Below are 144179 nucleotides of genomic sequence, written 5' to 3'. Positions count from 1 at the left end.
GAGGATAATGGGTCACCTGTTATGGTGATATATATGCGTTGCACCCGCATCTACCTATCCATCTATCATTTATCTGTCGTGATAGAGGTAAAGATGCACATATACAGATACATGTGTTCTTTGTCGTTAATTTATTATGCCATAGAAGGTGAGAACATGTCTCAAGTCAGTATCTGTCTATAGATTAAACCTGTGGCAACTGACTGTTCCTGCGTTTTACGGGGGAGGAATCTGAAGCCCCAGAGAGGGAGTGGCCTTGCTTAGGGTCACAACAGCTGGTACCCAGCAGGTGAGTATTTGAACCCAGATCCAGGTCCTGTGCTCTTAACCGTAAACTGCCCTGACCTGCTCTGCAGCCACGCCTCTGACCCCAGCCCCAGAGCTCTACAAGAGCTGAGTAAAAGACTAACTTGGCCATCTGGTCAAACTTGATTTCCAGGCCCCCCTTCAATTTCTTCCCGGGAGGCCAGGGTGGTGTGCAGCCCCTGAGTGGCAGAGGATGGGCGGGTGGGGCCACAGACTTTGCTCCTTTCTGGAGATCAGTGGGCAGCTCCCTGGCGCCAGGCCTGCTGGGGCCTTTGTGTTGGCATCTGCCCCATCAGGAAGCCTAGCTATGCTGGCTGGGTATGGCCTGGGAGACTGCATTGCTTCAAACCAGTTCATGCCAGTGAGCACGTTCCAGGCACCTGCTCTGTGCTGGGAACTTTGTGGGTCATTATGCCGAGCTGAACTCTGGCAGCAACCATGAAGGGCCGGCAAGAGGGCCACTCATTCGTTTGTTTAGTCGTTCCCACCTCCCTTCCACCAGAATCTGCTGAACACCGTATCTTTGTACCGTATCTTTGTCTCAGTCTCTCAGATGTGCCAGGCATGAGGCCAGGCTCTTGTGTTCTTATTTAAAGAGGGATTAAATTAGCATGTGATGTAGGGAGAGATTCTTTGGGGTAGACAGAGGGATTTATTTAGATTGGAAGAGAACTGGAGAAGTTTTGAAAGGAAGTGAGATCTGGGCTGGGCACTGCAAAACCAGGAGCCTTGGAAAATGTAGGGTGGAGACAGGGCATTCAGGCAGGGGGAGCGGCCTGCACGGAGGCCGGGCAGTCAGATAAAGAAGGGTGTGTTTGGGAACCCAGAGTTCTGGAACAGGGTTTCCCTGCAGGACAGTGGAAAGAGAGGTGGTTAGTCAGAGAGGAGGCCGAGAAAGAAGTTCTCCAACAGGTGTCTGAGCATCTTTGGGCCAGTCATCTACCTCTCTGACTCTCAGTTTGTCATCTATATCAGCTTTAAGGATCCCCATCCTACCTGTCTTATAGAGAAGTTTGAAGGTCAAAGGGACTAGAGATTTGGCTACGTAGAGAGGGTTCACTTGCTTCCTTATGTTTAGGGGCACTCCTTTATACTCCCATGGCCTCCTGTTAAGCCTCTGTCCTTGTGGGAGCATGGGATCCTGGGATTCACCTTTAGGACTCACCTCAGCCACAGCCCACCAAGCACCTGAGGTGCTCCTGGAAGTCAGAGGTATGATCTACTCATTTGCATCCCAGGGGCCCTGCTTGCACACAGCCTCTGCATGAGGTAGGTGGTCTGGGCACAAGCTGTGGGGTCAGCTTCATCCCAGTCTGACTCCCCAGTCAGGAAGAGATTGCCCATGTGACCTCCAGCAAATCATTTCTGTCTCAGAGCCTTAGTTTCCTCTTTGGTAAAATGGGAGTGATAATGGAGTCATTGTGAGACTTTAGAAGCACAGTGGTCAGTGGGGACCTTCCAACCTGACCTGCCCCCATGAGTCCTCCATGATAAGCTGCTGTCACTGGTGCCAAATGGAGCCCTTAGCACCTGTCCCAGGAATCTGGGGACCGGATACTGGTCCAACTCACACAGTCACACCCATCAGCCATTGTTTGTTCACTCACTCATGTCTTCAACAAGTGTTTACTGAGCACCACTGAAACACCCATTTGGGGGATCCCTGGGTGGCGCAGCGGTTTGGCGCCTGGCTTTGGCCCAGGGCGCGATCCTGAAGACCCGGGATTGAATCCCACATCAGGCTCCCAGTGCATGGAGCCTGTTTCTCCCTCTGCCTGTGTCTCTGCCTCTCTCTCTCTCTCTCTCTCTGTGTGTGTGACTATCATAAATAAATAAAAATTTATTAAAAAAAAAAACAAACAAAAAAAGAAACACCCATTTTGTTAATGCAAAATGTTTAAGACAAAGTTTCGAAATCTCAAGAGAGAATATATAAGAGAATTAGAATTAGTAGGTAGTGTGTAACTTCGTGCCCTGTGGCTGGGATAGGGGCAGTGGTCTATTGACTTCAGAAAGAGGAAGAGACACAGACATTGGGAGGTAGGGGTGTGTGATAGCAGTATGCATTAGGGAAAACTTCCCAGAGGCAGAGGACTGCAGCAGGGTCTGTGGAATTCAGGTGGGCAGGGAGGAGGACATTCCAGATAAAGGGGGCTGCTCACTGAGCAAACGTACAGAGGAATACTTTTGGCAATCACACCTGCTTCGCTGGATGGAATGGGTGGAATCTGGTTGTATAGGTGGCTGGGCTTGGTTGGCTGAAGGCTAGGAAGCTAAGCACTTCCTGCAGCCTGGGATTCCAGGCTGTTGACAGGACAGAGCTGTGGCACCATTGAACTCACAAGTCTTTGAGGAAGAACCTGGCCCGTGGTGTGGTGGGAGGGGTCAGTGATGGGCCATGCTGCCTGTCCCACTGGATAGACCCACGGTGTGAAGAGAACTGTTTCCTGGAGTAGCCTCTGCCTCCAGTTCACTGTGTGACTTCAGGTGGGTCACTGTGTTTCTTAGAGCCTTGATTTCCAAACATGTAAAACTGTAGTGACTGGGCCACTCAATGGTCTTTTTAGCTCTGGACTCTAAATCCTCTCATTGTTGATTCCAAACACATGTGTCATTGCAAATCTACCCATCCAATCTCTTGGCAATCACCTTCCCCACCACCCAGCCACAAGGTTAGCCGAGGGGGCTACATCTATGTCATGTGACCCCTTCCCCTGGCTGAACTAATTGGACCAGATTCCAGATGATTCCTGGCCCAAGAGGGACAAACTCCATTGCAATAGATTAATCCTTCAGAGAATTTAGACCAAGATATCCAGGCCTTGGATCAATTTAATAGTGCTTAGCCCCTCGCTGCAGTGTTATAGGAAGAATAACTAATGTTTGTCCAATATTTATTCTCCTGTGCACTTTATTTCATTCTTACATCAACCCTACAGAGCAGACTCTATTAGTATCCTCATCTTACAGAGGGTGAAGCAGAGTTTCAGTGTCGTGCCATATTTGTCAGACTCTAGATTGCTGCTGATTGGGATACATCCCAATTTTCTAAGAAAAAAATGAGAATAAAATTTCCCATCATATGTATATTAAAAACAAGTGTAAGATATTTATAGAAGAAACCATATTATCTTGTTCATGAAAATACAATAGACTGTGTACTGGAATTCCAGTAGGAAATTCTAAATAAGTTCTACCAATTCTGAAACAGTATTTCTTAGAACTAGCACAAAAGATAGAGGATTTAAGAAAGGACTCGAAGATGAGTTTTGTATACTGGGAAGGCCCCTCCATTGAGATCATATGAGTGTATATCTGCCTTTAAGCCTATCCATTATTTTAAGTTTTCATTATGGCTTCTCATCAATGATACAGACACATTGGCTATATTTAGCGGATAGAGGGAGAAGGAGGGATGTGAATGGAGAATGTGTCTACAATGTTACTCCACTGGGAAATATAGTAACAAAGTTCCACAAATAGGATGTGACTTGGGCCTTTATCATTAATGCTCCTGCCTCCCCAGGGGATGTTTGGGGAGCTGGACTGGAGCTTGAAGCAGAAAGGGAAAACCTGCAGATGATGAGTCTGCAGAGAGAGAGCCGGGCATGGGATCAGAGAGAAGGAGGAGTCTGTAAGATGGCTCTGTATCTTGATGGCCAGTTCCCTCTTGTGTGAACTTTGCTGAGTAAAAGTCTGTTCTAGCAACCACACAATTCCTGATGAAGACATCGGTCTTCCGATTAATAGGACCTCATGTCCTATGAGTAAATGTCACAGGGCATGAAGCCCACTCCATAAATGAGACTGTGCAATCAATAAATATTACGTTCTTTTGTTTCCTCCAATTGTAACTCATCTGACCCTCAATTCACATTTTATTCAATCTCAGGTGTTAGTGAGGTGAGAGGACCCCTCTTCTTTAGAGCAGCCCACAATCTGGGAGGTTCCCACTTGAAATGGGTCTTCAACTGAGCCTTCCAGCCATGGTTTCTGTTGATGTCCTCCTCATCCCCCTGCTTGCTCCCTGGAAGGTAGGCATCACTGCCACTGTGATGCTGAGGTCCAGCCCCCCTAAGTTAAATGTACCACCGAGACACCTTTGCTGACACTGCCAGCCTCCTCCACCCCTGCCCCAGTGTTGAGGACTCCCCCATCTCACTGCACTCAGAGGACCTGGCTCTTTCTTTCTTGCCTGCAGCATAAAAACCTCAAGTTCCAGCCTTGAACATAGGAAACCAGGGAGGCAGCCCATCAGCGAGTGTCATCTGTTAATAGCCGGGGCTACCCGTTTGCACTGGAGGAAGGCAGAGTGAGTCGAGGAGCACGGAACAGCAAGGGACACCCCCATCGGTAATCCTGATATTCTGCTAATGTGTATTCCTAGTGGCCATGGCACCCACTGCTTCTAGTGACCCTCCTGCTCCAGGAGGACCTGGTGGCTACCATGCTTAGACCATTAACATCTGTGTGGGTTCCTGGAATTCCTGCCGGCAGCACAAAAGGCTGAGTGGTGAGAAATGGAGAAGCGGCCACTGGGTCCCGGCCCCCCTGCCCACATCCTAGGAGAGGAGGTGCTTTGGCAGTTGTGGTCTTCGGCGCGAGGACCCTGGCCGGCTTCCTCAGACACATACTTCCCAGAGACACTTTGCCCAGCCCAGGCCACTGCCATGTCTTCTGGATTCTTCCCTGGAGCAGCTCTGGGCTGATTTTTGTGGAATGTGCAAAAGCCACTCTGTTTAAGCACAGCGCTGGCCTTCTTGTTGCCTTGATTTGAAACCCCAGGCTTGAGAGAAATCCTGCCTCCTCAGTGTGGCTTTCGAGGCCTAGTGCCAGCTGGTCCAGTCTCAGCCTCGCCCTCTGCATCACATGCTCTGTGCCCCAGAACCACACACTACTCGCTCTGTCTTCCCGGACCTTTGGTGATACCGTGTCCTCTGCCTGCGACAGTGACCCCAGCAGCCTCAGGCACTGACTCTGGAGCTGCCCTTCAGTGTCAGGGAGGGCAGGGGACAATGGCCCCGAAGTGCTTAGGCCTGGGTCTGAATGCCAGCTCCTCTACTGGCTGGAGGTATGACCTTTCATTCTCTGAGCCTCAAGTGTCTTGTCTGTAAACTGGGCATCATTAAACCAACTTCACAGGTGAAGTGATGATTCAGTGAGGACATGGAAATAAGGCACAGGAGCGCTAGGAAACGCGCTGCTCTGCTACATGCTTGGGATGTAAGACTTTCTCTCATCCCTATGAATAATAGTCCCTCTTTGCACTCTACACCTTTCTGAATAAAAGCAGGTGTTGTTTATTGAGCTTAAGAGGTGGCTGACAATGAAAATCTTGGTCAGGGAGCACCTGTGTGGCTCAAGTGGTTGAGCATCTGCCTTTGATTCAGGGTATGGTCCTGGGGTCCCGGGATCGAGTCCCGCATCAGGTTCCCTGCAGGGAGCCTGCTTCTCCCTCTGCCTGTGTCTCTGCCTCTCTCTGTGTGTCTCTCATGAATAAATAAAATCTTAAAAAAAACAAAATCTTGGTCAGAAGTTTGAGTAATAAAGCAAAAAGAATGAGAGCCTCCATTTGTTAGTGCTTACCATGAGCTGGTACCGTGTGGAGTGCTAGAAGACGTTAGGTCTTCTTATTCACAAGTCCCCCCAGGAAGGGAGGGGGGGGTTTCTATTTCCTTATCTGTTTTGACTGGCAACAAAATAGTGGCTCAGAGGGTTTATCCAATGATAAATGAGTTATCCCGTGTCCTACAGCTTATATGTGGGACAGTCCAATTGGAATTGGATCCAGATCCGAGTGCCCATGTGTGCAGTTAAACACCCCCACACATGGGTACTGATGGGGTTCAGGACAGGCCTCCCCAAAATATGCTACTTTGGCATATTATTTTTACTTAAAGTTACTCAAGAAACAGCCTGTGCAAAAAGGACACAATGATTCTCCTTTGTCCCCTGGAAAGCAAGAAATAGATTTCCCATGTGAAGGGTACCCTCCCTGTGCCAGGAGAGAGGTCCTTATCACTAGAGATAGGGAATTGAGGGCAAGAAAGCTATATAAACAAACCTTGTTACTTCTTCACTCATTCACTATCCCAAACCCAAGCTTACTTGTCTTGTCAGTTCTTCACAAATGTATTGTTTCTTTGTCTAAAAGCTGCCCGCTTTGGTCATGTCTTTGAGTCTCATATTTTTGTGAGCTCCTATATATATGAAATTAAATTTGCTTTTCTCCTGTTAATTTTTCTTATGTCAATTTAATTGTTAATTATTTTACTAATTATTAGTTATTTGTTAGACCAGCCAAAGAGCCTACAAGGAAAGAAAGAAAAAACTTTCCTCCCCTGTAGTATATACATTCACACATATACACACTTCATATGCACAGTCTACGCATATGTGTATGCGTGCACACACATATTCTGTTGTGCCTTTCCTGATACTGGTAGGCAATTAACTCATGTCTCAGTGGACACTGGCTGGACATCTTACAATTTAACTCAGTTCTGGTGCTATCTACCTGGAGATGCACAGGTTCTGGCTTAGTCCCACAAGACTAGTCCCCCACTTCGGAGTTCTCTGCAAGTCCAGGTTGCCACTTCGCTTCTGGTAGACAGGCTATAAATCAGAGGTTCCCTCAACCCCCTCCTCAGGCTTAATTAATTTTCTTGAGCGGCTCACAGAACTCAGAAGAACTATTTACTTATTAGATGACTGGTTCATTATGAAAGGATATAACTCAGGAACAGCCAGCTGGAAGAGATGCCCAGGGCAAGGTACGGGGGAAGGGGTGAGGAGCTTCCATGCTCTCTGGAGCACACCACTCTTCCCAGATCTCTGCGTGTTCACCAGCCTGGAAGCCCTCTGGTGCTCTGTCCTTTGCGGCTTTATGGAGGCTTCCTTACAGAGGCATGATTGATTCAATCATTGACCATTAATGATTGATTCAACCTCTCTCCAATCCTTCTGTCTTCCCAGGAGGTCAGGGGTTGGTACTGAAAGTTCCAACCATATAATCATGATTAGTTCCCAGGTCACCAGGCAGCCAGCTCCCATCCTTAGGAGCTTTCCAGAAGTTACCTCACTAACAAATATAGGTGTAGTTGAAAGGGGCTTATCATGAGTAACACAAACTTGTATCACTCCTTACATTTAGGAAATTCGAAAAGTTTTAGGAGCTTCATAGGGATGAAGATGGGGATATATATTTGTTATTATAAATCTCAATATCATGGATGTATATACTCATAAACATATATACCCCCCACGTATGTTCATGCATGCATATACATACATTCTCTCTCTCTCTCTCTCTCTCTCTCTCTCTTACACACACACACACACGCACACACACAGAGGGAGCCCAGGGACAGGATGTATAAGAGATTGGACCTATGTCTGTCCTGGAAAGTGGAAGAAGACATGAATAGCAAAGGGAACAGGTGACATAGTTTGACTCCCAAGAAGGGAGGGGAGCAGGGTGAGTGTTAGTGTCCTGACGTCTCCCCCAACCTTGCTTTGCTCATGCGGTCATTGTTTTATTGGCACATAACGGGCTGCTCTCTCTCCTGAAATACTCCTCCTGCCCCTCACAATGGTGCCGGTGACAAGGCCTGAGAAGAGCACATACTCCAACCACAGTACTTAGGGCTCCCTGGAAGGATGGAGAGACTGGGTCCTTGTCCTGGGACACCCCAAACCTTCTCCTTATCAGACTTCGGGGGCACAGATACACTGTTAGATCAGTGGAACACATTCCTGATTTCTCTCTTTATTTAACCTCAGTCTCCTACTTCATGATGCTTTGTTGATTGTGCAGATACTTTCATTTCTAAGGATGGTAGTGTATCTGTTACTCTTATAAATTTTATATTAAATTTTGATTTAAAAAAGCAAGAAATTAGAAAAATAATGTCTGTGAATGCCTGTCAGCATTTTAGTGTTTCAAACATGTACTCATTTTAGAAGTGACTAATCTTGTGCCCAACAGGCTGGCCCATCTGCAGTGTTATTCATTCATTCATTCAGTTAAAAATGCTGATGGGGCACCTGCCCTAAGCTGGAATGTTACGTCACTGTGCTAACAATTAGGACCCAACAGGCAAGATTCCTGTGTCCAAGGAGACTACTGGAGAAGGGTGGCTGGCCAACAAGTTAGCAAACAAAGGAATAAGCAACAATAAAGAATGTACTGAATGCCACTGAAGCGTACACCTGCAATTTTTATGTTACTATTTTATGTTAAATTTTACCAAAGTAAAAAATACTGATTTTTTTTTAAGGTTCTGTGGTAGGGAGTAACAGGGAAGAGATGGGCTAATTTCCCTGAGATGGTTGGGGAAAGCCTTTCTGGAGGAGGGACCTTTGAGCAGAGAGTGGATGGCAGATGAGACCCAGCTGGCTTGGCCACCCCTTGATGGCAATCTTGGGTGAGGTGGGAAAGGCAGCAGGACGTGGGACCTCAGAGGCTAGGGTAGGGAGGGCAGCTTTTATTCTGGAAGCAGAGGGAAGCTACAGGAAGATTGTAGCTGGGGGAGTGACCTAATCTGGCTTACATGTCTAGAAGATCATTCAGGCTGCCCTGTGGCACAGGGGACATAGAGGCTGGGAGACGTAGAGGCAGCAGTGTGAGGCAATGTGGCAGTTAAGGCAAGAGGTGAGGCCTCTCCCCTTAAGCATCTTGGCTCCCTTACCCCCTTTCCCTGATTGTCCCCACATCACAGGGCCAGTGGGTCACACATTGGAAAGGAAAGATGAGGAAATCAGTGTTGAAATCCACTGGTGCCTGTGTCAGTGGCAAAGGCCTCACTTCTGGAAATGGGGTGTGGCCTGCACAGCCTGAAGCTTGGGAGCTTCACCTGCTCACCAGGGGAAGAGAGGGTCAGGGGCCAAGGGCAAGAAGGGAGTGGCTTACAAGAGCCTGGGCCTGAGAGTTTGGCAAGTGAGCTCACCTCCCTGGGCCTGGGTTTCCTCATCTGTAAAAGCAGGATAATAACAGCACTCACAATGCAAGCTTATGACAAAGGTTCAATAAGGTAACGTGTGTCAAGCTTGCAGCATAGTTTCTAGCACAGGGCAAGCACTCAGTAAAAGATAGCTGTCATCATCATCATTATTTTGCTTTGGAAATCTAAAACATTTATTCAGTTGACTCTGGGTACATTAAAACCATGAGACTTCACCATCTGAAGGTTATAGATTGAGTTTAAGTCCTTTTGATTAATAAGGTCAGCTACTTTTTTATACTCCGTGAGGATCTCAGGGTCAGGGTCTGGAATTTCATCTTTTTTTTCCTCCAGTAGGCTCTCCCATCTATTTCTGTCCCTTAACGCCCTTGTCTTTATACACTCATAGCACCCAGAGTTAGGTGTTCAGTGTCTGTTTCCTGCTAGACATGCTCCGTTAAGAAAGGACCAGCCTCTCCCAGGCATTGTGTTAATAGGGCATTGATTAAGAATCTAGATTTCATGTATATATTCAAAATCATTGAAAGCAGGATCTTGAAGGGATATTTGCACAGTCATGTTCATATCTACATTATTTGCAGTAGTCAAGAGGTGGAAGCAACCAAATGTCCATCAACAGATGAATGGATAAGCAAAATGTGGTACATGCAAACAACGCAATATTATTCTGCCTAGAAGGGAAGGGAATTCTGACAGATTGCTATGACATGGATGAACCCTGAGTACATTATGCTAATAAACCAGTCACAGGACACATACTGTAGGATTCCATTTGGGATATATGAGGTATCAAAGTAGTCAAATTCACAGAAACAGAAAGTAGAATGATGTTTGCCACAAGCTTCAGGAAAAGGGGAAATGGGGGATTGTTTAATGGGTACAGAGTTTCAGTTTTGCAGTTCTGAGTATCTGTTGTACAGTGATGTGAATATACACTTAACACCACTGAACCATATACTTAAAAATGGTCACGATGGGACAGCCAGGGTGGCTCAGTGGTTTAGCGCCTCCTTCAGCCCAGGGCGTGATCCCAGGGATCGAATCCTGCTGTTCGGGCTCCCTGCATTGAGCCTGCTTCTCCCTCTCCCTCTGCCTGTGTATGTGTCTCTCATGAATAAATAAATAAAATCTGTAAAAAAATGGTCACAATGGCAAATTTTATGTTTGTGTTTTTTACCACAATTAAAAAAACTTCAGGCTTCTGAAAAAAGAGGCCTAAGTTACCACTGGACTCCAACATAAACAGGAAAAATTGTACCAATCTCTTACTGTGGAAATGAGTATTGTATGAGATAGTCACGTAAAACTCGGTGTTTGGCACCTGGCAGGTACTTAATAAATGTTATCTTTGCTTTTATTATCATAAGTGCTTGATAAATATCTGCTGGAATGAATGAATGAAGCAAACATTTGAAGAGTAAGTAACTCTTACTCATCAAAGGGGACTCGTGTTTGGAGCTCTTGTTGGTCTTCCCCATTCCACTGAAGTCTCCTCCCTAATCCTGTAATGGCCTCCCCATTGCTAAAAAAAAAAAAAAAAAAAAAAAAAAGGTCCTATTTTGACTATCAGTGGTGATTGTCACTGTTGTTCATTCTTTCCTTCCTGAAATTTTTTCTTTACCTGGCTTCAGGTACTTCATTTAATGTCTTAGTCTTTTCTGTTTTCCTCTCATCTCCCTGACCTCCCAGTGCTAATGTACCCAGGCCCAGTGGTGGCTTCTCTCTTCTCTTCTCTTCTCTTCTCTTCTCTTCTCTTCTCTTCTCTTCTCTTCTCTTCTCTTCTCTTCTCTTCCTTCCCTTCCCTTCCCTTCCCTTCCCTTCCCTTCCCTTCCCTTCCCTGTGTCCAAGGAGACTGGAGAAGGGTGGCTGGCCAACAAGTTAGCAAACAAAGGAATAAGCAACAATAAGCTTCCCTTCCCTTCCCTTCCCTTCCCTTCCCTTCCCTTCCCTTCCCTTCCCTTCCCTTCCCTTCCCTTCCCTTCCCTTCCCTTCCCTTCCCTTCTCTTCTTTCTCTTCTCTTCTCTTCTCTTCTTCTCTTCTCTTCTCTTCTCTTCTCTTCTCTTCTCTTCTCTTCTCTTCTCTTCTTTCTCTTCTCCTCTCCTCTCCTCTCCTCTCCTCTCCTCTCCTCTCCTCTCCTCTCTCATTCACTCCCTAAGAACGTCAGCCAAACTTGTGGCTTCATATACCATTAATACACTGATAACTCCCAAATTTATGTTTCCACCCTGGACCTCTCCTCTAAAATCAAGACTCATATATCCCCTCCCTCCTCGATGCCTCCACATAGATGTCTAACTCAGCATTTTGGTAAACAAGTAGGAGAGGTTCAATTTAATATATCTAAAATAGACTTCCCATCTTAGTAAATAGCAAGTCCACTTCCAATTCTTCAGACCTAAAACCTTGAAGTCATCCTTAACTTTTCTCTTTCTCTCATGTTCCACATCCAATCTGTCAATAAATCTTATCTGTTCAGCCTTCAGAATATATCTAAAAAATTACCCACTTTCTCCCACTGCCACTATCTTGCTTCTAGCTTCAATATTCCTTGCATGGATTATTGCTATTGTCCATGAGTGGCCTCTCTGCTTCTATCTTGAGCCCCTCTCACTCAGTAACTTAATTCCCCAAACAGCAACCAGAGTGATTTATTTATTTTATTTTATTTTATTTTATTTTATTTCATTTTATTTTATTTTACAGATAAATACAGGTTTAATGATACATTGTTCTTCACACAGACAACTACAGAGACTTTATAATCCCAGGATATATAACCATGCAACACAAACCAATCAACCAATTCTAAAATAAACTTGGCTTCTTACAACTATCCTGTAAATACTGCAGCCCTTGTTCCATCCAAAATGAGCCTCTTCTCACATGAAAAGTTATCACAGAGGAATGAGAAACCTAGCTTTGTGGCAAAAAGGAAAAACCAAAGGAAAAACAGTAACTGGGTGGTAAACTGGTGAGAGCAGGATATGCAGTGCCCTTCACTGTGCTGCTTTGCTCTTCTTACTCTTGCTCTTTTTGTCCCTCTTCTTCAGTCCATCCATGTTAGCTCTCAGTAGGTTTGAGTAAGCCATCTGAAACTTGTTTACTTCTTTGGAGCTCACCACAGTGCTGATCTTTTTTCCATCAGTAGCTCTTAACAGACACTTGTTGTCTGAGGGCTCAAAGCCCTCTACAGAACCTTTCCTTGGAATGGGTTTAGTTCGACCATCATACTTCTTCAGGGTGATGAACATGCTGACCGACAACTGGCACTTCTGGAAGAGTCTGGTCAGCTCCATCAGGAACTGCTTCCTCTCCAGCAGCACCATCCCGGGGCTGCTAGCTCCCAGGCATCAGCATAAGGCTCTAACCAGAGAGATTTAAAAATATAAGTAAGAAAATATGAAAAGCCAGAAGTGAATATTATTCTCAATGGTTCGAAGACTGAAAGCTTTTCCTCTAAGATTAAGAACAAGGCAAAGATGCCTGCTTTTGCCATTTCTATAAATAGAGTAATGGAAGCTCTGGACTGAGTAATGAGGCAAGAAAAGGAAATAAGAGGTATCCAAATTAGAAAGGAAACAGTAAAATTATCTGCTTGCAGATAATAGAGCTTACATATAGAAAATTATAAAGATCCTCCCCCCCAAAAAACTGTTAAAACTAATAAATGAATTCAGCAGAGTAGCGGGGTACAAATCAACACACAAAATCCAGATGCATTTTTATATTCTAACAATGAACAATCTGAAAAAGAAATTACAAACACAACTTCGTTTACAATAGCATCAGAAAGAATAAACTACTTAAGAAAATTTAACCAAGGAGAAAAAGTCTTGTACAATGAAAACTACAAGACATTGTTGAAAGAAATTAAGGAAGACATAAAAAGTGGAAACACTTCCCATGTTCGCAGATTAGAAGGTTTAATATTGTAAAAATGTTAATATGACAAAAATGATTTACAGATTTGGTGCAATCCCTATTAAAATTCCAATGATTTTTTTTTTTTGCAGAAATGGAAAAATCCATCCTAAAATTCATATGGAATCTCCAGGGACTTCAAATAGCACAAACAATCTTGAAATAGAGGAAAGAAGCTGAAGGACTCATACTTACTGACCTCAAAGCTTACTACAAAGCTGCGGCAATCAAAACAGTGTGGCACTGGCACAAAGACAGGTGGCTAGACCGATGGACTAGAATAGAGAGCCCAGAAATAAACCCTTACCTATACAGCCAAATGATGTTTGACAAGAGTGCCAAAATTATTCAATGGGAAAAAGATAATCTTTTCAACAAACGTCCTAGAAAATTGAATATCCACATGCAAAAGAGTGAAGTCGGACCCTTATACACCTAACATCATACACAAAAAGTAACTCAAAATGGATCAAAGATATAAATATGAGGCTCAAAACAATAAAACTCTTAGAAGAAAATATGGGACAAAAGCTTTCCAACATTGGACTTGGCAATGATTTCTTGGCTATGACACCAAAAGTGTAGGTAACACGGAAAAATGGACAAAGTAGATTTCATAAAAAATTTAAAATTCTGTGCATTACAAGACACTATTAACAGAGTAAAAAGGTAACCCACAGGATAGGAGAACATATTTGCAACTTTGATTACCTGATAAGTGATTCATATCCAAAATATATACAGAACTCCTACACTCAGCAAAAACCAAAAACCAGCCTGTTTCAAAAATGAGCAAAGGACTCAAATAACCATTTCTCCAACCCAAAGAAGATGTAAAAATGGTCAATGGACCCATGATAAGATGCTCGACATTACTAACACCATGATGTGAATGGGAAGTCATGAGGGTGGAGCCCTGTGGATGGAATTATTGCCCTTATGAAAGAGGCTCTAGAGCGCTCCCTCACTTCTTGGGCCGTGTGATGGCACAGCGAGAAGACTGTGGCCTAGAGAAGAGCCCTCACCACACTGGGCTGGCACCCTAGCATCTGACTTCCAGCCTCCAGAATGTGAGAAATAAATTCCTGTTGTTTATAAACTGCCCAGTCTGAGGTGTTTTGTTATGGCAACCTGAATGAACCAAGACACTGAACATTAGGGAAATGTAAATCAAAATTAGATACCACCTCATGCTCACTAGAATGACAACTATTAAAAAAAAAAAAAACCCTCAAAACAACAACAACAAAAAAAACAAAATAAAACAAAACAAAAAAAACAAGACCCCAGAGAACAAGTGTTGGTGAGGAAGTAGAGCTATTGGAACCTTTGTGCACTGTTGGTAGAAATGTAAAGTGGTGCAGCTGCTGTGGAAAACAGTATGGCGGTTCCTCAAAAAATTAAAAATAGAAGTACCATATGATCTGACAATTCCTCTTCTGGGTACATACCCAAAGAAATTGAAAACAGGGTCTTAAAGAGATATTTGACTACCCATGTTCACAGCAGCATTTTTCACAATAGCTAAAATGTGGAAGCACCCCGAGTGTTCATTGATAGATGAATAGATAAGCAAAATGTGGTATATACATACAATGGAATATGATTCAATTCTAGAAAGGAAGGAAATTCAGTAATATGGGTGGTAACATGGGTGAAACTGGAGGACATTATGCTAAGTGAAGTAAGCCAGCCACAGAAACACAAATACTATATGATCTCGCTTATCATGAGGTACTTAAAGTCGTCAAAATCCTAGTGACAGAAAGGAGAATGCTGGTTGCCAGAGGGTGGGACGAATAGGGAGTTGTTGGACGTGTATAGAGCTTCAGTTTTTATAAATGAAAAGAATTGTGAAGATGGAGGATAGTGATAGTTGCACAACATTAGCAATGCATTTAATACACTTAAAAATGGCTAAGGTGGTAAATTTAAATTAAATTCTATTTTTTTAAGATTTTATTTATTTATTAAGGAAAGAGAGACAGAGGGAGAGACACAGGCAGAGGGAGAAGCAGGCTTCATGCAGGGAGCCCGATGTGGGACTCAATCCCGGGACTCCAGGATCACGCCCTGAGCCAAAGGCAGACGCTCAACTGCTGAGCCACCCAGGTGTCCCAAATTAAATTCTATTTTTAACTGAAATTTAATGTTATGTGTATTTTTACCACAAAAATTTTTTTTCAAAAGAAAAAATACAAGACCATGTTCCTTCTGTGACCAAAACCCCCAATGACCTCTCCTTTCACTCAGTATAAAAGGGAAGTCCTTACAGAGGCCTTCAGGGCCCCCATAATGTGGCACTGCCATCTCAGTGACCTTAACTCCTATGCCCCTCCCACTGGTTCACTGTGCTTCAGCCTCTCTGGCTTTTCTGTAGTTCTTTGAACATGGTTAGCGGGCCTCTGCTCCAGGGCCTTTGAACTTGCACTCCCTGCCCAGAACCCTCTTCCTGCTGATATCTCTGCCGTGTGCTCCCTCCATTTTGTCAACTCTCTACTCATGGGTCATCTTATCAATGAGGACTTTCTGCCTCCTTTATAAGGATAACACCTCTCCACCAATTGCCTACCTCCCCATACACCCTTTACCTTGCCGTTTTTTTTTCTCCGTAACAACTACTACCGCTTGACAAGCTGTATATCTCACTTATTAATCTTGTTCATTGTTAATATTTCCCCTGAACTGTCAGCTCTAGGAAGGCAGGGTTCCTGCCTGACTCCTGCACTGCTGTCTTCCCAGAGCCCATCTCAAGCAGACATAGGTCTATAGGTCTAGTAAATATGTGTCCAATGAATGAATAAATGGGTTCAGTATACTCATCTGTAAAGAGGCAGGGACCTACAAGGGTTCTTGGAAACTGTAAGAGTCTATGAATGGTTGAGATTCACTGCACTGTGTCTTTCCTAGAAGAAAAAGCATTGCTGTCTTAACTACCTCAAAAACAACTGCTTGGGGTGAGCTTTCTGGGTAATCCCATGGCCCCAACCCAAACTGGAGAATGAGACTTCCCGGGTCTTTCCCCCACTTCTGCATTGACGGACTCAAGTCCCTGCCTCCTAGCCAGCCCCTTCACCTGGTGCCTTAAACAGGAATGCTGTTTGTCCATGGTACCAGGGTGGACTCCTGGATCATCTGGGAAGAGGGCAGTAGGAATGCAAATGCTCATCTCCAGGAGGCTGGCTTTGCTGGTCACATGCAGCAGAATGAACGGCAAATTCTTTACAAGCAGAGCACAACCCCCCCTACCCCTTCCCCACTGAGGCTGGGATCCTTCCTTCCTGTGCACTGTGGCAAAGCTGCCCTAGCCATGGCATCTGGCAGCATTTCCCCGATTCCCTGGCTTTCTCTCTCCGTTGCCACAGAAATGGGCCCCTGGCACTCCAGAAAGACATATTTCAGGAGTGTTCACTCACACACCCGATTTCTCTCACAGAGGGCTGAAAATACACATGCATACACACGTATGCGTGCACACACACACACACACACACACACATACATACACTGGCCTCTGTGCAGTCACAAAACTACCCCGTGACACCACAGGCATGGGGATGACTGTCACATGGCAGGTACTTAAGGCTCACGTGGACTGCTTATGTGGCTCATGTGCCAAGATGAAGGGGATAGAACCTCGATTCACAAATGTGATAATCTTTGCAAAAATCTCTCCCCCTCACCCCCTTGACTTCAGCTAAGAGGCAAAACCAGGGGAGGGGCCTTTTGCTTTAAAGCAAATCAAATCATTGTTCTCAGTCTTTTCAGTGGGAAGAAGACCAATACCTCGCTCTACTTAAGCACGGCTGTGATCACTTTTCCCTCACAGCGCCTGCACTTCATCATGCAGCTGTAAGGAGGGTATGTCATGCTTTCCAGGCTGTGAGGGCCCGCTTTGGACTCAGGTTCTTTTTGCTTCTCTTGATGTACCAGAGGGGCCTTCAAAGTTCTGGAAGGAGTGTTGTGTACTGGAGCAAGTGGAGCCATGGGGAAAATGGACAGTTTGGCATTTACAGATGAGATCTGTACATGTACGGACATATCCAATGTACAAGCGTCTATAGGCACATACAATGCATATATCTACAGAGATCAGTTTCACACGTCACACACATATATACGTATATGTGTACCTATATGTATACATCCAGATACGTATACCCCAGCCCCACATATACTCCCCAGGCACAAATGGGCCCGTTTACAACTACCTTCTTCCGTGATACTTAACAAGCACCCATCTGCATATGTAGCACATCTACCTAACAGCATAGCCAAATGAGACCCTTCCTGTGATGATTTTACAGAGATCCCCCAAAATTGAAAATAAACAATAGGTGGCACTTCCCCACCCATTGCAAAGTGAAAAGGCACTCCACCTATGCAGAACTTACTAAGGTAGCAGGGTGGAGGGAACCTAGCTTTTCAACCCTGAGCCCCAAACCACTCAAGGGTGTAACGGCATTGATGTTGAAGAGATTGAGGGGAAAGGCATTCCTAGGAAAAATTGCTGGAATGCTCTGACATTTTCTCTTGGCCTCATGTATAGACAGGAGACGGGATTGCTTCCTTGTCATTTCAAGCCTATGGCTAGAGACCCAAGGAGAGCTTGGCCTATCTCTGGAGTTTGGGGGAATCCACTGGGCTGCTGTTTGCCCTTCATCTGAGTGGTCTACAGGCAAGAGGACTCTAGACTGAGAAGAAAGAGGAAAGAAAGGTTCTGAGCTGGGAATGGCCAGCACTCCAGTGTTTGCCAGGGCAGAGAATGCTTGAGTATTTTTCGTAGATATGTGGACCATGCAGGAGGGCGGCTGGAGACTTTACCTAAAAAGGCCACCTAGATGCAATGACCCCAATGATGAGTCTACAGTGGGTGAGGGAGCTGGTATTCCAGTCAACAGAAATAGTCCCTGCCTTACAGGAATTGCAGTTGGGAGACCTTCCCAATGACAAGGGTTTCTAAGAACCTACAGAGTACCCAGGAGAGAAAGAATCAGGTTTAAACCTCTGCCAAGGCCAGAGGAAACCAAAGCCAAGAACCGTGGGGGCCAAGGAGATCAGCTCTCCCCTGCCTTGCCCTCTATTTCACCTGAAGGAGCAAGAGGAAGCCTAGGCAGTGGCCTCCCCATCCCTAAGGAGGCCCCGATTGGGTGGGGAGACATGCCTTTACTTTAAATAAAATTTGGAGTTTCTTCAATTACCCAGCCTGGAAATTTTAATTATGGAAATGAGAGTATTCTTGGGACTATAAGTGTCTGGGGAGGATCTGTTATTATGTAAGATGAGTGACCAAAGAAATTATGGCCGAGTTTCCACCCCTCAAAGATTTCATCCAAAGTGGCAGAGAGAAAGGAGTCTAGCCAGCAGTTTATAAGGGCAGTCATAAGAAAAAATGAGATTCTCTGGCTGGTGTCTGAAACCTAAGGTATTATACTTTTCTACCAAGGGCTATACTTGCTACAGAGTCAACCTGATGAGGTTGACTGGCAATGAGCCTCTGTCCCAACCCACTCTCCCATTAACATGCATACCCTCTTTGTGACTCTGGGCAATACACTAACTTAATTTCTTTACCTAAACCATAACACACACACACACACACACACACACACACACACACACACACACAGACTCACAGGCCATTAACACCATGGATTTGCTGCAAATAAGCCATAGCCAAACTGGGAAAGAGGGCTTCAGCAACTACTACAAAAATACATACTCTTTTTCCTTTTAGACTCGTGGATAACATGTGAAAAAATAGCATGTTTGAGACCCCAGATGATGATGTCTTATTTTTCAACATTTTTAATCTTTGGCTAAAAAAGTTGCAGTGTGACCTTAGACCGTATGTTGGATTGAACCAGTAGAAATTGCAATGACCTACAAAACTATTTCATAAGCTTTGACCTAATATCATATCTTGTTGAGATTCTATATATAAAATGAGGATAATATCTCATACCCAGCAGGACTGTTGTGGAGATTAAATAAAGAACAAATACCAGGACCTAACCCCGTAGGTAAATCCACCAGTTTCCAGTTGTATCTTGGCCACAGATCAACAGGAATGAGGTACCCAGCTGCCTATAGCTTGTTGCTTGGTTTCCAGTGTGTCACCCTCCCTAGACTCTGGGGGGCCAAAGCCTTTTGAGCCCTTTGGTCCCATTCTCTCTTTCTACAAGGGCTCTTTCTCATTCTCTGAATTTTCATTTTTATAGCCTCAGTGTTTGAGATGTAACTCCTCTCTTTCTGAGAAAATCATTACTATTGTTTTTCTTGTTGTTCCTTGGCAGTTTTCCATGGCAGACGATGCTCCCATATTGTCTCTGTTACCCTTCGGTCCCCTCTTTTTTATTTGGTTTGTCCCAGGGGCTTTGTTTGGTTGTCTAGTAGCTTTGCTAGTGTTTGTATTTAATGGCTGGAAAGCTGTTTGGAAGCTCATCAGTAGAGGTTTGTTATTGGTGGGTTTCACTATTATGTGAAGAAGTAGTTAATTGGTTTTGTTCTTAGGGTCATCATCTTCCCTAGAATGGAGTCCTTCAATCTCCTGCCTGAGGGTTATTACTCTGGCACCTAGTACAGATCTCTGTATTCAGTGTGGAGACTTTCATTTAATATCCCTCTGTAAAATGAAGTCTTTGGCCCTATTCTTAGATGTGATCATGTCTCTCCAGCTCCACTTCAAAAAGGAATCCAGGCTTTGTTGTGTTAGAGGAGAGATATTTTTCTGGATTTAGTGGTTGAGGGAGAGAGTGGTAGTAATTCTGGTGGTATTGGTGATGACGGTGATGGTGGTGGTGACGATGGGTGATAATGGTGGTGGTGGTGGTGATGGTGATAATGATAATGATGTTAGTGGTGGTGATGATGATGTTGTTGGTGGTGGTGGTGATGATGGTGATGCTGGTGGGGGTAGAAGTGATAGTGGTGGTATTAATGGTTCTTGCTGTTTCCTGCTACTTCAATCATCCCTACTATTTTCAGCTCTACTCCTCATCCAACCTCCAAGCTACCCAGTGTCTCCAATTCCTGAGATGTTCTGGAGGCCTCTGGCTTTTCTCGTGTAGGCTTAGGTTAAAGCTTTCTCTAGTTGGCAAAGCCGGTTACTATTCATCCATCTGCTTTCATAAAATTAATTGACATATCTAAGCTTCTGTTCTTTTTGTTTTTGTAAACTTACATTTTTATATTCCTCTGTCATTTTAATGGCATTTGAGAAAGAAGCAGATATAAGTGGACAGATTTGATTTCCACTGCCCTTTTAAACACCTAAATTTTGCTTTTTTTTATCTTATTTTCTGCTTTTTTCCCCATTTTTAAAAATTGTCGACATGAAGAATTGAAAGCACATTGAACATTCCAAAATAGCTAAGAGCTATGAGCTTATCTCTACCCCATATAAGCTCAGACACCAGGGTCCTGGATTTCTCAGGGAATGAAAGAGACCTGAGCCACTTCAATTTTTCTTTTTTTTTGTATTTCTGAGTACATTTTTAAAAATGAAGACATGATGAAACAAAAGTTAGGAAAACAGATATTTTTTTAAATCATTGCATTTATCAAATTTATGGTTTCAATACTGAAAAAATTATAAAGCAACATAATTATGCTATTCACAAGATAATTACAGGATTTATTAAAATATTAATTCATAACACAGAGACAGAGTGGTACAGTAATGAGATTTGAGCTTAAAACAGTGTGATGAATATCTTCTTTGAATTCTACCTCAACTCAGAGAGAACATTACCCAACCAAATCTTACGGCCCCCACGGATATGGTGCCATGAGTATGCTGCCACTCTCCATGTGTCCCTGCCTCCCCCCAGCACACACACACCCCTGTGATGAGATGCATCCCAGAACATCAACTGTGCAGCCTTCCACTGGAGGCAGTAAGCAGAGTGGCAAAAGTTTTCCCTGCACAACGAGCCAGGTGGGTCAGGTGTGGGTAGCAGCACATCACATTGCAGTAGCCGCTTTGCTTTGACCATTAGGCACTGGCCCAGGACTTGCACATGACTGTCTCTCTGAAACTGAATGTCTCTTGGGCCTTGGTTGGTAACCAGGAAGAAATTAAGTGACCAACATGGCTTGTCTCCCTTTAAGATATTCAGGCTACTGAAACTCAGCTCTAGAGGGACTTGGAACCTCGGTGAATTCTTCTCTTTTCATCCAACCCTAACAGTTAAAGAAATTATATACAGAACAAGAAAAAAATTACCCACCATCTGACTACTCACCAGCCAAGCAGATCACCCATTTTCATTTTTCCTGTTTTCTTCCTGTTTATCTACCTAGTCATAGGTTGATACACATGTATACACGCACATATCTTGAAATAAACAGACCACTGGGCTGAAAGTCAGGCAGAGCTAGGTTCAAATCCTGTCTCGCCTCCCGCTTCTTTACCAAATGCATGGCCTTGGGTGTGTGACCACCTCCCTGAGCTCATCTGTCATCTGTACAAATGGAATAACAATAGTATCAACACCATAAGATCACTTAAGGATAAAATCATGTGAAATAATATATGAGAAATGCCAGTCACAATGCCTGCTACATAGTAGGTGCTCAATAAACAGAAGCTAAGGTTATTGTCATTGATTCTTTAAGAATGTTGTTCAACAAACATTTATTAAGCATTTACTACGTGTCAGGCAGCAGGGAGAGAGAAAACAGAGAGCCTGCCCTCCAAAACTACATCATCCAGATCTAGATACGAACATGCCGACAGATAGTGAGTGTCCTGTGCCAGCACGTGAGCTAGCGAGGAGGCCTGACTGGAGCTGGACTAGGGAGATGGGAAGGAGACACCAGGCTAGGCAGGGCTTGGTTCATGCAGACTGTGGGGCTGCAGGGAAAACCTGCAGAGAGACAGGCTGGGGTTCTGCCTTTTTATACTGAACAGCAAATCACAAGCACTTTGGATGTTGCGACGTAATCTTCCCATCATTTGTAATGACTGCATAATATTACACTGCTTTGGGGGTCCTGTACTTTCCCTTCACCTCTCCCGTCACCTGGGCTTAAGGTCACCAATTTGGAGCTATTAGTGATATCACCACAATGAACACACACGTGACAGTTTTTCCTTTTGAGAATGACTTTCGTAGGATAAATTCTAGGTCAAAGGGTATGAACATTTTTTTTTTTGAACATTTTTTAATAGCTCTCAGAACTCACTGCCAAGTTCTTGTCAAAGAGTTTGCACACTGGATATTAGCATAATTTTGTGCATTTTGTCAGAACAGACAAAATTGGTATACCACTGTTGTTTCCATTTTCATTTCTTTGCTGAGTTGTTTGGTGGAGGCAATTGAATTGAATGAATACCTAGGGCAGGCATAAGGGATGAGGAGTGCAGGAAATTGTGAGTGCAGGTTGGTTTTGGGACTCAGATTTGGGGGCTGGGATTTCTGCAAAGCCCAGCCTTGGTGAGGGGCAGGAGGAAAAGGAGGCTTCCAGCTGACACAATTGGATTTCTTAATTGCATTGTTTGTATTTCCCCTCTTTTCTGTGGCTGACTAAATGAATAATTAACATCATAATAATCACCACTGAATGTATGCAACAGGGAAAAAAGTGTCATTTCTAATCCTGACTGCCTTTTCAGGAGGGTGGTAACTATTAGATAGGGACTCCTTATTCTTCTGAGCACTTCGAAAGGTTTGGAAAAGCAATCAAAACTAGGATAATATTTGTGGATCTTCCATTACTGATGGGAAAGGGGTTGCTGTTGTTGTCTGCCTGTACCTGTCTACCCCAATCCCAGGGAAGGGCAGGGTGAAGGCCACCTCATGGTAGAGAGGAGTAGACTTTTCTGAAGTCCTGGGCTGAAAGAGGTGAGGAAGGGGAGGCCAGTTCCTCCTGCTCCCTTGTGCGTGTTCTGCCGGAAAGAGAGGTGGTGGTGGCAGCAAGAGGCCAGAAGGACTGTGTGTCTGGTTTCTCCAGATCAAGAGGGTATGGTGGACATGTCCAGGTAGGACAGAGGATCCTGAGAACATGGGATGGGCAGAGGAGAAGGTGTGCTTGTGGCATGCTTCCCTGGACATGGTGAGCGGGCTGCACAGCAGGAGGAGCACTGCACAAGGCTGCGTCCAGCTGTGCAGCCCATGCAGGAGCGCATGGCTGGATAAGCGAGCCTGAGGCAGCAGGAGATGTGCCAGGTTTCTGTAAGTTCCCAGGGACCCCAGCAAGGAATGCTGACACACTGAGAAGGACTAGTGTGGGTGGACTTTGGAATCAGAGGTGAATGGCCAGGACCATTCACCCAGCAATGAGTGGGCACACAGTGCCCCAAAGGCCAGTTGAAGGCAGTCACCCACAGCAGGCAGCAGCCCAGGGACCAGACTAAACATCAGACAGCTCAGGCTGGTATAAGACTACCACTGATTGGGTGGCCTAAACAGCAGACATTTGTTTCCCACAGTTCTGGAGGCTGACACATCCAAGATCAGGGTGCCATTATGGTTGTGGTCTGATACACCCTGGTTTGCTATCTCTTTACTGTGTCCTACAGTGGGGACCCGAGAGAAAGAAAGAGCAAGCTCCCTTCCTTTTCTTACAAGGACACTGACCATCAACCATGGGGCTCCATCCTCATGACCTAATCACCATCCCACTCCATCTGTTAATACCATTCCCTTCGGAATAAGGGTTTCAACCCATGAATTTTTTTTTTGGGGGGGGGGGGGAACAAACATGCAAGCCATAACAGAAGAGACAACTTGAGAGCCAGCAAGATGCCAGAGGGTTGTGTACTTTGAGGTGATCTTCCTTCCTTTGACATTCAAATGTCCTAAAATCTACTCAGCTAACTTAACAGCTTGTTGTAAGTTGAAGTTTTGTGAAAACCATAATGAAGCTCAATTTCCAATCCAGGTGGATGTGGAATAGCATAAGGCTGGAATGCAGAAGCAGGAGACCCTAAGGGTGGTGAGGGTGGGGCCACACAGAAATCTGGAAAATGAATGGGGAGAGGCTGTGGATTTTCAAGCCTGTGACACTGGGTTGCTCCAGCGGCAACTGCACAGGCTATGCACAGAACAAGGGCATCCAGCTTCGGCTTCAAGGGCAAATGGAGCTGAAATCCCAGACAAGCTGCCTTTTCCTAATATGCTTATAGTCCGACCCTTAGCAGGGTTGGGCTGGGTGGGGGAGACTGGAATATCTGGCCTGTTGCCTCTGGCCTCGATCAGGCTCAACCATTTATCACAGGATACCATACAAGTATGACCATTTCCTATGCACCCAATTCAGTAGAAATGTGTGTCTAGTACAAATCGAGATGTGCTATAAGTGTAAAGTGCATCCCAGATTTCAGAAACTTAAAACAAAAATAAGAAACTCCCTAATAGGTTGTTTTATATTGATTATATGCTGCAATGTTAATTTTTTGAATAGATTAAATATGCTGCCAAAATTACTTGCATTACTTTTTACTTTTTTCAAGGCCACTACTAGAAAATTCAAAATTACATATGTGGCTCCCATTGTATGTACGGACTGTGCTGCCCTAGGAAGAAAGTTAACATTTTGCAGAAAGAATAAATGGTTTTGTCTGTCTGCAAGGGTATTATATACATGTATGTGTGTGTCTGTGTTTAAGAGTGCAAGTATGTGTGTGTGCGTGTGTGTCTGTGTACATGTGCATGTGTGTGAGCATATCCATGTGTGTGTGAGTGTGAGTGAGTGTGTGTGTGGCCGAGCCATTGAAGGGAGGCAGAGCAGGCCCAGTGGTAGGCCAGGATTCAGCAATCCAGCAGCTGTTGGAGGCCTACTGATGAGGAGACTGAAATAGCAACTAGAAGCAGAGTGAGGGAGACACTGGGGCTCTCAAGATTCCCCGAAGGAAGGCCCGAGAAGCAGCACAGTGGCATATGAAAGAGGAGCCCGCCAGCTGTTGAATGGCCCTTGCTCACACCCCGTGTTTCCAGGCACAGACTAGCCTAAAGGTGAGGAGGACAGGCTTTGAAGCCAGATTGCTCAGTTCAATTCCTGGCTTCTCCACTAACTACCCATGTGACCTTGAGGAAGTCACTTAACTTTGCTGGGTCTCGGTTTATTCAGCTGTAAAGAGGGCATCTATTTATCATTTGGAACTTACCATCGGGTCATTATGATGCATTAATGTGTTCGTGGGTGTAAAGTGCTTCAAACAGGTCAACTGGGTCCGGCTTAGCCACAGCCTCCTCTCTCATTTTGCCAGGAGAGTGTGGTCTTATGATTAGATGAGCCTGGATCTTGTGCCCAGCTCAGGTGGACAGGCAGTTGGGTCCATCACCCCAAGACAGGAGAGAGGCAGGGAAGTGGGCCAGCAGATACACATGGCAGCTGTCTGGTCTCCTTCATCGCTGGGCTCTGTGACCTTGGGCAAGTGGCTCAATGAATCAGTAGCCCAACTTCCACATTTGTAAAAACTTCCTAGGGAAGTTAGAAGGATTACAGAGTCTCTGCCCCACCAAAGGTGGCCAGCAAATACTTTAAGGCAATATTGCTGTCATTGGCAACAAGGAGCTGACTTTCGGTCTGGGCTAGACAATGACCCAAATTGGGGAGCCGTCCTTTCTGACGATCAGATCACACACACCTCAAACTCTCAACTCAGTGCCAACAGGAAGGTCAGCTGGGACTTTTGGGCTGAGACCTGCTGGGTGGGCCCTGGCCTGTGTCTGTTTAATAAACATCCCCTAGCCTCCTGGAAGGTTCCCTTCACTTGCTACACAGTTTTGGTCCAACCTGTTCTCCTTTTGTAGCTGGGATTTTGTAAGAGGCCAAATTCCAGGCTGGGGCAGGATAAACAAGATTGCATGGCTAATGATTGGTGAGTTGGTCTGGAATGCAATTTACCACAGGTTGCAATGGAGGGCAGTTGGTCACCCCCTGGACAGTGTACAGGGAGGTTGTTAAAACAGGAAGGAGAGTCCACGCTCTGTAGGATGGCTGCTTGGCATTTTTCTCTACCCCTTTTTTAAGAAATGGAGACACCTGCTACCAACTGGCAATTCCCTGCCTCAACCTGATTTACAAAGCAATAAAAGCCTTACATTTGTCTAACATTTTGTATCTTACTCAATTCTGCTACTACTCCGGTTTTACAGGTGGTGAAACGAGCTCAGAGAGGAGAAGTAACTCGCACAAGGACACACAGCCAGCAAATGGCACAGCCAAGACTCGAAAATTTTCCACAAACCAAATGAGGCAAAAATAGTATTTGTGCTTGGTCTTCTGGAGCCAAGGCTAGCCCTTCCCTCCCTCTGGGTAGGGACACTTGAATTGAATGAAATCGGAGTGAGGGGAATGGGATGGTCTCCTGTTCTAATGTAGCTATCATTATGATGGAGAAAGATTTTTCTTTTTTCCTAGCTCAGAATTTTAGAGATCTGCTTTCTTGACCTCACACTGTTCCTCTCTGCTCAAATGGAACTCCAGTCTCTCCAACACCACTCTGATGCGCACCCCACTTCTAAAGGGATTGCATGGTCGCACAGCCGAAGGAAGAGATCCGAGTTCAGTTCCTGTTGTCTGACCTCAAGCAAGTCACTCGGTCTCTCTGGACCTCAGTTTTCTTCTCTGAAAAAGGGGCATGTAAAGTTGAGATGAGCTCTGGAAGCTCACCCATGCTTCTAAAGCTTCGTGGTTCTCTGCCTGCAGCTCTGGCACAGAAGAGCCAGGCCCAGGGCAATTTCTGACCCTTCTCTGCACCTTGGTGCCCTGTCCTGCTGGGGACATGTGCAAGTCTCCCCAGGCCTCCGTGGATGGCCCCAGCTGCCCTCTCCAGTTAGCTCAGCACAGCATTCGTGAGAACTGATGGTGGAGATAAAGATAGACATGCTGAAATGAGGCATGCGCTCTCTCTCTCTCTCTCTCTCTCTCTCTCTCTCCTTTTCTCTCTCTCTGCCCCACGCAGCCTTCCTCCCTCAAGGCAGCTGTGGACTGGCCTGGGGGAGGACTGGTTACCATTCCAGAAGGAGCAACATTCGGGGCGGGCAGGTTCCATGAGCTCATTCTTCTAATTGTTCTGGCTGGTTATTGTTTCTTCTGATTTATTTCCAATTAGCACCAGGGAGCCCAGCTTGGGTTTGACTCTGCCAGTTTCCCAGAGCCAGTTCTCAGCTATTTCTGGCTTGGACAGGCCCAAAGCCTTCCTGCTTCCATGCTAGCTGCCACTCGGGGAGGGCCTCCTGGGCACTTACGCCACGTTGCCACCCTGGCAACAGCACTTGTGAAACTGGTCTCATTGTCACCATTTTACAGAAGTGGAAACTGAGGCTCAGTGAAGCAAAGGTACTTGCCCAGGTTTCCACTGGCAGGAAGTGCTGAAGGTGAATGCTGTCTTAGAGACTGCCAAATGCACGTGCATTTCAGTACTACCATGCTCGCCACACTCTTCTACTGTGCCTAACGCGCTGCCCTGCCATTGCATTGCTTGAACTGCTTAGAAACAATTAATCCACAAATAAACCCTAGGCCTTGTCTTCCAATCAGAAACCCAGATTCTGTGACATTCCGGCTGTTTCTGAGCTAGCCGGGAGATCTCCTGGTCATATTAGGAATAAGCAAAGCCATTTGGGTTTTAATAACATGGTGAGAAAATGGTGTGACTTTAAAGTCTTTATTAGCCCTGGAATGCATTTTCCAAAGCAGGAATTAGCTGACACAGGCAGAGTGTCAGCTGGAAAAACAAGGTCTGGGTTAGGTGGCCCAGAAAAAAAACCTGCTTTGGTGCCCAGAGCCTCCCATTGATTTCAATTGCTGGTTAGCACAGGCCAGCAGAATAATTGTCCCATCGGTGAATGTGCCATTAGAAATGACCCCACACAGCTAATGGGGGTTTAATACTGGCTTGCTTGGTCCTTGGTATGGTTCCTGCTCTCATTTTTAGTAAGAAAATTACCTGTCTGTCATTCCCTTTAAACTTGCACAGTAATAATTAGCCAGGCCCCAAAGAGAAGCTGGTTACCCTTAACCTTGGCTGGATGAAGGCTCAGTGACCCATTAAAGTCTGTGAAGTCATTTGACTCTGGCTGGCTAGGGAGGTAATGTAGCAGATATTTGATAGAAAATGGTTATAATAACAACTCACATTTGTTCATCATTTCACAATCTTCAGAGCTCAGGGCCACTTTGGGGTCATGAGCAAGGATTCTCACCAAGGGGTCAGCAAACCATGGCCTACTGGCCAATTCGGCCCACCTCAGATTTTTGCAAATAAAGTGTTATTGGCATACTCTGTGCCCATTGATTTACACTGTACATGGCTGCTTTTGCATCAGAGACTGTATGGTCTGCGAAGCCTAAAATATTTACTATCTGACCCTTGACAGAAAGAGTTTGTTGACCTCTGCTCTAATTCACAAAAGCCAAGTTTGAATCCCGAATCAAACACTCACCAGCTGTGTGATCTTGGGCATATTGCTTTATCTCCATCCTCTGCTTCAGTTTCTTTGTTAATTAAAGGTAATAATAGTATCTGTGTTGTAGATGCTACCAGCCCTCACTGACTCCTTCAGTAACACCCACTCCCTTAAGCTTGGGCATGACCAGGGCACTTGCCTTGAGCGATGAAATGTAAGTGGAAGTGGGTGTGCATCTCTTCTAGACAGAAGCATTTAGAGCTGGTATGGGCTTCCTATGCTCTTTCTCAGCCACATTGACTGAAGCAACCATGTGGCCTGGGTTTACAACTACAAGATGGTCAGCTGGTTTCTTTTTTTTTTTTTTTTTTCAGCTGGTTTCTTAAATGATTAAAATGGTTAGAGATCCCCTCCACTCGCAAAGGATGTTTGAGTGAGAAACACATTTTTGATGTTTAAACCAAGATCTTTGCATCACTTGTCACTTCAACAAATTCTAGCTTATGATAACTGACCCACTTTACAGTGTTTTTCTTAAAATTAGATGAACTAGGTGTGTAAGATCTTTAGAATAGTGGTTGACATATAGTAAGTACTCAGTGGATGTTAGCCAAAATTACTAGTATCATGGTGTCAGTTGTTATTAATAAAAATGTATACTATTTTCATAAATTATCTCATTTTCAAGCTCACAATGACTATGAGGTAGTGACTATTATCTTCACTTTTCTCTAGTAAGCATCTAATGGATACCTGTTTTATGGTAAGTAATATGCTAGACTCTAGGGTAGAGAAATAAATCAGAGAAGCTTTTGGCTCATAGAGGGAAGATCTGTCTAACTCAGACTTTGGAGTGGAAGTGGTATTATAGGAAGGCGTCACAGAGCTGAATCTTGGAAGGTAAGTGGAGGTTTACCAGATGGAGAAGGGAAGGAAAGGCATTCCAGACAGAGAGAACCAGCATATGCAATGACACAGAAGCTGAAATTATATGCTCTTTTGGGGCAAACATTGAGTGGATTGGTGTGTTAGACAGACAAAACTTTGATTAGGAATATAGCAGACAATGTAGCTTGGCCATGCAATAGACATTTGCAATCCATTTCTCCCTCATCAACTATACCACATGGAGAGAAGCAAGATAGAGGCTTTATCAGAATTCACCTTGCTAGAGATTACCGTGTGACACTGTGTCAACCAAAAAGATGTCAAGAGAAGGACTCCAGGGCAGGGGTAGGGGGCTGCAGATTAAAGCAAAGAAACCAACGAAGAGATCTCACTGTTATGTGTGAGTGTAATGTTCTGGAGTTATGGCAGCCATCTTGTGACAATAAGAAGAAGGACAGGAGAACTGGAGAGATGGAACCAATGAAGTACTGCTAAAGCAATCCTGGAAGGCACGTACTCCCAGATTTCTTGACAAGTAAACAATATGTCTTTGTCATTTAAGTGACTACTCATCTGTTAAAGTCCAAGGGGAATTTTGAGAAATGAGGCTGGAGACGTTAGCAGGGCCTAGATTAGGCAAGATTCCTAAAAGCAAAAGGGGCACATGAAGAATTCTGCGTAGGGAAGGGAAATTCAGGCTTATAGAGGGAAGGAAGTCACTTCTCAGGATCCCACTGCTGATAGGTGTCAGAGCTAGAATTTGCACAAAGATCTTCCAAGCCATAGACCAAGCCTCTTCCTGCGGCTGTGTAGGGCATTTTCCTTTTCAACTTGCTTGTGGCTTGTTTTGGCTCATCGATTATTTCTAACTGCACACTGGATGAATTGAGACTTTTCCAAAGCTTATTCCTAATTTGAGACTAGATCTGTGAATTTCATAAATAAGGAGACTTGAGAAGGTAAGAGAAGAAATCGCAGAAGGTGAGAAGTTAAAATAACTTAGGGCCCAATTGGCTTGGAAAAAGACTTACAAAGACCAGGACATGGGGGAAACTAGAAACAGGAAGGATGGCAGCAATCCTTCCACCATCTTGGTCTCATTGGCCGAGAAGTAAGTTACAGCCACAGCATGCTCTCTCGACTCTCCTTGGTTTACATCTCTCTGGCATACGTTGTTCTGACAGGCACCTATGAGACCCTGAGCTACTCAGAGCCAGCACAGTGCCTGAATCATCTGTGTCTCTCAGAGCCTGGCTTCATGTATGTCCCAGAGTGGGCACTTACCAGTACCTGCCTCACGTAAACTGAAACTTAAGTCAAAAATTAGGGGTGTCCTCATCTCTAAGGTGGCAGTATCAAAAGACAGTGTCACAGGTCATCCCCATTTTTTTCTCCCTCAGCCTCCTTGAGCCAGATGGGCTCAACTCACACATCAGATCCCTCTCCCTGCACCCCCAAAATCCGGCACCAAAGACCAGCTGAAATTCATTCTAGTTTAAGATGTAAGAAGGCCAGTTCTGAGACCCAAATGACCTGGCACTGCCACTTATTAGCATGACTTTGGGCGAATAATTTACCTTCTCTTTGTCTCAGTTCTCTCATCTGTATTAAGAAATGATTGATTTTATATACTTGTGAGGATGGAGTGAATTAATACCAGGAAATGCTGACAATAAGCACCTGATACATGTTCTTATTGTTATATTATGATTTTATTAGTTGTCACTGGTATTATCATGCTTTGAGGCAGCCCTCAGGACCCTGATCCTACGTAGACTCCATTCCAGCTTATGGTACACAAATCAAATCTTGGCTAGGGTATTTCTAGCTGCTGGCATCCATCCTGCCATTACCCACTCTAGATTTGGAATTAATCAGAACTAAGAGACCAGCGTTCCTCTCTGGATCCTGGCTTAGTCAGGCCCTCAGGCCCAGTGTCCCCTGTTGCCCCAGGTAGGATCAGCCCTGACCCCAGTTCCTGTCCCCTCCACCTCCGCCTCAGCCCTGCCCCAGTCTTGCCCCCTCCCACCAGCTCTGCACTCTCGAGGGTGAGGAAGGGGAAATGTGCCCTGGCGGCCCTGCCCCCCTGAGCCTTGTCTGTGTTTTCCCACCTTCACGCTTCAGTCACTGTCGTCCCTGACTCATCAGTTAGTTAACAAGCTCCAGAACGATTCCTCTTCCCTGTGGCACCTAATCAAATAGAGTGAGAGTGCGGGCTCCGTGGGGATAGTTCTGTGGGATAACTTTGCTTGTCTGTTTTTCTATGTGCCTGTCCTCCCTTTCTCATTGCTCCCAGAGCATCTCAAGGGCAAAGGCTCTGTCTCTTCCTTCTTTTGCAGTTGGTACAATATGGAGAGTTTTTCTTTTCACAGTGGGGAATCATGGGCCATCTGGCTGGCTTATTAGTTTTAACAGTAATAATAGTGCCTCACATTTACTGAGCACTTACTATAAGCCAGGCAGTCTAAAAAGCACTTTATGCGAATTAACTTGTAGAATGTTTGCAATAACCTTGGGAGGACAGTTGGGTTTTTGTTTTGTTTTGTTTTAATCACTGTTTTACAGATAAGCACATTGCAGCTCAGAGAATGACTCGCCTACATCAGGCAGCTAGTAAGTGCAAGGTAAGATCTGATACCAGCCTGTCTGACTCCAAGACTGTGTCCTCAATCTGCGCTTCTCAAACTTTTTGGGACATGCAAATCACTTGGAGACCTTATTAAAATGCAGGTCTGGGTCAGGACCTATAAGGTTCAGCATTTCTAAGAAGCTCTCACATGACGATATGACTGATTGGAGCACACATTTTAAGTAAGGAAGATCTAGATTAAATTATATTTCTTCCTACTTTGCTGGGTTGACTATAGGATGCTCACTTAAGTTTTTTCCTGGAAAGAATTTCCTAAAATAAGTCATGGGAAAAGTTCACAGTAGGAGTCCTGGGTGTGAATTCTAGCAGTTACTTTTTACCATGACCTTGGGCAACATCTACTCTTAGAAACTCCAGTTTCCTCATCTGCAGAATGAGGCTAAGTACCACTTGTTGGATGATTATGAAGGCTCAGATGTGATAATGCCCCTGAAAAAAGGGCTCTGTGGATGCTGTAGAAAGTATGGGTGTTAAAGTAATTTGCTATTAAAGTACTAGGAACCAAAATAATATTATTACTGTTAACAACTCCCAACTGAATGGGCCGTGGGTAGAGTCCTATGTCACTGTCATTCAAGTTATCACTCATTCCCCAAAATCTTTTTTTTTTTTTTTTGCCATCTGACGATCAAGAGTAAAGGGATTCATCAGTGTTTTATTGCAGTAACTCACTGCCTCAGCATGTGAGTTTTATAGAACTTTCTGTGAAGGGTTTTATACCCATAAATCAATTCTTGCAAGCCCCTTCCATCTTTGGAATCATGGGTGAAAGAGGAAGAAAGCTTTGGTCCAAAAAACAAAATGAGATCACAAGGAGGGCTTGACTAAGCAGGAAAGCAGAGCAAAGCTGATGCCCAACAATGAATTTCCAGCCATGAGGTCCAGTGTGGAGAGCAATAGATGGGTGCCACAGGCATCGCTAATGTGACCAACTGACAGATGAGCAGAATTTTGGATCTTTCTCATTAGGTCCCTTAATTTATCCACTATAATACACTGGAGATGGTGGGTTAATGATGGCTACAAATTCTCTGCTGCTTCTTCTATTAAGAGTTGAAATCTAGCTCCTGTCCCCTTGAGTCTGAGCTGGATTAGAGACTTGGTTTATATCAATAGAATACAGTAAAATGATATTCTGAGGCTTCCAAGACCATACCTTAAAAGGAAAACTGACAGCTTCTGTGTTCTCTCTCTTGGAAGCCAGCTGCTTTCAAGAAGCTTAGGCCAGACTACTGAGAGGTGAGAAGCCATGGTATGGGAAGAAGCCTTAAGGATGAAAGGCCGTCTTGGGTGTAGTAGCACCAGCTTTCTGGAGCAAAAGAACCATCCAGCTGAGCCCAGTTAACATCCCAAATTGTGAGAAATAATACATTATTGTTGTTTTAAGATTGATTGATTGATTGATTGATTGATAGTAGAGAGAGAGACAGAAAGAAGGAGAGTGTGTGCGCCTGCATGAGCAGGGGGAGAGGCAGCAGGAGAGGGATAGGAGAGAAGCTGACTCTCTGCTAAGCCTGGAGCCCTACCTGGGGCCCTCATGACCCTGAAGTTATAACCTGAGCCGAAATCAAGAGTTGGCCATAGCTGCCTGAGCAACACAGGCACCCCACATTATTGTTGTTTTAAATCCTTACCTACATTTGGGGATGGCAAGTTACACAATTGATAACTAAAACACCAGACATTTCTTGAATCTCTTTTTTTCTAATTTTCCTTCAATTTATTCCTTCAAGTATTTCCCATATGTGAAGCCAGTAGCCCTTAGTGTAGCCCTGACATGAGCAGTGTTGTCATGGCTCAGAAATTTGTTAGAAATGCAGATTCCCAGCCCCACCTCAGATCTACTGCATCAGGAATTCTGAGGTGGGACCCAGCCACCTGGATTAACAAACCTGTGAGTTATTCTGACACAACACTCAAGTTACAGAACCGCTGGGCTAAGGCAAATGGTTCTCTACCCTAACTGTGTATCTTAATCACCTGGGGACTGAATATACACTGGCTTCAGAGAGTGCCCTGGACCTCTTGAATGAGGTAAGGCTCAGAGGTGTGTGACATGTAAAGAGTTTCATGCTGACTCTGCCACACAGCCATGTACCACAGAGGAATTAAAAATGTCTCTCATGAAGTTGGCCCCCTTAGACCAGGGCCTAATGCATAAATGCACAAATGACTTACCTGAAGCTTCGGTAAGAGGCAGATTCTGATTCAGTAGATCTGGGGTTAGGTCTGAGATATGCGTTTTCCTCATAAATTCCCAGCTGACATTGATGCTGCAAACCTCACCTAGAGTAGCAAAGCTCAGGGGAGTCACCATCACTGTTTCCCTCAAAGGGTAAATGGCTTAAAAAGCAGTTTTATATTACACAGCCACACACAGAAACCCACTCACAGCCTTCTATAAAAGCTTCAATCTGAGGTAGCTATCCCCACCACTGTGGGGGCAGTCTACTGCACAGACTATGAGCCCCTACAGAAGATGCTGTTTGAGCTTCACCCCAAAAGATGACAGATGACATTCTTTTTTTTCCCCAATTCCTTTTTATTGTGATAAATATATATAAGAAAAAATTGCCCATCTGAACCATTTTTAAATATACAGCTCACTGGTATTAGCTACATTCATAGTGTTGTACAGTCATCACTACCATCCATCTCCGTAATTCTTTCATTTTTGAAAGCTGAAACTCTATACCCATTAAATAATAATTCTCCATTCCTCTCCTCCCTGCCTCCTCACCAACCCGGGTCCTGGCAACCACTATTTTACTTTCTGTCTCTGATTTTGACTACTCAAAGTACCTCCTAGAAGTACAGTATATGTTCTTTGGTGACAGGCTGATCTCACCATCATATCCTCAAGTTTCATCCCCGTTGTAGCATATGCCAGAATGTCCTCCTGGTTGAATAATAGTCCATTGTATGTATATACCTCATTCTGTCTATCCATTCATCCATTGACTGGACACTTGGGGTACTTCCATGTTTTTGCTATCATAAATAATGCTGCTGTGAACACGGTGTACAAATATCGCCTTGATACCCTGCTTTGAATTCTTTTGGGTATGTACCCAGAAGTGGAATTGCTAGATCATATGGTAATTCTATTTTTAATTTTTGGAGGAACTGCCATACCATGTTCCACAGCAGCTGTCCCATTTTACATTCCCACCAACAGCACACAAGGATTCCAATTTCTTCACAACCTCACCAACACTTGTTATTTTTCTGGTTTTTTGATAGTAGCCATCCTAATGGGTGTAAGGCTGGAGAAGAGCATTCTAAGGCCATGGGAAGAGCCTTGTTAAGGAACCTCAGAAGAGCCACTCAGTATAGCCAGGCAGCACAAGGAAAGGGAAATAAAGCCAGAAGTGGTTTGTGGCTGGATTATGAATGACTTTGAAAATTAGGCTAAAAAATCTGAATCTTATCTCATGGGCCATGGGGAGACATGGAAGTTTCTTTAGCGGGCAGGTGACATCTCTGTAATCACAACCAGGTTCCCACAGAAGGTGGAAGGGCTGCCCTGATTGCCACCACACCCACAAGACTCATATGATGAGACAGAGCGACACCAGAAAGACTTGAGGGCTTGGTGTCAAATGCAACAGACCAATATTTTGAAACTGTGGTGGCCTGCCTCTCTTCAAAGAGAACGCTTCTCCATCAATTTGAGGACTTGTCTTAAGGGCGAGAAACAGCAAGGTTTCCACTCCCAGAGAGCATAGCTCTGCTCACATGTTCCAGTAAGTAATGTTCTCCTTGCCACGATGAACAGAAAAATGTGCCTGAAGGAATGAAAATCCCCACTGCCCTGCTACCCGTGGGCAGCCTCGGTTACTATGGAAAATCCCTGATTAAAGTCAGCAGACAAGTTTCCTAGCGAGCGACTATTATTAATAGGAGCTTCAGCCTTGTGCTGACATTCCAGATTGGGTTCTTTAATATGCCATTCCACAAGTCAGGTGATTAAACCCCTATGTTTTTTAAAAGCGAAGAGAATGCACCCACCTTCGCCAGACTGACTACCCTCTTTAATAACCCACGCGCTCCTGCTCAGTTAGCATGAGAACAAAACTGCGACCATGAAATTATTTTAACAAGACCATAAAAAAAACAATTTGTTTGAGTGATGTTTGGGGAGCGGGGGGGGGGGGGAGCAGATCCCACCCTCTCTCTAAACTAATTAAACTCTACTATATGTCCTTGTATAGTTCCTGACATTTTTCTGGTTCACTCAGTTTGAATGGTTGCACAAGGATCGGCGCCAAGCTCCCAAATGGCTAACTCAAAACAAAAGCAGGGTCTCCAGAGTATTCTTGAGCATCCAGCAAATTGAGGGAAAGTTATTTTGGGTTAATCAATGTACTTCAGTTGCAATCACATCTTGCCTCATAGAAAAGACCGGAACAAAGAATCACTGTTTGAAATCCAATTCAAGATGAACTGGAAAGTGACATTGACCTTACTGCATTCATTTTATTTTTTATATTTTATGTTATATTTGATTTTCTATTCTGTTCTATTCTTAAAATTATACTCTGCTCTGGATGAAACTATTGACAATGGTCCCTCATTTCCTGTTCACTCAACACCACCCCCTGATAATTTATGTCTTTTCTACTCACACCAGCTATTACCGGAAGCTACTGGCAGTTTCCTTGAACATCTTTACAGGCAAGTGGTCTATTCTCAGCCTGTCTTAGGGACTAGACATTGATTAATGGCTGGGAACTTTGGTTTCTGGCAAGACAAGTCTTAGTTTAAGCTAGAGAGGCCTTTGGGTATTGGTCAGGCTCTCATCAAAGTTAAATTGAAAAGCATAATAAGTGTCTTAGATGCAACACAATTGGGGATGTGTTAGATATGAAACCCCCTTCTGAGGAATGAGCCTGAATATCATGCCCTTATACTCTTTCAAACTAATGTTTATCAACCCCTTTGCAGTTTAAAGAAAATATTCCCCTTTGAATAGCTCTTTAACACTGACAAGGCAATAAAATTTGTGGAGTATCAGCTCCCTTTAAATTCCAAAGAACTGTGAAGCACAGATAAAACATAATTTAATTCATTTCCAGTTAAGCAACATACAGCAAACACCTGCCATGTGTGAGATACTGATGGGGACTATCCTTTGGGTGAACAGGATGAAACTGATAGAGATGTTTCCTCATTTCAAGGAAACTAGACTGTCCGAATTTAAGAGGAGAATTGGTATGGTAAATGGTAGAGCTGCTCATGATAAGCTATAACATTTTCATAAACCTCTACAATATGCAAAATACATGCACATATGTGTATGTGTACACACAGCTACAAGACTGTTTATCTCCTGGCAATAGATGCTGATGGTCTCTAACTGCTCTCCTACTGGTTCATCCAAACCAGTGGGGGGAAAAATCAGCTGGAGTCACGGAGTTGCTCTAGAGGTGAAAACAACCAGGTAATCAGTAAGAAACTAAGGGCCTTTGGAGTCCAACAGAGATGTGAGTCCTGGCTGTGCCACTTATAACTCTAAGCTTGTCAAATGAGAGACACAATGCTCACCTCTTAGGGTTGTTGAGAGCATCTCCAAGATAAAATATCTTAAGCCAATGCATGGTACATAGCTGGCTCTCAATGGCTGTCATGTCCCTTCTCCTCTTGTGCAAGACTTGCTTTATCTGTCCCAAGTGTGCCTTCCTTGTGCGAGGTGATGGGCCATCCAAAGCTCTGCCATGCTGACCTTCCCAGGGTCCTCTAATCAGTGCTCTGTCTCCTGCCCCAGAGCTCCAGAAAGGGTGTTGTCTCACTCAGTGGAATAGCTGCCTGGCCTGTTTTTCTGAAGGAGGGGCTGCATGGAAGGGAAACTGCCAGGGAGAACAGCAACCCACATCAGGCTACTTCCTGTTTTGAAACCTAAGGACCTGCCTGTAATCAAGGATGAGGAGTAGAGGCTGGGGGCAGACAGTACCAGTACCCCAGGCATGAAGGGCTGTCTGTCACCTGGGGCTGGTATAACTGGTGGTGTGCTCTTGAGCCTGGTTCTGGTTTCCCCATACACCCTTCCTCTGTGGCATGCATTTCTTAGAAATCCAAGACCCAAGAAGGGCATTATTTGGTGCCCTGACCTGGTATGGGAAAGATAGCCCATTATTTGGTTTCTTTCTTTTTTTTAAAAAAAGACTTTATTTATTTATTCATGAAAGACACAGAGAGAGGGGCAGAGGCGTATATACAGAGAGAAGCAAACTCCGCGTTGAGGAGCCCGATGTGGGATTCGATCCCAGGATGCCGGGATCATGACCTGAGCCAAAGGCTGATGCTCAACCACTGAGCCACCCAGGTGCCCCCATTATTTGGTTTATACATGAATCCATGTCATATGTTACTCCATCTTTGCTTGTCTGGTGTTCTCCTTCCCTATCCACAGGGACAAGGAGCAGAAGAGCTATTAGTACAGTTGAGCGTCCTCAGTTCTCATGGCCCACAGCTTGTCAGAAGCACAATGCCTAAACTTCAGCTCTCCTACGGCAGTCACCACCGTCTGGTCAACCGCCATCATCTCTTGCTCAGATACCTGCAGTGGTCCTCTAATCACTACTTCCCATGCCTTCACCTCGCCTTCCCACAAGCTCCAGTCCTTGCAGTGGTATCAACCCTCAGAACAGAACTCTGACCCAAGTCCCACCAAGTGGAGTATGACATCCCCCTGGCCAGTGTGACTTGTTCAGGGATGGGCTGTGATCCAAGCCAGTGAGTAATTAAAACTCTCATCTATTAAGCACTTGCTGTGTGCCAGACATGGGACAAAACCCCTAACCAGCAACATCTCCCTTCTTGACCCTCAAAATAATCTTGTGGGATCAGAGCTATTATTATCAGAGTGGGTGAGAAGCTTGCTAAAGGAACACAATGAGGACACATCCAAAGAATTGAACTCAATTCTTCCAGACTCCAGAACCCACCCTTGTGCTTGAGTGTAAGCATGGACACAGAACACTCTGTAGATGTTTTCTCCAAACAATAGAATTTGTCATTTTAAGACTTTGTCTTCTAGTGAGACCAGCATTATGGTGCAATGCAATCAAAATGAAGAATAGGGTCCTGCAGCTCAGCCTGCCTGCCCAGGGTATGCCCCCCTCTCCTAGGCTCCTACCAGCAATATGAGGACAACATATTTTCTGCCTTGATGATATGGGCATTTTATTTTTTTCTGAATAAAATATCACCATGTTATAGCAATCTGGTGGATCTTGGTACATTTTGGTGGATTGATCAGTTTCTCTCTCTGAAACTGATGTGGATATTTTAGTGCATTCATCCTGGGATGAAGCAAGATTCTTCCTTTTTGGTTTAATGTGAAACAACATTGGCTTTGTGACCATTACTCACCCTCAGCGCAGACTCTCCCGAGAGAAGAGTCTCGTGCTTCAGAGCAGGAATCTGAGGTCAGAAGGACCAGGGTTTAAGAGTTCTCTGATCTCCAGCAAGGTACAGGAACTAGCTAAACCCATCAGCCCATGGAATGATAATCCTACCACTCAGGTCTGGTGGGGAACTGAGCTCATTTAGGTCACCTGCTTAGCATAGTGTGCAGGCATAAAATACAGGCATATAATAAAGACTCAGTTGACTGTAGCTGTTTTTATTCATTTCTCTACTGAGAAGAAGAGTGGATTTTTTAAACTTATGATTATTTGATTAATTAATTTATAACCTGAAGTCCAAACACATGTTGCTGATGAATTAGCAGCCCCATCCTTCTTCCTTCTTATGTCTCCCTTGCTTAATCAAAAACCATTTCTCAGGCGCCTAGGTAGCTCAGTCAGTTAAGCATCCGACTCTTGATTTCGACTCTTGATCTCAGGGTCGTGAGACTGAGCCCCAAGTCAGGCTCTGTGCTGGGTGTGAAGCCTGCTTAAGATTCTCTCTCTCTCTCCTTCTCCCTCTAACCCTCCACCTCCTCTCTAAAATTTTTTTTAAAAAAATATTTCATAAAATGATTGCTGAAACAACTGATTCCTATATTTTTCAATGGAAACATGCCCACGACATCCCTTAGTTGCTCTCTCTAAAAAACCTACATGAGGTTCTTCTCTTCCAGTTAGATGCCAGGGAAAATGTTTCTCCTGACATATTAGTATGCTTATTCCTTATATAATGTAAATAATGTAGCTGGTCATGTTTCCTTTTTGTTCTGGCCACTAGGAAGCTCAAAGGCAAATTTGTGACTCAACTTTGATAAAATCCCAGAATCCTCTGCTCGTTTATGTTATAACTGCCTTCCTGGTCTTGATCTATTAAATCTACTTTTCCCTAATCTTTATTTGATCTCTATTTATAGTTTTCTACTGTTTACTATTATATTATATTATTATACATACATAATATTTAGAAAGGGGTCAGTTATATATAGTCATTAGGATGATGATTTTTCAAAATATTAAACATTTTTAATCTGCCATAATCACATAATCTGGCAAACCTAGATGGTAATGAAGCAGATTGTGGGGGGAGAAGAAGGCGTGTGTGTGTGTGTCTAAGAAACAGAGAGGGAGAGACAGAAGCTTCTACCACAGCATATAAAACTCTAGAGTGGGCTTGAGTCCCTGGTGAGTTTGTCACCTAAGATAGTTGGTGAGCTTTATCTGCTATCTTCTGAGAAACCTGGGTGAATCATTTCTTTCTGGTCAGTACATTTGTCCCAGCCCTCTGGCCACTCCATGGACTCCAGAATGGGCACCTTTAATCTACTTTCTACTGGATTCCTGAGAGTTTTCTTTTTGTTTTAATTTAATATGAGCATGTGACTCACCTACTTATGCCTCTCATTGTTACCCACAAAGTAAACCTTAAAACTTCTTCATCTCCTGCAATCCCCTCATTTTCTTATTGAGAAGAATGAAAGCCAGAGAAGCAAAGGGATTTTCCTGAGGTCACACAGCCAATGAATAGCAGAGTGGGAACAAGAACTGAGGTTTCATTCCCCTGTCCATTCATTGCTACATGCATACATCTATTTATTCAAAAAATATTTCTGAAGACAAAGAGGCATCAGACATATTGCAGGCTCCAGAGACACAGCAGTGGGTGAGATCGACACAGTGCCTGATGTCTCTGGGTTCACACTCTAGAGGGGTAGATTTACACAGAAATGGACAGGTTGGGATGCCTGGGTGGCTCAGTGGTTGAGCATCTGCCTTCGGCTCAGGTTGTGATCCTGGAATCCTGGGATCGAGTCCCACATCGGGCTCCCTGCATGGAGCCTGCTTCTCCCTCTGTCCATGTCTCTGCATCTCTCCTTGTGTGTCTCTCATGAATAAATAAATAAAATCTTCAAAAAAAAAAAAAAAACCCAACTGGAGAGGTTGTGCTAAGTGGTGTACAGGCCACAGAGGGGCACCTTGCTAGATAGCCAGTGGGCCACTGAGGGGAGGTGGTGTGGTCAGTGAGGGCTGCTCCAATAGGGACATTTGAACCAGCAGCCGGCCCAGGGAAACTCTGGCTCTGGGCATGTACATGAGTTCCTGAAGAGGACACTGGGAGAGGGTCCGAAGAAGGCAGCTGGCGAAGAGGTTGAAGAGGATGCAGGGCCATGGCAAGGCCTCCTGCTCAGCCATCACGGTGCTGGTCACAGAAGTTCATCACAGGCTCAGGTGCATGTTCCACCCAGAGGCCTTTGAAAAATCATGGAGGAGCAGGAGCAGGCCTTTCCTTCTATACCAACCCAACCACAGCTCACTCCTTCTCACTGGATCAGATTTACACTCAGCGGTATTTTTAGCCTTCTCTCTCGAGCTCAGTGAATGCACCCCACATGAAAGAGGAGACAAATTTATCTCTGTGGTTGAGAAATACTCACATGTGAGAGGCACGTGATAGCAGGAAAGAGCACAGGCTTTGGAATGAAGGGAAGTTAGGTTTGAACCTTAGCTCGGTTAGTGACCTGTCCTTCAGCAAAAGGACCTCACTTCTCTGCACACTTCTCAACCACTTCTCTTGGTTTCCCACCTGTAAACAGCATTAATAGGAACTAGTGTTTGTAGGACACTGAGGCTGAGCCAGGCATCAGGCATCCTTTATAAAGAGTAACTTGCTTCATCTTCTTATGAACCCTCTTCTTGCACTATTATCATCAAGCCCATTATAGTGATGGGGAAACTGAGACCCAAAAAGGATGACCTAGTATTCAAATCCAAGCATTCCTGTGTCTCACGTGTGATGCTGTTGCTGGATAGCCAGTGCACAAAAACCAGAGCACAGCCTGGGCCCTCACCGTATTTAATCAGTCTTCTGTTTACTCTGAGGAAGCAGATGGATAGTGTCACAACCAGATGCTCAATGGTTGCAAATGGGAGGCAAACCTCGTTGGCCGTGTTGCTCACCAGCATGCCTGACCCAACAGCTAGATTCCCAGGATATTCCTCCTGCTTTTCTGCCATGGAAAAATAAATGGGTTTAACTTCTTCCCACTCAACTACTGTCCCTCAGCAATAACACTCTCCTCTGGATTGGAATATTGTTCAAAGAGCACTGTGTCCCAGGCTGGACGTGCGTCTCCTCTAGGCTCCCATGGCACCACGTGCATCCCATATTTCAGCCCTTATAAAACCATCCAGTAAAAAAAAAAAAAAAAAAAAAAAAAAACATCCGGTAATTACCTCACTTGCCCAGGGCAAGAGCACAAATAGAGGCCCACATATCATATGTCTAAATATTAGAAGTTATAAATCAACCTAACAAACTGCTAAATAAAATATGTTCTATCCACATACCTTGACAAATATATATGCCTAGCAATCTGGAAGGCCAAGATAGAATTAGGACTCTCAGATGCCTCAGGATTTTGTGACTAAATCTGGTGACATAGAAAGGCTGGTTCCAGCCTTGGTCTCTGTCCTATACTAAGATGCGCCTCGGGCAGGGTGTTCCAGCCTCACATTTATATCGCATCATCCAATGCCTCTCCCCACTGACAGCTGCCCTTTGGCCTCCACTGGGCTTTGGAGTTTGCATAAGGGAGGCTAGTGCTCAGGCTTTAGGAGGACAAACCTGGGAAAGAAGTCTATGCAGATTCCAGAAATGGGCTTTTAGCCATCTGAGTACAACATCCGCGGACCCCAGTATGTATGCATGGAGCATGATCCAGAACAGTGTTATGTAATAGCAATACAGTCTGAGCCACAAATGCTAGTAGCCACAGTGGAATTTAAATTTTACTCACACTAGAGAACAAAAAAGTAAAAAGAGGTAATATTACCTTTAGCAATGTATTCACCTAATATTTTCAAAATACCATCATTTTAACATGTAATCAGTTACAAACAATTATTATATGAGAAATCTGACATTGTAGTACTATTCTGCTTTGACAGCACATCTCCACTGGGTCTAGCCGGCATCTATCCCACCTGCAGCACAGTAAGCGCTCCCTCCTGACAGAGAGAACCAGCATTTAGCAAGATCCCCAAGTGGTGGAAATGGACATGAAAGTTAACAGGCTGGCTTCTATAGAAGGCTCCCTGGCCTGCTGACTCTAACCAGAGAGGGCCAGAGCTGGACTGGGAGCAGGGCAGGGGTGCTTCCTAAGGGCGGTTTTGCCTCTCAATAGGAACACTCTTCCTATTGAGCCACGCTGCCTTCCCTGAGGCCCTCTCAATTGAGCAGAAAGGCAGAATAGTGTGAACAAGGAAAATGTGGAGGGCTTGGAGAATAAGAAATGGACAGATAGGAAGTCGGAGTGGAGACGACATCTGTTTAAAGGGAAAAAGATGAGAAAGAGCATTGTCACGGGGGGACAGTAGGCAGGTCTGGGGAAGGATGCTCTGAGGAGATTGTCTCTGCTGGGAGATAGTGGTAAATGAATAGTTTGTACTGGTTTCAAAGCATGACTACACGGGTGTTTAGGAAATGAGAGAGGTCCGAGGTCACCACATGGGAGGCTTCTGGAAAGATTTGTACAGGGAAATTCTTCTTCTTTCTTCTTCTTCTTCTTCTTCTTCTTCTTCTTCTTCTTCTTCTTCTTCTTCTTCTTCTTCTTCTTCTTCTTCTCTTTTTTTGAAAGAGAGAGTAAGCAAGGAGAAGAAAGAGGTGGGGGAGAGAGAGAATCTCAAGCAGACTCCCCACTGAGCACAGAACCTGACATGGGGCTAGATCCCATGACCCCAAGAGCATGACCTGAGCTGAAATCAAGAGTCAGACGCTTAATCAACTGAGCCACCCAAGTGCCGTTGTGCAGGGAAATATTTGATCCCAAGCCCTTATACTGCAAAATCAGAGCTATGTCTCAACAGCTTAAATTTGCCAATGGTTTGAATTGACATTTTGTCCCAAAGGTAGAAACCAGTCCCATCATGCACTTTTCATGAAGGTTTCTGAAACATGCTGGAGGTGAGCAGTTCCATTAGAAGTTGCATAGTGGAAATGTCATTGTCTTTGCTCTTAGTATAATGGATATTTCTTGGAGAAATGCCTCCTGGGTGCATTTCAGACTTAGTTCAAGCTGGGCTTGTATCAGGTTGGAGTGGGAGGATAATACCTGGAGATGAAAATGAAAGACAATGAAAGAAACAAAGGTTTACCAAGCACTATGGTTTTGCTGGATATATAGAGTATCTCCATGAATGGCCAATTGCTTCTCTCGAGTAAGTGTCATTATATCTGTTGAGGGTTTTCATCAACAAGTAATAGGATGTGGCCCTAACAGTGGCTTAAAGAGTAATTCTCAAGATGTAGTTCACCAGCATCATCAGCATCATGGGTACTTGTCAGAAATACACATTCTTGGGCCTACTCCAAACCTACTGAATCAGAAACACGGGTAGAGGGCCAGCAATTTGTGTTTTAACATGCCCTCCAGGTGATTCCGATGCATGTTCACATTTGAGAAAGAATGGCTTACACCATAAGGACATTTACTATTTCTTAACGAAATGTCTGGGAGCAGACTCCACACTGCTAGGACTGTGGAGCAACATTTCTAGGATTCTCTTTACCTTTCTCCCATGGTCATAAAAAGGCTGCCATAGCTTTGAGCATCATGTACTGTACTTACCTTGTAGTGTCCCAAACAGGGAGGACTAGGTGATGGCAGAAAGTGGGCTCCTCTTCCTCAATACCTTCTCTTTTATCGGGGAAGAAAACACATCTCAGGAACCTCCTCAGCAGACTTCCCTTCTCAATCCACTGCCCAAACCTGGGTCTCATGCCTGACCCTAGGCAAATTATTGGCCAAGTGGGATAGTCTGACAAAGACTTAAGCTAGCACAGCTCATCCCCTTGAGCTTGCTACTGCTCCTTCAGTGCCTGAACCAAATCATTCTCTATTAGCCAGAACAAATCAGGGGTGGGGGTAGGGGATGCCTGCTTTCGAGTAACCACTGGTGTTTGTTACAATTCTTGTGCCCATTTCACAGACATGGAAAGTAAAATCTCAGGGAGCCACATACCTAGGAAATAGCGGAGCTGAGATTCAAACTCACTTTTTTTCTGACTCCCCCAAATTTCCGTAGCCTCATTCCACCTAGGGCTTTTTTTGTTTTGTTTTTAAGATTTATTTATTTATTTATTCATGATAGACACACAGAGAGAGAGGCAGAGACACAGGCAGAGGGAGAAGCAGGCTCCATGCTGGGAGCCCAACGCGGGACTCGATCCCGGGTCTCCAGGATCGCGCCCCGGGCCAAAGGCAGACGCCAAACCGCTGAGCAACCCAGGGATCCCCTACCTAGGGCTTTATAATTACCCAGAGCCGGTAAGGCAAAAAAGATAGATTCTGGGACTTTCTGTAATGGCAACATTCAGATATGGATTATAATTCGGAACATATGATATCAGTAGAAGAGAGGTCACCAGCTGGATATCTGTGGGCCTGTGCTTTATTTGGCAAGCTATTTTTTAAATTTTTATATTCATGTTCAGTATTTAATACTGGGACACTTCACATTAAAATTCCAACTTCTAAAAAAAAAAATTCCAACTTCTAGGTGCATCTGAAGAAACGTGAAAAGCTCTTGCTACAGACCCAACATCTCCTCATGGCAAGAATCACTAGGAGCTGTGTGGCCTAATTTTTCTCATCTCCCACCACTCTCTGCCATCTTGCCACCGACCCAGTTCACCTATTTGTATCACTTAACTTGCCCCACTTCGAATTTTGCACACTCTCCCACCCAGACCTGCCTCCATGGGGCCAATGTCTGCAATGCTGATGGTGAGGTCCAGCAGCATCTCTTCTTCACCCCAACCTCCCAATCTGCAGCCAAGAGTCCTTGGGGAAGGGCAGGAATGGGGCAGTGGGAGCTTTTGGAGGGAAATCTGAGTTTTCCCATGGAACCACCAGCACTGGAACACCATAAGACTATTCTGTGGGCTCTTTGGGCTGAGACATGGCTCTTTGGGCTGAGACATGGTCCCAAGAGGGAGGCATGGAGGACTCCCTGTCCCCAAGTGTATAGTATGGGAGTGGACCCCAAGATAGCAAGCAGCTGGGACAAGGGGTCTGAAATCAGGGTGGTAGGGACTAGCAGGGCTGCCTTACCTCCCAGAAGCTGGTTCCTGTTGAAACTCCCCAGTGTTCCTATGCAATGTCCTACTCCTTAGGGTCACCGTATGTCCTCTAGGATTTGTTTTAGTTATAAACATTACCTGGGGACTAATTGTCCTCTCACTTAAACCACTACCAGAGGAAATCATATATAAAACTTGGAGTCTATTTCTTTATTTTGGTTTTCAACTCTGAAATACAGTTAGTTTGCTTTTCCTTCAGTACACTTAGGAATATTTTTGGATAGTGTTGACCCAGGAGCACTCTGTTACAAAAGGAGAAGCCACAGCAATAATAAAAATGTTGATGATAATAGTGTAGCTAAGAAATGAGGTAATGCATGGGAAAAGCCCTAGCTCAGCTCTGTGTCAGCTCCGAGGACACAAATACTCAGGGAATTCTCCATCTGTCCAGTGGGACAGACAGATGGATAAACAGGCCATTACAATGGAATCTGATCAGGGTGGCTTCAGAAGTACACAGAGAGTATTCTCAGATCTGGGACGATCAGCACCTACCCTGAGATGGGAAAGCTTCTGGAGGAGGTGACAATTGAATCTTAGCATAAGAATCAGCCAAGCAAAGAAGAGGAGAGGATGATTAGGCAAAAGGAGGCGTGGGAGTGAAGGTCTAGAAATAGGTAAGAACACGGTGCTTGGTGGCACCTGCCTGTTCCTGGAACTCACAGGGAAGGGAGACAGGGGAGGAGCCTGGAGGAGTAAGGAGCAAGTCATGAGGTCTGTGGATTTCTCCTGGAAGAATGGAGATGCATTAAGGGTCTTAAGTATAAATGTGACCAATCATGCTTGTTGGAACAGTCACCCAGGCTTCAGATGTCCTGAGAGTGGAAAACAGAGGGCAGCAGACTTGAATCCAGCAACTGCTCAGTACTATTTTCCACGAAGGAAAGAATGTTGATATTTGCTGTCTCCAAGGTTCTCCATCTCTGTATTCCAAAGGCATGAAAGTGGAAGTTGCAGATGTAACTTGGGGCAAGGGATCTGAAATCAGGGTGGTAAGGACTTGGGGGTGGTCCAGCCTTGGGGGTTACACAGCTCACTTCTACGAATTCTATTCAACAAAGCAAACCACAGGCCAATCCAGGTTCTAAATAGATTCCACCTCTTCATGAGGGGAGAGGCAAAAATTAGGAGCCGAGCCATCTTTGTATGCACCATCCCTTGCTTATATATCCTCTTAAATCATCTATTATAGAATAGGATACATGATAGGCACTTAATAAATATTTTTTAAGAATTGACTGATTGGGCAGCCTGGGTGGCTCAGCGGTTTAGCGCCGCCTTCAGCCCAGTATGTGATCCTGGAGTCCCGGGATCGAGTCTCATGTGGGGATCCCTGCATGGAGCCTGCTTCTCCCTCTGCCTGTGTCTCTGCCTCTCTCTCTTTCTCTCTCTCTGTCTCATGAATAAATAAATAAAATCTTTAAAAAAATTGATCAATTGACTAAATCATTTACTTTTATGTGGGAATCACTGACCATAAAATAGATCAGTGTTCTTCTTGGAATAAGGGAGAAGGCAGCTCCATGGATTGAAGAGAGCCAGCCAAACTGCAGTCAGTCCTCGTCTGTCCTATGACCTTCGGAAAAGTTACTCAGTCTTTCTGGAACTCAGTATGCTCATCAGGAAAATGAGGATAATTATACCTACATATGACAGTCCCAATACCCACCTTACAAGATATGTCCAGGTCTCACTGGTCATGGGTTCTAGCCTCCAGAATAGCCTTGAGGTGATAGGACCCAGTGAAAGAAAAGATGGGTTTATCACAGAGAAACAGGCTTTATTTTGAGGAGGAAGAAAATTCTTGAGTTATTTTAGAGCACTTTCATCTGGAATAAATAGAACACCACCAGCAAAGAAGACATTGACCTTTTGATTTACAAAGATAGTTAACTGAAGAAAACCCATAACAAAAGGTTGCCTCTGGGGACCAGGAATTAGAAATGGAAGGGAAAGAAATGTTTTGCTGTTTACTTTTTTGGCATCATCTGAATATTTTTCTCCCATGCATGTATTCTTTATCTAGTAAAATAATTCAAATATGAGAAATTAAAACATTGTTGAAACAATGTCTTCCCTGTCACTATTACTTTGAGCACATAGTTGGTCATTAATATAATTCACAGCTTTAGAAAGTGCTAATTCCATTTTTCCTATATTGGGAAGTCTTAAAAAGAACAGAGTAGAACTCCCAGGGTCTTTCTTCTCTCTCTACCCTGACTCAGTTTCTCCCTAGACCCTCTTACTCTTGGAATATTTTTGCATTTGTTCATTAAATGCCTGCTCAGCCTGGAGACAGTTCAGGTGACGTCCCATCTTTGCCGCCCATGATGCACACTACACTCTCACGGCCTCCTCCTCTCCACACAACCTCATCAGCTGCTCCTGCTGCTGCTTGGTTGGCTTAATCGTTTGATTTGTGATATCCAGGCAGCCTAATGTCTGTGCTTCTTTTTTAAGCAAGATCATGATATGGAGCCAGTCAAGGAGGAAGAAGAAGCCTGAAAGAGGATGAGACAGAAGAAAGGGAGGAAGGAAGGAAGGAAGGAAGGAAGGAAGGAAGGAAGGAAGGAAGGAAGGAAGGAAGGAAGGAAGGAAATGCTGATTCTTGCCGTTGTGTAGAATGCCTCTCCACAGCCTCTCTTCCTCCAGACCTTTCTCCACTTGCCCCAAGCTTCTCTTGTCCCTCCACCCTGGCAAGCTTGTGCTCTTGCATAGTGCACAGACTGGCACAGATCAATAAATAACGCTCTGAAAGACAAAAAGAAGGATTTGTTTTTTAAGTCTACCACATTTCCCAGTCACTGCACATATATGTACACATCGAAGGCACCTGCAGGTGCTGTTAGGTCTATGAGATTGGCGATTAGTCCCACCATCCACTTCTCGGAGTTTCCACCACTGCCATGCCTGTCAGTACAAATGGGACCATGAACTGATGTGAGCTGATGTGTGAAAATATCACCTATGGTCATATAAATAAATAAAGAAAGTGTGGTCGCTTCAGCAGCACACATATCAAAATTGGAACAATAAAGAGAAGATTAGCATGGACCTTGCGCAAGGATGACATGCAAATTCATGAGGCATTCCATTTTTTGAAATAGGGCAGAGGATCATAGGGTAAAGGAGGGAAAACTGAATGGGAAGTAATCAGAAAGGGAAAAAAACCACGAGAGACTCTTAACTATAGGAAACAAACTAAGGGTTGAAGGAGGGGAGGTGGGTGGGGGGGATAGGGTAACTGGGTGACAGGCATTAAGGAGGGCACATGATGTGATGAATGCTGGGCATTATACGCAATTGATAAACCACTGAGCACTACATCTGAAACTAAGTATATATTTTATGTTGGCTAATTGAATTTAAATTAAAAAAATAAAAAAGAAAGAGGGAAAGGAAGAACAGAAGGAAGGAAGAAGGGAGGAACAGAGGAAGGAAGGGCTGCCCTCCCATGTTTACTGTAGCTCTTGATCTTTTTCTTTCCTTAAATCATTTTTGCCAGTCTCCAAGTGTGATTCCCAGCAAGTCATCCCCAGACTTAAGTGATAGCTCTTGCTGTTGGTTAAATTGTGTCCCTCAAAAAGATATGTTGAAGTCTTGACCCCCAGTACCTTGGAAAGTGACCCTATTTGGAAATAGGGCTGTTGACAGTGCAAATAGTTGAGGTCAAGCTCGAGTGGGCTGGCCCTTAATCTAATAAGACTTGATGCCTTACAAGAAGAGGAGACACACAGACACACAGGGTGAATGCCTGGTGAGTAGAGGCAGAGGCTGGAGTGATGCGGCAACAAGCCAAGGAAGGCCAGAGATTACTGCCAGCACCTGAATCTGGGAAGAGGCAAAGAAGGATCCTACCCAGAGTCTCAGAAGGAACACAGCCCTGCTGACACTGTAACTTCAGACATCTGACCTCCAGAACTGGGGGAGAGCACCTATCTGTTGTTTTAAGCACCCCGGGTACATATTATGTTATGGCAGTCCTAAGGAACTTAATCAACAGGGCTCCCCACAGCTGTCTTTGGATCCTCAGTAGGATAGGAGTCTCAGAAGGAACCCCATGATCGATTTCAATTGGGTCAACCAGAATGGAATTTTCGAAGTAAAACACACACACTCTCACTGGATTCTAAAAGAGGCCCACTCCCTTTTATCAAAAATGCAGAGACATTTGAAGATACAATGTGGCTTTCTTTTTCTTGTCCTCAACAAACAAACAAACAAATGAAGGAACAAGTTCTCAGGATAACAGGGCCAGGAGGGTGGAATGATGGAGAGTGGACAGAGGGGGAATGTGGAATCTCAGAACTGCTTCTTTGTTGTCAGCTGCATGCTCCTGACAGGCGGATCAGTTAGGGCCCTGGAAGGATGGCCATGCCCTGAATGTGGTTCTGATGGAGATCCATGGGAAAGGGCCATGTTGGAGAGGTAGGGGACAAACCAGGGATGGTAAGGCAACAAAGTGAAGCTGGAACCAGCCATCAGGCCCCAGAGGAAATGTGTTATTGGGAATGAAAGTCATGGAGACCTATAGCTCCTGGTAGACACACATCTAAGTGGGTAGGGATGAGGACGAAAGACATCAACCTTCTCTTCATTCTTTTTTTTCCCGACCCCCTCTTCATTCTGAACTTAGTTTTTCTTTTGTTTTATTTTTGTTTTTTTTTTTTTTCTCTGCTAAATGGCAATAAGACCACTGACCTGATAGGCCTATGAGAAGTTAACCTGAATTATAAGAGACCCAGTGTAATACTGGGCACAGAAGTGTGTCCTCAATAAACATCCTGTGAATAAACAATGAGGGATGGAATGAATGCTTTTATAAAGCACACACAATAATTTTCTTTTAGCAAAAAAAAAAAAAAAAAAAGCCTCAAATGATAGACTTGGATAAATTATGCCTCCGCTCCATGTCATAAAAGTTACAGAGGGAATTGTATAGCATATCAGAGATAATTAACTCCAAGTTGAAACAGGGCTGCCAGAATTCAGGAAGGATTCCTCTCGTCAATCTTGCCCTAAAAAGGCACCGAGGCACATGCACAGGAAGGAAAATAGAAGCCAATTAATTCAAAACATTTGGTACCTTGTAGCCTCAAGAGATTTAGACAGGAGCACTTAGTGACCGTGACTGAAATAGCAAGTGCTCAGGCCACACGGCAGGTAGGACGGAGCTGACTTGGCCACCATCCGGAAGAGTCCACTTCTAGGGACTGTTGAATCAAAGGCAAAACGCAAGGTGGGGTTTCCTTAGGGCCAGTGGGTTTGGAAGGGGATTTGAAACCAAAGGCCCTTTCTCTGGGGAAAGAGATTGGAGTCTTTTTCCGGTTGCAAGGGAGAAAGAAGGGCACTGTTGGGCCTCTCCTGACGTGCTGAGTGGTGGGCTAGAGGCTCCTGCACGTGGCCTCTGTGGGTCCTCACAGCACCCAGGGGAGGCAAAAGAGGAGGCAGGCACAGGGAGGGCAGGGATCTTGGCCCAGGCCCCGTCACCGCTGAGTGGCCCTGTGTGAATCTAGGCGGTTTTCATTCTACGTCGTATAAGTCAAATGTGTCGGCTCTGCTTTTAAGGACTGGCAGAGCAGTGACTTATGAAAGGACCCTGGGCCCTAATGACACAGTTGAGCACTGCTGTATCCTCCGCGACTTGAGAGTCCCTTCTCAAGGGAAGTCGGAAGTGTTCTTATCACATTAGCCACCTTGCATTTGGTTTTTCTGAGAGTCATGTTGGTAATAACATCACATAAATCCCAAGAATTCCTTGGAAGGTAGAAGTTGCAGCTCCCATGGCAAAAATGATCTGGTCATAGGCAGTGGATGGAAGACATGGCAAGAGAACTGACATTTCCTTTCTTTCTCCGTGTCCCAAGACCTTTTCAATAAGTGGTCACTTCTCTTAGATGGAGACAGAGAGAACCAGGATCAGATCCCAGAGTTGCCGTTACCTCCAGGGTAACTTAGAGCATGTCATTTAAATTCTGTAAGCTGCAGTTTACCCATCTGCAGATTGGGGTGCTCAACCAGCCTTCTCTGGGATGTGTGTGTGTGTGTGTGTGTGTGTCTAAGGTCATTCAAGGCCTGATATAAGGGTTATAAAAATGTTAAAGCAGCTTGTCCTCCAAGTCCAAATTTGAGGGACTACCTAAATTGGGAATTTAAAAATTTGACTACTTGGGACCCCTGGGTAGCTCAGCGGTTGAGCATCTACCTTCAGCTCAGGGCACGATTCTGGGGTCCTGGGACCGAATTCGACATCGGGTTCCCCACAGGGAGCCTGTTTCTCCCTCTGCCTGTGTCTCTGCCTCTTTCTGTGTGTCTCTCATGAATAAATAAATAAAATCTTAAAAAAATTTTTTTTGACCTCTTACAAGCATGTAGCCCTGTCCTTAGCAAGATGCTTAACCTGAAGCACCGTTGTCTGCTTGCCTTGTTTGATGGGCTATCTATCCCAGCCCCTAGACATCTGCTGCCTGTGGCTGATCTATTAGCTGCCTCACCTGCCCCCAGAGCAGAGTGATCTGTCCTCTGCCTCCATCCAGGCCACCATAAAATATTCAAGCAGCCTGACAGCAGATAACTTACTTTGACTAGATTCTCCTAAGGTCGTGGGTTGGGTTACAGATGAGAAGTCTGACCAAGTAAGAGAAGTCAGAGGTCTAGAGGTGGGCTGCTTTCAAAATGAGGAATGATCACAAAGAAAGTAAATCACAACTCAGGATGCTGCTTTTTAAACAAATGCAAACTTAGAGAGCTAAAACTCGCTACAGGCTCCCTAAAGGAGTAGTGAAGCCTGAGAACCGATTCCAGACAGTGGAGGATTACAGTTTTCAAAGTCATAAAGATCTAGGTTCAACTGCAGTGTGGCCACTTTCTAGCTATATTCCTTTGGTAAATTACTGAATTTCACTTCGACTCAACTTTTTTATACATAAGTGGGGGAAAATAAGTCCTACCTTCCTTGAATATGATCAAGTATTTGGAGGGACCTGGTATATGCTTACATTATGCAAGTTCCCTCCTCTTTTCCAATCAGGAGTTTCTTTTTATCTAGGTCAGCTTTAGGAAGGAGTGACAGCCAGGCATCATCTGATGGATAGAGGGTGACCCCATGAAGGGTCATCTGACACTGGAACAAAATTCACTCTATCCAGGCATTTAGAATATACCCTGATTCCTAGGATTTCTTTGCCATTCACCTCATTCTCCCCAGAAAGGATCTGAGGTTGTTTACTATAAAGTGCATTTATATATACTACCATTAATAAAACAAGAGTAGGAATGATAACAGCTAATGTTTACAGAGTGTGTGCTATATACCAGGTGCTGAGTTAAGTGACTTGCCCACATTAATATTTTTTCAAAGATAAGGAAAAAAAAGCAACATCCTGACAAAAAGGTGGAGGCATATGTACTAAGCCTTGATGGGCCTTTCTGGCTTTAACATCAGCCCAACCACGCATTCTGGGTCACAGTTATAAAAGAAATGGTTTCAGTGGGAGCAAAACAAAAAAGGGGCTTTGGACTAGAGATCTTTAGAGTCACAATAATAAAAATAATTTTTCCTACAAGAGTCCAAGCAGTAAAGTTGTTTCTGTAGCTGAGAGTTCATAGCTCTAAGATCTAAATATCAGTAGCTTCAGAACGGTCAGATTAAGTGCCACCCCCCCCCCCCCTTATGGCCACCAGCTCTGACTTCAGTGCAAAGCATCTTACATATTTTTTTAAATCTTGTTTATCCTCTTTTCCAACCAATGTTATGATAAAGTCTCAAAGCCAATGTTAAGACTTCAAAGCCTTTTACCTATGGCTCCTTTGGTGCCCCAGGGGACCCTGTGAAGCCAGGTGCATACTATAAATAATCCACTGGGTTATATCCAGTTTGCCTAATGGACACTCACACTGCAGGAGCAAAGTCTGCAGTTGAGGGTCTGAGGTGTCTCTGAGCTCCCTAGCAGTCCCTTCCAAAAGGGAAACTCAGTGAAGTCCAGAGGGAGTGCTCTCTCCCTAAAGGGAGAAAGCACACATTTGGGAGGATTGTTGCTTTGGCTTGGTTCCTTAGAAGTAGAATATCACTTAATAGGCTTTGGGCTATAAGGTTGCTTCTTGCTTCTCTGGCTGTAGCTTCTGTAGGATAAATAAATGCAGGATCTGTCTTTCCTGGTCAGTGCAAAATGCTCTTAGGATCTGGCAGGCCCTAGGTCGCCCCTTGTCTCTGCTGCACTCCCAGAACATGCCAGACTCTGTCTACATGGAGCGTGTACACTCCATCTCCACAATCTCCATTCACACATTCCACTGACAACTCTCCTGTGAGGTAGACACAGTACAATCTCCATTGGACCGCAGAGGAAAAGGAGGCTTAGAGAGATAAGGTAAGCTGCCTGAGCTCACAGTCCACAAGCGGCAGAGCTCCAGCTAGACCCCAGGTCTCCATACCTCTAGAGGTATGATGATGTGCTGAATCACACATGGTGAGCAGGTCACAGAGCAGGACTCAAACTCGGGACTCCAGACTCCACGTCTAGTGCTCACTCCACAACACTGCACAACTTCTCAGCTTCCAGTCATCCTTTTAAGAAATATTTACTGCCCACTTCCCAGGCACCAGGAGCTATTGGAAGGCCTAAGGATACAGCTGTAAGACAGAGAAGATCTGTGTCCATGTGGGCTCACCGTCTAGTGGAGGAGACAGACTATAAATAAGGAAACCAATAGGTTGACAACATCATTCTGGTTGATATGAGCCTCACGGTAGAAATATTCAGGGGCTGAAGAGGGAAGAAGGGTTGGGGGTGTGGGGTCATTGATTTAAACAATGAGGGTCAGGAGAGGCTTCTCAGAGGAGGTGATGTTATCTGAGAGCTGCATGATAAGTAGGAGGCAGACACGGAAGACAGAACAAGATGAGTGAGAGCCTGGAGCTGTGAAGTTTCAGTGACAGGGACTGATACAAGGGTGGGGTGGCAGAGAAGGTCATGGATGAAGACACGAAGAGCATCGGGTGACGTGGAACAGAGGCTAGCCACAAGCCTTAAGGACATATGGAGGGTTGATATTTTCCTAAGAGCATTACAGAAGCACTGAAGGGTTTAGGCACAGGGGTGACAGGACCTGAGTTTGCTTTTAGAAATCCAAGAAAGATTACTCTTAGCTGCTGTGTGTGTGTGTGCGTGCGCGCGTGCGCCTGCACTTGTGCATTTGCACACATGCCCTGGGGGTGATGGTGGGGTTGCAACTGGGGGTCAGGGAAGTCAGCAAGATGCTGTTGTGGGGGCCCCAGCAGGCCTGAACTAGGGTAGTGGTGATGAGAGTAGAAGAAGAAAGCAGATTTGGGTCATGTTTGAAAACAAAGGCATCAAGGCCTGTGAATGGCTTGAAAGTGAGCAGTGGTAGGGGTCGGTGTTCAGAATGACTTTCAGGATCCAGGCTCCCTTGAGCATATCAGGTGAAGAATATGGCCATCTCTCCTTGGGGCTGCTGGCATAGGACTGTGAGGGCAAGACTTGAGGGGCAGATGGAGGGCCCTGCAACTGAGGCCTAAGTGTCAAGTCCCACCCTGTAGCAGCAGGAGCCTTTCCAGCAACAAGCAGATCCCTCTGCCCACAAAACAGGCAGATAACAAACTTCACTGTGCCTGGAGCCTTCCCGGGGGCGGGGGGGGTGGTGGTGGTAGCAGACAGCCAGGCCCTGCTGCAGCAAGGGCACTGCACTCTCTAGATTGGGTTCCTGGAAAAACTGCTCAATTATTGATAAGGAGCCCTCCTGACATCACTGAAAGACGACAAGGCTCTCTCCTTGCTTAAGTAATGCCTCTCTGCCCAGATCTGAGTCCTCCAGCTCAGCAATGGGGAGACGGGGGAGGTGAAGAAGAGGATGCAACAGTTGAAACACAGCCGTGAGGAAAATACTCAGCATGTGATAATGAAGATGCTAATACTGTAATAATGAACATTTTCTGAACACTTGCTATGTGCTAGGCAGAGTTCCCAGAGACGAGACTCTTCTTGAGAACTCTAGGAGGGAAGTCCTATAATTATGCCCCTTTTACAGGTGAGAACACCGAGGCAAAAGGAGGTTAATCCAACTCATCCAGGTCATCCAGCTTAGCAATGGCAAAGCCAGGTTTAAATGCCAACAGCCTGGCTCCAGACTCCATGGAAACTCCTACTACCCTGAAATGTCTCCATGTGCTCTCCCAGGTAGGATGTTGGAGCTGGTAGCAGAGAAGGCTACTTTCCTTTCTTCATTTAAAATGAATTAGTTAGGGATGCCTGGGTGGCTCAGTGGTTGAGCAGCTGTCTTCAGCTCAGGTCATGATCCTGGAGTCCTGGAATTGAGTCCCACATCGGGCTCCCCGTGGGGAGCCTGCTTCTCCCTCTGCCTATGTCTCTGCCTCTCTCTCTATGTCTCTCATGAATGAATGAATGAATGAATGAATGAATAAATAAATAAATAAATAAATAAATCTTTTTAAAAAAGGAACTAGAACAATGTGGGGAATATTTAATTAAATCCCTGTTAGGGGCTTATATTTACTACTTTACTTAGATTTACTAACCCTCCGTGAAATGAGGACTCTTGTCAAGCCTATTTTACAAATGAGAAAATGGAGGTTAAGAGAGAGAAGAGGTTTTACTAAGGCTGGGCAGCTAAGGAAGGACAGGCCTAAAATTCGAACCTTGGTTGTTTAATTCCAAAGGCAGTGACTTCTCTAACTGCACTATGCACACTCATATATGTAAACTGTATGTATAAGTTGCTCAAGTTCATTTAAAAGAATAGTACTGTTTCAGCATAGAGCACACATGCTGTGTACAGTGCATCCTGGTGTGACCGAGCATTGCTATGTCCTTAGAAAGCCTGGTGAAAGATCCATCTGAAGCTAAAATTCCAGCTGCTCCCATGTTTCTTCCTCTGAACTCAGATGTGTGCCTTTCTTTTCATGACCTTAGAAGAAAGGAAGTTAGACCTTAGGCCCATTTCTTTAATCTTCCACCAATTTACTGCTTTGAAATAGTCTGTTGTTTCCCTTTTATTTTGCCATCTTTGAATTTTTTTCAATATTCCTCCTTCTTTTTCTCCCTCCCTCCCTTCCTTTGTCATTTAACCAACATCTATTGAGCACTTACTCAGTGGCTGCGATGTTGCAGAAAGATCACTGGCAGTGGGGCAAAACAGGCCAGTATTCACTGCCCTTGATTGATTAGCTCTGTGGCTTTGGGCTGGTTCTTTCACCCCTCCAGCCTCAGCATCCTCATCTCTAAAATGGGCTAATCCTACAATGTACTCCACTCCATTTTACAATGTAAAATGAGCACTCCTCAGCATCCTCATCTCTAAAATGGGCTAATCCACAATGTACAAAGTACTCCAATGTACTTTTGTACTCTAGTGGTCACAAAATGAAGCATAGTCACAGCTGTGAAAGTGTCCCACAGGGAACTTGGCATGGGATGGGTGCTCAGTACATGTTGATGGACACTGAGACTTCGGGTATGAGAAGATGCTGAGGAGGAGCCACAGACTCCACCCTTGAAGATCCTCTGCCTAGAGAAGGAGATAGGGCAGAAACAAGGCAGGGTGTGACAGGGCCATGGAAGAGGGAAATAAAGTATCCTGAGGATTAGCAGGAAGGAGACAGGCTTGTCATGAAAATGCCTTAGGTTCTACAGAACAGCCTGGAAACACATTCCTCTCTCTCTTTCTCTATTTCTCTCCTTCTCTGAGGGGTCAGAATGATGTTTTTCTAGGCCAGATCCGAAACTGCCCTGAATCCTCAGTAAAATAGGGCAGAAGGTATCGAGGTGATCCTACCTGTGATTGAGGCCAGCGGGCTTAGAAGCTTGAGAAAGCTCCCTTGGGCTGCTTGCATCTATAGGCAAGAGCCAGAAGTCCAGGTCTGCCCTGAGCCTGGCTCTGCCACTTCCTAAACATGTGACTTTGGACAACTGCCTTTCCACCCTAAAGCTTCAGGCCCATCACCTGTAAAATATTATTAACAACAGTTCCTGTCTTTAGGGCTGTTAGGAAGACAGAGAGAACTATACCCAAATCCAGGGCATATGGAGTATGTATAAGGACCAGCTTTTAACTTTCTTTCTCTTCCGGATAAGTGGGGACATGTTGGGGGCTCTTCTGAGACAGGTGGATTTTATTGGCCAATTAGAATTTTGGCAGCTCTAGAATACCTAAAAGTAAGCACTTGACAATTTTATGTTTTCTATGTTCAACAAAGGCAACACTTAGAAATAGGTGTGTTTTGAATTAATGGAAGCAAGCTACTTAGGAGACAAGTCTCTTGCATCCATAAGCCAAGTTTAGGGGCAGCACCCATCAGACTTGCTCTTGTACTCATATTGCAGGGTAGGTTTAAGGTAGACTTGATGGGAAGGATATCCAGGAGCACTTTTTCGGCTGCAGCCATCAAATTGCGGTGAGCCCTGCATAAGGGCCAGTACCCTCAATGATGTTCAGAACTTCACAATGTATACACACACACACACACAGATGCTCCACTAGACTCATTCATGCAGTCATCTCATGCACATGCATGACCAATCAAGGGACATCTTCTGAGGAGGAAAGGAAAGAGCATTCGACCAGGGAAGCAGACCTCTATTTAAATCCAGGCTCTCTCGGTGTCCATCGAAAGATGAATGGATAAAGACGATGTGGTCTATGTATACAATGGAATTTTACTCAGCCATTAGAAACGACAAATACCCACCATTTGCCTCGACGTGGATGGAACTGGAGGGTATTATGCTGAGTGAAATACATCAATCGGAGAAGGACAAACATTATATGTTCTCATTCATTTGGGGAATATAAATAATAGTGAAAGGGAATAGAGGGGAAGGGAGAAGAAATGGGTAGGAAATATCAGAAAGGGAGACAGAACATGGAAGACTCCTAACTCTGGGAAACGAACTAGGGGTGGTGGAAGGGGAGGAGGGCGGGGGGTGGGGGTGACTGGGTGGCAGGCACTGAGGGGGGCACTTGACGGGATGAGCACTGGGTGTTATTCTGTATGTTGGCAAATTGAACACCAATAAAAAATAAATTTATTATTTAAAAAAAATAAAATAAATCCAGGCTCTGCCTCTTTCATCTCTCTGAGCCTCAGTTTCCTCATTTGTAAAGATGGGGGTAATAGCTGGGGCTCTTGGGAATATTAGATTAGAGAACTGATATGAAAATGAGCCAACACAGTGCTTGGAAAGTAGAAGGGGCTTAATAAATGCTGGTCAAATTGGAATCTGTTGAGGACTACAGGGACACAAAGATTGGGCAAATTTTGAGGGGATCCTAAGGGATGTCAGCCTTGTGTCAGGTTCTGGGCATACAGAGATGAATAAAACATACCATCGTGGGGTTTTTGTTTTAGACAATGGGATGGATATACGATATACACAAACATTAGAAAAGAAATCACAAAAGAAGTCAAATTTATGCCAGTTGTAAAGGACATAAATGGGTTTACAGTCAGAGACACTCCTGAGCTTGCAGGGTTCTCTTTGGCTATTTCTGACTTTGAAGAGCATAGCCATAAAGAAAAATGAAATTCAATACTCCATTCAATTCAAACTGGTGAAGAGACCTCATCCAAGGTATAAGGCACAGAGGGTGATGTCAGGCTCCTGGCTCAGCCAGCACAAGTCTAGCCAAGCATGTGTGCCAACCATCCCATCCCACAATCCCAGAAGCAGGCCACCACTGAGATCCCAAACTTCTCTTTGCCTGCAAATCTCCAGCTCCAGGGAGGCAATGGCCTCTCAGTGGTTCCATTTGAGAAGCAGTGTTCCGGAAATCTCCCCTTTGTACATCCAGTCCCACACTCTACCTTCTTCCACCTTGCTCTGTGTCCTGGGAAGGCTGATCTAGGTGGATTGAATCAATGGAGTCCCCTTGCCCTCTGGTTCCTGCTTGGGCCCAAACAATGGGGAGCCTGAGTAGGCAACAGGAAGGAGGGAGGAGAGAAAGGTTCTTATTTATTTATTCCCCTGCCTCCACCTTGCTGTGGGTTGGTTGTGTCCCTCTACCAAAAGCCACAGCTCCTGCCAGGTGGGCCTCTCCACATAGGTCACCACTCTGTCCCCTTTCCTTTCAGGCCTAAGGGAGGTGACAGCACTCAGCTATTACCAGCCCCAGGGAACTGCACTATCCCTGTGGTTTCCCCACATCTTTGTAAATGGCTCCTTTATTAAACTCTTCTTGAATCACTAATTTAAGTGTGCCATCTGTTTCCTGCCAGCCCCTGACTGACACCTCTAGGTTCTCAGCTTTACTCTGTGCATATATTTTTCTGGACCAGTGGAAAATAAGGCTGGAAATTTGGCCATGACAAGGTTGTCCTTCCAAACCTTTGCCCATCCTGTTTGCTGTTCACTTTGGGCCAGTCACAAGAGTCATTTTCCTCCCAGTTCTAAGAAAAGGTGGTTTTCAGGCCTAATCTGAGCTCGGGAATCTCAGGTATATATGGAGACAGAATTCACATGAACCATGGGGGCATATTCACCTACCATAAATGGTGCTTCTCAGGATTAATTTGCAATTACACCCACTACGCCCTCAGGAGGACCCTGATACACACATTACATACTTATTTGGTTATGATGTTGGCTTGACTTTATTCCCTAATGATTCACACAGATAGTGTCCCAAACATCCTCTGCTCTGTAGTCATGTCATATATATCTGCAATGTGAAAAAATGTAGTTCACATTTCTTTGAATTCCTATTGGGTGCCAGGCACTTTAGGCCAGGTAGTAGAGAGTGGGATTGACACAGTGAATGGACATGCTTTCTCTACCCACTTGCTACTTATCCATTGACTAGCTTCTAACCTTGAGCCAGTTACTTACCACCCCTGTTAATGCCTCAGCCTCCCCATTGGTAAAATCCATATAATTGTCTCTATCTCTTAGAGTTGCTATGAGGATTAAAGTAGTAAGATGTATAAAGCACTTATACATGTTTATTATGATTATGTGCATGATCTCATCTAATCTTCATAATGGTCCTAGAGTATGTGATTGTCATGACTTTGCAGGTCTGTCTGACCCCAGAGCCTGGTTCTAGCACACTGTGTCTATGGAGACGATGTGGGGTGGCCCACCAGTGTGTTGTGTCGTGACTTTGTGCCAGGAACCATGCTAAGCTCTTACATACATTAGCCCAATTCAAACTTAAAATTATGCAACGAGGAAACTCTTATCAACCTTATTTTACAAGAGGAAACCAGGGTATCAAGGGTTAAGTTACAGGCGTAGGGTCATGCGAAGGATTTAGCTCTGGCAGGATAGAATCCTGGTATCTTCAACCCAGACATTCATGCCCTTAACCATGAGGAGAAGACAAAATGCCACGCTTTTCAATTTGTAAAACTTGGGGATCCTACAGAAGCCCCTCCGGGGTGTGGGATGGGGGGTGGTTTCTGCACTGTGAGCTCCATCCCAGTATAAACCAGGTCGGTGTCCTTAGCTGCAGCAGTGAGAAGCTAGCTTAGCGCTGAGGCTGGCAAATGCAGGATCTGATGTAATCTATTCCATTACTGAGTGTGCAGTAGCTCATGTTTAAAAAAAAAAAAAAAAAGGAAAAAGGAAAGAAAGAAGGAAAATGGGGCCCAGAAGCAGTCCAATTGAAACGCAGCAGCTGGCAATACCGAAGCTGATCACAGTGGCCATCCAACAGGAAGCAGAGGAGGACCCTAACTGTCCAGATCATCATAATTCCCTCCTGCATGACAATGAAAGACGAGGACACTCTGACAAGGCCCCCATTTGGACAGGCTCCCACAGGCAGGCTCAATGGTACAAAGCAGTGTCACTGCCTCAGAGGAGACCATGTGAGGGGACGAGAGCCCCAGTATACAGTTCCTCCTCTGGATGTGCTATCATCTCCAGCTCTGCCTCCACTTACTGCCTGCACAAGGGCAGGGGGAGACTGCCCAGTTTCCCCCCCCGAAAGGCATTCACTCAGGGAGGAGAGAAGAACAAAAAAGCAACGGGGAACTAAGATCTAGCTTCATCCAACACAAAAGGGAGTGGGATAAAGGATAACATGCGTCCAATCTGGCATAAAAGAGATAGGGGATGAGGCTGATCAAGTGGGGACCCTCCTGAGAAAGACGATCAGTAGGACCTAACAGTAGGCAGCTGCCTTTATGTAGGGCTGAAATCTTGCTAGAACCAGCTCATCTGTAGGTTGAAATCTGGCTCAGATGGCTTCAGGGACAGACAGCCGGGGATTCCACACCTAGCCCAGTCTCCTGGCGGGGCTTCCAGCCACTAGCCTGTACTCTGTGACCCCGCCCCGGGCAATTTGACGGGGCTGAGAGGAGGTCAGCTGACCCCAGATAGACCAATCAGAATCTCATTGGGGGACCCTCCCCTTCTTCCCCAGGACAGGGCTTGTTTTGATGTGTCTTGTTCCCTTTTTTTCTCCCTATTTTGTGCACTGCCATATCCCAAATGTCTAAGTTAATGCCTGGCATGTAGTAGGTAATACTGTGTGTATCTTTAACTGAAACTGTCTCCTCGCTTCGAATCAGGATTCAGCTGACTCGTCTCTGCAGAGCTGGCACTAGGTGCCGGCCCTAACTTGGGATCTGAGGCAGCTACATTCTGCAAAATGGAGTGAGGAAAGTGCAGAGGGAAAAGGAGGAGTAAGAAAAAGAAACGAGAGGGATGGAGGCAGAGAGAGTCAGGAGAAGCGATGGGAACAAATGCCTCTATCTTCTTGGTGATGATTCCTTTTTGTTTTAAGCTAGCGTGAGTGGGTCTTGATATTTAAAACTAAATCATTCTAACCAAAACAGCATGTCTCCTTGGAGTCCCTCCCTAAAGGGATTGCTGAGAATTCCTGTGCACTCTTGAAGTATTTTTAGCTGAGTGCACTTGGAGGCATGAAGGACAACTTTAATCCTTCACCAAATACCTTGTCTGATCTGCCTACGGAGACATGGAGATGGGAAGGTGGTAGGGTAACTCTAGAGCCTGACTACCTGGTTCCCAATACTGACTCCTTCCCACCCATCCTGCAACCTATGGCAGGTTATCTAACTTTTCTGAACCTCAGTTTAGTCCTTTGTAAATGGGCGTGTTCATAGTATCTACCTGCATGGGTTATTTGAAAATATAAAGTGTTTTGCACAGTGCTTAGCACATGGTTAGTGCTGGGTAAGTAATAATGCATCCAATATATTGAACAAGCAGGATTCCTATAAAAGCAATTTTATTTTTGTTTATCATTTCCCATTATACCTATTCATGATGTGCAATCTATCCTTGCTCCAGAATGAGAATATGGTCAATTTCATGAGTTTCCAAATTACTGTTAGGTAATAAAAAGTCCTGTATCACTTTAACTCAGGGACACTGCCTCAATTCTTTACTTACATCTTCTCCCCTCTCCCCCATAGGGCCTGCTGCCAGCATTTCTGCTCCTCCATTAGCTTGCTAACCTATTTTCTGGATCCTCCAAGGATCATGTGGGGCTAAAGAAGGAAAGTAATGGAGATAGGAAAGTTCTCAATTGTTTGTATACCATCAAAGCCTATTTGCACTTTCTGCAAATGTTTTAGGTTGACAGTTTCACACTCAGATTTTCTGGACATGTCCCTGTCTGACAACTGCTCACCTGCCATCATAGGACCATGTCCCCACCTTCCCTCCTCTGCTGCCATCAGCCACTGTAGCTTCCTCGAACATGTGTCAGACCCAGACCCGCCACATCCCCCACTGCAGGGCACACGAAGCAAGCTCTCTGAGACTCCCTGATAGACCAAGTCTAAGGATGAAGCACAAACTCCTTTTCCAAAGAACATCTCGCAAACTCTTCCCTAAACTTCATCAACCCGATCCCATTCTATCCTCCAAAGTGGTGAAGAGCCTTGAGAAGTGTGTGACCGGTGTTGGGGTTTTTCTTTTGTAAGTTCTTTACTTGGTTGTCCCTGCCCTGTTGCAACAATGCAGCAGCTGTTGTACCTTGGTGCCTCTGTCAAAACTCCCATTTTGATCTCCTGTTAATAATAAACTGACATGTGCATTTAACCTTTCCGTTCACAAGATGCGATAGGGTGCGTTGTCTCACTTTCTCACCACAACTCTATCAAGGTGGCAATTCTGCTCTCTCCATCTTACTGATGAGGAAATGTGAAGCATAGAGAGGTAGAAAAGCCTATCTGAGGTCACACAGTCAAGTTGGGAGGCAGAATTGCACTGTCTGCCTGACTCCTTTCCATAGCGGCCCATAGCTCCCCAAATGAGGAAGGTATAGAAGGGCTCTGTGCCCTTGCTCTGTGCTGCCTGGAACTTGGGCTGTAAGCCCCCCATGGCCCAGGGCATTCCTGATTCAAGGGATGTCCTAGAGGCCATCTCTGCAAGGCAGCAGCCTCCTCAGTGCAGAACTCAAACACAGACCGAGACTTCCTTGATGCGGATTGAGGCGGCCAGCCCTGTGACTGGCAGCTGGGTTCAGAGAACCAGCCAAAGAAAAGCGTCGCTTCCTTTGCACATAAAGCGCCCATTCTCAGCCACACACACTGGCACAGACACTCACAGACCAGAGCCTCAAAGGGCTGGACAATAAAACAGACACAGGCAAGAGCAAGAGATTTTTTTTCTTTCCAAATGCAAAACCCAGATAATACTCAACACATATACAATTTGCATAGGAGCTAAAATTTTTATAGGAAAGGCAGAGATTTTTTGTGCCAGAGTTTTGGGGGCAGATGGCTGGGGGAGGTGTTTATAAAGACAGCTTTATAGCCTGTGGCCACTTCCTCATGGTGATCAGCCCATGGGCTCAAAATACAGCAGCTCCCTTTTCCCCCAAGTTGCTCATCCTCTACACGGCTTCCTTTCTCCTCGGTCCTCTTTCCCATATTGATACTTTCAAGTGGCCCACCCTGGGCTAGCTACAGAGATGAGGGATAATCAAACCTGGCCTAGGGGCTCCAGGCAGGTAGGGAGACAGGAAAGGAAAAACCAACAATGAAAATCCAGGGTAATAAAGATGCAGATGAATGCAGAGCACTGTGGGGACCACAGAGTGGGGAGGAGGGAGGAAGGATCCAGGGGGTGTTCGAGGTATTTTATGATCGGTGCAGACAAGGCTGAGGGGTTGCCTAATGCATCAGAATAGATCCTGGCCTTTACACAGAATTGAGTGAATGTCAGCCTGTCGTGGACTGAGAGAGAGCTTCGTGGAGGCGGAGATGCTTGAGCTGAGTTGTAAGAGCATGTTCATTAGGCAGACAGACTGCAAAAGAGGGAACTGCAAGCCCAAGGAATAGTCAAGGCAGAGAAGCAGAAGGGAGAGTCTGGTGCGTGATTTGAACACAACAAAGCTCCTCAATGCAAGCCTATACTTCATTGGAGGCTCAATCAAAGGAATAGCGATCTGGTCCAGGAATGGAAACTAAACAGTCTAATTGTATGGCTCACATCTGATGAGCAAGTCAAGGAATTTTCAAGGGTGGTTTTTACAATATGCAATGCAGTATAAGCTTTTGGGATTTAATGCCCCAGTAAGATGCAAGTGTGCTATGTGCAGCCTCGCAGGCTAGAAATGGTCAGCTGGTCTTCAGGTTAAAGGCCCATTGCTTGTTGGTCATCCTTATGCCCCTTTGTCCTTGGACTGTCTGGAACCTTCTGATTCTCAGTGGCCCGAATACCTAGATTTTTGTCCAAAACTCAGCACAGGTTTTCCCAGATGTAGGAACACAATGAAAGTCTAATCAAGCCCACTCTGGTCTTGGGGATGCTAACCTCTGATTCTCAACTGCCCCAGTCTTTGTATAATGAACCTCTGGACCCCAGAAATGAAGGCTCCATGACAGAATTGGAAGGTCCTCTCCAGGACAAGAAGGAGTGTCAGTGCTGAGACCTTTTCTTTTCACAGTCTGAATGTCAAAACTCAATTGGGTACAACAGACATTGCTTGGATCCGTAATTCTAAAGTGGCCCAGCCTGACAGGCACCAAATAACATCCAAATTTTACCCCACACAGCGAGAAAGAAGGAAAAGCAAAATCAGGCTACTTCATCAGTTTTCTCTCATGAACGCATCTTATGAATATTTTGCTTTAAAAGACTAATGTGCTGAGGACTTGGGAAAATGTATTTGTATGCATTCATTAAGTCTCCAACTCAGAAACACATTCTGGGACTAATTATTTTTTAACTAACTAATCAGCATGTTTCATTCATAAATTGGGATTTATCAGTATAGCACAAGAAAGGAGAGAACATATTATTATTTTAATTTGGTTAATATGCAAAAACGCGCTGTGTTTGTAATGACCTGCTTTCACTGAATAGAGGCAGCCTGGAAACAGTAGCGGCTTCCTGTAATGAGGGTGCTGGCTCCCGGCCCCAGCTGTTCGCCACTAGACACTCTGTTTGCTCCCTGACCTATCAGGGCCTGTGTGTCTCCTGCAGGGAGGCAGGAGCGATTTCCTCACAAGGGGAAAAACAACACCAGTGTGTTTGTTCTGCTGATAGAACCAGTTACACCCGCTTTGTTAGTGGGAAGAAAAAGCCTGGAGCACGAGGGTGGAGGGTAGTGGGAAGGAGTGTTCACTTCTGTTGGCTATAAAACACACACACACACACACACACACACAGGCACGCATGCACACATGCATGCATGCACACACACACACCCTGAACCTGTCAAGAATAGGGCCCAAATCCATTAATAAGAGAGAGATACCCCTGTAATCTAGCGATTCTTGTCTCCTCTCACCCTATTGTGCCTGCCATCCCCTGTGCTGTTTGTCTGTCATGCAAATAAATCCTGTTCTGAAGTCCCCTGATAAAGGGATTTATTTATCAGCCCGACCTGAGTATCCCATTTGTTCCTGCAAATGAGCGGCTCCTCATTGCTCCCACGCACCCTGATTTAGAGCCACAGGAACCGGGGCTGCAGGTTCACCCAGTTTATCAGGAGTCTGGACTATCTCCCCACCCCCTCCAACTGTCAGGTCCTGCTCTGAACCAGAATCATCTGGCCCCTCTGGCTTGCAGAATTGCTCCAGCCTAACACAGAAGTACAGTGTGGGGACGGGTGTGGGCAGAAGTCATCGCCGGCCTTTCGGTGACATACTGGAGCAGGGTCCAACTGCATTCTTTCTGTCCAGCCCTGGTGCCAGTCTGCCTCCGTCTCCGCCCGGGGACATCCTGATGTGGCACATTCTAGGCCAGGCGCTGCTTTTGTGTTTTAAAGAAGGACATTTCCTTTTCCATTTTTTTTTTTTTAATTTTCACTCTAGGAGCTATTTTTAAATTATGAAAGAGATACACACACTCATTGTAGAAAGTTTAGGAAAAGCAAAAAACTGTCCATTAAAAAGCCTGTAATCCCACTACCAAGAGACAATCAGCACATACACTCCTAGCTGGGATGTTTCCTTGTGCCCCTTTGTACCTATGGCAGAACAGGCCCTCTCCATAAGAGAGAGCAGTCTGAGCTTCCTCTATTTGTGGAGCAACACTTTAAAGCAAGATGGGAAAAAATCGTGCTGTATTTTAAATGTTTACATGCAACAATCAGAGTCACATGATTGCTAAATGGCAAGAGTGTAACTGTGACTGTGTAACTATTCAGGATATCCCTGTGATTATTTATAAAGCTGCATTTAGAGATCATGTCAAAAGGCTAAATTTGAGACCAAAAGTGAACATGAGACCCAGTCAAATTGCTCTCCTGGGTGGCCCAGCCCACTCCCATGAGTCTTGTAGATGTGTGTTTGTGCTGGTATTATGTTAGAGATCACACTATCTTCACATTTCTGTATTCTGACTTAATAGTTACTTTGTTAACATTTTTACAAGTCAATAAAGACTCTTCTGCAACCAAGTTTTGATGGCTTCCCAACATCCCATATGCAAACTTACCACTTGAGCTTTTACCCATTATTGAACATTTCAGATGAATCCTTTTTTTCCCCCACTGCAATAAATAATACCACATTGAACATCTTTATATGAAAAGCTTTTGTGACTTCCCAGGTGACTTCCTTTGGATGGATTTCTAAAAAGAAAATGACTGAGTGACAGGGTAGGAACATTTTAGTGTCTTATTTCATCTTGCTCAATTTGTTCCCAAATTGGTGGTACTGATTTACCATGAAAGTTAGAACATTTTTATTGTTGTAATTAATCTTTGATTGCAGAAGTAATTCACAGAACATAGGGCCCTTGTTAAGGAAATAGAATTTCTGGGTCTTGGGCAATGCTCATTTTTGATAGACATTGCCAAATTATAGAGGGCTATTTATTTATTTATTATTTATTTATAAGATTTTACTTATTTGACAGAGAGAGAGAGAGCATACAAGCAGGGGGAGTGGGAGGCAGAGAAGCAGGCTCCCCACTGCGCAGGGACCCTTATGCTGTGATGCAGGGTCAGGGCTCGTTCCCATCATGACCTGAACCCCAAGGCAGACAGACCCTTAACCAAATGAGCCACTCACGCACCCCTTGAGGGCATTTTAAATTACTTCTATTAGGGATAATTCTAGAATGCCTCGAATTTAGGCTTCATTATTGGGATGTAGATCTGAAATGTTCCATGAGGTGGGATGTCAGCCAAAGGTCTATTTACGTATTCATTCATTAGCCCCTCCATCTCTAGCCTCTGAGGACCCAGCATGGCCCTTCAATAGCTAGTACACAGTCATCGATGAATATGGGTTAGGTGCTCTCCTCCTCACCAGCCACACCCTCAAGGGGCCTCAACCTGACACCTGATTCCTTTCCACACCTGCCAACCCCTAGCTCAGCTTTCCAGACAGCGCTCAAATTTCCCCTCTTCTCCGAAGCCCTCCCTGGAGCTCAGGCTGAGTAAGGTAGCCTCTCTCCTGTGTCCCCACAGCACCCTTATTTACTGGCTTGTCATGCAATATGGAATTTAGTTATCTCTCCCCTATTGCCCTGGATAGTCTCGGGATCTTGAGGTAGCGCGCCTTGGGGCATCACCTGATGGACGTGTGTGGATGGGTGATTGAATCACAAGCACATATCCATGGCAGTGTGTCAGCTTTGAAAGGGAATGGGCCAAGTGTATGCAGCATTTTTCATACAGACCTTCACAGAAAAAGGTTGTAAACAATTAGATGGCTAATAGTTGACCTTTGATAGTGATCATGATGTTGATAAAAATGATGAACGATTGGGAAATAGAGCATATCATGAACTATCTCACACCCACAAATTTATAACCATGTCATTCACCTCTCTGGAAAGTGTTCATAATGCTCCTTGCTTCAATATTTCTTCATGAAATCAAGAAGTTTCTTAGGCAATTTATCTTTTAAAATGCATAGCAAGGATGACAAATGGCAGCAGGAAACCTGCTCAAATAGTTGGAATGTGGCAGCTCACCATCATCAATCTCTGGGTAGGGTCTCAACCATGAAAAGAAATTGATGAAAAAAGATTGGAAGTAAAGATATTGAAATGTGAATAATGGTGGCATCAGTGGAGTTAGGGCAACGTGTGAGGTTCTTTTTGCTTTTTTAAACCTTTTGGACTATTTCTCCATGTATATAAATTCATTTTAAATCTGAAAAATAGAAATCACCCCAAAAAAGATCTAGCAATAAATGGCATTGTAAAGAGAAAATTTAAAATAATTGTGACGTGTATACATAAATGACAGAAGAAAATAATTCCAACAGGATTAACCTGAGATATCAGCTCTCAGATTACCTAGTCACTCATTCAATATTCACTGGATACCCAGGAGGACTGTACTAGGGGCAGATTGGTGGGTGCCCCCCTCATGATGCTCACATCTAGTGAGAGCCACAAACTCAAGTATGAATGGGGGTCAGGTAGCAAAGAGAGAGAAGTGAAATCCACCCACTGGCCCAGTCCTAATATTTGCTAACATTTGCAGGCCTAGAGAAAGAAAGAGTATAAATGCAAGTCTGTCTACCATATGCCTAACTACTTTTAAGTTATAAATAGAACTAACAAATTGAAGTATGGTCTAGTCTCCTATTTTGACAAACACACCTTTATAATGGAACCTGGAAGGCCAAGTTCAAGGTTAGAATTCTCAGACTCCTCAGACTTCCTTACCTGAAAATGATGATATGGTCCTTAGCCCAAAGTTCCCCCCAATTACCCAAGCTTTCTCTTGGCCACCCCTAAGGCCGAGGGTATGTACTCTTGCAGTGGTATTCACCTTTAGAAGCACTATCTGAGAAAGAGGTTTCTGCAGGTTCTGGAAGCAGGCACAGGTCACATGGGAAGGCAATTCCAGGCACCAGCAGTGTGGTGTAAAAGAGGCAGTACAGGGGTTCCTTGGCTCCATAAACTCCTGGAAAAGGGTGCCTTTGGAGCGGAGCCAGAGTGGTGCCTCTAAGGCATGGGGCTAGAGGTGGGATGCCACTTGCCTGGTTCCTAAAGCAACATGATCAGCTGGATGGGCAGGGACTATAGTGAACTGAATAGTGAACACCCCATCTTACGAGAACAGCAACCGCTTAACTCCAGCCCCAAATTGCCATATGTAGGAATCCAGATGGCCACATCTTCCATTTAAAAAAAAAAAAGATACAAATCTGGGATTTCTTATGAAATTGCATAATCTCTACATGTTAACAAGTAATGACTTTTAAAAAAGCAAATTACTCAGCAGGCCCAATCTAAAATATCTGGGAACCACCTGTCTGTGACATCTATGGAAGGAAAGAAAATTAAAATTCCATTTATATGTCGCTTGACCACTATTTGGCTTTGAAAATGATATGCACCAATTCATTAGTGTCACTTAAGCCTATAAGTAGATAATGATGTCTCCATTGCTGTATATATGTTTGAATTTCATGCATCTTCTGTTCTCCAGCAGAAATCCAATTTACTTGGTACCTTCTAGTACTGATGAATATCCTTGTAACCCAGCAGGAAAGCCCTGATGTGTGGATTTGCACCTTTTGTTTTTGTGATGCCGACTTTCCTCATGTTTTCCTCTAGCTTGCCATAATAACCTGAGCACATACCCCTCATACTTCGCTTCGCATACACTGCTGTCTTTAGGTCTTTATGTCTGTCACTTTGAGAATTATCTCCATGTCTGTGGGGCCTACTGCAGAGCCTGTCACATGGTAGACACCTGATTTTGTTTGTTCTGAACTGAATTTGTTAGTGGTTGGTGCTCTATAATCACATATCTCCCCAGTCACAAATTAATCATAATCATAGCTGACAGTTCTTGGGCATTTGCTATAGGTTAGGTGCTATGGCGAGAGCTTTACATGTATTGCTTCATATTGTCCTCTCAAAGAACTGCTTGACAATTTTTATCCCCATTTTCCAGGTGCAGAAACTGAGGCTCGACAAACGCATCTGCTCATGGGTCATTCAGCAAATGGCAAATGGCACTCTGGTAAATGGTAGAGATGGGATTTGATCCATTCCTGCCTCATTCAAAAGGTGTGTGTTCTTAATCAGTAAGGCAGTGCTTCCTTGAAAGTGCCACTGACAGTCTTTAAGATGCTTTCAGGTGGTACACAGAGGAACTTTGAATTGCTAGGCATTTGTTTGACTCTATCTGTATTTATTTCAGTGTATGTCAGGAAAAAAATAAATGGTAGCATCTGTTTATGACACGACATTGATTTCTCTATTTACATTAGTGATATAAAATTTTCCTTTTAAACTTATTTAGTTAAGTTTTAAAAGTTGAGTCCATTTACAAATAATGCTGGGTGAATAGTAAGATAGGTCATATAATAATACAGCAAAAAATCCTGTGTCTGAGTATATTAAAAAGACTAAAATTTGAAAAACTCTGCCTCATAAACCACCATACAGGGATTAAAAAGAAATACACATATTCAATGAAGTGAATGTTTAGACCCCCACCACGCACTTACAGATTTGTAAAACGTTGCTTAGAAAATGCATCCCAGATCTTGCCTAACGAGGGCTCCAACCAGCCTCTGAACTTCTAAATTTGAAGCATGTTTATTTCTTTTTCCTTTTTCTATTTTTGGAACTTAAATGGCCGAATGGATTAAAAAAATTGCCTCTAAATAAAAAATGAGCTAGGGGCCTGGAGCTCTCCTCTGCCTCATTTCAACTCTGAGCAAATGGTGAATTACAACACCCCTGGACATAGTGGTTTCTAACTGCCAAGCTGCCAGGCTTTTAAATAACAGCCACACAGAAGTGTGGCCATAATGCTACCTATTTCCCTTGCTAAATTATTTATGCATTTATTTTATTTTACTTGGGCTGTTGAACCTGAAGGTACTTTTGTGGGGGCCAGGTCATATCAAGAAACCCATTACTGAGGATCAACTCAGCTACATTAGAGACTGGCACATCCAACTGTATATGATATTGTTCATTAATATTATATAATTACTGCCTCTGCAGTTGTTTTTGGGTGGTGATAACCTTATATGTATGCCTGTGTGTGTGTGTGTGTGTGTGTGTGTGTGTGTGAATGCACTATCCAATGGCTTCAAGGCAATCCACTTCATTAAGAAGCTGTTTAACATTGAGGGTATATCAATACAGACTAGCTTAATGTAATCGTGGAATGGTACCTAAACTGACTCGGCCAAATGAAGCTATTACCATGTATAATGTGTTTTAGACAAGATTGAAGTGGTTTACTAAGTTTATAAACCACTTGCCAGGATTTACAGTGACTGATTTGCCAGAAGATCAGCAGTGTGGTAGAAGTGCTATGCCAATAGTAACTTGATGCATGCTAATAGGAGATTGCTGTTATTTTTCATAACACAATACAAAATGCAACAATAAAATCTAGAGTGCTCTTTGTAAGATTTTCCAAAGTACACTTCTTGTTATATTCAACCTAAAATTTATTACTTTGGAAAGTTGATTAATTCAACCTTAATTCAACAAACACCCAGTAAAGAAAGCCTACTATGTGCCAGCATTATGCCGAGACCCAGAGGATACAAAGGAGATAAGTTGCTGACCCAAAGGAGCAACTCTAGTGAGTGAGATCTAAACTACCATTTACATGATAGTCAATTATACGGCAAAGTGTCTCTGCCAACTTAGGAGAAGACACTCACCTTTGTTGGGAGGTCAAAGATGGCCAATGAGAATGCTTGAGTAGGAGCTCCCCTGGCAAACAAAGTAGTGTTCTTGGCAGACACATGTGGAAAGGCCTAAGGAAGTTGTGTGGGAAGCCTAAGAGACACTTTTTGACTTCTCCAAAAACTCTCCCTTTACCTTTGCTAGCAGAATCCTGGTTTTATGCTATGTTTCACATTTTGGAGGTTCTTTAGTCTTGGGGAAGGTGGGCCCAGGTCTGGTCTAGATTGTGGCATGTGACCCAACCAGGTTCTGACCAGGTTCTTCCTGACCGTAACAGGAAGTATGCCGAAGGGCCCTTGGGAAAGACTTACTCTCTTTGATCAGAGGAAAGCTCATGACTAGAAACTCAATTCTTTGAAGCCCTTGGTTTCTTGCCTCTGAGAGCCACAGTGTCATGACTGAGTCTGTGACAGACATCTTAAGGCTCTGAAGTAAAGGACAAGAACATCCAGAGATTCCAATCCAGAGCCCTGACATCATTGACCAGTGAGCACGAGCAACTACCCACCTCTAGACTCCTTGATGTGTGAGAAAAATAACCTTTTATTGGTTAGGTCATCCTTACTCATGCATTCTGTTACTTGTAGTAAATAGTATTCATGACTGATGGGAAGTTCAAGGAACCTCAAGTTTTTCAGGATGCTTGGAACAATGCTCTGGGAGAGTTGCCAGATGCTGAAATGTCATCCAGTCTGTCAGGTGCATAGGATGACATGTTAAGGAGCCTGACAGTGCTTTTCAGACAGTAGGTCCTTTTCCAGTGGGGTACACAAGATGATTGCAGGTGGCACCCTGACAAGGTAGTGCATACTTTTAAATCATGCTGTGAGAAATTTAGTTTCCTTTCCATTTTCTTTCAATCCCTCTAATTATGTAAAGAAGATCTTTAAAGATTGGGCTAGTAAGTCTTTAGCACCATTCTAACCTTATTAATCTTCCTTTTTTAAGAAAAAGGAAGAAGCCCTGAAAATCAGAGCCTTTGAAATGCATATAGGATCTAGAAGAAATTCATAGCATTATTTTGTTTTCCATATTTAAACATGACAATTACTTTTTGGTGATAGTAAATATAGTTGTTTTTCATTTTGAGTGGTAAATCACACTAACTTAAACAAGTTTTTAAGTTTTTTTTTAGAGGGTAAGCCAACTGACAGAAACATTAAATGTGTGACAGTGAAGGAGCTATACCAATATGGCAAAAATTGTGATACTGGAATGAAAATCACTGAAGTTTGAAGAATACAGTTGAGGGGCACCTGGGTCAGTTAAGTGTCTGACTCTTGTTTTTGGCTCAGGTAGTGATCCCAGGGTTGAGACTGAGCCCCATGTTGGGCCCAGCACGGTGTCTATTTGGGTTTCTCTCCCTTTCCGTCTGCTTCCCCTCTCAAAAACAAACAAACAAATCTTTTAAAAAAGGAAAAATATAGCTGAATACATCAGGAAGCTACTTAAAGTGTTTAAACAATGGAGTGATGTAAGTAGACTCCCCATTTAGAAAGATTCAGTGAGCAAGGCCAGGTATTAAGCCTGAAGACAGCATCTGCAAAAAAATTCAGGTGAGAAATGATTAGATATGAACCAAAGAGGGAGACAGAGAGAAGGAGGAGATGCTGAAGAGAGAAATGTCGAAAACCTGGGACCAACTATAAAAGGATGGAGGAGGAGGAGAAGAAGGAAGAGTTTAGGATGACTCCTACATTTGGCTTAGCCAATTGAGAGAATGAATCATAGCACAATTGAGTAAACCAGAGAAAAGGGGAGGAGGACTAAGGCTGGCCACAGTAAATCCGAAGTCCTTCTTAATCCCAGGTGGGGATGTTCTGTGGATCACTGGTTCTCAAAGCATGTTTATCAAACCAGTGGCATTGGCACCTAAAACTTGTTAGAAACATAGATTCTCGGTGCTACCCTATCCCTATTCAATCAAATTCTGGTTTGTTTTAACTTGTCCTTCAGGTAATTCTGGAGCATGCTAAAATTTGAGGACCACTAGGTAGAGGAGGAGCTCTGAGTCAAGATACCTGGGCAAAATAACTGAGTTATTTTAAATAAGGCCCTCCCCTGGACCTGTTTCCTCAACTGCAAAACAAGGGCACGGACTTGGCTATAAGACTCAGGCCAGTCACTAAACTTATCTAGGCCAAAGTGCCTCGCCCATCAGTATCCACCTCCCCTTTTCTTCATTGGTAATAGAATGTCACTTTTTAACTAGGTACATGAGTGTGAAATAAACACCACATGTGTTGTCCAAGTTGGGACCATATAGCCAAGTTCCCACCAGAGGGAGGAGAATGAAAGTGATGTTTATGTCTTCTGAAAAGTTTCCTCAAAGAGGAAGAGTCATGTCCTTCTTCATCTTCCTCCTTTCTTCATTTGAAAACACAGACGTGATGGCAGGAACTTGATCAACTGTCTTGGATCATAGGCAGAACTTATATTTTGAGGAGAGAAGCAATGGGAGAGAAGGAACCTGGCTCTGGTGGTTCTTGAAACCACCCCACCAGCCCTACATTGACTCTCCCAAACCTCTTTTATGTGAGAAAGGAACTTTTGTTTTGTTTTGTTTTAGCCATTCTTATTTTGGGTTTTCTTGCTCTTGCATTATTTTGAGAAAAATCTCTTGAACTTTAAAATTTCATGGGAAAATAGGATGAGAAAACATAATCAGAATATCTTTGGGAGGACAGGGCCTGGAAATCTGCATTTGATGGGCTCCTATAAGGACCGAAACACACTAAAGTGTGAGGTTGGATGCTTATGAATCCACTCTTCTAACTGTTCTTTAGAAATAAATATACTCTAAGAATAAGGAACCAGGAAATTTGGACATAAAAGGAACATAGTAATTTTATAGATGCCTTTCTTTGAACCTTTATTGCTTAAAGGTTCTAAAGTGAAACTATTTAGATAGTAAAACTTCTGGCTGAAAGGAAATCATCAGACAAATTGAACCAGTGTTTGTGAGTTTACAGCTATGTTGGAGCTAGAATTTTGGTCTCTGACTCCTAGCTCTCTGACCTCTGGACCCTGAAGCATCTCTGCAAGCTCGAAAAGGCTATTCTTTTTCTAGTATCACACGTGAAAATCTTCCAAGCCTATCCACAAGGGTGTAAGATGGCAGCTGTTCAACAGCATGGCCAGGGTTTGGTGCAGGGAAGTGAAGTGTACCCAATCAAAACAGCAAGGAGTAATCTACGTCAGCAGCCTATCCACACAGGTGGCTGAGGCACTAAAGAACCCAAGTCATCCCATGTGATGCATGTCACAGTTTAGAAGGTCAGCCCCCTATACCTGGTCACCAAAATCTTTGCCAGAATAAGACAATTTCAAGTGAAGCATGTCTGTGTCTTGGACTTTTCCAAGCCATTTATTCAGTAACAATGCATCGGAGGAACTGGCTTCACCAGTCACCAAAATGGCTTGTTAACTATGGACTCTATGTTAATGATAATACCTTAAATGGGAAAGCAGGAGGAAAACAGTGTTTAAAATGCAAAGGGTTTGTGCAGATTATAAAAGAACAAATAAGAAGGGAAATATAACCCAGCAAATTAACTGTAAAAAACCCACAAACACAGTAGTGTTTTCTAGGTAAATGTGCACACCTTTCAATATTAAAACAGGGTGAAGATCAGAGGTGGGGTTTAATACAACCTGCTTTCAAGACTTGGTTTTGTTTCTGTTCAGCTTGCCTTCTGGGAGTGAGCGTCCAGACACTTTTGGAAAAGAAGATACTCCAAAGGTAATTCCACTCATCTCTCTTCCTCTACCTTCATAGGACCTCCATTGGAATATTATTGTTACATTTTTAAAAATTTTGGTAAAAGATATATTCCACCCTACATTAGAAGGCTTATTAATGAAGCTAAGCAAAGTAACTGCTGAGTATTAATCTCTTAGGGACCGGGACCATGGACCTGCCCAGACTTGTCTTCTCGCTACAGCTCACTACTCAGCAACACCAAGGACACTGTGTCCTTCAATTCCATCACAGAAAACTCCTGGGCCACCGACTCTAAACTATAAATGGACCAATTGCTTTAAATACTTCTGCAGGCAATGAGCATGTGCTCATGTATTTTATGGTAGTATCTAGTCGCTTTTTTGTATGGGTGTCATATTTCCATAAGGTGCCTCTGTTTTACTCAAATGAACTGAAGCAGGGTTGCCACACTGTCCAACTCCAGGGTGTGATATTCACATAATAGTCTGTGGTGCCCTATGTAGTTGTTTAGTGCACAGCATGAGTGGCCTTGGGTGGCAGCCCTGGTTACTAAAGTCACCAGGCAGGCCCCTGGGGAGTTGGGTGTGTGCTGTTGGGAGAATGCTGACAAATGCATCAAGGGCAGTGGTGGAGGACATCAGAATTGGAATGGGGCAGAGTTCATTCTGTGTGATTATGAGATGAGATTTATATCACCTGCCAAGCTTTAAAAGAGGCTGGTGAAGGAGATATTAGAGCCATGCTTCCTGGGAGGCTTGGATTTGGGGTCTGACCCCAGAGGGGCCGGGCAATAGCCAGCAGGGTACTTGCATTCACTAGTCTACAAGTTCTCTGAAGGTGTGTCAACCTCTTGCTGGACAGGGAGGGAGGGTTTTTGTTTGTTTGTTTGTTTTGTTTTGTTGTTGTTTTTATCTGGTAGTACCTTAATGTTTGGACAGAGCTTGCCTTCTCCGCAACCTGAAAGGCTCCCAGTGAGAATGCTTCACGGAGTAGCTCTCTTCTGCCAGCAAAGCGTTCAAGCCAGCACTCATCTGCAACTGTAGATCCCTTTGGAGATCCTAAATGGAGCTGCTGAATTGTTGTCATGGTTACCCAGACTGGTTTCTGTGGCCAGAATGTTTTTAAGGAGGGCAGTCCCAAGCTGGGTATCCTGGGTTTCTGAGCTGACAACTAACCCAAAAGAATTGTTTTCTCCTTCCCTCTCCCATGCTCCTACTCCCTAACCAGCAGCCCGATGTCTATAGTGATCATCTTAGCTTCATTTCAGCCCAAACCTACTGCCCACATTTGACTTAGTCTTAAAAGATCAAGCTGACCTAGTAGCACCCTGACTGGGACTCGGGTGTGCCTCCTCCATCTACAAACCAACACAGGTTCCTGATTCAGTCATGTACACAGCTGCTTCTAGGCAAAGACACTTGTGAAGTACAAGTTCTCTATGCTTCATATGGTAATAAGGAACTAATTTTTTTTTTCAAAACCTCAGCCCAACACTTCACATGTAGTTTATATAATTTACCAACCCAGTGAGACAGGAAATATCATTCACATTTTATCTATGAGGAACTAGGGGCTCATAGAGGTAAAGCCCAGGGCAGTGCAACTAGGAAGTAGCAGGGGTAGGATTCAAATTACAATATTGGGTTTCAAAGATAGTCCCTTTTCTTCCGAGTCATGGCTGCCATTTTAGCCACTGAGAATTGGTAGCTGCAAAAGACTCAACCATACGCTGGGTACTGAACGTTCATTCATTCATTCATTCATTCACTCAACAAGCATGTTCCCAGTCTGCTTTGTACCAGACCCTATGCTGGCCATTATGGCTGGCCATTATGGCTACAAAGACAAATCAGATAAAACCTCTGCCCTTAAGAAACTAACTTACTGACATCTAGCAGCAATTTGAAGAGAGGAATCTACAATATGTTAGAGAGAGGGGCAGTCAGGGAAACCATTCTGTTGGCAATGACACCTAACTGAACCAGCAAGTCTCAAGGTATGTCCAGTTGCAGGTATGTCCAACAGCAGAGTAAGACCCAGTCCCTACGCTCAAAGAACTCAGAGTACAGTTGCAGAGGTAAGATTCATGGTCGTGATGTGAGAAAAGAGAATAAAAACCACTTCTTAAGGCTCTAAATAGGTATTGTACATGGAACCGTTAGCAGATTGAGAGACTGAGGCAGAATAAGTTAGGGCCATTCAGGGAGGGCTGTAGAAATGAAACGGAAACCACCTTTGTTCCTAAGATTCTTCTTAAAAGTCTTTGGTCTCTCTTTGTTTTCCTACTCTGGCTCTACTGTGATTTCTTCTCTCTCTTCTTTTTTTTAAGATTTTATTTATTTATTCATGAGAGACAGGGTCACAGGCAGAGGCAGAAGCAGGCTCCATGCAGGGAGCCCCATGCGGGAGTCGATCCTGGGTCTCGATCCTGGGTCTCCAGGATCACGCCCTGGGCTGAAGGCGGCGCTAAACCGCTGAGCCACTGGGGCTGCCCTTCTCTTCATTTTTCATTTCTTGTTTCCTACTAAAGGAAAACGTTCACGTCTGTAGAGCATGTGCTGAGAGCAAGGCATTACCCTAGTCCCTGATGGAGGTCGTAAGTGGGAATGTGCAAAGGTGAACAAGACGCCCACCCGCGCGGCTAAGGAAGACCTGCCCATCCAAGTTTGAGAGATGAGAACTCCAAACAGCAGAAGAAATGAAATAATTCGGACTTGGAAAAGCGACTGTCATTCAAGGTTAACTTCACCATCGTTGGTTGGTTCATTTTTTCCAGCAGCCATCCCGCAATGCCTCCTCCAGGTCCTCTCCTCAGTGAGCCCAGGGCGGAGCACAGGTCTGGCCGACAGAAGCAGCCATTACCACAGCGTGATGAACGAGCATGAGAGACAGACACAGGACTCAGGAGCCATGGATGCACTTGAGAGAGAGTGGGTAGCTTTCGAACGGATTCCTAAAACGAAACAAATGAAGAAAGGAAAGGGCATGTCAAAACGTTTGGAGCAGCTTAGCGTGGGGCATTTGTTCGGAGATGAGGCGTTGAAGATGCACTGGCCAGAGAGCGGAAAGGCCTTGATTAGCAGACTAGGGGGTTTGGACTCGTCCACAGAAAGAGATCTGAACAGGTGAGGACCACGATGAGATTTTCGTGTTGGCAATGTCCCTCTGGTACAGCCCGTGCGGTGGACCAGAACAGGACGGGGAAGAGGGCTCCACCACGTACGCTTACGGCAGCTCTATCTTTGTGCTTGAGAGGCTGCACCAGGCGGGCAACCAAGCCAGGCTGGGGGGTGGGGGCGGGGGCCTGGAAGGTGAAGGGAGAGTCCGCGCGGGGGATACAGCCAGCACAAGGACGTACGCAGTTCTAGGCACGGCACAGCGGCTGGGGAGACCCGCCTCCCCTTCCAGATCCCTCTGGGGCGGAGCTCGGGCCAAAGCACGTGACGCCTGGGGACCCACCTTTACTGTGGGCAGGCTTCCCGTTCATCCGTGGTTTCACCGGCCGCCACTTGGATCCCCAAGACTCTGACAGTTTTTCCCAGTGCTAGAGGGATCCCTTCTCTTCCGTGCATCCCTATCTGCAACTCCTGCAAAGCGTGGGGAACGGAGAGAAACTGCGAAGGAGTCCCTCTGCCCACACTAAAGATGGCCACCTGCCGCGCTCACTCTGGGTAGGGGAGCGGGTTCCAGGCACCAGGCCTCGCTGGGCGAGGCGCAGACGGAAGGGGCGTCTCTGGAGGTAAGTTTTCGACCTTCCTAGGAGGGAACCTGAGCCGGGGGCGTGGCCTAGTCTAAATCCTAACAGCTGATTGGTAGTTCGGCAGGTGGGCGGGGCGCCCTCGGTACCCTACCCCGCCCTCATCGAACCGGAAGTGTCTCTCGGTCTTTCCAGCTGGTTGTCATTTCACTCGGCTAGGTCCTGAGGAGAAGGACTCAGCCGCGGCTGCGGGACCCGGGCACCGGGAGGCGGTGGCGGCGGCGGCGGCGGCGGCGACAGCGGAGGAGGAAGAGGAGGAAGAAGGAGAGAAGAAGAGCCAGGCGGAGTCCGCAACGACAGCGGGGACTGCGGGACCAGGGTAAAGCGACGGCGGCGGCGGCGGCGACGGCCCAGCAACCGTGAGGAGAAACAAAAGCCTTCTAAATTATAGATTTCTCTAAAATCCGGGGGAAAAAAGAGAGAGCACAAAGGGGGGAGGCCCTTCTCTTTTAGAATAACTACACTAGTGGGTTTTCCCTTTTTTTCCTCTTTTTTTCCCCCTGCGGAGAATCGAACTGAGAGAACTGAACAAACCGCCCCTGGGTCCCATGAGGGAAAAAAACCCCGGAGCCGCAGAGAGGGGAAGAGGCCGAAACCGCAGGACCTTCCAGGTCGCCCCGTTGGCCCCCGCACCCCCGGGCCGCCAGCTCGCCCTCGCCCTCGCCCTCGCCCTCGCCGAGTCTCGCTAATCCTTCCTGATCGCGATCTCCGCCCCCCCGCCCCCCCGCCAGAGGGAGAAACGGGTGTTTCCAGCACATTTCATGGGGGAGAGGAGGCCGGGGGGAGCCCAGGAACAGCGACCGCAGCAAGATCTGCACCCGAAGCCTCAGGAACAGCCCCAGAGGCCAAAACTGCACCCCGTGAAAGAGCAGAAACAGGACCAGGAACAGCAGAAACCTCCCTGCAATCATCTTTCCATTAGTCAATGCTGATTTCCTCTCCCGCAACCAGGAATTCACCTCCCACCCCAGATAACCTAATATAATCTATATATATAAATATATAATATATAATGTTCTTAAATTATTCCTGATTTTTTTTTTAACCAAGCTGCCAAGAAAAGAACGTATTCTCCTCTTAGCCCTATTCTAATTTTTATGTGAGTGAATCTAAACTGCTGAGGAAGACCATATGTGATTGTTAAATTATATATATATATATATATATATTTTTACTCCGCGCAATGCTTATTCTTCTACATCCATAGATGCTTGAGAAGCTGTGTTTTTGTCATTCATGTACATTTTCCTTTGGAAAAAGAAAGCGCCTATTTTACTAACCAAAGACTTGATTTTTACCCTCTTCGTTTTTATTCCCTCCTAGAAATAAGCCCAGTTGGATTCATGTCAATGTTTTAAGAGTTTTTTGTTTGTTTGTTTGTTTGTTTGTTTTTTTAGTTTTTATTTTCTTTCAGAGACCAGAATTCCAAATCAGAACTATTTCAAGTGATAAGCTGCGATCTTTGAGCTAGCTATAAATAAGACATTTCAAACAAACGACTTAAATTTTGGGTAGAGGATACAAAGACGTGAGACATCAGGTTGTCATTTTTTATTGTAAGAATCTGATCCTAAAAATAATAAATGGGGGATTACGGGTTTGGAGTGCTAGTGCAAAGCAATACTGGGAATAAATCTGCTTTTCCAGTCAGATTCCATCCACATCTGCAGCCTCCACACCATCACCAAAATGCCACCCCCAGCCCTGCTGCTTTTATAAATAATAACACAGCTGCCAATGGCAGCAGTGCCGGGTCAGCTTGGCTCTTTCCTGCTCCAGCTACCCATAACATTCAGGATGAGATCTTGGGGTCGGAAAAAGCAAAAAGTCAGCAACAGGAACAGCAAGACCCTTTAGAAAAGCAGCAGCTCTCCCCCAGTCCAGGTCAGGAAGCTGGAATACTGCCTGAATCCGAGAAGGCAAAATCAGAAGAAAATCAAGGGGACAATTCTTCAGAAAATGGCAATGGGAAGGAGAAAATAAGAATTGAGTCACCAGTGTTGACAGGGTTTGATTATCAAGAAGCCACGGGGCTAGGTACTTCAACCCAACCCTTGACGTCTAGTGCATCGTCTCTTACTGGTTTCAGTAACTGGTCAGCAGCGATAGCACCTTCTTCCTCTACAATCATCAATGAAGATGCAAGTTTCTTTCACCAGGGAGGGGTCCCGGCTGCTTCAGCTAATAACGGTGCTCTGTTGTTTCAAAATTTTCCCCATCATGTCAGCCCTGGCTTTGGAGGCAGCTTCTCCCCTCAGATCGGGCCTCTCTCACAGCACCACCCTCATCACCCTCATTTCCAGCATCATCACAGCCAGCATCAGCAGCAGAGGAGGTCTCCTGCCAGTCCCCATCCCCCACCTTTCACACATAGAAATGCTGCTTTTAACCAGCTGCCTCATTTGGCGAATAATCTTAACAAACCCCCCTCTCCATGGAGCAGCTACCAGAGTCCCTCTCCTACACCGTCTTCTTCGTGGAGCCCGGGAGGTGGTGGATATGGTGGCTGGGGAGGTTCCCAAGGCCGAGATCACCGCAGAGGGCTGAATGGAGGAATAACGCCCCTGAACTCCATCTCGCCTTTGAAGAAAAATTTTGCAAGCAATCATATTCAGCTGCAGAAGTACGCTCGCCCCAGCTCTGCCTTTGCTCCTAAATCCTGGATGGAAGACAGCTTGAACAGGGCTGACAACATTTTTCCTTTTCCGGTAAGATTATGTTCCATGAATAGATTAAGATGAATAAGGAAATTGCGTGGTGTAATATCTGTTTAAGAGAGTTTGAATGGTCTATGTACATATCAGAACTCTTCTTAGCAAATGAGTTAATTACCAAATGTTATGGCAGGACAGGAGTATAATTTGGAACAAAATACTTAGCTGTTTTTTGATAAATTTCTAATTGTAATCGTCTCCATGATAATAGTATGAATTGGCATGATTCTGAAAACAGGTCGCTGGTGATGTCATAATTATTAACTATAACATCTTTTAAGCCTGACAAGATCATCAGGGCTGGTTTTTCCCTACTTTTTTAGGTGAGAAAAAATAATATATAGATATAAGTATATACTTCGTTGTGGAAACTGATGATCATTTTCTGCCCAGATGAAGTAACCGTATAACAAAAAAAAAATCATTTTTTTTTTCTTCACTGTAGGGTAGTGATTCGCTGAAAACCAACTATTGAATTATAGTTTTCTCACTGGTTACATTTTAAACCTGGAACCTCTTTGAACCTTGCAGTCTGAACAGTCTGAATTCATCAATTCAGCAATTCCTCTTAAACCTCTTTGCAAATTCCAGCCTGCCCTATGTCAGTAAGGACTGGTACAGAAATGATCTAAATGTTTTCTTCATCCCCATTTATTTTCAAATACCATGAAACTGTTGATCTCAGAGTGACTCTTTTATGATGCCTTTCATCCATTTGTTTATTTTCCAGTGTTAACACTAGGGGTGGAGATAAACCATTCCTAAAAATAGATCCAGGCAAAGATCACTTGTCTTTCTTGCCACCAGTGTATCCTTATTCTGCATGAGTCACATGGCTTGATGTTTTTGAATTAATAAACAGCTGGTCTAGTTGATAGATATAAAATAAAGGGAATTTCATAGTTAATTGAACATTAGACGCCCCACTGAGTTCATATACTTTGGGGGTATGATTGTTTATATGTGTTTAGGAAATTTATATGGGATAATAACCTAACATTGAATCAGTCCTCTCAATGACCCCCACAGGGTAAATTCTATTATCCCCATTTTGCAGATGAGAAAATTGAGTATCAGAAAGATGTAACTTGCCCAAAAGTACACAGCTGCTAAGAGTACAAACTCTAGGTTAAAAAAAAAAAAACAAGGATTAAAATATGTATCTGTATACATGTATACATGTATATATAATATATACACATGCACCACAGATAGAGGGTTATTTTAGAGCTCTTTCTGCAAGGGCTAAAATAGATTACAAACCAGTTTCAGTGTTCCCAAATACGATATCAGTACAAGCAGAATTATCTGTTTTGATTAATAATTTGTTTACTGTTAAGGCAAGTTTGCCAAGAGAAGCTTATTAAATGTCCAAGGAATTAAATGTCCCTTTCTTGAAGGATTCGGGCAGAATAGTTAGAATGTATCTTAAAGTATTTGATCAAGTTTAGTTTTAGATTTTTAAAAATAATTTTTGCCTAAATATCAAAAAAGCTGTTGGCTTTTGCTTTAAAAAGGGTTTTTACTCAAACTGAAAAGCAATTATCTTGCATTAGTGGGAAGGCTTTTAGACACTGGCAATTTCATGAAGTCTATTTTTTAAAAATCGCTTTTAATATTCTTTGGAACATAAATTTAAAGAAAAGTTAGTGCAAAGGTGACTTTTTTGAATTACTCATATGTTGCTAATTTTAAAATCTAAGATGACTTACCTGGATTAAGATTGGCTCAGAATTGAACACTTTTTTTTATTTTGCTACAGTACACTGACAGAATGAATTTCTATGACCTCATGGCTTATTTTCTGTTCTCAGTTTACTGGTTTTTGATAAAGGTTTGCTTTGGGAAAAACAAAAATTTCAGAAAATGAGTAAATTATACACATGCATATTATCAACATTTTGGGGGGCTGATGGAATGTGTTTACATGTGAAATCTTTTGGATCGGTTGGAGATTAAGCTGGTTTATGAAATAATAATAAAATCGACCAAGATTGATACTAAAAAATACTGCTAGAAACTATTCCTGTAGAACTGTTGTCTGTTATGCTGAGGATGGAAAAAGGATGAGTCAATATACCTGGCTCAAATATGGTAGGATTAGAAAGTAAATTGTTGATTTCTGCTCATCATCCCCCACCATTTTTAGGAAAGGGAAGAGGGTTCAGGAACCAAGACCAAGTGTGGGGGTAATTTGAAAGTCACAATAGGGTTTGGGTTTTGAAAAAAGATCATGAGAAGTTAGTAAACTGAGTACTGTATACTTACTTGAATGTAGTCCTGTGTGTGTGTTTTAACAATTACTCTTTTGAATTGTTTTTTGGCAAAAAAGAAACAATACAGTTTTGGGTTGGTATGAATTACTTGGTTAAAGTTGATATGAAAAACTTGGAACATTTATTTGACTGGGAGCCTCGAGCCCTAGGTTGTGCTCTTGGCCCTATCAGTATCAAAGCCTTTGGCGGCCTCAGTTTCTTCATAAAATTCGAGGGGTGACAGAGGTGATGCCTAATCTCCTTACGGTTCTGAGGTGAGCTACTGTGAAATCGAGATTGGTGCAATGACAACCATACTCTTTCCGAACTGCTGCCATCTTATTTAAATTTATTACCCTAAGCACTATTAATTTTAGGGAAGAAATTTTACAGATATTAGTAATTTAGTTTTTAATGGCTATTGTAAAGAATTCCTTAGGTGTTATAGAGAGATCTGGAAATATACCACGAAAATTACAGAATCCACCTTACATGGCTACATTATAATATTAATATTCAATTAAAGGCCAGCGTGGTTCTATTATGTTGAAAGGAATGAATTTACCTGATACGTAACTAACACTGGGCAATGTTTATTTTGAAATAAATCAGAATGTTTTTTTACATTTGTTTAATGCAAGTTTGGTTATATACAGTGAATTAAAATTAATGATAACATTTTTAGTTAGTGTTTTTGTCCAATCTTAACATTCTCTTTTACCTATGTTTGTGGAGCAAGAACAGAGATTTCAAACATGAAAAATCCTCTAAATAACTGATACGGCAAGGCATTACATTTTGGGACTTTTTTTATATCACAAAAAAATTAAGTCTTTTTCTAGTTTTTCTTTCTTTTTTTTTTTTTTTTGCTTAGTTTTCATTATATGAACTCAAATGACATGCCTCAAATCCTGTTTTCACATACAACTAAATTAATATATATTGAATAATAGCTAACATGCGTATGATTTTTAAATGTTTTATATTTATTAACTCATTTAATTCATTCAATAATCCTATGAGGTGGAAATTATTATTACTATTTGTACACAAGATTTAGCTTTTTTTTTCTTCAGGATTTGGCTTTTTAACCAATATATTACATAGCCTCTTCACATAAACATAATACAAGTGTGTGGAAAGAGGGAGGGGGAATGCCTTCCAGAAGCAAGATGAGAGGAAACATTTTACAGTTTGAATGATTGATGTATGATCATCAAGAACTGATTGTAGATAAAGTTTTGAAAGTGGAAAATAACCGAAAATAATAGACAAAATAGAAAAAATAGACAATTTTTTTTTTGTCTATTTTTAGTGCATACTATATACCAGGCACTGAGCTAGGTACTTTCACATGTTATCTTACTTCCTATGAGGTTTGGTTCTATTGTCCCAATTTCAAAATGAAGAAACAAGGTCCATATTCATGTGACTAAAGGAATGATTTGACCCTTACATTAGGGAGAAAAAAAATCCTCTGTGTCCTGCCAAACATCCTGGAATTCCCATGTCCAAACCAAATAATATATTGGGGCACTTGCCAATAATTTTATTTGAATACAGCACTTCTTTGGAGGGTTGCCTAGATCTTCTGTCCTTACAGGAAAGTAAAGGAGAATTTGTATAGCATATATTCTGATAGTCTTTTATCTTCAGCTCGATTATGCTCATACCTCCACTAGTCACAAAGACCATCTTAAAACTTGATAGGGAGACATTTTGGGATTTAGAGCCCGTTTGCTCTTTAGACACAGTCACCATGGATTTGTTACATTGTCTTAAGCAGGCAAGTAATTCATGTCACTTTAATAACTCTACTTGTGTTGTCAGTTTATCGATCCTTAAAATTATATATGGCATCTTATATTTGAAAACAGAAAGTTACTGTATTGCTTCAGTTCTGAAAGTCATGGTGAATCATTACAATTGTCTATAAGTACAACCTTGTTACACTTTTTTGTTTTTTAATATAGTCCTGAGAGGGATCTTTGTAGGGGAAACATTTTCTTTGACTTTGTATTTATTTATTTTAGAAGAAGGGAAATGAATTTTTCTAACTATAAAGCATGAGTTGGATGGTTTTGGATCCAGCAGAATTGAGATACCGGAAAAACTTTGGGAAAAGCATACCAGACACAATTTTACACCTTTTTGTAGAAAGCCTTTTAACTAGGTTTAATTGCTTTTCTAATGGAATCAAAACTTGGGTGGAGTAGAGTTTTTTTATTATTTTTTGTTGTCTTCACAGAAGCCATGGAATATGATCAACACATTGTTCCACATCTTTCAGGAAAAACCTGTTTATAGCAAGCTGAGTGAATATGTTTGTTGCTAGTTACAACTAGAAAGATGCTCTTAGATCATGGTTCATGCTTTTGAGAATAATCCTTGTTGGCGTTTGTGAGAAAGAAATGGAATAGTAGTCTTAAAGTTAATATATGCCTAGTTTAAATTTTATGGCCTATATTTATTATGTTATGACTTTATCTTGCTATAAGGAAAATAAGCTTGAAGATCCATGATCACATTTTTGAGCACTACATTGTACATCAGTTTCTGGTCCCATCACAGATAAGATAATGTGTATAATGTGTTTCTTTAAGGTAGGGAGCCCATAATATGAGCATTTGTTTTAATATTTCCTGACAAACTAATTTTATATTTAATTGTTCAAAGAAAATTATTCTTACAGAAATGAAAGTATATTTTTACCATGATAAAGTTATAGCAATATTTAATTGTTTTACCTAAAATTTAGTAACGATTCTCATCACATTTTGTATTATTGAAACAGGAGTTCCACTTTCAGATTTTCAGAAAATTCTTAGTAGATAGAATGATAAAGGTGTAGTCCTATTTTAAATCAGTTTCTGAAGGTGAAACTTGGCTAATTACTGAGAAAGTCTATTTTATGAGGCCAAGCATGTAGTAGCGTGAAGTATAGGCTCTGGATCCAAGCAGACTTAAGTTTGACTCTGCACTCTAATTAGCTGTGTGACCTTGAGCAAATCACTTAAATTCAGGAAGAAAACCTCATCAAGATAGTAATACCCAATAGTGAAGGGTTTTTGTGAGGTATCTTAAGTATGTGGCCATAGTAGGTAGCTTAAATTTTCTATAAATTTCAAGTATGGCCCTCTAAAATATGTAAAGTAATGAAATTAATTGCAAACACAATATCTATGAAAGATTTTGAACAGTCCTTTGTTTTGTTTATCATCTTCTATATACTTTACTTCTTAGATTACTCCTTTAGAATAAGCTAGATGCAACTTAGGACAGATAAAACATTTAGCAGAATTATCAGTTTTCTTGAGAAGTTTTATAATGTATATATCTAAACTTTCATTAGAATTGGCAGACTGTATTTTTCCGTATTTTGAAAGATTTTGCCTATGGTTATTTTAAGAAATTTAGAACATCTGATTGCTTTTGTATACATTAAAGAGACTATTTCAAAGAAGAATTTGTTTTTTTTTTTGTTTTTGGTTTTTTTTTGTTAAGAGATAGGAAAAGGTACTATAGATTTGAATTGGGTATATTTTAGTTATTATCCTGGAATTCAGTTTTATTTTTTATATTTTAATTATTTCATACATATTTATTGAGCACCTCGTATGTTATAGACTGGGGACAAGACTAGATAGCTCATAAAGTTATTTTGGTTTGATTTATAATGTATTTCTGATCTGTGCTAATCCCTGAATGATACTAAATATGCTTTTTTCCCCTCATCATAAACAAATTAGCAACTGATAGTTTCCTGTCATTTTAATCATGAGCTGTTTTAAACTTTAAGGCAAATTAACAGATCCAACTTTAACAGATCCACATTGTATACAAAAACAATGTGTAAATGGTGTTTTCAGACATTAATAGTCACATTTATAAATGTATTACTTGTATGCTTGTATGCAGTGTGTGCTTGTTTAATTTCCGTGGCAAAATGGTACCACAAGAGGCAAACTTTATCCTTTGGGTAGCAGAATTCAGGTCTCATTACATGTCAAGAAGGAAACTCCATCAGCCACTTAGAGGTCCTCTCCTCATGTCTGCAAACTGAATTATTAAAGTTCAAAGTCTTAATCTGTATAAGTACTTTTCATATTGTAGAGTATTTGGATTGGGCAATTTCTGTTTGCTGAATATTTACCAGAAGTATCCCAATCATTTTTTTATATATATCTAAACTAAGTTATAGTTAATATTTCAGTATTATACATTTTAAAGCCATATTTATATTTAAACATTATGTAATATACTTTTAATAGTAGTCCTTTCAGGTGTTTTTGAGGAATGCATCTAGTGCTAGTCAGTAAAATAGCTATTTTCATTTTACATCTGTAAGAACCTTTAAAAAACAAGTCAGCATAAGAATGTTGCTATTCAGAAAAATCTCCTAATTATAGTATGGAAGTCAGATCTGGGTTCTAAATATGGGGCTGCCACTTACTAACTATATGACCTACCTACCTAACTTTCCTGATCCTTCATTTTCTCATTTGTTTTTACTGGTCATCAAATAGAAATATTAATTCAAAATCTTGAAAATAGCATATATTTTTAAAATATGAAAGCCAGTATATATCTTGTGTGTGGCAGTTTGAGCTTAATTTTAAAGAAGAATTTCAGGCAGCCTGGGTGGATCAACAGTTTAGCCCTGCCTTCGGCCCAGGGCCTGATCCTGGAGACCGGGGATCGAGTCCCATGTCAGGCTCCTTGCATGGAGCCTGCTTTTCCCTCTGCCTGTGTCTCTGCCAATCTCAATCTCTCTTTCTCTCTGTGTCTCTCATGAATAAATAAATAAAATCTTTAAAATAAATGAATAAAGAATTTCATAAACTGAATTATAATTTGTAAGAATAAAGTCACTGTACTTAAATAATAGTGGGAATCAGGCTAGATGATGTCCTCGTTTTCTTAAACACTGGTAAAAAATTTAATGACCAATTTTTTTTTCTTCTTTTTTCCCCCTCTCTCTATTTTGGTAAAGTATTTTCCTTCATGTCTTTTAAATCTTTTATTAGGGAAAAATTTAAGCATATTGAATAATAGACAAAATAGTATAGCAAACCCCCATGTGCGTGTCATCTGGCTTCAACAGTGATCAACTCCTGGACAAACTCCTATCTTCTTCCTAACCCTCTCCTCTTTCATGTTATTTTAAAGCAGTTCCCAGATATCGTATCATCCCATTTGTAAATGCTTTAGTATGTGTCTCCAAAACATTAGGAATCTTTTTTTTCCCCACGTAAAAACAACAGCAACAAAATTTCCTAGTGGTTTTTTAAGAAAATATGGTGAGAAAACTGAAGCAAGGCCCACATTTCTGTTGCACCTGTGCAGCGTATTTCACCACTCAAGCTGGTACTAGTCTCTAAGGACATCAGTGCTAGCTGGCATCATCTCCTTCCTTCTGGGCAGACAAGGGTGCTGGTGGTCTTAGGCCATCAAATAAGAAGGGGGGGGAGGAGACATCCAAAAAGTGCCAAAACATCAATTGGGGACCAGAAATCTGGGAAGAGATTGTTTATAGTTTTTCTTTTTCCAGCTTATTCTTATCTTTACTCCAGGTTTAGGCTTCCATGGACTTTTGTGGAAAGGATCTCTAAAAAGAGAGAGAATAGAACAGGACTGGGAGATCTTTGTTGTATTTTTGTCTGTTTTTGTTTTTAAAGAAGAATTTAGAGGTTTGAGGCCTTTTGCTGACCTTTGGACTGCATCAAACTTTTTTACATCTCACTTTCAACCTACAAAGGTTTGGTATTTTCAGTGGCCCATATCCTGGGAATACATGACCAAGGCAAGCATGTTCCTTCTCCTCATGATGTGTACAGTCTGGTGACATCTTTGTACCTGAGTGTTTAGAAGTGCCTTCTGCTCAGGAAACTCTTGAGAGCTAAAGTTGTGGGGGTGGGAGTGTGAGGGCCCAGAAAGAAGACTATCACTGGGCATAGTGGGCATAGGCTGCTTTTTTTTTTTTTTTTTTTTTTTTTTGACATTGCTCTCAAGACTCACAAGAGATTTTATGGGTTATAGGACACAAGCAAGCCTCAGTTTAGGAATAAAGATTGTGCATCTGTTGACCATTTTCTTTGCTGACTCTGGACCCTGATCAGGCCCAGCAGACATGAAACAGAGGAACTCTGACGGCCAGTAAGCAGCCAAAGACAGAGGAAGGGCCAGAAGGGTCTAAATGACTTCATTCCTTAGGGTTGAGTTTTAGTAATATTTGCCTATTTTCCTGAAACTAGTGACTTCTTGACCTCAGTAGCTGATTAAGTAGGAGGAATATTTTTTCTATTTCATTTTGTTATGAAAATGGGCTACAGGAAATAGCATAGAACAGCTGAATTATTCAGATATAACAATATCTAATTTAATATATTAATTTCAGGCTCTTGCCATTTTACCAGAGAGAGAAGCAGCAGAGGGAATGCTTATTAAATGGGTCTACTAACTGCTGGGCATTTTGTACAATCTGCCAGATACCTTACTTCATTTCTCCTCACCAGTTTTATAAGGGAGGGTTATTATCCTTATGTTGCTGATGAAACCAAGGTTCAGAGATTCTGCACTGTCAAGATCACTTGTCTAGTAAGTGGTAATTTAAACTTAGATTGTGGAGACACTTGGGTGGCTCAGCAGTTGAACATCTGCCTTAGGCTCAGGGTGTGATCTCAGAGTTGTAGGATCAAGTCCCACACTGGGCTCCCTGTGAGGAGCCTGCTTCTCCCTCTACCTATGTCTCTGCCTCTCTCTGTGTGTCTTTCATGAATAAAAAAGAAAAAAAAAACTCAGGTCGTGGAACAGAAAAAAAAATACACACACACACATATATATATATTAGTTTTTAGAAAGAGTACATGAGAGTCAACCTGGGGGATGGGGCAGAGGGAGAGGGAGAGAATCTTTAGGCTGCACACTCAGTGCAGAGCCCGACATGGGGCTTGATCTCATGACCCTGAGATCATAACTTAAGCTGATAGATATCAAGAGTTGGATGCTTAACTGACTGAGCCACCCAGGTGTCCCTTGGAATAGAATAGATTTTAATTATTGCTCTCTGCCAGGCAAGGTGAGAATGCACAAAATAGTCAAGAGAAGAACGAGTCTGTTGATCCAGGCACTGACTAATCAAGTCTGGAATGGCAGTTTTTTAAATTCAGTTAAGTGGTGACAAGAAATGTGTATCATTTCAAGGATTTCTAATGCTCAAAATCAGTATGGTTTATTTAATGAAGGTGGAGTTAAAGAAAATTTTCTCAAAGGCTTTCTGGAGAGAGCTATTTAATCCATTCACATGGGAGTGAATGGACCTGTTGATCCAATCAGAGTAGTACACCAAAGACATTCATTTATTTATAGGTTCTTATAGGGAGCATTTGGTATCCTACAGTCTGTAAGATTCTGCCTTCATTGTTAAGCCATCATAATGAGAAAGTACTGATTGAAGACATAACATGTTAAGAAATACAAGATGCTGAACTGAATGTGTTTTTTTCTACTTTAGATAATTACCTCTTGGACTTTAACCTCTGACCCTTGTTCTCAGCATTCAGGCCCTCTATATATGAAGGACTTCATACCTGCCAGGTGTTTTTTTATACATTGAAATTTCTAGGTCATGACAAGAATGAATGACTTATTTAAATGAACCACTTTTCTGAGCTTCTGCTCTGAAGTCAGACTCCTCCACTTACTGTGTGACTTTGAGAGCAATTAGCTAACTTCTCTTTGCCCAAAATGGGAATGATAATTACATACACTTTACATGGTGGTTGTGCGGAACTAATGTCTGTAAATCATGCATAATTCACATAAGATGTACAACAGTGAACCAGGAGAAACATGTTAGCCACTTTAATAATGGTGGTGATGATGATGACAGTCTTAGAGTATGCTACACATATGCTGCAATGTGTGGCTATGGAGAGATGAGTGACCCTCATGGTCCACTGGGGGCATAACTGTAAGGGGATTTGTCAACATCATATGAAATGGCAGCATCCGGAGGGGATGGAGAAAAAAGGACTTGTGCCTGCACAGGGATGCAAAGGTCATCCGGAAGTGGAATCTTGAAAGTTGACTATGTAGTCAATTTTTGATGCCTGTGGGCTTAAATATTTAATCCAAGAAGAACATTTACATTTTGGCACATCTCAGATTAAAACACCCATAGTACCTTTGATTAATTATGGGCTCGTTGGCATTTCAAACTTCCTATTTATTTTGGCAGCTGACATACTGGCATAGACTTTCCTTTCAAACCAAAATATTTTCTTTTCCCTTCTTCACTAGGGAAAGTTTAAGCCAGAAAGAGAATCTTCATTGACTGATGCAGACACATAGCTGTCTGAGAAGTGATGATTACAGTAATGTCTGTCTTTATAGGGAGCGAGTGAGTAAAGGGAGTAGCTGACTTCTGACATTGGTACTTAATAATGTGGTAATATTTGATTAAGTACTTTTTGTGTTTTAGACCCAGTCCAGTGATGTGAAAACATACTAACTCAAGTATAAAAAGACAAGACCAATAATAGAGTGGTCATGGTGGTTGATTTGTTGAAATTGAACTTGTGATCTTTTTCCAAGTTAGGTATCTGAGAGCTTCAAGAGGGCTTTGTTTTGGGTTCTGTGAGTAGAGGCTACCTCTTCACATGGAAACCTTAAAATGGTTGATGTAGAATATTTTTTTAAAAGATTTTATTTATTTATTCATTAGAGACACAGGGAGAGGCAGAGACACAGGCAGAGGGAGAAGCAGGCTCCAGCGGGGATCCCAGTGTGGGGCTCAGTCCTGGGACTCTGGAATCACCCCTTGAGCCAAAGGCAGATGCTCAACCACTGAGTCACCGAGGCGTCCCTGATATAGAATATTTAAGCTGGACTGTATTATGGCCAGTCAGCTACAAATCACAATGCCAAGTATCTAAGGAAATTAACCTGTTGAATATACTTGCTTAGCTCAGTGCTTTTCAAAGTGTGGTCCCTGGCTTCACTTAGAAACTTATTAGAAATGTGAATTCTTGGACCCTACCCAGACCTCCTGAATGAGACACTTTGTGGATAATCTATGATTTGACAAGACCTCCAGATGATCCTGACAGGCTCCCAAGTAAGAGAAATAGTGGCTTGGAGTAGCCATCTGGATGGATATTTAAGAAAAAAAGCGACGGATAATGATTTAGGTTTGTGGTATAATTGCAGTCTACAGTTGTTTTTTCTGCTGGCAATAAACCAACAGGTTCACATATTTCTTTTGGCTATTTCTGGAATATTATGAAAAGTCAGGTCATCAGTTATTTGCTGATGTCCTATTTTCCCATGGAAGTCAGGATTACTTTGGTGTAAATTAAAAGGATGGGTTCTGATTTTTGAAATACTAATTTGTTTTATCGGAACATTATTTTTTATCAGCTTTGATTTCCATATTGACTTGTATGGTTTTTCCTTTGGAAATTGTCCTGTGAAGTAGAGATGACAGAAACCAAAGCCAACCAGTAACTGACATGCAACTCAATATTTTCAATACAACAATCAAGATAATAAAATGAGGTCTAAGTATGGTAATCAAGTTTGCTTTGCTGAGCCTTGAAGATAATTGGTGCTCTTCTATTTTCATTCATGATGGTTTAGCTTACATGTTGTAGAGTCAGAAGGCCTGGGTTCAAATTCTACCCCTCCACTTACTTTGCATTGATAGAGTTACTTAATCACTCTCAACTTGTTTCTTCATCTGTGAAATGGGATAATTTTACTGAACATAGCTAATTGTGTAGGATTTTTGTGAGGAATAAATAAGATCATGCATATCAAGCATTAGAAGTTGATAAATGTTAGCTGCTGATTTTGTGATTATTATTATTACTGTTACTACCATTTTGTACTTCTGTGGTTGGCAGTAGATAATCTAGAAAGGCATTTGTGGTAGCTTTCTAATTTGTGCACCACATCTTTTTTGTCACCTCAATAGGAAGAAGGAAGATAAGGCTTCTTATCTTTTCAGTACCTCTGATATCATTCCTGTATTATTCTTACACATACATTTTGTGTATTTTTGATTTATTGAGAAATATCTGAGTGACTACTATTTGCTAGGCACTTGCACGTTCCTGCTCCCAGGACCTTTAATAGCAGAGTGTCTTATTTATTCAAATGTATGTCTTAATTAGTGTGGTCCTTTGACTTCCATGTTCATTACTTTACCCAAGGAATTATCGCCTGCTTTGGAAGGAGACTTAGGCTTGAATCCCACCTAGCTGCTGAACTATCCAGTAACCTGTCTGTGCAGTAATTATGAAATTTCCCTTAATCTTAGTTTTAATTATTAAAACAGGAATAATGTCATCTAATTTATAAGGAGGTTTGAGGGTGAATTAAGATAGTATGAATAAAGTACCTAAAATAATGTCAGGTACTTATTAGATAGTCAATGAAAGATAGTTCTATTTTTCTACCTTTAGACTGTCAGGAGAAACTGATGATGGTGGGTTGAAGCACATTTGTTTGCTGATATTTTTTTGTTTTGTAATGGATTCTCTGCCCTATTATCTGAAATCAGGCCATCCTACTTCAACAAATCATTTTAAGTAATTTTTTTTATTTAAAAAGCTTATTATTTTGCATTATGTATAGCATAAGAAGATATAGCAACTGTCCTTCTAATACTCTCAGAGTTCATTTTCATATTACCTATGATTGGCCCTTACCTTTTTTGTGGGCACAAAGTGATGAGCTTTCATTAGTCATTCTCATTTATGTTTTGCTTTCTGCCATAATCATCACTATAATTTAAACTAAATCTTGGGAAAGCATAAGCTGAGGGTATTGGAAAGCTAGAATACAAATATATTTTAGAGCTACGAAAAGGACATTATAGATTCAATCAAACTCTTTCCCTTTTCAGATCAGCAAAGAGGTTTAGAAGATGAAAGTACCCAAGCTCACATGACACACCACTGGTGGAGTTGGGGCTTCCTAGTATCTAATGCTCATTCTACCAATTTATGCTGATGCTCATATTTTGGTTGTCAGCTCAAGTTCAATCCAAAGAGTTGTCACTTAGCAAGGTTTCTATTTTATAGTTAGTTTACGTTCTGGAAAACAGATCCAAGAAAATAGAGGAATGATTATGATAGTTGGCCCAATTAGCAATCAAAAAGGATAAAATCAAAGAATGAAATAGGGACATCCAAACCCTCCTGATTTGCCAGTTTATTTATTGGGTAGGAAAACCAGCATCATTTGTGCTGCTGTTCTTATTCCTTGGATTTATTTATTTTTGCCTACTCCTCCACCTACTTCCTAGTGGCACACTTATATTTTAGTTTTTTGTTTTCGTTTTTAATTAGAGGTTAAAATTGGATGGAAAAGATCAGTGAGAGGGAGTAAATCAAGAAGGATAAACTTTAGATCCTCTCTGAGAAGAGAATGTTTACTTGACAAAATATTTGGCTTTTGAACTCTTTGAATTGCCAAAGCACCATAAGAAATAAAATGTTATACAAATGTCATCATTTATAATAATTATAATAAGGTTGGACTGTGGTGATAAATACCTATTAGGTCAGGGTTGGCAAGAATGTGGTAACTGTGCCATTGGGTCCTGTACCTTGCACTTAAATCATCAGCAGTCTATCCAGACACTGTTCCCTTCTGAATCTGTACAGAGCCTGAAAATCCTTCCGAACACATTGCATCTGAGAGTTGATACCAGTTGATCAGAGTTTGTATATTGGTATTGATTTGTCACTCTTGTATTAAATCATGACAAAGGAAAAAAAAATCATGACAAAGGAAAGTTAGTATAAGTGTAAAAAGGATGAAGGGTTTGTTTTTAATCCCCATAAAGCATTACTTGAAAATTTAAAAATTTAAAAATTTCACTTAGGATTTTGATATTAGTGTATTCTAACAAATAGAAGTCAGGCAAAAATCTTTATGTTTCAGGCAATATGTGGGGGCAGGTGGGTTACAAAGTGGCTTTGCTGAATTCCAGTACCACATATAGAAACTTATAGGTAAAAAGGATGCTTCTTTACTTAATAGAAACAGCTGTCATAAACCAAAACACACTGTGTAATATTCTTTATCAACTGCTTCTTTTCAGTGATCTTGTTATTTGGCGATTGGCAAAATTCAAGTTCTGGAAATTCGCAAGGTTGCTTACTTTAGTTGCATTAAAAAAAAAAAAAAAGCTGAATACTCCCATCCCACTACCCATTACAGTTATTTTGGCAAATGAAAACCTGCAATTCTACAGCAGGAAAGGGAAAATGTAAAAAACCTTAAGGAAGTAGAAGGGAAGAAATATTTTAAATATTTAAAAATTACTTGAAGGAATTCATTTATTCGTTGCTTTCGCAAACGTGTGCTTTCTACCTGTCACTTTCTGCGTGAGGCACAGTGATAACAGAAGTGTAGGACAAGGCTTCTCAATCTGTTTCACCTCGTGACACACATAGAAAACATAATACTGAAGCAGAAGTCACCTGCTAGGAAGTTCCTGTGGGCTTAGGAGATGAGTATCATGGCATACTGTCATCCTTTGGAGTTGTGCACATTGGGAACATTTGATGTAAGACATAACTTCCTTCCTTTGGGAAACTGGCTGAAGACATAGGCAAGTTACTAGACACTGAGAATTATTGCCTCCAAGATTGGTTTTGTATTGGAGATAGCAGAGACAGTGGCTGGCCTGGTTATGGGTGTGGTTCATAGATTTCAGAACAGAGGACAAATCTAGTAACTGTAGAATGAGATAGTGGAATTTTATATTATTCTTTTTCAAATTATGCCTCACATCCACTTTGCTTCCAAAAGAAAATGAAGTATGAATTTTGATTTAATTCAGTGCTTAAGATGAGGAAGGATAAAAAACAGAATGGTGTTTCCCTTTTTGTGAATTAGAAATTCTAATTCTGGGCATGTGTCCTCCTGCTTCTCTATTGACCATGTTGAGTAGATGAAGATGAGGAGGAAAGACTTAGGAACAAAAGTGGGAAAGATGTTCTGGAAGGAGTTGTACTATATTAAGGTACCTGCTTCCGATCCCCGTCTTCCTTCTCTCTGCACACCCATCACCCCGCTGCCCCCCCAAAAAAAACCCCTGTAATACTCTCTGTTTTAAATATGGATTATATATAAATATAACTGTCCTTGCATTCCTGAAGTTGCAGACGTAAAAAAAAAAAATGGTACCATAAAACAATTCAGTGAACATTCGGAGTATCCACATGGTGGGGTAGGGTTAGGAGAAGTGATCCCTATTTCAGAGAAATAAGACAAGTAGCATTATAGAAGGACAGAGGAGAGAAATGTCAGGTCAATAAAAAAATGCTCTCTAATGGAGAATGTGCCCTATCAGCCTTAAGGTTCTAAAAGTTAGCTGAGGGGGTGGGGAAGTGAGATTCAACAAGTTAAAAAAAAAGAGTGGGGAATAATATCAGGTGAATTCCTTAAAAAGCCCAGAGCTTTGAGTTATAAGTAACGTAAGAGAAACTAAAGCTGGAAAGAAGGTTATAGAATCCTGCATGTCAAATTCCTGTGGGAGCCCCCTTTTCTTTAGTATTCTTGCAGTTGTGTCTATGTGTGTACCAGTTTTATTCTTCAAGTGGGTCAGAAACCTGTATTACTGCTTCCTTTCAGAGTTTAATTTTAAAATGTTTTCATCTCCTACTTTTCACTTATCAAGCTACACTTTAATTTTTGTTGTTTCTAGTACTTTTCCTCCAGAAGAATGCTGGAGCCGTTGGGTCATTGTATATTTTAAGATTCTTCACCCACTCTTGAAATGCATTTTGTTAAACCAGGGTTTAGACCAACAGTGTTGACACCCTGTCTCCCTTTAATTTTAATGGCAACGAAATCAAGACCACTTTGCCACTTAGTGGTCTTACGGACCTTGGATAACTATTTTCACGCTTTGGCTTAAAAAATAATTACAGCTATTCTGAATAACTATTCTGAATATAGCTATTCAGTAGCAGTATCTACTGAATGCCAGCCTAGTATATAACTGCCAGAGCAAGTTTGGGAAGTTTTACCATGTTACTACAATCTTAAGTGGCAGATAAAGATTATGAATTTTATTTTACATTTGCTTCATGTTGTTGACTATATGGAAATTGGTTTTAGTTGCCTCTGTTTTATTAGTAAAAATTATACTTTTATTGAAATAATTATTAGAAATCAAATCCCTCTTTGCTGAGCCCTGGCTACTTTTATGATTTTGATGTTTTGTAAGTGTTAAAAGTAAAATGCAATAATAATGTACCTTATACAGAGAGGGAGTAAAATTGTCCCGTTTTGATCTGTGTCCCATTGAATGTAGCCTATTGTCTCCTTTTATAATTAAAAGTTTTTTTAAAAGTGGTTTGTGGCTGTTGTGTTTACAGGATCGCCCCAGGACGTTTGATATGCATTCACTGGAGAGTTCACTCATCGACATTATGAGAGCTGAAAATGATTCCATTAAAGGTAATTTTAAAAGTCTCACTATTTGATTTTAGTGAAGTTAAAAATTTGTATTATCTATGTAATCTCATGAGCAATATGGCAAATATGGTTTCATATTTTGTATGTAGTCAGTTCCATCAACTTTATACATGTACCTCTCATTAAAAATTCAAATATGTTTGATGGGCCATCATAATACCAATTAAGAGAACTATAAGAGTACTACTCAATGAGGTGGGCAGTAAACTGGAAAGACATGAACCTACAACTAATTTTTTTATGTCTGAGGCAAAAAATGCTCAGTGCCTCAAATCTGTACGTCTCACCCATGACAGTGACTATACATTGGTAAGAGTTCAAATGTTGATAGAGTTTTTGGACTACTTTTAAAAAATTGTCAAGGGTTTCAAAGTTGAGATGAAGTTTTTTCTTTTGAAATATTTTTTATGGAGCATGTCAAAAAAAAATAATGCTACTTGGATTCTGATTTCAATTCTATTACTAACTAGCTGAGTTATCTTGAATAAGACATTTCATTTTGACCAGGTCTCAATTTCTAAACTTTGTTATAAGGGACTTATACTGGGGAGCTTTCTTTTTCTTTGCTCGCTTTTTAAAAGAAATTTGGAATAGTTGATATATTTGGTCATCCCACTTGTTTGTTCATTCATTCATTCATTCATTCATTCCATGCTTAGGGTCCTGCTTTGTGCCAGATGTGGCTTTGCACTAGGGTCAAAGGTGGCAAGACAGACTTACTTTAAGTGGTGACCAGCCTGGTCTGGTTTTCCCTTGAGTTTGGTTTATTACATTACTAATGCAGTGAAACTTTTAAGTATTTTTCAGCAGACCAACAATGGTAACTTTTTTAATGAGGAGAGCTCTTTGAGGTCTGGAGAGATGAAAAATAATATGTGAAAAATATGCATCCAGCTGTTGAGATAACTTTGGAAGAAGAATATTTTTTTTTAAGATTTATTTATTCATGAGAGACAGAGACAGGGACAGAGACGTAGTCAGAGGGAGAAGCAGGCTCCCCGCAGGGAGACCAATGTGGGACTCGATCCTGGATCCCAGAATCATGCCCTGAGCTGAAGGCAGATGCTCAACCTCTGAGCCACCCAGGTGTCCCTGAAATAAGAATATTTTGAAGATCTCTACTGAACTCCCCATGAATTCTGTTGGGTGACTCTAATCTAGATACACACTCTGTTTCTGAGGAAAGATGATCTCATTCAGAGTCAGCTTTATTTTTGCCATTTCTTAGCACTCTGACTTTGGGTAGTGTTTCAGCCTCTTTGACCTTTCTTTTTGTTTTCTCATCAGAAAAATGAGGAGATTCTTAAGGCCCTTTTAGCACCAGAAAAACTGCACACTCTTAAAAAGTAGCTAAAGGAGAAATTTGGTATGGTTTTTAGATTGTACCAATGTCAGTTTCCTGGTTTGTATTATAGCTACGTAAGATGTCACCACTTGAAAGACTGGGTAAAGGGTATATGGGATCCCTCTGTGCTGTTTTTTGCAACTTTCTGTGAATCTGCAATTACTTAAAAGATAAATACAGAAAAAGGAGTAAAGGTAGAGGACATTTGTTTATTCTTAATGTATTGGATTCCTTTGGCAGCTTTCTTTTTTGGGGGAGAGAGCCTCTTATGTACTTGATACTAGGAATAATAAATAATTAGAACTCATTTTCATGATAAGCACCTATTCTTATTTTATTTTTTATTTTATTTCATGATAAGGGCCTTTCAGAGAAAACAGTTTAAAAACAATATCAGATATAAACCATTTATTATGTAATGCTTCTAAGGAACAAGCCTCTAACTAGTACTTAAGTTAAATGTAAGAGTTTTACACATTATTCTAATAAGATTAACAGTAGTATTTCCTTGATTTATCAGATACAGCTAGATGTCTCTTGGGTTTATTATTATTTCTTCTCCTAGTTTTCTAAATTACTGTGTAAAGTTCTGCTTTTATTCTGTATTCCCTTTTTAATTTCTTCTACCAACTTTTACTTAAATCAATTTTCTTTTAGCTAATTTTGTAGGGATAATGAAAAGTTAAGTCTGATGACAGAAAACATTAAATCTGATTTGCCTAGTCTGGGAACATAAAAGTTTTATAAAATAGTTATTTATAAAAGGAAGTGTGTGGCAGAGTGGAAAGGCCATGGGTTTCGGAGTCAGGTAGATCTGGATTTAAATTGCCATTCTGGGATGCCTGGGGTGGCTCAGTGGTTGAGCACCTGCCTTTGGCTCAGGGCATGATCCCCCAGTCCCAGGATCGAGTCCCACGTTGGGCTCCCTGCATGGAACCTGTTTCTCCGAACTCTGCCTGTGTCTCTGCCTCTCTCTCTGTGTGTATCCCTTGAATGAATAAATAAATAAAATATTTTTTAAAAAATCGCCATTCTGCCACTACAGTTTGTGGTGGTTGTGAGGATCAAATGATAGGATATATCTATGAACTGCAGCATACTGTGTAGCTTATAGAAAACACTTAGTAAACGGCATAGATTATTACTAAATATCTATTAAGTCTATTTTCATGGTTATCAAATGAGAAAGTTAGTTTCGATATAAACTTAAGTGCCAAAGTGACTTAAGTATATTAAATGAAGTTTGTCCATTTTTTTTCCTTCAAAGAGCAGTAAAGAATTCATAGATGAATTCATGGGCCTAAAATGCCAGATTATAGTTATGCTTGATTTCTTTGTAAACCGAGATGATGAACTTTTTATCACCTAGTCTATCACTATCAAAATGTAGTTTGGCTCAAGGGAATACTTCATTAATTGTCAAACTCTCCTTTGCTTTAGATAGCTATTAGGAAAGCTGTGCTTGATTTTGACAGTGATTCTATTGTGAGATTTTGTTTAAAGATGATAGCAAAAGTTGAATATCTTAAAAACAACATGTTGTCCTTTTAAAATATGAAACCTGCTAAATCATTTTGAAGATAAAAGCCCTTCCATGTGCTCTACTATTTTAGAAATGAAGAAAACAGAAAATGGACATGGATTCTGTAAGATTAGTAGAAAAATGCCTCTCAGAAAAATATTATAAGAATGCAATTAAAATAATTTGAGAACTATTTTAAAAAGAGCCCATGATAGGGAGGCAAATTTTATATTTGGGCTTATTTTATCTTAAAAATAATTTCATAATGTATATTATGAATGACTTCATTTATTTTTATCCTTCATTTGCAGTTCCTTATAGAAATGTGGTTTGTTGTATGTGTTCAAATAATAAAGCCTAGAGTTGGTACCAGAACTACAAGTCAAATGGATTGATACAGCTATTAATACTATAGCTGTATTAATCCTACAAACAAAACTGAATTTTGCTTTTCCTTTTGAGCCAAAAAAAAAAAAAATCTCACTTAATGTAGTGCAGTTTAAAATTTTATTTTCACAGTCAACAGACAAAATGTTTAATATACCTAGGAACCTTCAAATATAGGTTTTGAGTTTCTTTATGAATGTATTATTAGATTCCAACTGGCTTGTTGAAAACCTTTCATTTTTTAAAAACATTTTAACAAACATGCAAAAGGAGTACCTAGGCTTCATTTCATAATTTATATTAGTTTTGTTTACAGTTTAAATAGTTTCTCTAAGAATTTTAAGGCTACTATAATTTTCTCTATGTACAGAGAATTAGCTTTTTGGGTGGAAAAAGGTCCTCCCACTGCCTTATCTCCATGTCCTTTCTCTGATCAGCCGGCATGTCTGTATGTTATTTTTATTCACGAAATTGTACATTGCCTTCTCCATAACCAATGCCTGTAGCAGTCCACAGAAGCTCTTCCCCAGAGACCGATTTCATTTTCTTTACTGCACACCCTGTCTCATAAGCTAAGAGCGTAAGCTACAGATAGATTTTGAATTTTGATATCCCAGGTGGCACCTTGCTCATTGCTGCAAAATTATTAGGTTTATCAAATATTTTCTTCACCTGGACAGAATAATCTTTTACTATTGTAGATAGTCAGCTGATCATTTGGGAAATATTGTATCTTACTGTATTTGTGCCTTTGCTTGACTGTGAAATTGGTACTTACTATTTAGAAATGGAGCAGCATGAAATACATTAAAACCACATGCAAGTACATCTGTTTTCAGCCTTCTGAAGCATAGGTTGGACACAGTGAAATAAAGATTCATGAAATTATATTATATTCTGTATATAGTAGGAAAGACCTCTGAAAATTAAGGAGCCTTTTTTTTCTTTTTGTGTATGGAGGAAATAAAAATATAGATATAAACCAAGAAGTAGCAGTTATGGAGTGGAAGCAGAGGGAGACCACACTGGAATAAAGAGGGGAAAAAAGTACTTGAAAATTATCAGATTATCAGATGGAGCTGAACAGTCCACAGTTTGATAATAGTTGTTGAAATGTATTTTCAATCCTATATATGAAAACAATTTAGTATCCAGTTTGCTTCATTTCACTAGAAAGCCAAATGAGACAGCAAAATTATTGAGAGAAAAAAGGCAATCTATAAATTGTCAAAACATTGTAATTGTTCGTCAGATATTAACTAAATTATGAGTCAGAATATCATTTTTCCTCAGGATTGTGAAATTGGAATCTTTTTGTCTTTATACTGTTATAGAATGTATCTTGCTTCCAGTTTTTGGAAAAGGGAACTCAACATATCCACCCAACCCCTCTGAGTTTCAGGCATTTTAAATACTTGATTTGAATGTAAGCAATAATGATTGCATTCCCAGAAATGCAGGTTGTTTCAAGTGCCAGTGTTTTACATATCCCATGGTGCCCAAGAAACCTATTGCATATGGAGAGTAAGTAGTGGAAGTATGTTATACAGTTAGACATTGCTGCCACACTTGCTTCATGCATTCATTTAATAAGAATTTATTTTAAGAGCTGGATCTGCTCCAAAGATACTATGTATTTAATTCCTAACTGCGTAGGGTATTGTGACCCTGTGTTTTAATATTTTTGATATATGTTTTCTTTCTTTACTACACATTAAATTGGGGGGCCCTTCCCCCACTAGTTTCATTGCTGTGGGTTTGTTTGAAACAAATGCTTAAATGAGTAGGCAAGCGTTGATTCCATCTGTGCCTCTTTTCTTTGTTGCTAAGCAAAAGAATTTATAATGATCTTTCTAGAAGAAAATCATGAAACTCTGCTGAAAGTTTAGTACACAAGGCCTGTTTCATTTATTTTGTATGAGTTTTTTTTTTATGTCACTGTAAGAGAATGACCGTTGGGATAATTTAAATTCTTTATCTTTACTGTAGGGGGAGGAGAAAGTTAGTGCTACTTAAAAAAAAAAAAAAAAAAAAAAAAAAAACATAAAAAATAACCAGGAAATCTTTAATTTTCCTTTGGTGCACATTTTTTTTTTAATATTCCTATGTTCCAAATTGCAGCCACGTAGTTCTCTATTTTAAAGAACAGATGTTGCAGATACACGTTTTAGAGCATATACAGCATACCAACTTTATGTGGCCTGAGATAGCTCCAAAAACTTTCTACAAGAGTTACTGAAAATAGGACTAAATTTAATATCGCTATAGATTTGAATTTTGGAGTAACTAAAATTATAAAAACAAAAGGCGCTTTTATTAAAATAAGTTCTGTTGCTGTAATATTAAAATGATTTATTTCAAACGGTTATGAGTATTGTTTCTTACAGTATTTAACCTTTTTCTGGTTGAATCAGTTTGCCTCTGGTAATCTGAGAAAAGACTTCTATATCTTACTCTGCACCCCACACCTCCATCACTTTTGTCAAAGACTAGATGGACATTTTCCTTTAAGGAAGATATAACGGAGCATGATATACAGTACCATAAAGAAGAAATGGATAATGCAAACCAGCTAATTTTACTTGTGATTCTTAATCAAATTTCACCCTTCAAGTAAATTACTATTACTTGGTGTCAGATGCCTTCTTGTGACTTGCGGGATCTTTAAATATTACCCATCTTGAAGCTTCAGAGTCCACCAGGCAGCTGCTAGGAGAGCCCTGCAGGAGCCTTCCTGAACTCAGCTAGTTCCTTCTTGCTCTGTTTGGATGATACCAAGTAACTCAAAGCAACATGGCAGGGGAGTGGCCGAGGCCTCCAGAGAATAAAAAATTGCCTTCTAAAAGTTTCATGAGTAATGGAGTAAGGTATATAGCAAATATAAAGAAAATAAGACAGTTTAAACTCGGCTACAATGGACTTCCTGTGTGGCCATTTAGAAAAGAAGTAGTTTCTTCTCCTTTTGCACTCTCCCTTTCATGGCTGCTGAAATGGAACATCCTAAACAGTCTTTCTCTTTTGCTTGGCTTAGTTGGGCGGCAGGATGGGACCTGGGCTTCTGTGTTGAGGTAACTACTTTTGTGAGCAAGGAGAGGATGAAGTAATGGGGCATGATTTTCTTTGTATTATCGATACAGGCTGTATTCTTAATTTTGAACAGCCTTTCTGGTTTCCTACTGGTCAGGATATGTTGGATTCCTCACACAGCACTGTGTAGGCAGAGCTTTCAAAGGTGTGGATTTTGAATAGTGTGACTGCGCTTTTTCAGATGGGGATTGCTGTTGCTCTTGGTTTGGTTTGGTTTGGTTTGGTTTTCAGCGGGAGAGGGGAATGCCTGGGAGAACAAAATGTGTGTGAACATCGATGTGCTCATAGTGTTGGATTGAAGTCCTCATCCTAGCCTCTGAATTGAAACCAGCTCAATTCATATTAAATACTCCTTGTACGGTGTCCAGATCCTTCTCTGCCTAATTTATTGACTTAACATAGACTGGTAAGTAGAAAGTAGTGATCCTTTGCCCTCTGCTCTCCACACATTCGTGGTAGAATATTGACCCTTGTTTTTATTTGTTCTGAAAAATCATGTAAGCAGTTGTCACAAAGGGGGAGTTTGTCTGATGTCATCTGTGATGTTGGGTCCATAATTACTACAGCAGGCCTCTTAATTCTGAACATGGAACACAGAGGCTTATTTTGAGCCCATGAAAACGGAGTAGTCCTCTTAAAACATTGTTAATCTCTGATTTTACCTGGGTGAGAGGTAAGGGTAAAGGGGATGGGGGGAGTAAGTGAGAGTGAACTTTTTATGAGACTAGAAGGTTCAAGATCCTAAACATTTCTTTGAAAGAGGCTTTTAACTTAATAACTTGTTTTTTTTTTCCCTTTACAAATTGTGTTAAGGCTTACATATCTTATGCCTGTTGTGATTTAATTTTGTTGGATACACATTCAGAGCAGGGACTGGTGAAAGGAATAAACTACATGTGATAGTTAACACTTAGAAATAACAAAATAATAACTTAGAAAGCAAGAAGCAGTCGGGTAGCAAATTAACAAGTGCTTTTCCATAACATTCCCTTTCATGGTGTTGTGTACAACTTACTAAGTATGGATATTACAATATATGGACAGAAATTAATGTTTTCCATTCAGAAATGAAATCAGAATGACATTTAAGTAGTGGAGTTTTCAGACTTTGTCTCCAGTTTGTCAGTGTTAAATATTAGGAACCTCCCCACACTATAAAAATCAGAAAAGGAGGTCTAGAGTATTTAGAGAGATCCATTTTGTTTCTGCTCTAATAGTGTATGTGCACCTTTTGGTACTGTCACTTATTATTTTTCTGTTTTCCCCTTCTGTATTATAAAATTCTATGGAGCGGTAACTTGCTCTCTCATTTCGTGGCAGGTACTAAACCAGCCCTGTATACCAATACTTGTATAATGAAAGCTCTTTTGATAGTGAAGTAATACAATAGTGAGCTGTCTGTGAAGGTCTTAAGACTTTCCTTGATCTTGTTATATAATCCTTGAATGTTATTTGCTGACTTTGGGGAAGGGAAGCAATGCCATCTGATTCATAGCTGTCATAAAAATATCCAAGATTCTCTTTGCACACAGTTTAGTAACAGGAAGGACAGCACAGTTGCACAATTGTGCCACAAAATTGTTTCTTCCTTGATATGCATGGAATTTCTACCTGAATATGTATGCAGTAGATTTATTTATCACCTTTGTATGTCTCATACAGTGAATTTCTCTACCCCACTGCTCTTTATTTTTTCCCCTCACGTTGCCACTGTCCTCACTACTAAAGTTAAGGGTGGAAAAGAGAGAAAACTCAGTGAATTTGTTGTTTAGCAGTAAAAAACTTGCCAAAGGAATACTTTTTAACTAATTTTGAACTATTACTACTTTTTAAAATCAGGTATTGAGATGGCTAGTCTGCCTCTGGGTTTTATTATTTTGTCTAATTGACTGATTCTGAATTCAGTCCCACGCCAGTGCACTCTGTTCTAAAAGCAAGGCTTTGTTTTATTCCGGGTATTACCTGGTAACCAGTCAATTAAGAACATTAGTGGAACTCTGAAGGGAAAGCAGTTCTATAATCTCTTTGGAATCCAGTTGGGCTGATGCCAGTTGCTATACATTGGGAAAGAGAAGGAGGAATCAACCAATTAGAGGACCCTTTTTTAATTCTCAAGAAACCAACAATAAGTGCAAGTCTTAATTCTGAAGAGCAGCCATGATTAATTGAAGTATAAAGAACTTAAAAAAAAAACTAACTTCTACTGCCTCTAATATTCCAAAGAATAAGTGCCTGATATGGTTAATTAAATACAGATATTTAAATTAGCTACTCAGTCTCTTTGTTGTAAATGATTCAGTAGTTGTTAGATTATAACAGACTTTCCCAAATTGTAAGAAGTGAAAAGAGAAGTTTAGAATTGCGTTTGAACTTGGCTCTGCCGTTAGCAGTTATATGGTCTTAGGTCCATCGCTTCTCTCTAGATCTTGGTTTCCTCACCTAAGAATGGAAGGATTGAACGTAATGACCTTTACATTGATAGTAGCAATTCCATACAATCTTTCTGACATGGTATTCCACAGTGACAAAATTGAGGGTTTTTGTAGTTTAATGACTAAAAGTAGTGTATAAATTTCATGTGAATTTGGGTGTGGCAGTGTTTAATATTGAGTAGTTATAGAAAGGGTATACCAGAAACCAATCATATGTAGTCCGTTGAATGAAGGCTTTGTTTTTATTTTTAGACTGCATCTTTTCTTTTTTGAGATAGGCCTAAAAATATTATGTTTAAGAAGCAGTTGCTTAAACTTGGCCTCATGGAATGTTTCTGTTTTCAGGTTGTGGGCTACAGGCCTCTTCATCCATAGGAATTATTTGATAGGGCCTATGAATCCATTAGGACTAAGTATTCCAGTTAGGTGATATGTCATTTACATGTGCAGGATTATCTTTCAAAGTCATGTGCAAGCTGATGCGCAATTAAAATACATTTAAAAGTGTTGCCAAATTCACAGTAGCCTTGTACTATTAAGGTTGTTTGTTGTTGTTTTATTTGTAGTATTCACTGGAGTGAGGTGGGGACCTCAGCATGGCATGGAGGCTCTCTGTAATATTTTGATTGAAGTCGGTCTTAATAATTACAGAGTTTATGAAACACTGCTTTAGAGATGTTCTGCTTTAAATTGCCATTAGAATGTACCCCATTACCAACAAGAATCTAGCATAAGAAGGAATTTAGTAGAGAAGATGGTGAGGATGAAGATAGAGGAGGGAGGAGGTAATTTGCCCTATCCTAGATGATGATGATGATGATGATGATGATGATGATGATGATGATTATCATCTCCACCAAATCGCATTTTTGAACTTTGTCTCTGACATCTACAACCGTCTATTTGCCCTATGAGGCAGGGCTAGGAGTGTGGGCTGTTTAGGTTGCATCTGCCATGATGCTAGGGTGCAAGGGGAGCCATATGACAAAAGGAATGCCCTCTAGGGTTGGATATTAGGGGGAGACTGCCTTCTTTAAGTCACATAGTTTGGAAGTATCTAACATTTTAGCTTCTGCTTATATTCTAGTTCCACAAATATTTGAGCACACTCTATATACCAGGTAGTAGTAGATCAGAGGGCACATCTGATGCCAGTCTACATTTCTCTTTTTTGAGATAGACTTGGACATTCTGTATGGAAAGCAGTGTTAACAACTAGTTCCAAGTGAAAGAACACTTCCTTCTGATACTTCTCTGACTTTTACTCTGTGCCCCTTCTGAGATTTATATAACTTAAATCCTTACAATAACCTTTTATGTGAGTTTTGTGATCTTCATTTTTTCAGTTGGAGAAATTGAAGTTCAGAGAGACACAACAGCTTCAGTAGTCACTCAACTAATTGGTACCTAGAGGATCAAGATAGGAACACACAGCTTCTGACTCCTGGTTCAGTCGTTTGGATATTTATTGTGTGGCATTTAAGAAGGAAACAAACATAAAGAGAATTTAAACAGTTTCTTTTTTTAGTATGCTTTAGGCAGAGAGTATGCATTAAAGTTTCCTAATTTCTACTTAGGAGAGTGGGTATAGAATTTAAGATCTGGATTTTATCATGATCTTCTGTAAAAGATTCAGATCTGACATCTGCTGGTTTCTTATTAAAAGGTACATTATTGGGAGTGGAAGTCAAAATAGAATCACTGAGGGAACTTTTCCAAACTGGCTTATTGTTTTCCCTGATTCTGATTCACCAGGTTTGTCATGAGACTTAAGCATGTGTATTCTCCAAGTGATTCAAATACACTACTCTCTTGCCCTACCCCCGTCTTCACTCCTTTTGTGAACCACTGTGATATAAAGTCCTAGCCATGGGAAGCAGTTCATAGCAAACACATATCAAGAATCAACCATGTGCCTGGCACTATTTTAGGCTGTTGAGATATATCAGGGAATAAAAACATTCTCTGACCTCGTGCACCTTATCCTTCAAATAATTAGCAGATATCTCTGAATGGCTTGTTTATTACTTAGTTTTGAAGGCTAAAAAGTAAGAGGAAGAGTCCATGCCTTGAATATTGATAGGGAAAAATAGAAACTGGGCCTTCTGAGAAATAACAAAAGGTGAAATTACAGCAGGTATGAAATTCAAGCATATTTTTCGTTAAGGTTCAGTAAACTCATCAGAATTTGTATTAAATAAGTGATTAGAATTGATGATAAGAATGTATGCAGAAAGCCAAATAATGACTTTGCTGATTGCTTTTGGGGGGTTGGACTTCAGTAACCAGTTTTAAGGACAGATTATTACTCTTCTCTAAAGTTCTCAATCTTTTGCCAGCGACTTGGCATATGGTCCCTAGTCATTTCATGTTTGCACGGATCTTTTATGTTCATGTCAGTACAGAGAGCCATTTCTCAAAATCATTTTTACCTTGGGCCCCGATCTATAATTCTTTATGTTTATTCACTGGTTCTTTTAAAATGTGTCTCTTGTAACAGATGCCTTTTTAAGTCAACCTTTTTTTGCAAGGTAGGAGAATTTTAATTTACTGCCTTGACTTTTCCAGATTACTTAAAACTTTTCTACTACCTGTTGGTCTGTTTTATCATTTTTCTTTACATTATACTATCCTTTTAACTGGCTTTTGTCAGTTTAAATTTGGGTGAAAACTATGCCTCCTTTTTAAACTTGAAAAATTATCATTAATCAGTGGTATCATAACATCCTCTTAAGGCAAGTTATCTTGTTGCTCTGTCCTCTAAATGTAGCATCCAGAGTCAGAAGGCCTCTGGCAGGGATAAAAATAGCCTTCCTGCTTGCTGGCTTGTTGTTGGTTTACTGGCAGTAGGAAATCTTTTGAATTCCTTAATTGGGTCAGCTCTTTGCTAGTTCTATCTAGCCATTCCCTTCTGCCTGACATTCTTAGATGCTTTTACATTTTGCAACTTTGTACCTACCGTGAGTTGCAGTCAAAGCCATCCTTCTCTTATATGAAACCTCCTATAATCTATAGAAACTTACACATTGACTTTTCCTTTATCTTATGGATAATTTTTTTTTTTTTTGGTCACTATTACAGTCTCAGATCACAATTGAAAAAGTAAATTTGAGCCATTGATACAAAAGGAAGACCTCCTTGGTTTTTTTTAAGAAGAATGTTTTTCAGTTGAATTTTCAGTTTTCATTTCCTAAAATACTTCTGCTACTTTGCCAGTTTAGCTATTATAAAAGTAAGGAGTTTGATTTTTTTTTTTCTTCTTTCTTGCCTCTTCCTAAGAAGAATGACATCCATTTGTAACCAAGAACACCACCAGCAAACTCTCATTTCTTTGAAGGTGAAAAAGCCCCCAGATCGCCACTCCCTTCTCCCAAGTTTTCAGTTTGGATCTTATTTGGCTAAAACGAATCCTTCCTTTTTCTTTCACAAGTGGAAAATCGTTGGTTATCTCTGGCATATAGTCTGAGAGGGGAAGAGTTTTAATATTAAATAAAGCACCTATTCTATACTGGGGGGTTTTTCTGAGCATTCCGCAAAAAATTGTCTCATGAATTTCTCAACAACAGCCTTGTGAAGTAAATGGAAGTATTTGTTTTACCGAGGTTCATGGAAGCTAAGTAATTTGACCTAGTTCACAAGATGGGATTAATCTGACTCTCTACCCTTTCCACTGTGTAGTCCGTGGCAGAGAGACTACCCGTTGCCGGCTTTGCCTCATTCATTCATTCAACAGCTGTTTATTGAACATCTCTGCTCCAAACTCTACGATGCAAGACCCAAAATTTGTCCTTAAATATTTTGTTGCCATAGAGAAAGATTTTAGAAATAGATAATTTAAATATAGAATAATAATTGTAGAGAGTGTTGTATGGAGCTCATGAGGTCATCTGAACCAGAGAGCAGGTGGTTTAGGGCAGGGAGGACTTTCTATAGGATGTGAGGCCAAGATAGAAGTTACCTGGGCAGAAAGATGGTGACTTGAGTGGTGAGACATTGGGAACAGAGAGAGGAGGGCATTCCAGACAGAGGAGTGATCACATAAGTAAAAGTTAATGGGCTAGTAGTTCTGAGTATATCTGGAGTACCTAATGTGGAAAGGAAAATGGTGTTGTGGAGAGATGAACCTGGAGAGAGAGGCAAGAGAAGTCAAGAATTTTTAATAATCCCTGGCTTTTAAAAAACTGAAAGCTACATCTTTCCCAGAGAGGGGTTTTGTTTAGCCTAAAATGTGTTTGTGTTTGTATGATTTAAATGGCTCTTTGGATGGGTGAGGGGCAAGATTATCCAGCTGATGCCATTTGCAACCAGCTTCTTTGTGATATTGCATGGAAACATCTTTACTGAAGTTGGTTGTATCACAGATAGGTAAAATAAGGTACTGATTTTGATTTGGGGAGTTATTTCTAGGTCAATAGAATAAATTATTAAAAATAATTCTTGTTATATCATTAAGTGATAGGATATATTGGACACATTTTATTAGTTCATATTGATATGTTTTCTGCATCTGTGTAAGTATAAGCTTGGTATTCAGAAACAATTTATTACACATTTCTTGAGCCTTGTGCTGCGTGGTCTAGGTCCCCACAGCGCCATCTTGCTGCAAGTCTCAGACAGTGTTGGTAAAAAGAGCAACTGCAGAAAGGCAGGTGAAGCAGCACGCTTACTTTACACAATTATTTGTAGCAGTATAGCTTTGACTTACTTAAATGTGAACTAAAGAAAATTAGCACGGGTAGAAGCAGGAGGAACACTTCTTACAAAACAACAACAAATATATGTTTATGTATTTATGTGTGTGGTGTGTGTAAATCTTTGCTCTGCCTTAGAAATTGGTCTAAGCCCCATACTTATTATCCTTTTGCTGTTAGAAATTTTTAATGGTGTCTACTGAAAACCCTTTCCTTTTATTTGGAGTATCCAAGCTTTCATAGTGTAAGTCAATAAAAAAATTAACTTAGAATTTCACATTACTTGTCACTTAATAGGACTGCATGCTATATTTTGGATAACCCTGCAGTAATCCCATATCATCCTTCCTTAGCCTACACACATCACCAACAATGCTTGTATGACTGAAAAAGAGAAGGTTATAGCATGAAATCTAATAACACTGTAGAACATTTGATATATTTTAGTGTTTGTATATTTGAAATAGCATTTATTATATCATTTCCTGCTGAATCATCAGTAACAATAATATCTGGGTTGTGTTTTAGAAAATAACTTTCTCCAATTTTAAAAGTAATACATACATTTATATACTCTAATGTATTAGAATATTTCCTTCTAGTCCTCCTTTCTTTCATCTCATTGACTAGGTTACTTTAGTTCGTCTTAAAAGAATATGATAGTACATACTGTTCTTTTGGGCACTTACTCCTCCAAGCAGTTCCTAGTCTGGTTGGTAAACATTGGTTCTCCAACTTGCAGATGCTTGGCATAGAATTGCCTAGTTGAAGTACAGATCTTTTCTGGGCTGTAGAATTTGGTAGTGTAGTTCCCCAGAGTCACACTGTATCAGTTGCCTATATTTGGTGAGGTTGAGTCATATCACCAAATATGGTCTATGCCTTCTGCATGATGTATGCCAGGCTTCTGGCTCCAAATGCCACAACTGGCCTCCAGAGACAACTACTTTCCTGTCATAAGATTAGGACTGCTGATCAGGCAGTATTTCTTTATATTTATAACACAATCAATGCCAAGAGCTTTCAAAGATTGAATTTTATCCACCAAATAGTGTTCACTTGCCTGAAATCCCAAGGCTCTCCATCTCCCTTGAGAAATTCAATTCTAGATATTGCCAAAATCTGGGTTATATTTATAGGTAGATGAGTTATCAAAAAAAAAAAAAAAACACCACAAACACTGGATTATATTCAGATTCAGATAGCTCATTTATTTTTATTTTACTTCATTTTTATTAATTTGAAATGCTAGTGTTTTAAGTTAAGTGGAATGAACCCATTGAATGCTTACCTGCTATCAAACAGGAAACTCAAGGTACCTTAGTAAAAAAAAAAAAAAAAAAAAAAAGCTCTTCTTAAAGGGTGCTATTCCCTAAGAAGGTTGGCTGTTGCAACATAGCTAGAAAGAAAAGTTAGTGAATTAATCTAAAAACAGGGTTGCCTTTTCTGGAAAGTTGCCCTGGAAAGGGATGAATCAAAGAAAAAAAAACTTGAAAAATACCCTACACTGGCAACAAAGGAAAATGGCACTATCTCAGATAAGAGAGGGGACTGTCCGTGATCTAGCTGTGGAATAGAAAATGCAGAAATGCCTGTGTAAATTGGCATCCATAGGACAGAGAGGATCTCAGAGCAGAAATGAAGGGTGTAGTGTACAAGGAAAATGAAAAGATGTACAGGACAATGAAAAGAAGACTTGAAAGTCCCATGGTGTTTTTAATGAAAGTTTATGGAAGATTTCCAGAAAGGAAGTGATAATGTGTTATACAGAATCGATGTCATGAATGGATGACTCTACATATTTTAATTTTAGAAAAAATTTACAGAAAGATAGGACAGGCAGGTTAAGAAAGCATTATGAAGTTGAAAAAAAGGTTTTTGACAAATGTCATTCCTTATATTTTTAAAATTGAAATAGAAGGCATTACTGACTGGTTAACAAACTGTCACAAGCATATTTGTTACTCAGAGGCCAAAATTGATTGGAGCCTGACAGGATTCATATCACAAGACAAGATTAGAAAATTAAAAACAAGTATCACTTTCAGAGTTAAACTATGAACTTTGCCAATGATTCTTCAGTGCCCTATTGTCTTAGCTGAAGGGTAGAATTACTGCATTCAGAAGTCTGAAAAGCAGAAAAAGTATCAAAGGTCACGTACCTTGGCAGTAGAGGGTGGGATCTCTTCAGGAGCTGTGCATTGAGGCAAACAAACTCTGGGAAGTGAGTTAAAGGACATTTTTGTGCCTGTCAAGTTGAAATATTCTTATCTCTCTCTCCTTAAAAGAGGTACCCAAAAGGTGAGTTTTTGATAAGGTGGAACTTGATTTTAAACTGGGCCAGCCAGGTTGATAATTTATTTTTTGGATTCTCATTGTTGATTATCCCTTCTTGGCATCAAATGAGAGGCCATTTAGTTCATATGGAACAGTTCTGATTTCAGTTGAAATGTTAGCATTAAAAAAATTAGAATATCTTCTTCGAAATAAAAAAATTTCCTCTTTGTTTAATATAAGTACTTTGTGTGTTGACCTATATCAACTTTGACTTTGTGTGTTGACCTAACTTAAGAAATGTTTTATGGTTAATAAAAAATGGTATGTGTGATACTTCTGTTATTTACTAGAGGATTTTTACAGCTATAAAATGTATACAAGTGTTCCATTACAGAAAATCAGCTGCTACTTTGAGTTAACTGATGCAGAAACACTACTCACTCCCTCTTAACTTTTCTAACAGTTAAGATCATGTTCTTTTTCCAGTATCTCCAGTCTGTGCTTTTTAAAAAATGTGCTTGTGACAGATCATATGATCCAGGTTTATAGTTAAAAGCAGCTCAGATGAGATTCACTGGATTTGGATACTTGGCTGTGTATATTAGCCTTAAATAATTGAACCAATTTTTAGGAAGGAATTGAAATATTAACATTAATTTTTTATTTTCCCCATCTCCATCCCTAGCTTCTCTCTAAATAGGAACAAGCTGAAATTGAAGTGAACTAATTAACAATTTAGTGGCCCATGTATTTGGTTTTAAATTGTAGGAAAATTGTTAAGTTCAGATTTTGTTTTGTATTAGACCCCCAAGTTTTGGATATGGGTTAATTAAAGCTATTAGCAATGGCATGAGTTCATTTCTTTAAGAGACTAATTCAAAGAAGCAGAATTTTGGAAAATTGAAAGATAGTTGAGGCCTAAAGTTCCTTTCTGAGGAGCTATAAGTATATGGCTGGTGGATTGATAAGACCGCATATTAACTCTGGTTCTCCTAGTATTCAGTAGAACTAGATGGAGCCTTCCTGGTGCTTGGAAGGCCTGCCCCAGCCTTAAGGCATGGGAGAATCTCTGTTTCCAGAGCTTTTTCCATAGCTTTGGAGAGTCTCTTGTGATTGTGTGGGGTTCGAGTTTAGACTGCTGTTTCCTAATGGAATGTCTGTAATTATGAATCAATTTTAAATTCTCACACTACTCTCTGATTTACAGAGTACTGCCTATGGTAGATAGTTAACAATCACATTCTCCTATTCGCTTTTTAGATGAGCAAGACCTATAGAGGGTTTTCCATCATGTTTATTAAGGTGGGTGTAGATGGGCATGTAGAATATGAAGACTTAAAAAAATATATTACCCTAATTTTTTTTTTTTTTTTATAACTTACAGCATAGAACTAGGCATATGGTATGGTACTCAGAAGTAGGTACAGGGTATGTAGTCTAGATACCTTAACTAAATATATAGAAACTCTTCCAAAATGGAAATGTAATTCCTGATAAAGGGAGAAATCCCAGTGCTATTCCCCCCACCACCCTTATTTGTGGCTACCAATTTGGAAGACATTGCATCCTCCAAAAATTTTAGTACCATCACAAATTCTTTTTGATGGACATCTTGGGTGTCCATTTTAGGTTTAAAACTAGATTTTGAACCACTTCAACATAAGAAGGAAATGAATTCAGCAATTTTTGAGTATCTGCTGTGCTCTGGGCATTGTTCTATGTGCTTTGATATTTTCTGTCACATATAAGTACAATGATGTTTTCCTTTACTTTCTGTTACTTTTCCTCCAAAGTAAGAATTTAAACCCATCAGTCTGTACCTGTAGGCATAAGTTTGGCACTTTTGTTACAAATTATATGGAGAAATCTTCTTGCTAGTTATGTACTTTAAAAATAAAAATAAAAAACTACATACATGAAAACACTTTTACATTTATGGGGCAAAAAACTTATTTTGAGTTTATATTAGAATATAATGTTATAAAGAAAATTACTTTGTATGGGAGTTTGGAAGTTAGAGACCAAATAGTTAAATATAAAGGATATTTTATTTTCCCCACTTTCAAACTTGCCCTTTTTAGATGTTTGTGAACATGCTGATTGATATGTCCTCTGACTCATTGTGTTCATTAGCACAGCAAAGTTTTATCCCGCAAGAAAGCTTTTTAAAAGTACCTTAGCTATTAAAGCTATTAATTCAGCTTTGTTACTGAATACATTTAAACCATCTATGAAAAAAATAATTTAGTAACGGCCTTCTTTTACCTTCAGGTCGTCTAAACTATTCATATCCAGGATCCGATAGCTCTCTGCTTATTAATGGTAAGTGATAATTGATTTACCTTAGTGAAGTTCACAGAACTGAAACAAGTTAGTCCTAGATGAGAAAATATAGTAGGTATGCTTTGACAAGTGGAAAAAATGACATTAGTTTGTTCTGTAATGATAATTGCAAGTTACTATTAATTTATTAGTGTATAATGAATAATTATTTTTCCTCCAAATTGTGGCAGTAATTTTTTTAAACTTTGAAAACTGACTATTCTCTGTCTTGAAATTAATGACAGAATAAATGAGAATCCCATAGTGATACATAAAAAATGGTTTAATCTACCATTAGATTCTATAGAGTGACCTTTGAAATGTCAACATGAAAACCATTTCCATGTAGTTAGAAAAATGTTCCAGGAGAAAGGGAGGGTAATCAGAAATCTGAAACCAGAAAAAGCAGCCTGAGACCACAGGGCTTGACATTGTAAAGGACAAGGTCATTCACTGTTTGTTGTCTAATGAGAACAAGAAAAATGAAGTTTTATTGGCCTTTACAGTGCCTTTGGTAAATTTTCCCTTCTGGTTCTAAATATTACCAGTGTGCTGTTGAGTTCCCTTTTATGTGCATAAGCTGTAGCAGACTAAATTTCACAAGGAAAGGACATTTCCTCAAAGAAGGAATTAAAGACTCAAAAAGTGTGTTTTGTATAACTATAGTTTAATTGGGTAGAATACAGAAGTCTTACTTCTTTTCTACTCATATGCTATTGAATATGTATTTTAAATGTGTGTGTTCATAATGCCTTTCATCTGTCAAAGCTCATTTTAAGTCCACCACCTCTGAGAAGTGTTCTTGACTAAGTAGCTATATTCTCATCATTCCAAAAACAAAATGAAACCAAAACAAACAAATAAGCTTTGTACTCTTTGTCTATGGTATGTTGTGAATGGAGGATTAAAAATTATTTTTATGACTGGAATACTTTTGGTTAGTATTTGCAATTAGTATTCTGTAGAACATAGGATTGTTGAGCCAGGAAAAGTTAAAAGAAAATTTGATTTATGACAGTTGCCATGGATGCATCAGATCCTCTGGAGACTATATATACAGTTTATAAAAGCCTCACTTACTTATTCATCAGACTTTGGTCTTTTCATGCTACAGCAATCAGAAATAATGCCAAAATATAATATTTCAGCATAAATGTGGGTAGACGAAAACCAAACCCAGTGGTGATAATGGCATCAAGATAAGAGGGAATAATATAAGGGTTGCCATTATAGCAGGATTTTAGCTTTTCCTGTGGAACGAGTTCCAGAGTCTGTGTGCTGGAAATGGCAGTGAACCCAAGATTTGAGATACTGATGTGTGATCTTAGGCAAAGTGGTCAACTCTTCTTTGTCTCAATTTCCTCATGCAATTGCTAAATTAGATCAGTTGCCCCTGGAGTCCATCTTTGTTAAGGTGAGACTCTCTAAAGGGTTTTCCTTAAAGCTAAATTCACTTCATTGTTTCAGAGTCTGTTAATTGTGAGATTGCCTCCTCTACCCCTGCCATCAATATTCTTTCTTTTATGAATAAATTATTTTTTGTCACCCTTATTTGGCAAAGAAAAAATAAAGGTAATCCCCCCCCCCCGAGTAATTGTTTTAAAACTTTACTAGTCCATAGACTCTAGAAAGGGACTGGATGGTTTTTGTAGTCATGTACATGGAAGTTGTGTTTATTAGAAAGGTATACTGGCTGAGGTTGATATTGTCTCAAACTGAAAGATAGGAAGATAAAGAACAAAGAGATGTAAAAGAGAGAGAACTTGCTGATTCCTTAAGCATAATCCCAGAGTGGGATTATGACTTCCATGGTCTCAGATCTAATGTTCATCTCAGAGGGTCCTAGAACTTGATTTTATCATATTTGATCAAGTGTTAGTCCTTAACAACCCACCAGCTAGGACCAGATGCCAAGAATAAAGCTAGGTAGACCAGATGCTGGAGGTAACTGACAAGAGTCATTTTCTCTTTGATAGCAAAGTCCAGATTATAGCAGATTAGTTTAAAATCATGAAATAAAGCAAAGTCACTTTGGTGTGGGTGAAAGCATTGCCCATTCTCTTCAGTCAAATTTATGAAACCTCTATGGTGGATTGCTTCTATAGATAATTAATCTTATTTGTGTGTTGATTTTTTTAGTGACTTTGCTGGCAATTTAGTTCATGTTTTGGGGGTGCCCATCTTGTAAATCTAATGTAAAGCATTAGTTGTATTGAATGAAGATAAACTTTGGACTTACAAATACTACCCATTGCACAGAATTGTGATGAAGATGAAATACATGTAAATCACTTTGCATAGACTGTTACACAGTTAAAATAATTGGAATGGTTAGGAATATTTGTGGCTAGGAATATTAGTACTAAAAATTTATAAGGAAAAACAAAAAAATTGATTAAGATGAGTGTAAAAACTGTCTATAGTTGAACATGCATTCTTTGATTATTAAAATAGCATAAAACTTACAATATTCATTTTTAAATGCAGTCCCTTTATATCTTATGTCCATGCAATCTTTTATTAAAACTGAAGATAAAAGCCTAGTACATTGTGTTGCTTTACATTCATTATTCAATTTTAAGACTTTAGGGAACTATAAGGAGCTATTCTTCCCTGTCCACCATAAATAATCTATTCAGGCTTAAAAACCTTTAGAAAGGTGATTATATATATAGTCTACTTTGTCTCAACTGTAACTTCCAGAGCTTTTTCTTCCAAGCCACTGTTTAGTTGAAAGTCATTCTTTCGTGTTTAGAGTAAAATATGTAAGAACTATTTACTTTCTTTTTCAATGAACATCTGAATTTCAACTATGATTTTTATTGTATAACTTGTTTTGAAATTTTCAAGCAATCTCAGAGCTTTTTGGAAAAGAAGTAGTTTAAATCCTGTATAAATAAAAAGAAAAAAAATTCAGAGTAGTCTCCCAGCTTCAGCAGTTTATATTGGAGTAATGTTGGGATTTGCATGTTCAGAGATAAAAAGAGCTTACTCATCTAGTGGATCAAATTACTTTTTTCCCCCCTTGGCCATGCTCAAATCATCAGTTTCATACTATGCAGTGCCCTTCATATACCACTCATGACTTTTAAAGGACACTGCCAATATAATTCAACAAATAATAACTGATAACTGTGCTAAGAATGTTGTGGTGCACATTCTGGGGAATTATTCAATCTATTGCTGTTACTATTTTTTTTAAGGGACATTCTTGGATTTTAAGTATGAAAAAACAAACTTTGTAGCTACTTTCTGTATGCCATATAAGTTTGCTAGAACTGCCTTAACAAGTGCTACAGACTGGTGGCTTAAACAAAAATTTACTTCCTCTGAGGTTCTGGTTCTAGAGGCTAGAAGTTCAAAATCAAAGTGCCAGGAAAGTTACTTTCTTCTGAAGCCTCTCTCCTTGGCTTGTAGATGGTTGTCTTCTCTCTGTGTTCATGTGATTTTCCCTCTGCGAGTGAAGGGTGTCCTAATCTCTTAAGGACATCAGTCATATTGGATTAGGGCCTACCTCAATGACCTCATTTAACCTTAATTACCTCTTCAAAGACCCTGTTGCCAAATACAGTTCTACTCTGAGGTTCTGGAGATTAGGACTCTAGCATATGAATTTTGAGGAGGGAACACAATTCATCCCAGCACAGATACCTTTTCCTAGTAAGTTTTATGTAATAGGAATATAGTTAGAACATCTATTTTTATGGTTTTGAAAAGCAAGCCTTAAACTGTGACTCAGTTTCTCAGCCACGTCAGAAAGGAGTGCTAAACTTGGGCTAGACTTACCTTGGATTCCTCTGGTATGTCTTGGTGTAGCTTTGAGACAGACCTCAGACTGAAAGATTAGTTTTCCCTTTCCCCATCTTGAAAATTTATTTTGCCTGAGAAAACTAACATGTAATGGCCACCACCTCTGTATAAAAGTGCTTGTGCATGGTACTTTTTCCCCCAACCTCCCATTCCACTGGTTTAGCCCATAGGATTAACTGCTTAAAAAAATGAAACTTCTGGCTGGGAAAGTTATAGAATAACAGCAAAATATGTTAGGTTTTAACAGATTCATATATGTATTTCCTTTTCTCTGTGGAAGTTTTTCACTTGGAAGCATCCACTAAAATATTTGCTTGTCCCAAAGGAGGAGATTAGTAAGAGAACTTTAAAAAAAAAAAAAATGGTTAGCATAGAGCAACTCTTGATTATAGTTCTTTGGAATGAAAGGAGGAAGATTGCCTGCTTAAGGTTTAGTGGCGGGGTGGCAGAGGATGGGGTAAAACAGAAACCTATGAAAGAGGGGAGGGTATAATTTACCCAGGAGAAATGTAGATTATAGTCACTCACTGAAAATGTATATAATGTGGTTCTAGTTGCTACAGTTCAGAGCATGTTGAGAGATACCATCGTGAAAAAGATAATATGAAAACATACTGTAAACTCTAAAGTGCCCTGCAATTGTTAGCCTTGGAATAGTAATGAAAAGCTGAGAGTAATTATTGAAGACCAACCTCAGAATATAGATACATGAGTTTATTCTTGCAAAAGGCAAAAATTTGCTGCTTACTGAACATCTCACTGTGTGGTCATCATGTATACATAGGGTATCTTTTGTTATTCTCTCATCAGCTCTCCATTTTTATAAAAAACTGAGGATTAGGAGATATAGAGAAACTAGAGTCCCATTCTCTGCCCTACTATAAGAGACCTCTTTACAAATCTTTGTCTCATCTTTATTGTATCTTATTGCAGTTATTTGAATATTGTATCGAGTATAAACACAAGCCAATGTGACATGAAATTCTAACCATTAAGCATATATTTAAGCATACATTTAAAATAATTTTGTGACAATGAGTCAATCTGTTACATTAGGAATTGATTTAACAAAAAAAAACAAAAAATAAATAAAAAAAAAAAGGAATTGATTTAACAAATTTATTACTGATGTATTAAATCAATCCCCAATTATTATAAAATCATTCTTTGCATCTTTGTTGAATTGTATGCCCTGGTCTTTATGATTATCTGCTTTTTGGTTCTATCATTTTTATTCTTTTGTTAACACATTAATTCCTTTTAGCTTCCAGCCTTTGATTTCTATCATTTTAAATGATTGATTTATTTGACTAATTCCTCCACATACTTTTTTTTTTTTTTTTAGTCCTACTGGAAAAGTCAGTTATTTGATAACATTTTTTAATCTGAGCCCTCGCCCCTTGTTTTTTTCTGAATAGAATTGCGATCTGGTTTCTCTACTTGGGGGGCAATAAGAGGTAAGTGGAGGGCCTGAGGTGGGACAGAGGAGCCTGAGTATGATCAGTCTTTCATTGCCTGCTGAAAGCTAGTAATGTCTTATCCCTCATCTTTTTTTTACAAAGATAATTAACTCTTCTCATGTAGGAAAGTATGGTTTTCTTTAATACATCATCTGTTTGTTTTTAACATTAAGTACCAAGAAGAAAATCAAAAAGGGTCCATGAACAAGTATAGTAATATAGTTAATAAATGTAAATAGTACAGAAAGGGATAAATCAAGAAGTGAATTCCTTCTTTCCTTCCCCATGCCAGTTTTTGTCTCTAAGGTTCTTGTGGTGGTTTTTAGAAAAAAGATTTATGCATATTCCCACATACCTATTTATGTTTTCTTTATTTTTAAATGTACACAAAAAGAATCATACAATACACACATAGGAAACTCATGGAAACTACATCTTAGAGAGCTTTAGATACCAGCTCAGGAATATGTGCTAGTCTTAAAATGGCTACATCCTAGGTGTTTACTTCTTACAATTGTATCCCTGTTATGTGTACTTTTTCCTTTTTTACTATAAAAATGAGAAAAAGATACTTTTAAGAAACAAATATTTTCATTTCCATAATGAAATATATAGATATAGATCTAATGTATAGATCTGAAAAGTCTTTCTGTATCTTCTTTGCAAATCTAGCATCCCAGAGTAGTGGAATGTTTTACTAGAGGGAATTTAATGATGAACATTGGACATTTGTAAGCAATCCTGTAAAGACATTTTGGAAATAAAGTGCTTGCAATAGATCTAACAACAACGTGTATCCAGAAATTATAAAAATTTATAGTAGAATGTTTCCAGCCCATTTAGAACATTCTTAAGTCATATTAGTACTGAGCATGAAGTTATTGAGGACTTTATAGGTAAAAACGAATAAATAAAAATAAAAAGATAAATCTATAAATAGTAGTCATTTTAAATCCTATGGGTACTAGACGGTTTGTATTCAATAACAACATGCATTTTAAAAATCTTTTTAACAGTGTACTCTTTGGTAATTAAAGGAAAAATCTGGGCAGAGTTTATTTCAGCCAACTTAGCTAGAAGTTTTCCAAAATGTAGATTCTTTAAACATATTTAAAGTGAATTCTTTTTTTTTTTTTAACCTGCCGCTTCCTTGGATGTTTGAGAACCATCAAATAATATGCAACATTCAATAATCATGAGATTGGAAATCTGTCTGTTTTCCTCAGTAAAGCTGTAAAGATCTGTGTTACAAATATGGCATCATAATGATCTTGAGCCAAGTATAATTTGAAATAGTTTGGAAAAAGGTGCTTAGTACATCTTTGACATGTAGGATGAAGCGGCACCATTTACCATTTTGTTACTGTCTGGGTTCTAGTTACATAGGTATGTTCATGTAATGGGAAATTCATTGAGTTCTGTACTTATGCTTTGTATACTTTTCTGTATACATGTCATGTCAAAATCTACATTAAAAGTTATAGTTATTACGGGCATTATAATAAGTAGAAATAAAAAAACGCTAATTTTCTGTGTTCCAGAATATCATTTTTTAAAATTTTTTGGTTCAAATTTATATTAATTTTTCTTTCTGATTTGGAAGTTTTTATGGTTGTAAGCATTGTACACCTGTAACTTATTTTCTGTTAATGTGGGAAAACATTTCTAGGTAGTGTTAGGATTTTAACCATGAATTCTTTTATATTAACTAGCTTACTTTTGTGGTACAAGGTCAGAATTTGAAAATACACGTTTAAAGATTTTGAGATTTATTTGATTTTTGTCTTTAATCTGTAGCACTTATTGTTCCTAAACCTATATTTATTTTTAATAAATGGAAACTATGAGAGTTTTATATTAATTTTGTAGCTTTTAAAAGTCGATTCTTTTCAAATACCTATTTTCTTAGAAATCTAAGTAACATCCATCAACTTTTTTAAGATTGACAGAATCAAGATTTTCAAGTCCTTCATTTTCCCAAACTTCCTTGTTATTGAAGCAGTCATAAGAATAGAATGTTCTTAAGCATCTGTTTTTATAAAATTTTTGTCTTTCTGGGGATCCCTGGGTGGCGCAGCAGTTTAGCGCCTGCCTTTGGCCCAGGGCGTGATCCTCGAGACCTGGGATCGAATCCCACGTCGGGCTCCCGGTGCATGGAGCCTGCTTCTCCCTCTGCCTATGTCTTTGCCCCCTCTCTCTCTCTCTCTCTCTCTCTCTCTCTCTCTCTCTCTCTGTGACTATCATAAATAAAAAAATTAAAAAAAATTAAAAAAGAATTCTGTAAAAAAAATTTTTTTTGTCTTTCTGGCCTATGTCAGGTTGACTGAGAAAATACCATTCCCACTCCAAATTTAAGACCTCTATTAAAGTGAAATCCTAGCCGAGAGAGATTTTTGTGTAGATCCATTTATTCAAGTACATTGGTGAAAATCAGTGTACCTAGTAATGGGAGAAATGTATTTTGGTATGAGACAATTTTATTTTGGAAAATACATACATTACTTGTAAGTTGTAAGTCAATTGTAACATGTTGAATATTAATCTGGTGGGCTAAGAATTAAAACCCTGGCCAGTCTGTATAATGACTTTTTTTTTTTTTTAAGATTTTATTTATTCATGAGAGGGACAGAGAGAGGCAGAGACATAGGCAGAGGGAGAAGCAGGTTGCCCTCAGGAGGCCCGATGTGGGACCTCCGGGATTGTGCCCAGAACTGAAGGCAGACACTAAACCACTGAGCCACCCAGGCGTCCTGTATAATGACTTCTTAAAGGCTATACCTTTAAACTCAGGAATCTATCCCATCTTCTTGTTTGAACACCTCTCTAAGCCAAGCCCTCACTTGTTCCATATGCTTCTGTACTATGCACCTTTCCCTGAACATTATACGGCATCCCTATTTGCTGCATTGCTCTTTGTTTTTTTCTTAAGATTTCAAATGCCATCCCATCTCCTTCTCAAATGCAACACCCCCATCTCTCATTCTTTGATCAGAGACAGTTGCTTCTCTTCCTTTGTTCTGGTTGCACCTAATACATAACTACAATAGCAATAGGCATGCTGCATTGTCATTATTTGCTTATGTGGCTCTCTGGCATTTAAGGTTGCTAGTTCCGTGTAGTCCGGGCCATGTCCTGTTTATCCATGGTCCCTAGCAAGAACTGGCATTTAAGCAATGTTTGTTGATTAGGATTGAGGTATTTGGACAAGCTGGGCTTAATAAGTGCCAGTTTGTTTCAGGGAAGACATTTTCTCAAAAGGTTCTTGATTTAAAGTTTGTACTGCCATTTCCTAAGTATTCAAGGAAATACGTATAAGTATGTTATATACTTATCTTCTTAGCTGTAACCTACTTGGCAATAAAATGCCAAACCTTTTACTTTTCAGCATTTGGGACATGGTAGAAAATTTGACAAGGGACAAGAAACTTCCTTTAGCTAAAAGGTGATTTAAAAATTGCCTAAAGATTCATTTGTTATGATTTTCTTTATTAGAGGTTAATCATAAAAACATCATGTAAAATTGCTATTTATCTTTTAGTGGTGAAAAAGTCATGAGTTAAATATTGAACTATTTATTGAATTGCTAGTTAGAGGAAATTCTGGGAGAATTTAAGAGCAGTATGGTAGGAGTTGGTTTAGATCCTGTTAGGTAATGTTACATATTATCTTAGTTTCATACTAGTTTGGATCCTGGGTGACAGTTACAGCCAACAGCTTCTCTTACCACAAGTAAAATTCAATATAGCTTTACAGTGTCCTTGAAGAATTAAAAAAAAAAAAGCATGCATTAAGTTGACCTCTCACTATCCAGATTCCTTGTTTTTGAGACATTTACTAGGAAATGAGGAACATAGCCAATTTTTTTTTCTTTTCTTTTTTTTTTTTTTAGTTTCAAAAGCTGGTAGATAAAATCACAGTTGATTCTTTTGACAATGTTTGAAAGGTTTTTTTTTTTTTCTTTTTTTTTTTCTCATTTGACATGCAGCAAGGACATATGGGCGAAGGAGAGGTAACATTATTGTTTCTAACTTTTGAATGTACCAGTTGTATTTCGAGAGGTCCCAAGTTTGCTCAGTTTCTTATTACCTTTGTGGGGAAGGAGGGGAGGGGGGAAATGCAACATAGCTTTGATTCATACATACTTTATATGTCATAGTTAACATTATGGACTTTGTAATTTGAAGGAGTCAGAATGGTAGGATTTGGATTCAAATCAATAATGTTCCTGTATTATAAACTCAACTTCTTTATATCTGAAGATTTATTTCACCTTTTTCTTTTCTGAAAGGAATTTCTTAGAAAAAAATTAAGGATCTTAAAAAGGAAAATACAATGTGACTAGTTTCAAAATACCTGATTACATTGGAAGCTCAATTATATTTGAATACCTATGTCTACTTTTTTCTACTAAGTCAGCATGATACATTTGGTTTAAAATGAGATTAGCTAAATCAATGACTGATCCTATAAATTTCAAACATTGGGAGAAAAAGCTCTAGAAATTTTAGGAATTTTAAAGAATCATTTCCTAGAGGTGCCTGAATAAATCTTATTTTTGTCACCTGTGATAGCTTTGCCTTTTTACAAGCAGGTAAGTTAGTCAAATAGCTCAACTTTAAAATGCAAGTGACTTTTAAACATTATTTAGGAAATAACTTCCAATTTTGTAGTCATTTAAAAAAAATTTATATAACTCTTGAGCTGTAGTTTTGTAGGGTAAATTCATTACAAATATACCATTATTACTTGTGTTTAGTTAGGAAAGTTGAAAGGAAGACAAGTGTGACAACAAAAGAATATTGGAATGTTTCAGTAAAGGAAGAGCACTGAAGCTATGATTCTGTAGGATCCATTAACAAACTCCTTATGTAATACTTAGAAGTAAATTGGCAACCTGAAAAGTGACAAAACAGTGCTTGAGAGATTCTAGTTTTTTGTAGCTCTGTGTTTAGCTTATGATTTACAAAGTTCATATTTTGTTGTCAGGTAAACATGGGAATAATGTTAACCACATTGGCATCTCTGGTCTTTTCTGCTTGTATATTCTGTATGATAGGATTTTCAAACAGCAAACATAATGACAAATTTTTAGAATTAGATAGCACCTGTGGCAGCTGGTAATTACTTAACTAAAAGAAAATAAATCTTTAGCTTGCCTCAAAATCTTAAATTCTGTAAGACTAGACAGTGAAGTTGGATAATAGCATTAATGGGTTTTGATTATATCCCATTAAGGTAAACCAAGATGAATGCTCACTTTAAAAATCAACTTGTTCATTTTAAGGACAGTCTTAGAGGCAATTGTGTAGGCTATATTATTTGTGTTTTAAAAAAATTTAAGTGACCTAGCATCTGGTAGTTGAATTTAATATTTAGTGTACATGTCTAGGCTGCCCATGGCCATGGGGCCTCACCAAGGTAGAGCAGTCTACTGCCAGCTGCATTCAAAAGAGTACTCCCTCCTCCTGTACTTCCGTTTCACTCACTGAAATTTCTGGATCCCAGGGGGATAGTTGAGCAGCCTTCTATTTAACCATGTACTTTCTCTCTGACTCCACTGAGACTTTCAAGTGATGGGAATTCAAGAGCATATCTAAGTAATTTGTTATTCAGTGAGAAAAATAAAAGCTGTTTTATTGAATCTACCGTTTGTCTTGTTTATTGGTGTAAGATCAGCTGTGGCAAGGAACATTTGCTGTTAGCTTTTTTCCTGCTTTCTATTCCAGGTCAGTCTTCACTGTTTCCAATGGAAGATGGATTCTTGGATGATGGCCGTGGGGATCAACCTCTTCATAGCGGCCTGGGTTCACCTCACTGCTTCACTCACCAGAATGGAGAGAGAGTGGAACGATATTCTCGCAAGGTGTTTGTGGGCGGATTACCTCCTGACATCGATGAAGGTATATTTACAAAGAACTGTTACTTGCACAGTGCCTGGACTGTGGCACATAGTAGGTAACTCATAGACAGTGGTTCCTGTTATTATAATGACAGTCTTATCTGGCTCCAGGTGTTCAGTTTTGATTGCATTGTTCTCTTGTCCGATCTTGCTGTCATAGCATATAAGAATAGTTTATAAAGGAAAAGGAGCAGGACTTTGGGAACCAGCTGTAACAAACAATTGGACTCAATGAAAAGAATAACTGTCTTTAGGAAACTGTCTCAGGAGTCTGTTGTGGGCACACGTACCACTTACTATGTTTTTGTCTGTGTGTGTTGCCTTGGTCAGATTCAACTATGTGTTTTCCTGTTTGTTTCTTAACTGCCCCAAAAATGTAGTTAATAGAAAAATTTAAAATCTTTGATTAAGGATGAACTTTTGAAAAATGAAAGGGAATCTTAAGAGTTTTTTCATTTTCTGAGTATTTTTTTACTTGTTAAATATTTACAGGTTTTTAAAAATGCCATGCACCATTCTTAGGCTTGTTTACAGGATAACCAAGGTAGAAAGTCCTTGTTTTAATAGAGTTTCAGTTCTAGTAGGGGAAGGCAGACAAAAAGTGTGTGATTGTGCAAGAAAATACTGAAAAGAAAATAGTGTGATACTGTGATATTCAGGGTATCTTAGGTGGTTAAGAAAAGCCTCTTTTTTTTTTTTTTTTAAGTAGACTCCATGCCAAGTATGGAGCCCAATGTGGGCTTTAACTCACAATTCTGAGATCAAGACTTGAGCTGATATCAAGAGTTGGACGTCTAACTGACTGAGCCACCTATGCACCCTAAGGAAATCTTCTTTAAGGAAGTGATATTTGAGCTGAGACTTGAATTAGGAGCCAGCCAAAGGTTTAGAGGACTGTTGCTCAGCAATATTTTCTTCATCTGTGGGTCTAAGTGACCCTATTCAAGTTCAGACTAAAATTCAAGTAGCAGACCATATAGCAACCCATATATCCTTGATGGTGGTTGTTATTGCTTTCCTAATCTCTTGTGTCTTGGTTACCTGAATGGGAATGGCAATAAACCAACTCATGTTATGGAGAATAGAATAGTTTTCTATAAAAATCTATAAGGTCTAATAATAGGGTTTAATAACTTCTCATTTAAACCGAGATTAAATGTGTTGAGTCACTTCATTTTCCTTAAGATGGTCAATTTTTGGGAGATTGAAGCAAAAAAAGTATTCAAAAAGCCGAAGATTGAAATAAACACTGTTCTCTTTTGTTTTGTTTGACCTATGAGAAATTGTCTTGGGGGGAAACTGTGTTAGGATTTCAGATTAGATTGAATCAGTCTTCATCCTGTTCTCAGAGGGCCTAGTTTTCCAAAGTGTTCATCCTGGGTTGACCATGTGGTCACAATATTGGCCTCTCTAGTAAGCTCCTGGGTGTGGCCTGCTGTTTTCTTTGCTAGAATCTTCATTTTCCTTAGTACTGTGGATTCTATGTTTTCCGACCCTTGGAAGTCCGGTGTTTAGCCCAGATGGTATTTAATGAATGCATTATATGCTTATGTAACAGAGAGTGAAGAGAAGACTGAATTTTATCAGACCTTGCCTAGGTTAAACTCCTTCTCTGGCCCAAATAGTCTATATCTTCTTGGAAAATTACTGAGCAATCTTATATGTGCAGTTTCTAAAATTCTTAGGAGCATAAGTAAATGTGACCAATCTGGCAAAGGAGATTGTTTAAACTGAGCAAAATCAATGGGAATTATGATAATCATCAAGCATATTGATAAGTCAGTAGCAATTTAAGTAGGCAGACCTATCTACTGTAATATATATTCCTGGAGAACATTGTGTTCTGTAGAATTATACACTAAAAGTTATAAGGTTCCTGGGGAAATAGGGTTAAAAGCAAATAATTCAGAACCTAATGAACTTTGTACCTGAAGCACTAACAAAAATAAAATTATTACCTTAGAAATGACTTGGACAATTCAGGCAAGTAGCTCGGTGTGGTTAGAGGCTGCCTCAAGGAATACTGAAAAGACACAAAACCAACAGAGCAGAAATGCTGGCTTGCAGGTTTGGAAGCAGTGCAGATGTAACCGGACCTCTGAGCACCTGAGAAAGTACACACTCCCTGGAGATGAGAGCCCTGAAAGATTGGGAGTGTGTTTCTCTATCAAGCGAGCCAAGTTGCTGTGCTCATTTTTCATTTTCTAAGAGAGTAGGAGGGCTCCTGCCTTCCTATCAGGCAAACTAGAGGCTTTTTCTTTTCCTGATGAAAATTGTAATTCTGCTCCCACTATGCTAGTTCACCTTGCTCAGGAATAAATCTTTTGCAAACTGGTACAACTTCCAGGTTATAGTGATTCCATTCCTCTATTTACCAGTCTTTCTTACATGAGCAAAATGGTACTGCAGAAACAGGTAGCAGAGCAGAGCAGACTATTGTTTCACAGTCCTAGAGAAGAGGAAAACAGTTCTACCAGCTTGGAATTTGAACACATCCCCCGTCTCTTCTTTTCCTCTATCCTGCCCTCCTCCCAGGTCTTACCTATACATGCTTACCTACTCTTTCTGGCAGTTCTTTGGAAATTTATTTTCCTATAGTCTATTCATGAATCTGGTCCTGAGGAGATGGTATAAGCTGAGAGTCATCCTACAGAATGAATGGTCTCTAAACTTTTAACACTGTCAAAGATATAAAAGATAGGAAAGAATGAGAAGTTGTTCCAAAACTGAAGAATACTGATAACCTAGGAACAGGACATTTAAATGTATCATGTGTCCTGGATAGGATCCTGGGTCAGAAAGAGGAAAAGAGATACTATTGGGATACTTTGAAATTGGATGGAGTCTGTGAATTGGGTACTAACATTGTATGAATATTGATTTCCTGATAGGGAGGGTTATATGGTGGTATATGAGGCAATGGCCTTGCTTTGAGCAGGTGCCAATGGTTGTATTTTTATAGTAATGGTTAGGGAATCTAGATGAAGGGGATACAGGAGTTCTTTGTACTGTTCTTGTAAATAGTAGATTTGAAACTTTTTTTCTAAACTCCTCCCCCCAAATGATTATAAAAATATTTAAATTTACTTTTTTGCTTTGCTTTGTTTTTCATTAGATGAGATCACAGCTAGTTTTCGTCGCTTTGGCCCTTTGATTGTGGATTGGCCTCATAAAGCAGAGAGCAAATCCTATTTTCCTCCTAAAGGTAATTCTTAAGATTCAATATACAAATAAAGTGTATCCCTATGCTTTTTCATGTGTAGCCTTTTCATAAATGTTTACGTTCACTGTAAAATTTTCCATTGTTAAAACTTTTATTTTCCCAAATACATCTTTAATATTTATACCTAATACATACTTTTAGTTCAAATTTAATTTTACTTTAAAAAGATGTTTAAGATCTCAAACTTGGGGTTGGAAGATTCAAGTTTTAATTTTTATTACTCTTTTTCCCTTCCTTAGTTTCAGCTTATACTTCCTTTCCGATGAAGAATTAAAAAAAAAAATAGGGAACAAATAAGTTTTTTCCCCCTTTTTATCAGGTTATGCATTCCTGCTCTTTCAAGATGAAAGCTCTGTTCAGGCTCTGATTGATGCATGTATTGAAGAAGATGGAAAACTCTACCTGTGTGTGTCAAGTCCCACTATCAAAGATAAGCCAGTGAGTGCTGTCTAACATAAAAATAGCTTCTTGTTTCTACCTTTATCTCTGCTTTGTTTGAAAACCCACAGACATCTTGATGTATCTGTTAATGGACATGTTTATAAGTAGAATGCTGTTGTTGTCAGCCTTCTAATGTTGATACTCTATGCTATTTACACACATTATTTTGATATTGAATTCTTTCATTAATTAAAATATTAGTAAGTCTTTACCATTATATGACTTTACTTGATAATGCCATTGATAAAGATTAAGTAGCTGAATTTCCTCTGAATAATAGAACTCAAAAATCACAGATATATTTGTCTGTCTCGTTTCTCTCTTTGATCAAGATTTTACCTAGTACTATGCTTAACTTTTTGCATATGGTACTCTCCCAAAGTAAAGTGAATTATATATATTCATAAATGTACATGGCATACTGTTTTATCTTTTTGAAAAAGTTTTTTTTTTTAATCATAAAATAAGTCTTTAGGCATAGTAGCAACTGGCCTGTTTTGACAAATCTGGCAAATCAATTCTTTATTATCACTCAGCCAGATCTAGAAATGGGGACAGTTCAGAATGGAGGAACCAGAATGGAACCAACATGCCTGTTGGTTCAGCTCAAGCAATAATTAATGGAGCTCCTCTCCGTGTCTTGGGATTGTCTAGGTCAGGAACACTTTTCCCAGGGTTCGCATGGCCTAGATTCTTTATTCTTGACTTATGTTCCCTCACAGTCCCCATAGGTATTTGATTTTGGAACCTCTAGCCTAGGACTTTGTTGATGTGCATAGTGGGAATACCCTACTATGAACACATCCATAGCCTTTGGTATGGGCATCTGTAGAAGTTAATAAATGCAAACAATTATGGTGAGGTACACAGTTCTTCGTTGACTAAAGCAATGGACACACCGAAGTGTTTTATCATAAGTTTACTGCAAATATCAACATTTTTACCTTGAAATGCTTTTTGAAATAATGTAACAGATTTGTTAGTAACAGGGGTAGTTTGCATTTGTAGGATTGAGCACACAATCCTAGTTTACTTAGTATTGTATCTTGATCAATATCAAATACTATGCTAACTTAATATTATGTGGCTATTGGGGGATTGGGTAGGATAGGATAAATTTACTTCCTCATAAATTGTCTGCATTAAGAATGGGACATTTCGGTTTGTCTGCTCCCTAGGTACAGATTCGGCCTTGGAATCTCAGTGACAGTGACTTTGTAATGGATGGTTCACAGCCTCTTGACCCACGAAAAACTATATTTGTTGGTGGTGTTCCTCGACCATTACGAGCTGGTATGATTAAACAAACAAAAATACCCCTTTTACCCTTTAGCATAAGAAATACCTTGAAAAGGTTTATAGGAAAAATTATCCACAAGTGTTTGAATTAATGTTCAAGAGCGAGAGTTCTAGAATCAAAGTATCTGGATTCGAATTCATGTACTCTGCTCCCAGTAAATCATTGAGTGATGTTGGACAAATTGTTTTCCCTAATTTTCAATTTCCTCATCAGTCAAATGGAGTAATTAGGTGTATCTTCTTCATATAAAGTTTTTCTGAGGATTAAATGGGGGGAAAAGTGGTGCCAAGTACTTCCTGTGGTGTTAGTGAGCCTCACTCTCATCATCTGAAAAAACCAAGAGTAGATTATGTTAAGAATTTCAGGGTTCGTTTCCCATGCCCTCATTTGCTTACCAGCTATTTACTGAGCTCCAAAATATAGTAGGGTTCTCAGCAGTGCATCGTGTTTGTAGTACTTCTAGAAGAGTTCATCCCCAACTTCAAGTAATTTGAGGTTTATTGGTATAAATTAGATAAAGAACATAGAATGAACAAGAATGCAGTTTCAAAATTATAACATTTCATGGAGAACATGATATATTCATTATTTTAGGTTTTTATAGAAAAAAAAATGGTGAACAGCTAGACTGTAGGGAAAGGTAATAAGGATTTGATGGAGACAGTCTAGAAGGACCTCCACACAGTCCACCAGTCAGTTTTCTAGTGGTCACATGGTTGTTTATATTAAGCAATACATTATTAACTGTAAATACATGGTAGCAGCATGGTATAGAGCAGATAGCCCAGGGTGTAAAGCCCAGCACTGTCACTTAACCAACTGTGCCTTGATTTCCCTGGGAAATTACCACCTACTTCCTTCCAAGGGTTGTTGTGAAGTTAAAAAGACAACATATATGAAGCACCCAGGAGAGCCCTGCTCCTTACTTAAAAGAATAAAGATTAATGATTGGTTTAGTAATTATTATAAGGATGTGAGCTCAGAATACAGATGAACTGCTTTAGATGAACCCTTTTGTGAGCTAGGTGGATTTTCCTGTTTCCAAATACCCTCTTTGCTCTTTTATTTAGTGGAGCTTGCCATGATAATGGATCGTCTCTATGGAGGTGTGTGCTATGCTGGGATTGATACTGACCCTGAGCTGAAATACCCAAAAGGAGCTGGGCGAGTCGCATTCTCTAATCAACAGAGTTACATAGCTGCTATCAGTGCCCGCTTTGTTCAGCTGCAGCATGGAGAGATAGATAAACGGGTAAGTCCTAGATTATATTCTGGGAAGTTCTAGAAATGGTCCTCTCAGTAGGTAATTACCAAGATTGGGATGGGGGGATTTTATATGACAGTAAAATTGGCAGCTGATGATTATGCCTCTAGGACCAAGTGGGTGTATCCTTTTAAATACACCTAAGGATTCCTATGAATTTTTTCTGTCCCTTAGTGTTTTGAGTAGCCTAACCAGAAAGCTGTATCAATTTACTCAGGGCAATTTAATCTCCTAAGCTATCACCTCCATTCATTCATTTATTCAGTTAGTCAATCATTCAGTAAATATCATTACATCAAGTACCAAGCATCAATGCCCCTGAGATCTCCTGACCTTTTTTTAAATCATGAATACTGCAGTAATTTTCCAGTGCACTGTTTTCCACTGCCCTGTATAACAAACAACTGAATAAATTCACTTGTAGGACTGCATATCTTAGAAATACTTCGTTATAACAAATTAAGTGGAAGAAAGCATAATCTTTTTATTTGTAGTATATTCTGTCACCTAAAATTAGGTAGTAATTAGCATTATTTTCAGCATTTTAAATTCTTCTTTGTTGGCTTAGCTTCTGAAATAAAAAGCTGGAGAAAACCTCAGAGATAGTATTCTCCTGTTTTCTAAGGTACTGTATTTGAAACTGTTCCGTTATCCATTTTATTTCTTTGAAATCACAGATTTATCCGTTATTTTTGTGTTTCATGCATTTAAACAATTGTTTTAGCGCCTAGGACAAGAAGTTCCCTGTCCTCAGGAGTTTATGTTCTGATAGATGTATCTTATACTGATACTACTCAAAGTATGGCCTAGATATAACCTGCCAGAAGCAAACAGTTAGTTACTAGTTTGTGGCGAGATAGGAATTTACACCAGAATGTGAATCAGCTACATTAGTAAGCATAATGTTTAGTTCAGCTTTTTTTTCCCCTCCTCATAGAAAGACCCTCTTAATCAAAGAAGCAATGCGTTGATTTGTATTCTGGTGTCAGCTCCTTATTTCATGGGAGACTGGCGCTTTCATTAGGGCTGACTTAGATATCAACACTCCGAGGCATTGTGCTCAAAAAAGTCCTTATTGATTGATTGTATTGTGCTATTCTCAATTCATTATGTAGAAACTATCAAGCCAGTAGAGGTTTACACTTATTGCGTATGTTTCATTTTATGTGTATGCTACTTCAGTGTCAGAATAAAATAAAAGATTATGGTGGAAATCATACTCTGTTGTGAATTTATAGAATTTATAAAAATAAAGGTATAGACTATTATAAACACACAGGAAGAGGGCAACACAAGTTGCAGTATACATTAACAAGCCCACTTGTTTTTTTTGTTCATGCTAAAAAATATATCCATGTAAGCAGTGTCTTCTGCCTTGCTGCTTCATCCCAACACAGGTGTCAGAGGTGTAAGGTTAGTCATTGGAAATGCAGACTTCATTCGTATTCCTCTGCAATCGAGTTCTTTGGCCAGTGTTCTTGCTACTCCATAGATGTTATGGAATGGCCTCAGGGCCAGAAGGCTAATGCTGTAGTTTTGTCTGCTCTTCCTGTCTTCATGTCAATCGTTGTCTTTTGTTCACGGCTAACCTTTGTCAGGATTCCTTGTCAGAACTGGATAGCACCAGTGGTAGCGATAGCCTGGTATAAGGAAATTTAACCATGAATCTCTCCAGGACTAAAAATAACCAACTCTTTTCTCACTGGTGAATTAATAGCCAGGTTATTTTTAAGGCTTGAGAGACTCAAATGACAGGTTAGCCTATTGAACATTGGAACAGACCCAGTTTCATAAATTCGCCTCTGACTTTTAGACTGAAGTCAGCCATTCTTACTGACAAAGAACAAAGCAAGGTTTTAGATTGTGAGTTATATGGCTGCGTCTTATTTTCTCCCAGTTCTGCATTTGTGATTATAACCCAAGATGTGTACACTGTAAATAGAAACCATGACCCAGGCTTTATTACAACTTAGAAGCTTATGACGCAGATGCCAGGCATTTTCTCTCTGATGTGAATATTGAAGTGCTATTTTGTGGAACTGGGAAGCTCTTAGTTGGTTTTGTTTAAATGATAATTCTACACATGACAAAAATCCAGATCCACTAATTAAAGTGACAGTTTGTGTCTATAAATACTCTCCTGTGGGTTTAATCTCAGAATGTTCTAAACAGTTGGCTTCCTTTTTTTCATTTTTGGTGGAATCCTTTTTTCCTTTGAAAAGTGGCTATTTAATAAGACAGAAATGTAAAATGACGGGTATAAAAGTCTTACCAGGTTCTTAAAAGATGGGCTATCTTAATCTCAGTCAAAGAATTATTGACTCTTACTTTTGGGTGCCCTGGCACAGATTCCCTGGCAGTGGATGGAAATGTACACACCATAGTCAGCATTGCCTGTGCCATTTGAGGAAAGATGTAAACTCGTTTCTTTTATTTTTGATTGCAGGTGGAAGTTAAGCCATATGTCTTGGATGATCAGCTGTGTGATGAATGTCAGGGGGCCCGTTGTGGGGGAAAATTTGCTCCATTTTTCTGTGCTAATGTTACCTGTCTGCAGTATTACTGTGAATATTGCTGGGCTGCTATTCATTCTCGTGCTGGCAGGGAATTCCACAAGCCCCTGGTGAAGGAAGGCGGTGACCGTCCTCGACATATTTCATTCCGCTGGAACTAAAGGGGAACTACAGTGCTCATTTTCAGGCCTCAGAATAAGTGCACTCTTCTGTTAATTCTGACCCCTTCCTCAACCTCTTCATGCTGGCATGTCCTTTTGTAGCAGCCCGTCACTTAACAATAGTATAATGAGAAAAATGACCTATAATATAGGTGTTTTGTAGATTCTTGTGTCAATGAAAACAATATGTACGAACTCCTTTTTCGTATTGCCATCGTGTTGCACGGAAGTTTTGTTCTCTTGTTTTGCTGGAGACCAAGAGGATCCAAACTTCCTGTAACATTTTCTTAGAGGAGAAAGAGAAATATTAAAAGAGAAATGAAACAATAGAGTATTTTGGGTTTTTAATTAAATTATTGTTAATAATATAACATATAAGAATACTTTTATTAAAATGAGCCATGCACCAATAACACTATCAGTTTGTCCTGACACAGTTTCCCCCCAGAGAAATGCTTTTGCCTTTTCCTTTCTTTCCTTCTTTTTGCCCCTCTTTTTCCTATCCCGCCCTTTTTTATTCATTTAACAGCAGTGGAGGAAGTTAACAATTATTAACAGGAAAGAGCATGTGAAAGCAAACACAAATGCATGAGCAAGATTGAAGCAGCATTAGAACAAATCATAAGGGTTTAGAGGCCGAATAGAATTTCATGACGCCTCGGAGTTACCACCACATCAGAAAAAAAAAGTAAAGTAGGCAGAGCTAGGTTTATTTTCTTTTCAACCATTTTTAAAACTTTAGAATGTAAAAATTGGGTAAATTTACTACTGAGGGGAGTGCACTTATTTATTTTTAAACTTTCTTATCTGGTCACAGCCCCAGGAAACCTACCAAAGCTAGAATTAACGACAACTGGTGGGAAAACTAGCATTTCCTCTCCTGAAGAACAAATGTATAAATTTTATTTTTGATGTTATATATAAATTCTATATCCTAATTTACTAACACTCATCAGGTGTCAGCCTTTGCTCTCCATTTTGACGGTAAAAAACAAGACAAAACAGAACGGATCTAGAGATACCTCAAGGATATCATTTCTGATTTTGTGTTATAGTACAATTGTAGCCAAAACTGGAAAACAAAACCAATATACAAATTGGCCGCTGATTGGCTTATGTTTAGATTTAAAGTTACTTTGGGTATCCTGTAATTTAGTTGTAACATAGAAAATGAAAAAAAAAAAAAAGTAAAAAAAAAAAGTAGTTGCAAAGTGTTTTGCACTGTTGAACTAAGTAACTGTGTAAATCTGTGCAAAGGTACGTATGTTTATCTTACTCTTCCTATAAAAATAACATTACCTTTTCAGAACTTAGCATGGGACATAGTCAGTGTTTGAAGTGCCAACTTCATCAAGTAATGCATGCTTTATTATAAATAAAATTCTAGCTTTGAAAGGCGTTATTATGTGTTGAACAGTATGCTTCAGGGGTAAATTTAAAATAGTCTCTTGAAGCCCTGGTCATGGAAGTAACTTTTATGTTAATTGACATTCTCTTATCAAATGCTCTATCCACCATTAAAAGGATCATTACCAGTGTGCAAAACATTAAAAAAAAAAAATCTAATGGCAATCTTCTAGTTGTGCTACCTAACAGTACCATCTTGGATCCTTCAAAACCAAAGACTTGCCCCAGCACTACGGTGGAACCACCTGGCTGATGACCCCTATTGATTATCGTTAGGAAAAGCAGTCATTTATTTTTAACACAGGCTTTAATGAACTATATACCTGTTAAGTTCCAAAGGTCAAAATGGAGGCATATGCTGTCTAATGGTCAAACGTAGAAAGGGAGCTGCTTTTAAAGAATTCCCTGCAAATATTGAAAGCAGTCATGCGAATGGAGGGTGCTCTTGTGTAGCTGGTCAGGGACTTTTTTTTCTTTTCTCCTGAACTACATAATTCTAATCGAAATGTTCATTTGCCTCTTTTTATTCTTTTAAATGCTTGTAGGTGGCTTGGGGTGTGCTATTGTGCTGTTCCTACTCAGTAAACAGGTGTGATGAGTTAACAAGAAATAACACTGTTTGAGAACTAGCTTTGAATAATAATTTTTCCCTTTGTACATGACCTGCTGAATTTCGGTACAGTGTTTTTGTAGCTAACTTATTTTGTCATGCACATAATGTATATTTGTTATGCACTACTTTTGTATATCTTGTTTTTCCAACAGTGAACATTTTTAGGCACACTTTTCACTGACGGGATATCTCTTTATGCAATACCTCAATTTTTCATATTGCAAAGAGTAGCTTTTTGTACTTTTATTACTGAGAGATCTTCATATACTTCATTTTTTAATATAAATAATTTTAATAAATTTTATTTTCTTATATTCTGCTTTTTATACATTTCAGTGCTCTGCATACATTTTAAATTATGAATGTTGTGCACTGGCAATGCTATTTTAGAGTCTGCAGAGAAGAGAAAGCATGTTGCTTAAACATCCTTCCCCAGCACCAGCTATTGGTGTACCTATAATTTAAGAAATAGTCTATGTAAAGTCACAAATTAATGAAAAAGATTCGCATGAAAATGACAGATAACACTGTAGTTCCTAAAAAGAAAAAAAAATTAAATTCATAAGCATAGGGTAGAAATTTAAAATAACAAAATTGTCTACAGCTTCTTACTAAGTTTTTAAAATGATTCATAAAGCAGACATTCTTGGTGAATGTTTAGCCATTTTTAATATTAATAAATTGATGTTAAGTGTTTGATTCAGAGATGTCTGCTCTTTTAATTATATATAAAGAAAAAAATAGCCTGCCGCGGGACAGGTGTGTAATGTTAGTATGCATGACTAATGTAAGAAATTGTTATTCTACTAATATTTACTTGTGATTGTGTGACAAGCGTGTTTACAGATTATTTGGTTACACTTCAATTTACAGGGCATAAACAATTATTATCTATTACTCTGAACTTTATTGATTACATGTCCTTCAGATTACATGGGATTGTAGTTGGGAGTTACCATGTAACTCAAAACATAATTAACATGTAATTAGTTTACAGATTTTAGGGTATCACTTCAATTTACCAAGCATGTAGTTCTAGCGCACTAGCATGGCACCAGCCATGTACTTACAATGTAGTTACAGAGTAATTACATGGTTATTTTTGCAATGTAAAATAAAGTGTTTCTGATTATTTTCTATGTAAAGGAACCCTTTCCCTTCCCCTTCTGGTCCCCACGCTTTGGTATAATATATATACTTCTCCATACACAGACCTCTGCAGAATGCAAAATAAAACTTGCAGTGAATGAATTTAGCATTTTATGAGAGTGCTGTTGGAAAGACTTGATAATTCACCCCTTTTGTTTTGAAGAGTTGAATCTTCTGTTAAAAGGTGATTTAAAACTTGAATGTGATGAATTGTGGCAAGTTAACTTCAAGTTATGTGCAATACTTATTTCAAACTTTTGAAAGATCTTTGCAGTGTAATTCTTTGTTTTTAATTGCAGACATTTAAAAATGTCATTTTCTACTGTTAAGAGTAATCCTCTTTCTTGCTGGTGTTTCTAAAGAAAAGAATCAGAAATCAATCTTTCTACTAATGTAAATTTGAGATTATTTTTAAAAATGGAATAAAAGAGGTTTTGGTCATTTGCTTTATTTTATTATCTTATTTTAAAGCTACTGTGATTGATAGCATTGTAAGAATTGGGACAATATTGTATTCAACTGTTTTATTTTTTATATTTTTAAAATTTAAAGTATAATTAGTTTTTATAATTTTCATCAGATTTTTGTTATATTTTTTGGAAGTGAAACTTTTAGCAAGTGGGTGTCTAGTTTTTACTAATCCCTAATGTTTTTTTTTTTTTCCAGTGTATTGCTCATATTATCAGAAGGAAAAGTTATTTAAGTATGTCAGTTAATTGTACTACTTGGCTGAATTTCCATATAGTTTTTACTGTGTATGGGGAGGTTGTAGTATTTATTATAGCATTTTAAATAAGGGTAATTCATTTTTTATTAAAGTCATTTTCACGTTAAGTTCCTATTTTTGTATGTTCTACTCTTAAGTTATATAACACAGTTCCTTTTTTAAAAGAGTTCATTTGTTGAAGTGCTAGTGGAAAATTAATGTTATTAAATAGTTTGCAAATGACTATTTATACCAGTATGCATATAATTTTTAAATATTTGTAATGTGAGATGTTGAATGAATAAAACTTTTAACTCAGCTTTCTTTTAATATACTTATTTATTGGTAACATAAGTAGATTATGCTTCCATGATTAGGAATGTTATTTAAAAAATATTAGGTATTATAATCTTGGGCCAAGGCAGAACAAACTAATAGGAAAAGATGTCCAGTCATGTACTAGTGGCAAGTGTGTGTTTCTCATGTAAGTTTGTAAATATTGGTGGTTTGTTGTCTTTGATCTGCACTGTTTGTTCACATACTGCCCTGCAGAGCCCCCCTCCCCCTTTTTTTCCCTTTCTGTAGCCTTCAGTGTGTGTGTGAGGCCTTAGCCAAGATCGCACTTAAGGCCAAATGTCCAGTAAAATCAAGGGAATGTGTGTTTTCATAATGAAGGTCACCATCTGGGAGATTTAGTTTATGGTCTTTGCTAACGAAGAGCCTTGATTTTTGGCCACTTGTACAAGAGGATCGTGGTTAACAAGTCTTGACTTGACTTTCAACGCCTGGTTTCTCCTGAGATCCTAACATCACAAGATAGGGCCTCTGGGGTAATAATCTCTATAGCATGTGAGTTGAAAGTCTTATCTTTGCTTTGGTCCATTAATCATGTGGGCTACTGAGAACTGTAATGTATTAATATTTACATTTTTAAACTGCATTTTCAGACTTTTAAGGATTTCTTATGATATAAAATATGATGCCAAGAATGTTCTGTTTTGTCAAACTTAGTTTCTGTTCTTTCTCACCGTGAGTATAGTATTCTTAAGCCTAGAAGAAGCAGTTCTCCTCCTGAGATAAATGAGCTGAAGAGATCTTAAATGGTCTTTCCTGATACGTAGCTTTTCCAGCTCTAGGGGGGCACCTGCAGGGCTGAACCAGTAGCTCATGGGATCTCCCAGGAATACCGGTTCACAGAAGCTTCAATTGACAATAGCCAAAACTCCTGTTCAGAGTTCAGTGAAGGGCCCCTAAGGAAGCCCCAGGTACAGTGGAGATGTAGGTGGCATTTGGTTGCTACCTTCTACAACATCCCTTGGCATTCTGGGTTGGCATTTTTAAAGAAAAAAAAGTGAGTAGATTGTGTTTCTTTATATTAGAAATATTTATTTTAGGCAAGTGCATATCAACTGTAAGTGATGTGACAACTAAATCTTGAAATAATCTTGATGTAACAACTCAATCTTGAAATAATACGTAGGTGCAATAC

The 144179-nt window shown here is 40.7% G+C and overlaps 2 protein-coding genes and 1 non-coding gene across 8 annotated transcripts; 2 read left to right on the top strand and 1 right to left on the bottom strand.

The window, feature by feature from the left end:
• Positions 1–11982: 11982 nt before the first annotated feature.
• On the bottom strand, positions 11983–12615 carry LOC112651915 (signal recognition particle 14 kDa protein-like). Its single transcript, XM_025435266.3, has one exon. It carries the CDS (start codon positions 12593–12595, stop codon positions 12266–12268), a length of 330 nt encoding a protein of 109 aa, XP_025291051.1. The 5' UTR covers positions 12596–12615; the 3' UTR covers positions 11983–12265.
• A 37019-nt stretch (positions 12616–49634) lies between these two features.
• Positions 49635–49741, top strand: LOC112652079 (U6 spliceosomal RNA). Its single transcript, XR_003131231.3, has one exon. It is a non-coding gene; the product is annotated as a U6 spliceosomal RNA (small nuclear RNA).
• Positions 49742–81326: 31585 nt separating this feature from the next.
• CPEB4 (cytoplasmic polyadenylation element binding protein 4) lies at positions 81327–143009 on the top strand. 6 transcript variants are annotated; one of them, XM_025435239.3, is made up of 11 exons: positions 81327–83921; positions 100582–100663; positions 118694–118744; positions 123973–124011; positions 128000–128023; positions 129741–129914; positions 133029–133118; positions 133456–133574; positions 134756–134870; positions 135948–136129; positions 138588–143009. In XM_025435239.3, the coding sequence occupies exons 1-11, from the start codon at positions 82797–82799 to the stop codon at positions 138813–138815; spliced, it is 2229 nt and encodes a 742-aa protein (XP_025291024.1). In that variant the 5' UTR covers positions 81327–82796; the 3' UTR covers positions 138816–143009. The 6 variants fall into 6 exon arrangements, with proteins under 6 accessions (XP_025291024.1, XP_025291026.1, XP_025291025.1 ...); XM_025435241.3 differs by lacking the exon at positions 123973–124011 and having other exon boundaries at positions 81328–83921; XM_025435240.3 differs by lacking the exon at positions 128000–128023 and having other exon boundaries at positions 81328–83921.
• The last annotated feature ends 1170 nt before the right edge of the window (positions 143010–144179 follow it).

Source organism: Canis lupus, chromosome 4 (assembly GCF_003254725.2).
Source record: "Canis lupus dingo isolate Sandy chromosome 4, ASM325472v2, whole genome shotgun sequence".
NCBI lineage: Eukaryota > Metazoa > Chordata > Mammalia > Carnivora > Canidae > Canis > Canis lupus.
This window is presented reverse-complemented; position numbering and strand designations above follow the sequence as displayed.

Bases quoted from the DNA above. Each gene is read 5' to 3' on its own strand.
- LOC112651915 (XM_025435266.3), bottom strand. From the start codon at position 12,595: ATGGTGCTGCTGGAGAGGAAGCAGTTCCTGATGGAGCTGACCAGACTC.
- CPEB4 (XM_025435239.3), top strand. From the start codon at position 82,797: ATGGGGGATTACGGGTTTGGAGTGCTAGTGCAAAGCAATACTGGGAAT. The intron at 118,745-123,972 runs GTAAGTGATAAT...TTTTCTGAATAG, and splicing joins TAGCTCTCTGCTTATTAATG to AATTGCGATCTGGTTTCTCT. The intron at 133,119-133,455 runs GTAATTCTTAAG...CCTTTTTATCAG, and splicing joins ATCCTATTTTCCTCCTAAAG to GTTATGCATTCCTGCTCTTT.